The sequence below is a fragment of the Ochotona princeps genome, chromosome 11, assembly GCF_030435755.1.
Source record: "Ochotona princeps isolate mOchPri1 chromosome 11, mOchPri1.hap1, whole genome shotgun sequence".
NCBI lineage: Eukaryota > Metazoa > Chordata > Mammalia > Lagomorpha > Ochotonidae > Ochotona > Ochotona princeps.
In genome coordinates, this window is record NC_080842.1 from 66210547 (window position 1) to 66336487 (window position 125941).

Here is a 125941-nt window from a genome sequence, read left to right on the forward strand (position 1 = left end):
TAGATAGCACAATCTGCATTGAAGTTTCATACCTAGTGAAACGTATTTTTCATTTATCTTGAAACTTAGGACATTTCCTTTTGAAAGTTTTATATAAGAATTTTGTAAAAACTCGTGTGGTGCCTGATGAACATTAGCTATTTGGTGTGTGATTTGGGTGATATGATCATCCCAGTTTTGTATCCAGGGATAGTAGCTAACAGATGAAGAAATTGTCCAGTTACTACCCAGCTAATAAGTGGACAGAACTAGAATTCCTGCTGAGTTAAATGCTCTTAACTACTGTGGTAGCTGTTATGGTTATGAAAAAATTATGAGGGGCATATAAACACAATTGTAATATAAGAAAATAGCAATAGTAGAAGTTGTTCCTTGACTTGGTTCCCTCCTGCTTGAGGATGTTTTTGTTACATCAGTGGCTCTCAGCTGGAGGCCAGTTATCTAATGAAAGACTTTGGCAACATCAGATGCTATAGATTGTCAGCATGTGGCAGGAGAGAGGGATGTTCCTGGCATGCAGTGGTTTGGGGTGAGAAGTACTACCACATACATCAGCACATGCATTTATTGGTTTTTTTTTTGAATAGAAAGGGAGAAGCAGAGACACAAATACCATCCACTGGTTGACTCTCCCAATAGCTGCAACAGCCAAGTTTGGACAAACTGATTGTGGGTTCCAGGAATTTGTGTCCCACAAGAATGACAGGGGCCAAGCTAATCAGGCCATCATTGACTGCATTTTCAGAATCATCTGTAGGGAAGCCAGATTGGAGGCAGAGTAGCTAAGACTCAAGCTGGCACTTTAGTGCGGGATGCTGGCATCAAATAACAAATTTGGCCCCATTTAATTTATTTTAAAAGTTTATTTACTTGAAAAATTGACGGCCGCAACCTCCCGGAAAGAGCCAGGCTGAAGCCAGAACCTAAGAGTTTGATCTAGGTCTCTCATGTGGGTAGCCAGGCTCAAAACATGTGGACCATCTTCTGCCAGCAGGGAGCTGGATCAGAAGTGGGGGAACCCAGACAAACCTGTGCCCTGGTGTTGGAGGTGATGGTTTAAATCATTAGCCACAGTGCAGGTCCCTTTTAGTACCTATGCATGAATTTGTCTTGGTTGCAGCTAGTATAATAAAATAACAGATTGTATGACTTAACAAACATCTGCTGCTCAAGATCTGGAGGCCAGTAGATCCCGTGTCTTGTGAGGACATTGCTTCGACTTGCAGGTGGTTTTCCTCTCGTTTACCCTCAGCAAAGAGGAGGAAAAGGAGAGTGGATAAGCCCTCTTCTGCCTCTATTTTTAAGAGCATTTTTTAATAAGGGCTTTATTCGCATGATTTGCTTAACCCTCCAGGGGCCCCAACTCCAAGTACCACATTGGGGATTAGGATTTCCACCTGGGAATTTCTTCAGAGTTGTCATGTCAATGCATGGTAGCAGCAGCAGCTTTTTGTTTTTTTCCTTTTTAACTATTTTGCTTTGGATAAATGTTTATGTTCCCGTTTTTAGTAAGATACTGCATTGTTACGATGTATATGCTTGCTCCATATTTCTATAGGGTAATGAGATAGTGTTAAAAATATGATTCTGCAAAACCATTCCTTCTTTGCCTAGAAAAGTTGTGAGGTGTTGTTTTACTGAGTCTTTGGAGTGACGCTGCTGGATAGGCGAGGAAGGGGCAGGAAGTGCAGGCCAGTGCAAGCAGGTGGAAGCCTGACCTGAGTGATACATGTGTTGTGCCCTGCTGCACGCAGTCTCAGCAGAAGCCAGGGTCACAGTACAGAGGCGCACTAATAAAAATGCTTATATACAGTTTGGCAGTATTTAATGATTTTATTTCATTATTTGCAGATAATTTCTTCCCTCTGGTATGATCAATGTAATTATGAAAGATTCTTATACCACAATTACAGTTTTTACATGATATAAAAAGTGTAGTGATAAATTTACCTACTGCGTATAAGAGAGGCAACATAGATCCAAACAGACAAAACATTTTTGGGGTAAGGGTGGATATATACAGCTAAAGCAAACTCGACATTGGGAACATCGATGCTGTGTACCCCAGTGCTGTACACGGCGTCAACCAAGGGCTTCATTTCAGAGTAGGCCATGTGAAGGGGAAATCCTGAGAACTGAAGGGGAAAATGACATCAGTGAAGTTTGCAGATTTAAGGTGTGTGTGTGTTTCTGCTATGTAAATATATACAAATCTTAATATAGTATTCAATCTATGTTTTCTGTTCACTTATAATCAATAGAGAAAGTGGAGGGGGGTTTAATTTCTTTTACTTCCTAGCATATCCATGTGTAAAATGTGTAAGTTAATCACAGTCCTCGTTCCCTTCCTTGTACTGACAGCCGTTAGTCACCCAGGTAACTGAGCATTTAGGTGAAGCTGCTTAGAGCACTCCATACACCTGGCCAGAGATCTACAGGGATGGGCATGTGAACACAGTCTCGGTGACAACCTCAGGACATTTGTTAGGGATGATAACTGGCAGATACTCTACTGCTTTGGACGATATGCAGATGTGAATCCTGGGCCTTATCTAGGTTTCGCTGCCCCCCCCCCCCAAGGCTACTCTGGGGCTGATGTCAAACGTGGAGGACAGGGTTGCGTGGGAAGACTTGGCTGGAAAGTGGCATGACCCTGCTGGCATCCAATAAATTACAGTTTTGTTACATTGCCACAAGAACTGAAAACATCCTGGCTGAGAACTTGGTGAGTTTTACTCGGGGGGTAAGCAGTTTTGACCCTTGTATAACCAACAAGATCTTTTGAGTTAGGGAACTGTTCTGGTGCAGTTTTATTATGTAGCTACGGGATGTGAACAGTGATACCAACGGACAATAGGATATGTTGTCTGCTAATGAGGATGCTCATCTTAGCAGTCTAAAGCAATCTGAAACCAAATGTTAAAAACAATCTACTATGTTGGTTTTTGCTTTAATGCACAGTTGAATGTAACATGAATTAACAAGATGTTTATGTTATGATTTGTGCTGTCTTAAAATTATTTTTCATAGGACCCTTTTATTGAAAAATGGCATTTTCATCTTATAGAGGCACTTTGGTTATTTGGTGAGCTAGTTAATTATTGAGGTTTAACCACATTTTAAGTCAATGCCATTTCATATTTTTACTTTAGGAAACAATGTAGGCATTTTGATCCCAAAACCTCATGCTGGCCAGTTCCCATTTGAAACAGGAGTCCTCCAGGGTCAATCTGGGACCCTTGTGTACTCACCCTATAGTCTCCCAGCTGTTTCACCAGCTCTGCTCTGTGGTCATCTTCCATGTCTTCTCCTTGGCTTCTCTCGAGCAGAGGCAGGAAGTGGCGCAGAGTGGAGGTACAGTACCTGTTCCACCGGGTCAGGTGGCGTGGCCTCCAGTCCATGATTTTTTCCTTAAGTATTTTTTCAATCCTGTTTGTAAAACAAATTCCGTTTTATCTTAGTGGCTTGGTTTTTTCTATGTTAAATGTTTGTATGCAGTAGGGATTCAGGTGCTTGAATGACTACATTTTTTTTTGGTGTCATTCATCAGGCATTGGTAGCATCTAATATGCACTAATCCTGAGAGTTAAAGAATCAACACACATGACGCTTGTCCTGAGGGACTGTGCATGGACTATACTGGGAAATAGGCCAGTTTTTTATATTCTATGAACAGAAAGGAAATTATATTCTAAATGCCCTAACATGCCTAAAATATAACAGGAGAGAGAAAAGGGAACCTTGGCTGGTGGCCTTAGTAAATTCAGTACATTTAATATGATATTTGATTAGCATAAAATATTTGACCATTTTTCTCGTAGGTGTAGATTAGACCCAGGCATATGCTGAAAGCCTCAATTATTTGTTGGGCTGTTAGTGCCTTACATTAATTTTTTTCCAGCGATTTTTTTAAAATTAATTTTTAATCATTTTACTTAGTTGATTAGGGTACAAAGGGTCAAGGGCTACAGGGTGAAAGTGGGTAATACCATTGTTTCCACACTAATATCACTTTTCCCTGTATCTGGGGTTAGGGGAGTAACAAAGGGAAAAGCCCCACCCAACCTCCCACCCATCCCAGATCCCCAATGGGATGCACACTCCAAGGGTCCTGCTAAAACTTTTGATAGTTCATCAGTTCTGGATTGCTGCCAATCTCACCGTTCCAATCGCAATGAAACCTATTCAGAGTCCACTGGTTGACAGTCTCTTCATGGTTGGGGTTCTAAGATCAGCAGTTCAGTTGGAGGAATCTCTGAGCAAACTTCACCTGAGATGATCCCAGACCTGGTTCTTGCGTGAGTTTGCTGGTACAGACTACAACACCGTCCGTCACACCAATCAGCTTATGCACATGCTGGTCATTTTAATTGCTGGGTCAGTTCTGTTTCCAGCCCTGTCTTCCTCGTGAACCAATGGGTGTTGCAGTCCAGCTCGATCCTGCCCACTTCATACTTGTTCCTCACGCAAACCAGTTGGAGCTGCAGCCTAGTCAGGGCGACTCCCCATAACTCCTACCAGTTCTGCCCCCTGCCCTGGTTCCCATGCTTGCCAGTATGTACTGCAGGCTTGTCCAGTCTGTCCCACATCCCATTTAGCTCCCGCACATGTCAATGGGCATTGAAGCCTAGTTCAATCCAACCAACCTACTATCCAGCCCATACACCTACTGGCAGATGCCTTTCTGTCTAGCCACCCCTGCCCCTGTCCTGGTTTTTGTGCTGTCCAGTGAGCATGTAACCCAAGAGGTGCCCACTATTTCCCTTCTAGGCCACACCCACTCCCAGATTATGCACTCTCCAGGTGGTTCTGGCATTTGACTTGACAGAATTAGCTTGCAGTGCCAGCCTCTGCCAGCTAATGCTGCGGCTAAGCCCAACCAACCCTCACCCACTCTAATTTTTGCTTGCACCAGTCGGAACAGTCAGCCCACCCTGGCCCTTCTCTTATCTAGCTCACATGAGGCCCACTGGTGTTACAGCCCTGCCTAGTCTGATCTGCCCCCATCCCTACTTAGGCTTTCCAATGGGAGTAGTTGTCCAGCAGGGGAGCCCACATTCCCCTGTCAGCTTTGCCTCCTCCCCCTGATTATCACATGTGCTGTTTGGGTGCTGTAACCACATCTGGTACGGCTCATCTCACCTTGGCATTCCTTAATGTGTACTGGTATGTGTCGCAACTGAACCTGGCTCGACCCACACTCTTCTGGTGCTCCGATTCGCCAGCGGGTGATGTGAACGGGTTCAGCCTGGTCTGCCCCAGAACCCATGCCATGTGTATGACAGTGGGATAATTTCCATTGCCTGTTCTGGGCTGTTTGCTATTGTGTTGCTTGCGCTTACCTGCAGGGACTGTGTCCTGCCAGAGAAGTTATCCAGGCTCCTCCATCAGAAACTCCCAGTGCCAGATTTCATACATACCAGTGGGTCCTTGAGCCAGCCCTACTCAGTTCACCTCCTGTCCTAGCGGAAACAGTGGCTTTTCCTGACTGGCCTTCAAACCAATCTGGTTCTTGCTGTTGGATGTTTCAACCCAGCCTCGGCTCTTCCATATCTCCATACAGCTCACACATGGTTCAGTAAGGGCTGAGCCCTAGCCTAGTCTGTCACACATCTCCCCTGGTCCACTAGAGCACCAGATGGTGTTGGAGTCTGGCCCGGCTTGGTGCTTCCAGTTCCAGTCCACACTTTTGCCAAGTGAGATTACAATTGTATCCTGATCAGAACACAGCCCCAATTCCAGCCCATGTGCTCTTTGGTGGAAAACTCAGCCCAGCTAGGGTGTCCCCTTAGCTCCCCAACCGGGCCTATTCCCAGCCTTAGATCACGTGAAGGCCAGTGGTTGCTCTGACACAGCTTGGCAGAGCCCCTGAGTTCTCCTGGCCCCTTAGATGCTGTGGCTTAGCGTCACTGTCTCGCGCAGATCAGTAGGTGCAAGGACCTACTTGGCATGACCTGTGCTCCAACCTGATTTCTGTTGTTTCTTGTGAGTTAAGGTTTGTTTGGCTCTGCCCATTCTGCCCCCTTCCAGTGGCAGCCCGGCCCACCCCACATCCTGTTTTAGGATGCAGATTCAGGTGCTGCTGCCTTGACCTGCCCTGACTGTTGTGGGTTCCTTTACCCGTGAGTGATGGCAGATGGCATGGTCACACCTGGCTTAGTCCATTGCAAGCCCAGCTTACGAGCTAACCAGGGGGACTTGTATTTCCACATGGTTGGGCCCACACAACCCCAGACAGTCTACCCCCAGATCAAGTTCTCTTACGTGCTGGATAGTGTCTTTACCCTGCCCAATGTGACCACTCCACCACCCAGTCGGGTAATGGTACCCAACACTGTCAAAGAGGCCCCCATTTATAGCTTTGGTGTGGGCTGGTGTGTAGCAATCAGGGATGTTCTATGCTACCAGCCCATCTCTGTATTCCTAATTGGGCTGGTGAATCTGTCTAACCCAAATTATCTTCTGATACTTCCCTCGAAACCACCGGGTCTCAGTCCCCACGCATGCCTGAAACTTTCATGACCCTGTCACTGGGAATCACCCAAAATTCATTACTCACCTACACTAAAATTGGCCTTAGTCATGGGTGACCCCAGGCAGCAACTAGATATCTTAAAAACCCCAGAGTTCACTGCTGGATGGCCAGCAGGCAAAGCCCGGCAACACTTGGTGCACTGGCCGCCAAAGGCCGAGGACTCGTTCACTGCCTTGAGGCAATGTCTTTGGCGTGAGTCCCCAGCATTGGGTCCGACCCGGCAGGGGCACTCCCCACAGTCGCCACACTGCAGGGAGCTGCAGTTGCCCCCAACCCCAAGGCCCGAACTGCGATTTTTATTCCTAATATTTCTCACCCCCCACCCCAAACTGCTTGAAAATACTAACCATCACTGCAACTTCTGTTGTGTATATACAAAGGCTCCTTGCATATAGGGCTTAAACGTGGTATAAGGGAACATATCTAGGTTATCAACCCATTATTTAGCAGAGCCTTTCTGAATGCTTTTTATATGGTTTTACTTAATCTCCCTTAACCTTAAGAGAGTAGGGAATATTGTCCTGATTTCACAGTTGACAGGGAAGTGTTAGGTAGGCTAAGTGATTGCTCAGGCAAGCAAGCAGCAACTGGAATTGCAACCTGCTGATGGTAAAGATTGCTGTCTGTGTGACCACAGCACCTATGGAGAGACCCAGCCAACTCCCCATTGCGCAGCAGCCTCTGCACCCACTTCTTTCTGGGCACCTATGTGCTTTTGGTTTGAGTTTCAAGGTGGTGTACATGCATTGCCAGGCACTTCAGTAGTGAGACATACAAGCTGAGTCTAAGCAGTAACATGCAAAAGCTACTAGAAGGAAAAAAGAAGAGTGTTGTTCATGGGAAGCTCAGGCCTATATGGAAAGCTGTCAGGAGCCATGTACTATGGCCACACAGAAACCATTTTGAATATAGACCTATGGGCCAGTGGAAAACCCCCGGTTGGCTAGATGCTTGGGAAAGACGTTATGAAACTAATCACACGCTTAGTTTCAATTGTTTCTAGCAACTGGATTTATGCTGTACCTGCCAACATCTTGTACCTACACTATTATTGATATAGTGGTTACTATTGTTGATATGGTGGTTGCTCAAGAACAATCGGTCTTGAGACCATGGCTTGCATCCTAGTTTCTCCTTCCCTCCCAGAGTCTTAGTTACTGAAGAATATAGAAATCCTCAATCGAAAATAATAAACTGACAGCTTGATCAGATCTACTGTCTTGCTGTCCATTCTTTGTGTCTCTTGTCCATTCATTCTCTCCTAGGTTGGTTGCGACCCCCATTGACTGTCCTGCTGGACGGGACAGAAAACCAGTCAAGTGGTACTATCCTAATATTCTTTTTTTTTTGGGAAGGGGTTACTTTGCAAATGATGGTTGCTGCGGTCATTATAGATGGTCATTACAGCTTGCTTCGAGCCTGGTCCCAGGCTGCAACTCAAATGGACAGCAGAATTCTGGCGGCTATCCTAATATTCTTAAAGGAGTCACAACTCCTTTCATGCACCTTGATACAAGTAGAATTGGCACACAGGCTTTGAAACTTGGCTGAGCTCAGGACCCCTCTTTAACACTCAACAGGTGTATAGGCCACACTGTGCTTCAGTTTCCATATTTGTGGAATTGGAATACGTTATAAGGACTCCTGTACTCTGTGGGTAGGTGCATAAACCAGCTCATTTAGTTATGATATGATGCTAAATTCTAACCTGAAAAAAGAGTCAGGAAATACATGATACCAAGTCCTCCCTTTGAGCCATAGAATTTTGAAATCTCACACCTGCTTGGTATCTGTAAGCATTCTTGGCTGGGAGGTGGCTTGAAGCTTGGCATTCCATTTCTAGTAAGAGATTATACGGGGGTTTATGGATATTGCATTACCTGTCTTGCAGTTCGGCTGCTGCTGCTTTGTCTGTGCGTTGGTAAATTAGCTCTTCAGGCTATAAAAGATAAACTAGGTCAGAAGTCCTGGAAATCATCTATGCTTAGTTTGAATAGGTACATTTGCTTTTAAAAACTAAAGTAAAATCTCAGACATTCAATAAGATACAGAGAATAACAGATGCCCATGTACTTAGGAATCCCTCTAAGTCTCAAGTTACAGGTTGGGGTGACTTTTTCTGCTTGATTTCCCTTTGTAGTCATAGAAGTACCGTGACATGAGCTAGCACTTGTTCATTCAAATGCTGAGTCCCTTGTTTGTGCAAGGTACTTTTAAAATTATTTTTGAAGATTTATTTATTGGAAAGTCAGACCTAGAGAAAGAAGGAGGCAGACAGAAAAATCCTCCATCTACTGGTTCACACTTCAAGTGACTGCAAGGGCTATAACTGAGCTTATCTGAAGCCAGGAACCTGGAGCTTCTTCCAGGTCTCCCACAGGAGTGCAGGGTCCCAAAGGTTTGGGCTGTCCTTGACCGCTTTCCCAGCCCACAAGCAGAGAGCTGAAAGGGAAGTGGAGCAGCCAGGACATGAACTGGCATCCATGTGGGATCCCAGCGTGTGCAAGGCGAGGACTTAAGCCTTTAGACTACTGTGCTGGCCCCTGTGCAAGGTACTTTTCACAGGAAATGAGGATAGTGATCATGATCATGAGTAAGAATCCCTGTCCTGATGGTATTCAGTTAGGTAAATGAAATGAGACACATTAATACATGGGTTTCTTTTTGTGACACTGTATGTTTTGCTTAATGTTTTTGTGACCATGCAGCTTATTTTCTCCCTTCACATTCTACTAGAGGTGACAGCAACATTCCAAATGCTGATTCATTAACATTGATTGAGTTAATGCTTATAGAATCTTTGATCGCGTAACTTTTGATCTTTCAGTTCTTTACATTGCCATGAAAAATTGTGTGTATGCCATCTTGTCATATGGGAAAGTTTGCCTAGGGCAATGTTTTCAGTAGTTTTTTTTCTTTTTTGATAGGTTTGATATTGCAGTAAAAAAACAAATCTAGTGCATATATGTTTCTACTAGCTATAAAGTGAAGCAAAAGTTTACAGTGCTCCCCACTTACAATCTTCTACTGGCAAAGACTTTCGAAGTTAGTTCTATTAAGTCTCTAGTGGCAGGTACCTGAGATCTGCTCTCATGTTGGATTAGCAATCGTGAAATCAAATTAGTAAATTACAATCAGCATTTTAAAAGTTAGTGATGATTTTTATGTCAAGATTTTTTATATCAAAACTTGAATGTGTAAAATGTATATACTTGTCCTTTCACTATTAGTTAAAGCAAAGGAGGAGCCCAGGTAAGTCTGAGAAATTGATGATTGTGGACTTCACCGGGAGTGGGGCTAAGAGGAAGAACAATCTGGATACACAGTGTAATGACTTCCTTTCCTTTATTTTCTTTGTCTACATTCAATAATTAGTAAAAGAATTGTACCTGAACACTGGAAAGGCCAGGATATGGAAAATTTCTTGAAAAAAAAGGTTTCCATAGCTTGGGCTTGGTGACATCAAAATTTATCCTTAATGGAGAATCATAATGCTGAATATTAAACCAAACCTAAAAAAGACAAGGCCACATTAGCATATATGTTAGCCAAAATACATGCATGTCAGTGCTATGCACGTTCTATTGATGTACAGACTGCACACTTGAACTTGTTGATCTGTAACATTTTTTGTGCGCTTTCTATAGTCTTCTAGTGGCCTTTTTCCCACATTTTTTGTTGGAGTTATTCTTCCTGTTTTATAGGCTTGATAAAGTAAGATTGTTTCTGATGATATGAAACAAATAATTTTATTAGAAACCAGACAAGACCACTCCTTCCCCAGGCTCACCTCTCTCAAAATGCTTGTCCAGCCTCCCAGATGCAGTGCCCACCTCTCTGCTTCTACAGCTCTCTGTAGTCCGAGGTGGCACCTGTCTTGGTGAGGAACTAGACCACCTGGACTTGAATTTTGGTCCTAATGTTTAGTAATTGTATGACCTTGGATGATTTGTATAACTTTGTTCCTCAATTTTTTTCCTCTTTCTAAGGTTAAGACGATTTAATTTTTCTGTACCTCTTAGAATAATGCACAGGTCTGTTAGTAAGTGCACGATACTTATTAGCTGCTTTATCTCCATCATTGTTGTAACTGCCTGCCTGTTTCACCTGCATCCTGACTTATGTTAAATGTTTGCCTTGAATATAATCACCACAGGCCTGGCTTGCCATTCAATCTTTAGCACTAGCTCAGCTCCTGGCATATTATGTAATATTGAATGCTATGGTTAGTATACTTAATGTGCATTCTTTTTTAAAAAATTATTTATTTATTTTTATTGGAAAGTCAGATATACAGAGAGGAGGAGAGACAGAGGAAGATCTTCTGGCCGCTAGTTCACTCCCAAAATAGCTGCAACGATCAAAGCTGAGCTAATCCAAAGCTGTGAGCCAGGAGCTTCTTCCTGGCTTCCCACATGGATGCAGGGGCCCAAAACCTAAAGCTATCCTCTGCTTTTTCAGATCACAAGCAGGGAACTGGACTGGAAGTAGAATAGCTGGGACACAAATTGGTGCCCATATAGGATGTTGGCACATGCAGGCAGAAGGTTAGTGTGCTATACCACTGTGCTTGCCCCAGTCTGTGCTTTCATCTAATGTATGCTCAGGCCCAGTTCTGCTCACTGGGTTGTGCAGTAAATGAAACAGTTCTACTCTCATGAAGTATTTAGTGCGATGATATAGTAGGGGCTGGCATTGTGGCATGGCAGGTAAAGTTGCCACCTGTAAAGGCACGATCCCATATGGATGCCAGTTAGGGTCTAGAATGCTCTACTTCTGTTCCAGCTCCCTGCTAATCCACTTGGGGAAGCAGCAGAAGAAGCCCCAGTGTAGGGCCCTTGCATCCATGTGGGAGACTGTGAAGAAGCTCCTGGCTTCAGTCTGGCTCAACTTCGGCTCTTGTAACTATTGGGGAATGAATGAACTAGCAAATGGAAGAGCTCTCTCTCTGTCTCCCTATCTATAATTGTGCCCTTCAAATAAACGTCACTTCGGGCTCGGCAGCATGGCCTAGTGGCTGAGGTCCTCAAATAAATGTCACTTTGCACTTACTTCCCTGCCTTTGTCTTTGGCCAGTAGATTGTAATAAAGGCATTGGTGTGTCACTTCTGCTTCTAGGCAAAAAGACTTCTTGTGTATTCTTGCTTGCCCTATTGTGCTTTGTCAGGGCCTGAGTTCCAGAATCAACATGGAGCAGAGCTTTCCCAGCCAACTCAGGCTTGCAGGAGGGGAAAAACTGTGGAACTTCCATTAACTGAGCTGTTTGACCTGACCCACAAATCTGGAATAGTATTTGAAGGCGTTGACCTTGAGTGTGGGCTGTTACTACATTGTGGCAATAATTAACTGGGCAAAGTCCATAGAGAAAACCAAGATGTGGGAAAAGAAGAAACTTTAAGGTGGGCAAGGAGTTCTCACTGGGAAAATTTGATCATAAATTCAAGAAATGGAGAAATGTATGAAGCTATTCAGTCAAGGTTATGGAGGGGCTTGGGAGTCCATTGATGTCATTTATGCAAAGGAAATAGTCAAGGCAAAGTGTGCTTCAATATATCAAATAGTATATATTCCATATATAAATATAAATATAAGTATGTGTGTGAGTGTATATATATATAGAATAACCTGGAATATGAAGTGGTTTTAGAGGAGTGGGCAGGTTGCAGACAGTGAGAGGTGGTGTCAGCAAAGGAAGGACAGGCCAGGGGCTCGACAGGTGGACATCAGATCATGGGGCACTTATGGGCTAGTTTGAAGATTTTGGCCATTGTGCTTAAAATGAGCCAGGAAGACACTGTAATACTTTGAGTAGCAAAGTGACACAATTTGTTTTCTATTTTGGCAGATTTTTTTTTTTTGATTCATTTATGGGTCCATTGTGATGACTCAATGGCTAAATCCTTATCTTGAAAGCAATGGGATCCCGTATGGGCACTGGTTTGTGCCCTGACTGTTTCACTTCCCATCCAGTTCTCTGTTTATGGCCTGGGAAAGCAGCAGAATAGGCCCAAGGCCTTGGACCCCTGCACCCACGTGGGAGACCTGGGAGCTCCTGGATCCCAGCTGCAGATCGGCTCCACCCTGGCTGTGGTGGCTATTTGGGGAGTGAACCAGCAAATGGAAGATTTCTATCTCTCCCTTACTCTCTAATTTGTTTTCAAGTAAAATAAATAAATAAACTTTTTAAGATTTATTCATTTTTATTGGAAAGGCAGATCAGATTCATGGAAAGAGAAATATCTTCTATCCACTGTTTTACCCCTCAAGTGGCCGCTAATGGCCAAAGCTGAGCTGATCTGAAGCCAGAAGCCAGGTATTCCTTCGAGGTCTCCCATGTGAGTGCAGGGTCCCAAGGCTTTGGGCCATTCTCTGCTGCTTTCCCAGGCCATCAGTGAGGAACAGGATTAGAAGTAAAGTAGCTGGGACTAGAAGTGTAGGCAGAGAAATAGCCTGAAATGCTACTGTGCTAGTCCCAGCAGAAAAATATTTTTTGAAAAAAGAAGAGGGAAGAGGCAGGAGGTGAAGTTTGCAGTTAGGTAGGAGGTTGGGGTAATCTTGAATGGAAGGGTAGCAGTGGAGACTATCCAGCCATGGTCATACTCTGGGTGTGCTATACAGGTAGGGCTAATAGGATTACCAGCTAGATTGGACGTAGGAGAGAGTGTGTGTAAGAGGAACTAAAAGTTGATTTCAAAGAATCTCGTCTAAGTAACTGATCTGATGGAGTTACCATTTGCTGAACTAGGGATTTTAAGTGTGAGTATGGGAATGAGGTCGGTGGGTCAATGATGGATTACTGCAGTCTGAAGTTCTGAGTTACCAGCTGTGCTGGAGATACACATTTGGGAGCCATCAGCATATGTGTGGTGTTCCTAGAGAGGAAGAACAGATAGAAATTTGATGATCTTTGACACATTTTAACATTTCAGGTTTCAAGAGACTTTAAAAGAAAAGCAAAGGATGAGAGAACTGTCGGCGGTAAGAGGTTGTTTTCAGAAGATGCGATCTTTGAGGACTACAGTGTGGCTGTAGGGTAGAGATGTGCAGAAAAGCAGTGGAAAACAGTGATATAGAGTTGAGGTCAGGTTATTATATAGGGCTTTGAAATCTGTGTGCATGAAGTGCTCCTAAGTACTCAGACTGCTGAGAGTGTCTGAGGTGTGGGGCAGGTGGAAGGTAGAGCCGGGGCCATGCACACCGTCAGGGGCCACTGCTCCTCACAAAAGAGGAGAAAGGCAGCTCTCCCTCATGAAACACAGGCTGCATCAGAATTAGCATGGTACTGTGGTAGTCTTGAGAGCGAATGATAATTTTGATGGAGAATGGAGTTCTTTGGAAGCTTTTCAGTGCCTGGTGACCTTGCCTGATTATTCCTGACTCTAAAGTGATTCTCTAAATGTCAGTGGAGTTTAGTATATCACTGATGATACTGACGACTCTATTTAAAAAGCATGATTGATAGGACAGTGGTGCTCCACAATGCTGATAAATACATTTGTAATTAATACTAATGGTTTGCAGAATATCCAGGAAGACAGATACTTTCATATGTGTTGGATATATTTTTCTAATTTGAGCAGTAACTCTAAAAAACAGATCAGTGCGTGGTCTTCAAGATAGGGTACAACCTTTAGTGATATGGGGAGAAAATGCTAGATTTTCTAATTTTGTCTTTTATGGTGATTTTTGGATAAGACAAGTACAAATAATATATTGATCCATTTACAAATGGATCATTATAAGCTGATTTTAATCATGATGGCCAAGATCTTTGTAAATAAAAACACACATTCTGGAATGTACAAATAATTTGTACTCATAAATGCATAAGGTGCAGAGTCCAATAAGGTGGTGGTGCTGACCAAACCTTATTGCAGAATTGCTAACCATGTGTGAGGTGCCTCCCACTGATGAGAGGATTCACTTTTCAGAACTACTCCATCAAGTAGTGACTTTTATAGAGTAAGGACTTGACATTTGCCTCCATTTTCCCAGTGAAGTAACAGGGAGAGTTGAAGAAATATCCCAAGGTCACAGTACTAGTGCACGAAGCTGTTGGGGTTTAAACTTGCAAATTCTGACCAGACAGTTCATGTATTTAACTACTGCTTAGATAGAACCTTTTACAGTGAACTAATATAGCCTTCCTAACTGGAACATCTAGAATCCTTAGGGAATATCTTTTCAAAACAGAAAGAAATCTCAGGTGATAAATGTGCCTCATTTAGTTCTTAAAATGCCATACATTTGGGCATTATAAGTTCTCATTTGGGAGAGAAAGCTATGGATGGAGTCTAGGCACAAACTTGGGGCCTCTGAATCTAAGCCCTATATTTTTTCTTTAGCTTTCTTCTTTTCTGCAGGTCAGGTGACTAATTCAACCAAAAGTTTTCATTAGGACAGTTCTGCCAATGTACTAGATACTATGTTTCTTTAATTGATGTATATACTTGCATGGGTATATGCATCTGCAGCTATTTATATGTATATAGTACATAAAGGATTAAGTAAATAGGCCAACTTAAAAAAGCAAGTTAACATGTATATGAGGAATATGAGGAAATGGTATTACTTACATTATCAGGACCTATTAAACAGCCCACACTTTTCAAGGGACAGAATGTATCAAATTGTCCATAAAAATGCCCACTGCAGGGATTCCATATTAAGTAATGATTTTGCTCCCATGTTAGCACATAGGCAGTAGGACCCTGAAAAAAATCAAAATCAGTCACACAACTAAGGTAGACAGTAGTTTGCACAGATGATTCACTCTCTTAGTTGGACCTCTAATTTCTCAAATCTTAATTACTGGTAAAAATTACTTTCAAATTATGTGTTCTAGATTTTAAAATTAAAGCCAAATGTTTGTGTTTACAAAATTCCTACATCTGTCACTTGCACAGGGTAGTGATTAAATGGGGGTAGAAATCACCTGACCCAAATAATGTATCTTAGGACTTGCTTACTTCCAGTAACAATGGTTTTCCAGCAATCATTGACTTTTTTTCCCTTTGGTATCAAGAAATTGTCATTTAAGTATGCAGAGGCATGATTATTATTGCTATTGTTACTATTGCCATCTCAGTATATAGAAGTATGAATACTATTTGCATTCCTGACACAGTAGCATATATGATATACATTTGTCATTTTATAAATACATGGACGATTTGTAAGTCTGTATACAAACTTAGGAATGACTCTCGCTAGGGAAGGGAGTGAAATTTGGGCTGTAGCCTCAGGAGGGCCATTTATGCTTTACTCAGAATGATCATGTACTGTTCAATTATTTTTTTAACCAAAAAGTGTTTATTCATTTATTGCTCATGAATGATTCCAGGTGGTGCTCATAGAAGTCTTTGGGGAACGCAGGGCAGAAATTACTCCAGTTTATTTGTAGAGTTGAGTGGATAGCTTAGGATCACACAGCTGGTAAGTGGTGGACATAGAAACTGGAACTCATGCCTTCTGACTCCAGCCCCATGGTTGTTTCCAGGCTATCTGAAGATAGTGATGAATACACTTGAATGCAGATATAATCCTGCCTTATTACCTGGCTGGAGGCAACTTCTGTGACTTACAGTCCTTCCTGAAGCATCCTTTGGATAAACTACTTAAACCTTTGTCATCCAAAACCCTTTCTAAGCAAAATTATCCATCAAAGCCAATATTTAGGGATATTTGCAGTATTTCAGAGGAAAAAAAATCCTAATAGTTACTTTCAGTCTAATAATAATAATAAAATACAGCTGCCAACAATCTCTTGCACAGTGGTTATCTGATCAACTCCATGTTGCAGGTCATCACAGCTGCCTGCAGCAGCGGAGGCGTGATAAGAGAACTCCAACTCTCCAGCACCTCTGCGGACCCTCTCGCTCCTTAGAATGCAGAGTCGATCAATACGTGGCTCAGAATTTTTCAGATTATAAATAGGAGAAGCTCATACTGAAAGCACAGGGGTTGTAAAGTACTCAGGCAAAGAGGGCCCGTGGAGGCCATGAGTGCCACTTTGTAAACCACTCCGTCTCTTGCACTGCTAGTTCTCCCTGCCTGTCATGGTGTCTCTAGGCCACTGACCTAGCAACTCAAAGGACTGCTAGAAAGATTGCTGTGATTTAAAACATACAAGGAGGTAAGGCAACCACCCCCTGTTCCAGCCGGACTGTATGCTCTTACCTCAGGAATAGCACTGCCCATCACCAGCCAGGCCTTCTTACCCAGGGACAGGAAATAGTTACAGAGCAACACCGCATGTTCTTCCTCATCTCCTGCCAGGAGATCAAGAAATTGCTGACAAAAAGGAAAAACAATTAGATTGCCTGGACTGGCGGCTTCATTCCAACTTGGCTGTGCAGGATTTTAGTAAGTCATAATTGAGATTAATACCTGAAAGTATAACTTTGATTCTATGTTGCTGACTCCATCTTTAAGAAATACTTTGAGTGGACTTGGATTGTTTTCTCTGACATTTATGATACGGGTTGCTAAAATCAACAATTACGGTTGGGGTGGGATGGGGGAGACAGATTTTGAAGTGTTACTTTTGCCTGATAGCACACTCTTGAAGGCAGTAACTCACTGCACCTTAGAGGGCGATTCTCTGACTTTCCCATTCTGTAGCTGAGGAATTCAGAGCCCAGACCAGTAAGGCAACACCTACAAAGCATTGAGGCCAGGCCGGCCGCACAGCACACGAGCTGCTCCTTTTTAATGTCTGCTTTTAGATGCCTCAGAGTTGTAGGAATTTTACTTCCAAAATTGTCAGCATTTATGCTGACATAATACATTGGGGAACAGAAAAATCAGAGTGCCCTAAAATTTCGTCAACTTAAGGCTAACTTTCAAAGGAAATTATGTAACAGTATAATGTATACCAGTATGCTAAAAATAGTATAGTATGAAGTGCAGAAGCAGACTTAACAGTGGTAATAACATGTTTGTTCCAAGATGTTTAAGATCCATTTGAAAGTTTACATAGCATGTGTAGATTGTAAATTCCATGAGAACAAAGAACATCTTTATTTTGCTCATACTCAGTATTTAGTAGAATCTGGTACAGAGTAGGCGACCAAGGAACGCTGACCAATAAATGGTATGTAATGCCTTAAGAAGGCCACTGACTAAGGCTTATGAATTTTCAATCATAGGATACAGTTTTGATTTTCTTATGAATAAAACTAAGATATTGTTAAGGGAATATTAGGAGAGTAACGGAATTAAGGCATCTGAAATGTTACTTTTCATTTTTTGTGTAATTTTTAAAATTTCTGAACTCTGGGAAAATTGAACAAACAAGAAAAAAATACTTCAGGACTTAGCTCATCCAGCGAAACAAACGGCCAAGTAGATTTTTTTGTGTAGTGACTAATAAATGTTGCAGTTGAAACTGACACAGCCATTTAGCTACTACTGGATCAGGGCAGCTGAGGTTGAGTGAGCCTGAGAAAGAGACGCTTACATCAGATGTGGTCCACAGGTCACAGACACCCGCAAAGGAAACAGCGTCTGGCAGGAAAGGAATCAAGGACACGTAGCGAGCCACCAGTTCCTACACACACAGACAAAACCAGCTTAGAACTATGGCCAGAGGGACTGAGCTGCGTCCCTTACCTCATTTCTTTGTAAGCTGTATTTATCACAGACATTTATGTATACGAAATGAAATGAATACTCACTAACAGCAGACCCAGGGCTATGCTAAGATGATCTCACTCCGTCCCCCAGCATGTTCCACGGAAAGTTACTGTTACCCTCAACCTCTTACAGGTCAGGAGAGGAGAAACTGGTCCATTTGAGATGGCCTGCTCAGGTTCTGTTCGGCGTGGTTTTGAACTTCCTTAGTTTCTGATATAAGCAGACTGACTTTCCCGGCTTGTTTTGTGTCCATTTCTGAAAGCAGCCATTTCTTCCCGCACACTGCTATTTACTCTCAGCTTTCCACATTTTCTTTTCCTTAGACGTGTAGCACCTAGGACTTTGCTGAAAGCCTTCCTTCCCTTGAAGTTGAGTACATCTTTCAGAAATTCCTTCAGTGAGGACTCTGAGCTTGCTCACCCTCCCAATGTTGGTGTGAAGGCTAGTTTCACAGGATACAAGCCACTCGTCTGACAGCGATTCTCCGCAGCCGCCGCAGCTCGGCCTGTGCCGCTCTTCCTTTGTGTGGCTGTGAAGTGCGCTGGCCTTTGGGTTCTTCTGTAGAGACTTGGTGCTTTCTCGCTAGCTGCTCCTCACATGGCCTTCGTCTTTATGACTGTGTGTGACAAGCCTGGTTTTGATTTCTTTTTGTTTATCTGGCTTCCCGACTCAAGAGGGCGGGTGTCTTTCATCAGTCATCGTGTCTTGGAAGCTGCCTCTTTTCATTTATCTGCAATTTGTATCTCCTTATTTCCCATTTCAAATAATTCTCCTTGCAAGTGTTCTTCCAGTTCACTAATTCTCTCTGTATTTAACTCTGCTTAAGGCTTTCTTAATTACTTCATTTCTAGTTTTATCTGTTACCTCTTTTGATGCTACAAATATTAAAGCGTCAGCCTGCAGCACCAGCATCCCATATGGACGCCAGTTTGAATTCGAGTGGCTCCACTTCCCATCGCACTCCCTACTAGTGGGCTGGCAAGGCAGTGGAGGAGGGCCCATGATCTTGGGCCCCTGCTCCCATGTGGGAGACACATACTACCTCGGGCACATTATCTAGGGACATCAACATCAGGAAACACTTTCAACTGCATTTTCATTTGAAATCTTTTTGGAGTCACATGAGTGGATTCTAGGACCAGCTTTCAAAGTACAGGTTGGGGATTAGGGATTACAAGTTCCGGTGCTTTTTTGCTTTTTGTTTTTCTGGTCTTTCTGTCAAAATCAAGGGTAAGGCAGCCAAGGCCCTTACCCAGGGTACGGAGTCTCCCAGCTTAGCACTAACGCTATTACCCCTCCAGGAGTCAGCTCTGGGCCCTAGTCTTGAATTCAGCCTTCTAGGCCGCTCAAGCCCTGTGCATCAGCTCCTGTCTCCCGTAGCCCACTGAGAGCAATGGCCAGATCTTTCTGGAATCATGCTTTCTTATTGTTTGTTGTCTCTGATTTCCAACATCACCCTTCTACTTCTTTTCCATCCATGATTTAGAAATTATTTTAAATACTTCTTTTTTCCCTATCACTCTTCAGTATTCTGTACTGAAATTTTCTGCACTTCCACCCTGAGGGGCTGAATAGAAAACTCTATTGTAGATTTCTATAAAAATTGGGTAACTTTTAAAAATAAGTGGGATGTAGGACACAGAAGTTGTTTCTGTGTCTGCAAATATCTGAGAAGTTTTAAAAAGTCAATGGAAAATGAATTACATGAAAAACTGCATTTAAATTTTTATTTTTATGCCATAGTAAAGTCAACTTTTTAAAAGATTTGTTTGTTTTTATTGGAAAGGCAGATCAGACTTATGGAGAGAAGGAGAGACAGAGAGAAAGATCTTCCATCTACTGGTTAATTCTCCAAATGGCTGTGATGGCTAGAGCTGGGCTGACCCAAAAGCAAGAGTCAGGTGCTTCTGCTAGGTCTCCACATGGTGCAGGATCCCAAGGCTTTGGGTCATCTTCTACTGCTTTCACCAGACGATAAGCAGGGACCTGGATGGGAAGTGGAGCACCCGGGACATGAACTGGTGTCCATAAGGGGTCCTGGTGCTTTTAAGGCAAGAATTTAGCCATTGAGCCACTGTGCCAGACCCTAAACTAAAGTTTTGATTGTATTTTCCAGACTTTTTGAAGTGCTTTTATTCATTATTGCCCCAAATAAATTTTCCTGCTAATGGCTATTTTCAGTAATTACTCTCTATAGCATCTACCCCCCAAAGACAGTAGTGAGTTGTGAGGTTCATCTGAAGTGGTCTGCTTGACACACGGCTTGGATCCCACAGGTGTGCGAGGGGCGGAAGGCTTTGAAGCCAGGCGATGGTACATGTGTGTTCAGCGGTCCTCTGTGAACATGACTGCCTGCATCTGATTAAATGTTTGCTTAGTTTGAATTCAGTGATATTTACAGCATTAAATATGACACTGAAGAGTTAGTTACCTTTGTAAAGGAGAAAGTACGTGAATTCTCAAACTGAAGGCCACGCTACAATCCTTAATAAAGTTATTGAGAATACATGAGAACATTTTTATGAGACATTTTTTAAATGTGTAATATCTTCCACATGTTAATTTTCCCGTGTTTCCTATAGTGCTAAGGATATGGTAGCACTCATTAATTGTTGGCAGAATAAGCTAAGGGTTATTATCATTCTTGTTAAAGAAAGCAGCTTCGTGGGAACAGAAAAGTGTTCTTACATTCATTGTCAGTGATCTTGATGCAGCCCGTATCTTCATTCCTATACAGTTTGGTACTTAGAGCGGCAATGTGTTCGCAATCTGACAGCGTATCTCACAGCAGCCGACTGGCTCGAGCTACTCACCGCAGTGGCCTGTGGGTTGTTGGGACAGGCACTCAGGAGCTCCTCAGGAGGGTTTAATGGTCTGAGATAGCGCGTGATGAAAATGGTTTTTCCACTTATGTCAGTTACTGTGGTAAGGCACTGGCGGTTTGCAAACTTCAAGGCACATTCAGCCTGAAACTTCTCTGTTGCTTGAAGCAATTTTTCATCTTCCTGAGAATCAAACTTCAAACACAGAGATTCCACAGGGTTCACATGTGATTAAGGAGACAAAGTCGAACCTGTTCAGGTTCCACAGTTAACATAAACTAAACGTGTGCTTTGGGAGGGATGATTAAGTCAAACTTTAATAAAACTCACCATCTCTGAAATTTCTACAGCTTTGATTACACTTATAATTTAAAAATTAGACTGATTCATTAAATAGTTAAGGTTATTAATCAGGATTTAAAAAGGTAGTTAATAGGCAAGCAGGCATATGGAAACTACTGGCTTAACCAAACCTGTGGAAACTAGACTATGACATACAAATTCTGATTGATGAGGCACTAAACAAAAGTTATATGTATCTGATGCTGATTTTAAGGCTAGGGACTCAGAAATTTAACATCTCAAGTGCAAATTTTAAATGATTCCCATTAAATGGATTGCCAGGTTATAGGTATAAATAGGCAGGGTAAAAGTTTCAAATTCATAACCATTAAAATAAATAACAGCCATGGATCTCCAGGAAGAAGGAAGCAGAACTAGAAATGTCAAGTGCATAATGAGTATTTTAAGTGATTCTTTGCTCTACCATGAACAGCTGAGAGATAAAATATTTCAAATGCCTTTGGTCATGTGGCATCCTTTCCCCTAATCAGTTGCTAAAAGTACAGCATGAGAAATAAAGCAGGTATTTATGTGTTTTTACAAGATTTTCTGTAGTTGCTTTACTTTAATAGGTTTCAAGACTAATTCAAACTTTCATTAGGAAATTTAATTTTAAATTCGAATTTAAAAGTAGAATTTAGGGCCCAGCATGGTAGCCTAGCTGCTAAAGTCCTTGCCTTTTAAGCGCCGGGATCTCATATGGGTGCTGGTTCTAGTCCCAGTGGGCCCGCTTCCCATCCAGCTCCCTGCCTGTGGCCTGGGAAAGCAGTCAAGGACGGCCCAAAGCCTTGGGGCCCCGCATCCGCGTGGGAGACCTGGAGGAAGTTCCTGGCTCCTGGCTTCAGATTAGCGCAGCTCTGGCTGTTGTGGCCACTTGTGGAGTGAATCAACAGATGGAAAATCTTCCTCTCTGTCTCTCCTTATCTCTGTACATCTGACTCGCCAATAAAAATATATAAATATTTAAAAAGTAGAATTTAGGAAAAGTCTTGCTTATTTTTGTTTCTTTGAAAGAAGGAAATGTATCAAGCTACTCCCCTGTACTGTTTCATTTTTCTTTAATACCTAAAGGCTCTGATTATGAATAGATTTGTCAATTTTGTCTCTACTATAGGGAGTAGTAGGATTCCTGGGCTCAGATTTTATGTTGACCTTATATTTTATCTCCAGTACTGAGTTGACACATAGGAAATATTTAGCAAATAATGAATGGAAAATAGTCCATTTTTTATGACTTCAAATGGAATCTAGCTTATCCTAATTATTCTTGATTACTTGTCTTAATAGGGCTGGACTGTGGTTTCCATTTCTAATCTGACTGCTAGATGCTAAGAGGCTGGGGTATGGTTATAGGGACTGTTTAGGATAGCAGCATCTCCAAAGTTTCCTGTCTGTTCTCATGGGATGTCCTCCATCATCTGAATTTTAATGTCACCCTAATCATTGCAAGCACTGCCCCTTAGTGTATTGCCAAGATGGCAGCTGCTCAATAGGAGTTTCAATGAATAAGGAACTAAATGAAGACTGTACGCTCATAAGGTTTGTGGTGAGTATGCCAGGGAGTCCTAGAATTGTCAAGCCCTAAAAACTGTAATTTTATGAAGCTGGAAAACTGAGAAACAAGGGTGCTGTGATCACAGGCACGGAGCAGGATGGGGCATTGCTGTCCAGAAAGAACCGCTCACGTCTCCAGTCAGTACTGGCTGTCGGCCATCAGAGTTGAAAGTAGCAATGTGTTCAAACCTTTCTACCACGTGGGCCTGAGTGTAGTGCTGTTATCATGACCGGAACACGCACTTCCTGAGGGCAGGGTCTGGGTGTGAGCAGATGTCTGTTCCTAAGGGGTGTGCCAATAGCCATTTAACGCTGGGTTGGGCCACCTGGATGCCGTTTCTTGGGGTGAGAGAGGAATCCAGGGATTGGGAGGCTATGTGGGAATCCAAAAAGTGCCAAGCAAAAACTAACAAAAGATTAAATTAGGGTAGTTTATTATGAAACAAAATTAAGATGGAGCAATTTGGTTCACTTGAAATTTGGAAGATTCTTAAATGGTTTAATTCTTTGCCCTCTAGATTATAAATATTTATAGAAAAATAGTGGGTTTATAACACCCTGAACATATATAAAAAAAATAGAGCCACGTTGTCTCTGTAACCACTTGGGATCCTATGCACTTGGAAACGGAGGTAGAACCTGGTGTTCACGGGACATTCAGACCAATGACGTCTTCAGTTCAAAGCAAACAACGCCTTTCTTACAAAAGGAAATGAGCCACAATCCAAAGCTGGACATTCTTCATGAACTGCCTGTACCTGCAGTTCATGGCAGGGATCATACACACACCAAGGGCAATGGACAGAAGCAGCTAATGAAAGCCAAGGAACTACTGACTGATGACAAAATACCTGATACCTTCTTAATCATGTCATTCATCTATCAGAGGCAACAAAGACAGACATAAGAGGAAGACATTATTAACAGAAATAATCTATTTAAAACTTGTATTTAACTAAGACTATGTAGGAAATATTAACATAACATGTTCAGGAGTCTACTGAAAGCTTTTTAAAGGTTTTCCATTAGATATTTTTATAAATCACAGAAAATTGGGCCCGGCATAGTAGCCTAGTGGCCAAAGTCCTTGCCTTGCATGCACCGGAATCCCATATGGGCACCAGTTCATGTCCCAGCTGCCCCACTTCCCACCCATCTCTCTGCTTATGCCCTGGGAAAGCAGTCAAGGATGGGCCAAAACCTTGGGACCCTGCACCCGCGTGGGAGACCTGGAAGAAGCTCCTGACTCCTGGGTTCAGATTGGCTCAGATCTGGCCATTGCGGCCACTTGGGGAGTAAATCATCGGATGGAAGATCTTTCTTCTGTCTCACCTCCTCTGTGTATATCTGACTTTCTAATAAGGATGAATAAATCTTAAAAAAAAAAAAGACAAGAAAAAGGAAATAACAGGAAATTGTGAATCAAAGCTGCTACTCCTGCAAGTTGCTGTAAGCGGGAAAAAGTGTCCAGCTTGAAGCACCTGACATTTTAGGATGAAGCCTGCTCTTTTCTGGACAGTAAACAGATCAGTCACGGAGTGATGTTTCCTGGTTCTGCACTTTGAGGACATTCGGGTCCCGTCCACTGGTCAATGTGACTCCCTCATCAAACAGCTGCAAGTACAGGCTTTAAAGGACTGATTGCAATTCCGCAGACAACCACTGTGGGGCACTGAAACGCCACCATCGGCAGGGCTCTGGGCCTGCTTCACTGCTGGGAGATAGGCAGGCCGCAGGACTTGGGACCAAGCCTCAGAGCCCTGGCACCTCTTCTGCATCGTGCAAGCAGAGGTCAGGCCCAGGAAGGCCGCCTAGGGTGCAGGGGTCTCAGCAGATATTTGTCTTATGTGGGCATGGGCCGAATCCACATGCCTGAGAGCTCACCTCCAAATGGGGCACTATATAACCACTTTTTGCTCTGTTGACAATTCACAGAAATAACACAATTGTCTTGTCTGGGAGGATTTTCTGGGTAAACTGGCTTGTGAGCTTTCTCCTCAGTTTATACTCAATGACAAACATCCAGAAAATGTGTATTTCTCTCTCTGAAAATATCTTAGGCTGTGTATATCCCACAGATGAAGTATGTGACATGAAGTTTCGATGGAGCTGCTTTCCCAGCAATCCTGCACGTCTTCTGTAAATGTCTTGCCGGCTGGGGACAGGGAGAGCACGTTCCCCTGTGATCCAAGCTGTAATACTGGAAACAGGAGAATACTCGTATTTTTCATCTCTGCACTATAATAAATAATGGATAAATGAGAACTAGCAGAATAATCTGTGCTGTATGGTTTAGTATTAAACAATTGGCCTTAGTTGTGATCATAGCTTGGCAAATGCTTTTTTCTTTTTCACCTACTTTTCTAGGTTGCTGGACCTCACACTCAGTAGCCATGTCATGGATTTGTGCACACAGACACTTAGGAACCGCCTGTGTGATGCTGGGAACACCGAGCCTCAGCTTCCTCAGCTGCAAACAGTGAAAGCAGTAAAACACAGCTATGGATTGTGAAGGAAGAGCATGCAATGTCTAACAGTGATGAGGGCAGAGGAGGGGTTCAAAACATGTTAGGGTAGTAGCTGTTGGAATCATTGTATTAGCTTAAATATAAATAAGAAGTCACAATAGAGCAGAAGGCATAAATGCCGCCCAGATTACATGAGGAAGTAATTTTTCCAACAATGAAAATTCCAGAAGCAATTGCTACCAAATAGAAGTTCTGGAAATCTACTTTTACTTTTTATTTTTAAGATTTACAGAGAGGAGAGACACAGAGAAAGATCTTCCATCTGCTGGCTCACTGCCCAAGTGGCTACAATAGCCAGAGATCTGAAGCCAGAAGCCAATGACTTTGTCCAGGTCTCTCCTGCGGATGCAGGGTTCCAAGGCTTTTGGACCATTCTCCACTGCTTCCCCCCAGCCATAAGCAGCAAGCTGGATGGGAAATGGTGCAGCTGGGACATGAACCAGCACCCAAAGGGTTGCTGGCAGTTGCAGGCGAGGATTATCCAGTTGAGCCATCGCTCTGGCCTTTTGAAGCCTACTTTTAAGAGTTGTTTAATGGAATACTTGGTTACAAACTTATTTGATAGAATGAATGGCAGTGACCCATTCAGATCATTTAGCTCTCAGATCCTGTGAACCAGTTCAACACAGCACAGCCAGCACTGTGAGTCAGACACTGAGATAGATTTCAGCATCCTTGCCAATAAACGTCAAATAAAAGAGAAGTCTGGTGTTTTTGTTTTTTTTTTTTTAGTATGTCGTGTCTCATTTTCTTCATGTTGTGAAAATTTTTCTAAATGCAGACCAATTTATATTTGTCTTGCTTTGTGTACAAGTTTAAGTTTCTGATTGACCTGATTACTGGCTCAGTGAAAACACAAAAACACAGGTCCATCACCATCATTGTGTCCAAACTGAAAGAGCAATAAATGGACATTAGAGGAAGGAAGTGGAGCCTCTGTTCGTGCAAGGTTTACGAAAGCATAGCCTGGCAGAAACTGCTCATGTCCCATCAACACCAGGTGTGGGGTTCCCAGACCACGAGCAAAGTTACCTTTTCTCGAACCGACTCTCCAGGCACCAGCTGTGGCTCGATGGTAATAAACAGCGTGATGTAGGAGCCTTCACTTAAACTTCGGACAGAATCAAAACCCCGCTCAATCATCATGTTTCGCTCTTTACTGTAGCCCAGGAGAACTGGGGGAATATCAATTTTAAATGTTCCATCAATCTGTGAAGAAAATGCAACTCTGTCAACAACCAGAGATTTTCCAACCAAAGTTCAAGGTCTGATGGATTACTAAAAATAGGTCAGACCTTCAGCCTGTCTCCCTCAGCTCTCCCCAGAAGAGGTTGTGAATTTCCAAATTCTCAAGTCCAAATCCTGGCCTGAACCTCCAAGCACCCCAACCTTTGCATTTGTAAAAGGAGATGAGAACCCTCACACCCTGCAGGGGTGTGAGTAACGGATGACTCAGTAGGTGTCAAAAACCACGGCAAATGCCTGGCACCTGGTGGACACTCAGCCAACATTCCCCTCTTCTGGAATATTCAGCTGCTCTTCCCCACCTTTCAGAATTTTCATCGTGTTTCAAGGTTTAGGTCAAACGTTATCTTCGTCATGAATTACTGTATTGTCGCCTCCCCCAGCAGCTCCTTATAAAGTTGGTTTCTTTCACTTGCTGCATGAATACATTCTGCCTTTCTAGACCACATTCTGGGGAGTATCTCTTAGAACAGTCTGTGTTTAACTGCAAAGAATGAGGACTTGTAGAAATATTAGTAGAATGCACTTGATTAAATGGGCCATCAACTGTCCTGATTGTTTTCTCCAAGTTGCTTTCTGGCACCTATCCATTCTGCTGCTGACATTTTGACCTGTTCTGACTCTGCCTCACTACGACTTCATCACCATGCAAGTGTTCAAAACACTCTCCAGTTTGACTTTTCATACATTAACTACTCACTGCAAGGAACACAGGTGCCTCAGGAGTCAGGCAGATGTGCAGAGGGGCTTTCTACTGCAGTTTTCATCTTTCTCAGGACTTGGGCCAGATACATATTCACTAGGTGTTGAAGGTAGCTCCCACAAAGAAAATTTTAACAGGAAAAATGGATATCCCCATTCTGATGAAATTCTGACTTTCGATGCTTACCCTTGCTTGGAAATATATTGTGCTAAAGGGAATTTTCACGCATCCCAGCCAGTGTCTCTCAATACGAGTGTGGGTTCCACTTCCTCTTTCACGGTCATCCTAAAGGAAGGGCAGGGAGTGATAACTGTTGAACTCTTGACACTAGTGGACAGCAGTAGAATTAGAGTTGGAACAGAAAGGCCAGATGGAGTTCTGATTTAGATTTTAGCTTTTTGACGCTGAGTCATTTAACTTCTCTGAACCTCAGTAAAGTGGAGACTCAACAATCTATAGAATTATTTTAGCATTAAGTAAGAGCACAGATATAAATTACCTAGTAAACTCCTGAAGTAGAGCAGATACTCGGCTGAAAACAAAAAGCTAATCTCTTTCCTCTTCTGTCTCCTCATTTATAATTAGTAAGTTTTGAAGATTTCAAACGCAAACAACTTGGAAAACATGTTTGTAATTAAACCAGTAGCAGGCAGCGGAAATGAAAAACAAGTACATATGTCTTCCCGGAAACGGAGAACATACCTCTAACACGTCATACAGCACTTCGTCAAAAATGTTAATGAACACGTCATCCTTCACGGCCTGCAAACTAGCCGTGCTGTAGTCCCCGTTAGGAGCCCTGCAAAGTCACACAGTCCCCGTTAGGAGCCCTGCAAAGTCACACAGTCCCCGTTAGGAGCCCTGCAAAGTCACACAGTCCCCGTTAGGATCCCTGCAAAGTCATACAGTCCCCGTTAGGAGCCCTGCAAAGTCACACATGACCAGGAACATGAGGACAGAAATGTCAACACTTGAAAAAACCCAAACAGGAGCACAAGTATGAGGACATACTTATTTAATACAATGCTTCTACTGGAAAGGAAGCGAGCACCCCCTGCAGGCTTGGTCCCCCACCATGGCAAACTTTGCCAGAGCCTGGAATGGAATAGGGTATCTCCAAAATAAGCCTAAATTTCAAAAGTTGGATATTTCCCCATTTTTATTATTGGATGAATCAGGTGTTGGAGAGGATGGAAAACCTGGGATGTGGGGTATCGGGACACCTAGACACTATTCTTACACGCGTTTCAAACCTTTAACTTAAGTCCTTTCTTGATGAGCCTCTGTGATGGTCACATTTCCCTGAAGTGTCCTATGTTCTTTGAAGAGAGTGACATGCTTACCTAAACGGAAGCTCAAGTTCTTCATTCCAGCTGGGGTTTGGCCCTTCTGCTGTAGTTGTGTGACAAACTGTCCGCTGAAAGGAGACCTCTACAAAAGGACGCACCAAAACCTGAAAATCAGCAATTGATGACTCTGTATTAGTCAAATCAGTACATTTTTTTTCTTAGCAGAGAAAGAATATACTTCCTAATAATATGCTTACAAAGAAAACAAAGCAGAAAGCAAGATGTATGTGAGGTTTATAGGCAGGACTTTTCAGCTTAAGGGACAGGAGCAGGCATTTGGCTTAGCAATTGACGCCCGTTAAGACGCCTGCATCCTATATTGGAGCACCTGGGTTTGACACCCAGCTCCACTTCCTGACTCCAGCTTCCTGCTAATGCAGACCTTGGGAAACAGCAGTCGGGTCCCGGCCACCACCTGTGAGTCCTGAACTGAGTTCCTGGCTCCTGGCTCCAGTCCCAACCTAGCCCTGGCTTTCGCAGGCATTTGGAGACTAAACCAGTGATTTGAAGCTTCTATCTGCCTCTCAAATACATTAATAACATAAATAAAAAAATACATTAATAAAATAAATAAAAAAATAAAAAAACCAAACAACAATAAAAAAAAAAAACATCAGGGGCAAGATTCCAAGCTGAAATCTAGCCCTGGGGTCTCTCACCTGGCCCAGCGGGTAGTCAGCACTGTGGGAGGGGCTGTGTGTGTTTGGGGAGGCAGCCTGCTTTTCCATGAAAGACCGTGAAGATCTTGAAGGCTGCTGGAATTTGCTAGGAGAGAAAAACGTGTGAAAGAAATAAATGACAGGGCGAGTCTAGGGCAGATGTGTTCACTCCCCACAACAGCTAACATTAGGGGCCTTGAACTTTATCCGCGTCTCCCAGGTGAGTGGCAAAGACCCACCTACTTGAGCCATCACTCACTGCCTCCCAGTGTGTGCAGTAACAGAGAGCTAGAAAGGAGAGAAGAAACCCAGGCACTCCATTACGGGATGGAGGCATCCCAGGCATAACCACTGTGCCAAAGGCCCTCTCGGCCTGCACTCTCTAATGATCATGAGCTGAACAGCCCAGGCCAGGTATCTCTCTCTGCCGAGATTCACTCCAAGAGGAGGCTCAAGGACCCATACCTTGAGCCAGGATCGATGGGTTGACCCTCTGTTTCTTTTTAAGTTGCTATTCTTAAGTGAACAAGTGGAATTAATCCCCAGAGAATTTCTGTTAGGTCCTGCACTTTTTCTTCCAGTAACCTATGTTCACATTTGTACTGAATTTTACAGTTTGTCAAGGGTTTTGCATTCGTCATTGGGCAAAATACATATTGTCTGAATCTACTGAAACTTTTCACAGTTCAGGCTGCAGGCAAATTAGAACATGGGACAGCTACCAAAAAACAAACAAACAAACAAACAAAAACCAACCTTTTCTCTTTGTAAAGCTGTCAATTAGATGATTAAAGGAGCACTTATTTAGATGAATAATGTCAATGAGATGCTGCAACACTTAAAATATTGCACAGAGGAGCCTGGTGCAATAGCTTAGTGGCTAAAGTCCTCGCCTTGCATGTGCCGAGATCCTATATGGGTGCAGGTTCATATTCCGGCTGCCTTACTCTCCATCAGCTCCCTGCTTGTGGCTTGGGAAGGCAGTGGAGGATGGCATTTGGGACCCTGCACCCACGTGGGACACCTGGAAGAAGCTCCTGGCTTTGAATCAGCTCAGGCTATTGTAGCCACTTGGGGAGTGAACCAGTGGATGGAAGATCTTCCTCTCTGTCTCTCCTCTTCTCTGTAAATATGACTTTCCAATAAAAACAAATAAGTCTTTGAAAAAATAATTGCAGAGGTAAAAATATGTAAGACACAATTGTATGTTCTTTTACCAAAACAGCTTCCCATTCCAGAATTGAGCCATAAGGCAAGCATGGTGAAAGGGTTGTCTATGGACTAAGGAAGGCAATGCATTGGAAGTGACTGATAATGATGGCTGCAGGAGGACAACTGATTGGATCTATAGGCCTAGTTTACAAAACAAAGAGGTCCTTCTAGGCAGGGGAGTGGGAACATTTGATGGGATATGAGGATATGTAGGCATAATCTCGAGTCAACTCCCTCGTCTTGATATGTACATTCTTCAAAGCCTCCTCCCTTAGCCTATGTGACCCTCAATGTATAAATAAACTTTGTTTATAAACTGGCTATTGAGCATTAGTCAGTAGTCCACGTGTATGATTATCGGCTCCATGCACCAAGTCCATTGCTGCTGGACAGCGAACAGATGCCATGTTCTGTAAAAGGTCAGATAATCACTACAGAATCCTGTGAGGGAGGGATACAGCTTATGGTAGGAAGTATCATGCTCTTAAAACTTACACAGGAAGTACATGGAATTTGTCCCCTTGTTATAAACAAAAAAATTTAAAAAAAAAGAGGAAAAGTAAGAAAACTAGGGGAAAATATTGGTGTGAGAGGCAGGAACACAGAAAGGGGAAGGCAGTGGGGAAAGATGGCCTGGTGAGCACAGAACTGACTGTGCTCTAGGACCAGGACAAGCCGCTTGCTTCCTCTTCACTTCCTGTTCCCTTGTACACAAGGAAGGCAGTAATAGCAGCAATAGTTAAACAGTCAATGAATGTGCCTAGCATGATCCTCAAAGCAAGCTGAAGGCACTGTAAACGCTACTTCTTCCTATTATACGGATAAGGACGCCAGCAAAGAGAAATTTCAATACATGGTCCTCCTGTCTCTGCTCCCCAAGGGAATAGCAGTCTCCTATGATTGAGAACTCGCTGTGTAGTCTCTTGCTTGAGCAGATAAAAGAGTACTTACATCCATTTGCTCACAGCCCATATGTTTCAGAACCATGGACAGACACACCGCACACCCCTTTTTCTCTGAGTACCGTCCTACCCTCATGGCTTGTCCTTCTGATCTTGCCTTTCTGATCTCCCTAATCCTAGGTGGTTAGATCATGGATCAACACCTGGCCTAAGTTAGCACCTTCAGATTCTCTTCTGAGACAATGCCTGCTTGTTGGTACCTGGCTCCAAAGACTACTTCCACTACTTATGGAAAATGATGTAAACTCAGAAGAACTCAAGGGAACAAGAGCACGGGGCCTCCAGAGAACCTTCTTAATCCCTGGTCCATCACGTGGCTCAACACTGTCTCTTGTCCTTGCGTTTCATGAGATGTTCCTGATACTTCCCCATAACCCTGTCCCTTCAGCCGGGATTGACCAAATCGCAACCTGTTGTAAACAAGAAGGCCTTGCTTTGGGCAAGAACTCACAGGTCCTGCTGGATAATAACTAAGCATGAGAGTAACACGCTATAAAGAATGATGCGCTTGGCTGGGACCCAGCACATTCCACCCAGGGGTGCTCCCAAGGCTCTCACCTTGGAGCTGGCTTCCTCACCGGGATGTCATAAGCCCGGATGATGTTCACAAGCAGCTTGATGTCTCCATCCGAGAGGTTCTGTGCTGTCACCTTTTTCCGTCCTTTTCTTCGTGGCCTCAGTGGTCGCTTCTGTTCTGCCAGCTTGAAAAGGCTTAGGCCCAAAATGCTGCTAGTCACAGAACAGAATCAGCACTCAAAGGAAAACTATGACATGACTTCTCAAACTCCGCCTTAAGCTCTCCCATTGGTCCTCTTTGTCCTTTTAAGGAGAGTGAGAAATAGTCTAAAAACTCTCACACTACAGGAAAATCTTACTGCGTGGATTCCTTAAAATTTGTGCTAACTGCTACTTATAGAAGCAAGAAAGACCACACCCTGGCCTTCCCTGCATTTCCTCCCTTAAACACCACCCCTCACACTTGCCCTGTAGTCACCTTTGCCAGTGCCAGTCCCCACACAAAGAATGCATGCCTCCTTTTCTGCCTGCCAGGTCCACAGCAGGTTTAGATGTCTCTCAAGGACCAGGGTCTTCCCCCTCTTGCGAATACCAGCCATACAGTGTGAGGAGGACTCCCTCTCCTGAGCCCTTGAGCACCTTGCAGCACGCTCCATTCACATAACTGTGGTGTAAACTGCCCTCAAGGACAGATCCTAAGACCGCCTGCTCTCTGAAGTGACACAGAGCTGAGAGTGAATCCTAGCTCCTTTCTTTGCCATTGAGCAAATCATTTCGCTTCTGCAGGTCTCCATTTCGTCATCTGAAAATGGGGATCGTAATTCTGACTCCCTGTGCTTGTTGAGAAGATGAAGTGAGGCGGTGTGTGCAGAGCATGCTGGTAGGTACCTAGCATCTTCAAACAGTGTGAATTTAAAGCCTATAGAGGCCAGGTGTTGTCAGTGCTGTGAAGACATCTGGCAGCTGCTTCCCAGGTAACCAACCTCACTCCTGACCAGGGAAACATCAGCCATGGGCAAAGGAGCTTTGCCTACCCTCAGGAGTGAGTTTTCCTTCTTAGAGCGATTGCAGGACGAGTGATTAATGATGCTTGCACACAAGTGTCATCCCAGGTGGGAATGACCATGGGAAGGGAACGCACTGGCTTAATCAATAACCAAGCCAGCTAGCTGGTACAAAGTGCTCTTTAGGTTTCAGTGATATATTAATTTTCAGTGTGATTGATAACCACACAGATCTGCACTGTTTCAACCTGTCTCAATGCATGAACTCTATAAGCAAAGCATAAAACCTATAATCAAACTCAGGACTGTAGGTCAGTGAGTTCAGCAACTAACTGGTTGATTCTGGGTTGAGATCTCAGTTTGACTTGTTAAATAAACTTCAGTTCTGGGGCTGGCACTGCGGCACATCAGGCTACGCCTCTGCCTGTGGCATCCCACATGGGTGCCAGTTTGAGTTCTGGCTGCCCTACTTCTAATCCAGATGCCTGCCGATGGCCGGAGAAAGCAGTGAATGATGGCTTAAGTGCTTGGACTGCTGGATCACTCCAGTCACGGGCCATTCTGGAGAGCGAACCAGCAGATGGTGGACATCTCTATCTCTCTTTCTCTCTCTCCTTTTTATGTCTGTAACTCTGCCTTTAAAGTAAAAATTGTTAAATCTTAAAAAAGCACAACTTTAATTCTTATTTCTCTCAATCAGACTGCTTTTTCTAATAGTGGTAACGTGCAATGATGGCAATGACTATAATGACGGTGGTGATGCTGAAGGAAGGGGAGATAGAGTTGGGAAGCAGGAGGCGGGTCCGGAGCAGAAGCTCTTTCGATCTTTCTCTGAGGTAGAATGCAACAGACTCTTCTGGGAAGGAGCAAGCAACAGTGCCAATGACGTGTGGGAGAAAGGTGTGTGGAGCCAGCACATGCTAGTCGGGAGGCCAACGAGGAACACGGATGTGGCTCTGACTTGGCTCACGGCCATAGAGCAGCACCAGCCGTGCCGAGCCAGCCCCAGGTTCTCTGCCCAGTATCGGAGCTGGCTGCGTGGCCTCTTGGCTGGGGCCACCTTTGCTGAGGGTTAAGAGCCCTGCAGCTCCTGTCTAGGCACTGCTTATGGTACCCAGAGAAATCCCAGGTTGTTGGCAGGGGCTGTCATTCCCCTTTGTTCTCCAGGGGCTTACACACAAGATCTGCCATGTGTAAGCACCCTGGAGTTATCAAAAAGAGGGTCGGACACCTGCTGTGGGACTTTGTAGCCTTTGTGTACTAGTCACTCCGCTTTTCAGATAAGGAACTGGAGGCTCTGAGGGAAGCTATTATTTGCTGAAGACTTCTTACTAGTGGGATAAGGAGCTGGGGTCCAACCTCAAGCCACTGACTAGCAAGGACTGCTCTCAGCCACTCTGTTGAGTCAACTACCCAATCCAAATTGGGGGCCTCAGAGATATGGCTTGGCCAGAGGTCCCAACGTGACAAAACCCTTGATCACCACTCCCTTCCTCCCTCCCCCAGCATGAGTGATGCCTTGCTAGCAGGCAGCATGGTGACACCATGTTGCCTGGGACCATCACATAGAGACGCCAAGAACAAACAGAAATTAAAAGAAGAAGGAACATACCCTGAGCCTTCAGAACTTAATGCGGAAAGTAAAGCAGAAAAAAACATAAGAAAAGAAAAACAACGTGAAAAGTCATCATCTATTCTATGTGTCATTTTCATGACATTTTCATTTGCAGTCCAGCATTCAGTGACTGGCCCCTGGGCCTTGGGCTAGAGAGGCGTGGCAGGAGTTTCTGTGGCTGTGGCCTCTCTCCTGCGCATGGATGGAAGTGGGGCCAAGGCAAGGCACTGCCACAAATGGCACAACCCTTTTCTTTCCTTTTAAACTGGCTGTGGAGAAAAAGAACATGCATCGGAAATAACCCTCCTAGGGCACAAGAGACTGTCTCACAGAACAAGCCTTGACTGGACCACACAAGACCACCACATGGGGAATGGTCCTTCCCCTTCTACGCATCCAGCCTTAGCTGAGACCATCTGAGGATCATTCTCAATAACAAAGCTAACGCACAACTCCCATGTCAGTATCCATTGTCCCTGCCGTTCTTTGTCTTCAGCAAGCACACACTGCAGCTCTGCCTCCCAGCCTGGCACCTCACGGGGCCAGGACTCGGCCACCACCGCCACTGCCCCAGCGTGGATGGGAGGGTACGGAGAAGCCTTGGGATGGGGAGATTAGGACAGCAGAAGGGAAGTGGGACCGGAAAACGGCAGAGGCCGGTGAGGCTGACTCCGGAGGAGGGCATGGACAGGCAGCCAGCTCCCCTGGGGTGTGCTGGGAGCCGCGGGAAGGAGACTGCTCCCAACAGCAGGGCCTCAGCTGATGTCAGCAGGGCTAGCCTGGTCTCCAGTGTGACTCTGGGCCCAAATCATACAGTAAAAGAATGTACATGACACCTTTCCTATGACAGGATAGAAATGCAAACATTTTTGTAACAAATCATTATAATGGCATTGTTTGATTACTTTTACCTGATATTGGGAACCTCCTCTTCTACAATCAAATCAGCAGGAAGGAAATGGTGTTTTGCGATTAGGAAACGATTTATCACGGATTCTCTAACCTGAAGAAAGAAGTCAGCTTTATGTAAAACGTTCTTCTTCTTAACTTCACTGGTCACTTGTACCACCAGCGCTGCCTCAGTCTCCTTCCCACTCCCCGTCCAGATGCCTCCTCTGCACAACGGAGGACTTGCCATATTCTCTTTCGCTTCCCACACACCTAAGGGTGGAGTCCTTTCTGCTTTTATCACTGCTGTTCTTAGGATCTGGAAAATTTCCTGGCACTTGAGGCACTAAAATTTTGCTGAATGAATGAATGGCCAATTGTAACAAAAAGGGCCAACTTCTCAGTAAACAGAAACCAGAGCTTACTCCTCCATTCTTCCCCAATTCAAGTGATTCGCTGCTTCCTAATTTAAACAGAGGGCCTCTCAGGTGTCAGAATTCTTTTTTGAAATACATGACTCAGGGGGTACACTAGCTGGTGAGACAAATGAAGTGTAGGCACTGTTACATTTTTATAACTTTACAGAAAACAGGCAGACAGGAAGAGAGTGAATGAGAGAAGAGGGAACGAAGGAAAAGAAAGAAGAAAAACAGGCAAAAAAAAAAGACAAATGAAGGATGTCTTGAGTTTGACTTTTAGTTTTCTAGTGCATAAGGACAGTTCCCGTGCAGTTGATAATTTCTTCCCCAGATTATAAAGGTGATGAGTGTTATGTAAGGCAATATTCAAAAGTCAGGAAAAAAACACAACTTAGAGATTGAGTGTGTGTTAAGTATCCCCCTATTACCACAACTCCTGATAATGAACTGAGATGCAGCCTAGTTGTCTGCTATGTTCAGAATCCTAAGAGCGCCATGAATCAAGAGGAGTAAGTGGCTTGCGTGAGTCGCCCGGACAGGTGCCAGAGCGCAGGACTTGCCGATTGAGGATAACAGCTCGTTTCTCCCACTGTGAGACTTGTTTGACGTGTTTTCTTACCTGCTGAAGGTACTTGGCGACCATGGCCCTATGAGTGTCTATGTGGTCCTTAGTTTCTATTATGCTCCTGTCTCGTAACCGTTTCTCATAGTCCTAAAATGAAAAAGAATTAGCCATTTTATGATTTGAAAGTATTCCTTGAGACCTTTTCTGGGGTCAGAGGATGATTTTTTCAAATGTTATTGAAGTGGTAAATTCGAGTCCTAAGTATCTCCTCTACCTTCTTCCTACCGTCTGCTTCAGAACTGATCACCGATCCAGTAACCAGAGCTCTGAGTTTGTGGGTCGGGCTGTCAGGCCAGCCAAGAGCATGAGCAGAGGAGAGTGACAAGTTGAACACTTCATCCAGGAAGCAAGAGGCCATGGAAGTTGGCAGGGAAAGCCATTATAATTCAAAATGCTAAACTCAACGAGCAGTTTAGTCCAAACTTGCACCTAGGTGCTCCCTCTTTAGCTAAAGGAATTACAAAAATGGTGTAAAGTCTGGATGAAGTATTTATGGTTGTCACATGACAGCTAGCTGCAGCCGAATGCAGTCATCTCCCTGGAGGAGGGGAACAGGTGATTTTGGCTTTGTCTGCTCAGACATCTCCCTTTTGTCAGGAAAACTGTGGGGATGCCCCTGGGAGCCCCCAACCCTCTCCAAGCTCTCCCTGACCCACTCCTGGCCAGCTGCATGTCCAGCAGTGGCACCCTATCCAGGCTCAGGGACTTTGAACTGTCTCCCTAGATTTCTGAGCTTGAGACAAGAGGACCCATTTTCCTCTGTTGAGTGAACCACTAGATGTAAGAGTGGATGACATTGGTGATTGTGTGTCTAAGCAGAGAAAACCTGCCTGCAGAAAGCAGAATGACATCACCACCCCAAAGAAACTGGACAGGGAGGAAAGGCACACAGGCCCCAAGGGCCACACCTGTCTCTACATTCACGTGGCCTTAGATATTCAACCCTGAATTTGGAGTACATTACCCAGCTTCCCACGGTTAAAAATTGGGTTTGTATCCCTTGGGATCACAAGCCCAAAGCAACACAAGAAGGTCCATGCAGTAAAAAATGGTCTCCAAGACTGTTTCTGCTGCGGAAGTGATACTGGCATCAGTTTCCATGAATTTCCACTTCCCTCGCAGAACACCAGTTCCCCATCCAGGTTCACACTGGGCTGGCTCCCTTTCTCCAGCCCGTAACCTGCAGTTCCTTGGAGGCTCCTCCTTACCCACATAGCTGGGATTGACCCTCTTCTGCATGGTTGCTCCTTTCTGGGATGCACGCCCTGCTGTTCCCCAGGCTGTTCAGATCCCACACTTTAGTGTCCTGTGGCGCTTTGCCACCACACAGCTTATGTGGTGCTTAGCCGATGCAGCTGCTCAGTTCCCGGACCCCAGAGCATGCCACGATCTGGTGGTGCTCAATTCCCTTTGACAAATTGATGAGATGCTTACATAGAACCTCCTCACATCATGCTGCTGTATGTTTACATCATTTCCAAGCTACTTATAATACTTCATTTCTAGATACTTCTAATACTTCCAATTAGAGTAAGCTGATAGCAGTATTATGTAAATATGAATGGCACCGTGTTGCTTATGGGATAAAGACAAAAATGTGTACACACGCAGGACACATACAATTTCAAAAAATATTTTCACCCACAACTGGATATGAAAGTCACAGGTGGAAGAGGGCCCACTGTACTTACTAAAGTGGAGCTGGATTCTTAGCCTGGGCAGAAATAATTAACCCTTCAGATATTTTTCAATCCTACAACTATAATTGTAAGCAGTTTAACCAACTGGTTCCACCTGTTTACAGATTAGTTTATATGTCATTATACTGAGGCAAAGAATTATTTTAATTCTTATTTAATTTAGTTGAAAGGCAGGGTTACAGTGAAAGATAGTATCTTCCATCTGCTGCTTCATTCTAGAAGTGCCTGCAGTGACTGGGTCTGGACCAGGACAAAGCAGGAGCCTAACAGCCAATCCGGCCCTTCTCCAAGGGCAGAGCTGCAGCTGCTCGCGTTCTCACCTGTTGCCTGCCAGGGTGCGCATCAGCAGGAAGCTGGATCCGAATCAGAGCCAGGCGTCAAAACCAGGCCCTCCACATGTGTACTCAATTGACCAAGGCCTGCCCCCAAGAGATGATTCACATGTCCAATTCAAGAAAACAGATAGAAAACCTACTGTGGAGATCACCATTGTGGGGTGTCCATTAAGCTGCTGCCTGCGAGGCCGCCTATGTCTCGGCTTGCTCCACTTCCCACCCAGTTCCCTGTTAATGGCCTGGGAAAGCAGTGGAAGATGGTCCAGATGACCCTGGCTCCTGGCTTTGCCTGGCCCAGCCTTGGCTATAGCGGCCTGAACCAGTGGATGTTATAGTTACTTAGTAGCTATAAAAACTAGCACAAATAGTTTTCCACAAAGTTTTTAAAAATGGTAAAGGAAACTAATCATGCTGTTGAGAACATGCCACCACCACTAGCACTACCACCACCACCACATGTAATACATGTAACAGTGTGGGTCTGGCGCAAAAGTCTAGTGGCTAAAATCCTTGCCTTGCATGTGGTGGGATCCCATATGGGCGCCGATTCTAATCCTGGCAGCCCCGCTTCCCATCCAGCTCCCTACTTGTAAGGCAGTCGAGGATGGCCCAAGGTCTTGTGACCCTGCATCCAAATGGGAGACCTGGAAGAGGCTCTGGGCTCCTGGCTTCGGACCAGCTCAGCTCTGGTTTTGCGGCCACTTTGGAAGTGAATTGTCAGATATTAATACCTTCCTATCTGTCTTTCCTTCTCTCTGTATACCTGACTTTCCAATCAAAATAAAATAAATCTTAAATAAATAAATGCATGTAACAGTGTTCCACATGGCAGAGCAGATAGTTCGTTATTTTAAAACCCTCCAAGGTGGTTTCTTACCTGGAATACCTTTTCCATAATTTCTCGGTCATATATTGGAACTTGCTTGTAATTTCGGAATTCTGGCACCTCTTGGTTTCTAAGCTGAAGAAGTCTGAACCGCTTGGATCTATTTAATTCTTCATCGGACACAAAGTTAAACTCTTGTTGAAGCTGTTCCAGCCGAAAGAAATTAGGAACGTAAGATTCACCACTGGTGGCAACCTGTGAAAAGCAGAATATCCAAACTTCACATGGCAGATTCATTCAAACTTTTGGGAGTCTGGACCTCTGTTGGGATCTCACGCGTGGATGGCAGGAGCCACCACCCACTGCTTCCCAAGCACGTTAGCAGGAAGCCACAGTGGAAGCCGAGGAACGAGGGCTAGATTCCAAACCACGGCTCAACTGGTAGAGCCACAGTGCCCATACCTACTGAGGAGATGCTTCGGTAATAAATACATACCTTTGTGATGTATTTATGCACATAGTAGGTCAAGGCCCCAGAGTCAATCTGCCAATGTCTGAACAGCCCCTCACAGCCACGTCTGTCGAGTAAGAGTTAACCAGCCAGAGATCTGGGAAAGCCAGCTTCCAGGGCCACTGCCCTCTGGCACAGGCAGCACAGTGAGAGAGGAGCCAGTCCAGGCTCCTTCCTGCTGCTTCTCCAGCTGTGACCCGCTCCCGGATTTACTGCACCTCTCAAGAGGTTTTTACATTAGGGAAAATTCTTATCTTCATCAAGAAACCAGCCACGAGGGCAATCCCTGTGTTTTTTTCTTACTTGGAAAGAAGAACAATTTTAAAAGATGAATGGTGATGTACATTGTCACTGAAGATTGACAGTGATACAAAGTTGATTTCAACACTTTATGCAGAACAGACTACGTTGGAGGTAACATGGTCTGTTGTTTCTAAGATTCCCTTGATTCACATTGAGAAGTACACGTTAAAAGGAGGGTTTATAACAAAATCCATAGAGAATCAAAGTTTGTTTGAGAAGAAGCAAACTGATTTTTCTCATCTGGGTCATAATTATTCTAGTGATGGACACGGGCCCATAGCCACGTCTGTGACCATGAGAGGGTGATGCTGAGGCCACCCTCTAGAGGGCGCTGTGTGTTTGTGCAAAGCACAGCATTGGCAGTGAAACCAATTGTATTTCCTATGAGGAAAGATAACAAATAATGCTCCATTTTATTTATAAATTCACTGGAGGAAGATTTTGGACTGTGAATTCAAGCAATCTATCTAGCTGACAATTAGCAGTTCCTTTGGAAGGGTTGTCAGTACTTTAACGGCTGATGGAAAGACAAGTGTTTGCAGTTTAGCTCGCCTGCCTATCTTTGTGACCCTGCATAAGTGACTCTGGCCTCTGAGAGCAGTTTCTTCTCTAGAGAACGCAGAAAGTCTTCAGGACTCCTCAGAGGTTGCATGTGGGTCACAACAATAGCTAAAACTTCCTGCACGTGGGTTGCGTGTCCTGCTTACGGCTGACTATGGAGCGGCACAGTCAGGCAGCAGAGCTACTCCTGCACTCAGCACTTGACACTGCTAAGCACCCTGCAAAGGCTGACGCGGGGTATAGGAATGCATGCAAAGGCTTGCTGTTTCCTTGACTACCTCGCCACACTGTAGGGACACATTACCGAGATGAGCTGCATCAGAGGGGCGTTGTTAGGGTCATTTGGGTCAAGCTTGGACTCTGTTGCCCACTCGGCCAACTTCTTCATGTCCGTCAGTCCTGACGTGCCGATTGATGAGATGGCATCCACTCTCTTCAAAGCGCTGGAAGAGAAGCCAGAGGAATCTGCCAGAAGCACAAGCTTCCCGGGGCCTGTTCTCACAAGGGATGTTCTTAACCTGCTGATCGCTATTAACCACGCCGTAGGAACAAGAAAAATGAATAGCAACAAGAGATAACAGATGCACCCACTCAGTGCCTAACAGTGCCTTACGCCACTTGAAGTCCCTGGACCACAGCCAGTGGAGGCTGCTGGGGCAGGCCTGAAACCCCACACCCCAGGCCGCCCGCTGGAGCTGAGGAGAAACTGAGGTGGGAAAAAGCATCCCTTACACAGTGAACTCCAGCTCTGGCTTTGCACATGGGAAATTCAAAGGAGGCCAAGGTGCTGAGCATGGTCTGGTCAAGCAGGGGCTTCAGCAGTCCAGCATTTGTCATGACGATAATGTGCTTTATCTGCTCTCCTGAGGGCCTAAAGGCTGTAACAACCAGGACTCGTGTCTAGCATCAAACTCAGATAACATAAAATCCGCGTGAAATGCTCACACTCCAAGTCACAAGCACCTCCATGAGAAGAGGCTGCAGGGCCACCTCCTTACGGCTGTATTGTTTCAAATTTGAAGGGAAAAAGAGAGAGGGAGAGAGAAGGTGGGAAGCAAGGAGGGAAAGAACAAGAGAGAGAGCCAGAGAGATCCTTCATTCATTGCTTTATTCCCCAAATGCCTGTAACAACTGGTCAGGCCAAAGCCACGAGGCATGCTCCCCAGCTGGGTCTGTACACGAAAAGCAAGGTCCAAGCTCTAGAGTTCTATTCTGCTGCCGCTCAGGCACATTAGCTGGAAGCTGGATCAGAAGTGGGTTGCTCGAACTCAAACCAGCCCTTTGATATGGGACACTAGCACTGTAAGCAGGGACTGAAGCTGCTGTGAGAAATAGCTGCCCTATTTGTGGTTTTATCAAACAAATGTGAGTGGTTGATACACGGATAGAGTGCATCGAGGAACTTCAGCAAGCTCCATCTGTTTTCCCCATATTGAAAATGATAGTCTATGACTTATGTTTTCTTGATGATTAGGAAAAAATACTTTTATTTAAGATCTTCCTCCCTCCTCCCTGCCCAGAAGATCTTTAATGCTAACACTGACATTGCTTCTGAATTTACTCTAAACCATGTTTTTACCTTCGAAAGCCGATGTTCTGTTGTGACAATGGAGGAATTAGAGGAATCCCACTTTCTCCAGTGGCCCATGCCACACTGTGCGACACCTTGCCTGAGGTCATTAGCGTCAGCTGATTGCTGCCATCCGCTTCAAAGGAGAATGGCACTCCTAGGGAAACACCAGATTCAGCAGGGTGTGGTTTAGAAAGAGGCAGTGAGTCCAGTCATACCAACAAGGCTGGCATAAAGACACTGAAGCAGGTTGGGTGATGGGGGTAAAACAAATAACTCAAGCCAGTGTTTAAACAAAACAAATGACTGAATAAATGATTGAGCTTCTGAGGAAAGGACAAAAAGCTGTCAGAAATGACTAGATGGATGGAAAAATTTCTAGAGTTAAAAAACATAATGATTGGAAAAGGAAAACAACAAATCTGCTCGTCAAAGAATGATTTCATCACTTGGAAGACAGATTTAAGGAAATTACATAGAAAATGTCAGAGAAAGAAATAAATCAAATATGAGGGTTATTCAAAAAGCTGTCAAGAAAAAAAATAAAAACAGAACACAACAAAGAAAACTGTCAGGAATGCATATCATGAAAAAAACTGCATGGATTTCAAATATCTTTTAAGAATTCAGGTGAACATTATCTTTTAGTCCAGGTATTACACACATTTTTAAAAGATTTATTTTACTTGTTTGAAAGGTTAAGAGACAAAAGGAGAGACAGATAGAAAAAGAACTTTCATATTTTGGTTCACTCCCCAAATGCCCTCAGTTGCTGGGGCTGGACCAGGACAAAGTCAGGAGCCTGGAACTCTCCCAGATCCCTCAGGCGGCAGGCAGCCAAATCTCTGTGCTGTCTTCCGCTACTTTCCCAGGTGTGTCAGCAGGCAGATGGATGGGAAGTGGAGCATGCAATGGCAACATTCCATATTGCATACTCCTGTATAACAATGCTGGACCCTATACAAGTATTTTTTTTTTAACAAACACATGTTTAAAGAAAGTTAAGAAACATGAAAAAAAAACCATGGAGATGAGATGAAATCTATCATGTCTTATTAAAATTATAGAAACAGATAATAATGATGGCTAATTTCCCTATTATAATTAGGTTACCCTTAGAAATATCATTCATGTATGCATATATAATGTATATTTTTAAATTCATAACATCTTGTCCTCATCTCAAATTACTTATTTTGGGGCCCAGCACTGTAGCTTAGCAGCTAAAGTCCTTGCCTTGCACGTGCCAGGATCCCAAATGGGCGCTGGTTCTAATCACAGCAGCTCCAGTTCCCATTCAGCTCCCTGCTTGTGGCCTGGGAAAGCAGTAGAGGATAGTCCAAAGCCTTGGGTTCCTGCACCCATGTGGGACACCCAGAAGAAGCTCCTGGCTCCTGGCTTCGGATCGGCTCAGCTCCAGCCAATGCAGCCGCTTGGGGAGTGAATCAGTGGACAGAATGTCTTGCTCTCTGTTTCTCCTCCTCTTTGTATATCCGATTTTTCAATAAAAAGAAATAAATCTTAAAAATTACTTAATTCAGAAAGATACCTGGAAATGAAATTGAGGCATCAAAAGACATTATGAGTGTCCTTTATTTACACTGGCAAACTACTTTTTATTTGTGTGGCCAAGAACAATATATAAAAACTATTTGGTAAAAAGATCATATATCATTATTTTGAGATTCTGGGGGCAATCTTAGAGTCATCTGCTGACCGTGTAACAAACAGGTAGCTTTCCGTACCACTTCCAACTCCCTCATGGTCCAGGGTTATGTGCTGGTCACTGCTAAACTCCACTTCTTCAAGAGGAGCCCGTCCAGAAACCACAGTCGTCTCCGGAATGGGCAGAAACACTTCAGCTAGCAGGGTGGCACTGCTGTGTCCAACGGTTTCATAGACCTAAAAACCGGAGGGGAGAAACAGCCAATGAAACCTTCAACAGAACATGCCACCTCTCAGTACTTCGTCTCATGGCTAGTGTGTGTGGTCGCTGTTCCAGACCAGACAGCCGCTGCAGAGTCAAAAACTGAGTTGCACTCCTGTGGTCACCATGGAGATCAGGTTAGATCCTGTCTGTGGTCAAGCTGTTGACACCACACCCTGTTTTCTTACGTGGCCCAAACTCCTGGGGTAAAGCTCACCAAAAAGTAGCAGGTTAAAACAGTTATTTTTGTTCTAGACCAACAGGCGGGCTACTCAAGAGAGTTGGCTCTCTCCTTTTCCTCTGTCAGAAAGAATGGTGGTCCCGGTGGGATGGGTACAGTGACATGCACCAAGCTCCAAGTCTGCAGCGGAGGCCCCTCCCCCAAAACAGTCCTGCCTGTTGCACCTGGGTCTACTAGCTAATAAGTCTCTCAAATTCTTCCCTGAAACAACAGTGTTTGATTTGGTAGCTGCTCACACCCACCCAGTTGGCTCCCTCTCTGGACTTTTTCTAAGATGGATCTAACTAGATTCCTGCAGTTGATACTAAATCCCTTGGTGTGTTTAGTATGCTGTCATCACCGTGAGGTCAAAGACCCATTGCCAGGGTAACCAAGGAGTCAGTAGAATAGGTAAACCACACCAGGTGGGCCTTCTTTTCCATTTCATCAAGTTCTTCTTGTTTTCTTGACTCACCCCATTGCTGTATTGACAAAATATTCCATAGTTCTACTGCCTTCTTTCCTATGGAATATTCTTTCTTTCCATGAGACCTTTGTGGCACGTTTCTCTAAATGCTAACCTTACTACTACCATTTCTGCTACTTAATCTTTGCATCTTTGATACAATAGATGCCCTCTAAGAAAAATTTCTCACTTACTATCCGAATGTATAGGAATGGTGCCATGAGCCCCTCTACTCACCCTCCCTTACAGGTCATAGGGCTGAAGGGAGTTTCCAAGAGTACCCATGAGTCTTTTCTGGGCACCTATCCTGGTCTCACCACCCAGGGATGCACTATTTCCCATTTGCAGAGTGGCTGGCTGGCCTGGAGGGAAGCTACAGAGACTGCACTCATGACCTCAGTCTTACTGTCACACTAGATGTTCTCAGGCTGGGTCCAGCACGAGGCCTGTGACTGTTCAGGCCTCCCGCGGAATGGGATTGCCAAGTCTGCTCACTCACGGTTCACAGGAAGCTGGTAAGTGGCACGTTTAAGTCACAATTTCTACATTCATCTTTACCATTTTCTAAAGACGAGGTGATTTTTGATTTATCTTTTATGGAAAATTTCAAACATACATGACACTATACACCATGGTTATATTATTATGACAAACAAAGGGGGAGACAGAGAGAAAAGATCTTCTCTCCTCTGATTCACTCCCCAGATGTCCCCAGTTGCTAGGACTGGGACAAATGTTCTGTTAGACATCCAGCTGTCGATAAGCACCTGTTTGTTCCGAGTAGAGAGCTCTCTCATAAGGATGATTATGTTTTCCAAGTATGAAATCCCACTAAATTGATGGCATAATAATGTTACTTAAAAATAAAATCGTCACTTCAGGATGTTTTGCTTTTTTTTTAATGAATACACTGCTAAAGATTTATAGGGGTTTCACGGTATATTTCTTACTTTTAATTAAATTAGCATGCCAGTAAAAATTTAAAGGGCAAGCTGTTCTTCATTTATATTTCTGGTGACAAAGGCATGGAAGGACAGACGAACTACTTTCAAGCTTAATCTGTTCAAAATTTTAGGAGCTAACAAATACTGGGAAGTTGCAAGCTAACAAAATTAAGAGAATAAAAATTACATCTGTAATCCCCCCAAAATCATTTATGATGGTAAAATCTTCCAGAAAACTGCCTAAGTACTGTATTGCTATTTAGTTAAATGTCCTCTGGCCTGGTATTCCTTAACTACTACTCCTTGGAATAACATAACTCAAAACATTTTTAACATCCCAGATAGCTCCCCCAGCTATAGGCAACTGCCTAAGTTGTCTTGTATCCAGGCGAGTGCCACAAAGTTCCAGTCCACAGTGGCATGAGCTTGGGCCAGGAAAGGGTGCAGACCAGGTTGAGCTGTACTGCAATATTTGCCAGTTCACATGAAGGCTAGGATGGGCCAGGAAGGGCCAGGCTGTTGCACTTGCCAGGACTGGGGTGGGCCAGGCTGAGCCAGGCTGCTGCAGCTGCTGGCAAATGCCATGACTGGGGTTGGGCTATTTCAGACTGGGCCGCGGCAACTGTTGGCATGCTTAAGACTTGAGGCTGGGAGCAGGCCTCATAGGGGAACTTTGGGTACTCCCTTGCTGGGCTGATGCTCCCACGGGTGAGTGTGAGAGCTGGGACTTGAGGTGGGCTGGTCTGGGCAGTACTTCAGCATCCACTAGTGTGCATGAGAGTCTAAATGGGTATGGGACAGCCAGTCTATGCTGTAGCATCAGCTGGCAACTTTCCCAACTGGGTGCAAATCATGCCAGGCTGGATTGCAGTACCACCTGGGAGGTGCAAGATCTGGGACTGGAAGTAGGCCTGGTAGGAGAACTATCCTGCTAAGATGCAGCTCCTGCTAGTAAGCATAAGAGGCAGGGCCAGGGGTGGGCCAGGCTAGTCAAGGCAGCAGCACCTGTTGGCATTTATAAGGGCCATGTCTGGGGGCAGCTCAGGCTGAGATAACCTGTAGCAGCAATAGTTTTGCACAAGAGAAAGATGGGATGCAGATGGACCAGGCTAGGTCACAACACATGCTGGCACATACAAAAACCAGGGCTGAGGGCAGGCCTGACAGAGATTATTAGGGGTCACTGTGACTAGGCCGTGGCACCTACTGCTGTGTGTAAGGATTGCATCTGTGAGAGTCTGGGCCGGGCTGCCCTAGCCTGAAGTACCTATTAATACACATGACAGATGGAAGCTGCAGGTAGAGCTGATAAGGCAGTTGCACCCACCAGCAAGTATACTGGCTGTTGCAGGTGATGGATCGAACCTGACCCTGTACTAGCTGGTGCACATAAGAGTCAAGTCAAGTCTGAGGTCACCCCAGAGAGGTTTCTTGGAGGACTTCCAAACTAGACTGGTGGACTCAAATTCTGGCTACAGAGAAAATCACAATATATGTAGTCGGACCTTGGAGTGCATGTATCGGGGTAGGACCTCCTCAGTTGCTGACGCCTGTGCAGTGGACAGCTTGCTCAGATGCACATGGGGGACATGGCAGTCAGCTCATCTAGGCCAGCAGAGGATGTTAACTACCTTGCCAGAGGATGGAAAGCAGAACAGCTTGTTCAACTCTCCTGGCCAAGCTCCGAGCGAGTGTCTGGATTCCACGGATGCACTGGAGCAGGCTTGCTCAGCCAATAGACCTTGGAGAGATTTCTTCAGTCCTGGTGCAATGAAGTCACTGGCATCTCAAAAATATGAAAACCACTCAAGTAACGATCTGGAACACTCTTTCCCACATTGGGGTCTCCAAGGTGTCATCAAACGACTGCCCCCATACTCAGGTGCTGATGTAGTGTGACAGCAACAAGTGTTCCTTTTCCCCTCAGCACCCACTGCAGATCAGAACAAAAAAGCAAGAACTGAGAGAAAAAAAAATCCCAGACATCTAAACCACGTGTAAAACATATTTAAAATTAAGAACCCAGATATTTTTTAAATGCTTACATCTTCAAGAATCAAGTGTTTGTTCCCTCAGCTGTGCAGGACAAAGGGATCGCACTCTCTGTCTCCAGTGGCTTAGTCCAATTTCCCTGTCAGACTACATGTCTGCCAAAATGTTTTCCTAATCAAGGGGTGCAGCAGTTGCTCCTGGCCTTTGGGTATCATTCATCATGGGTCTGCCCTGTGCTGGTCACCAAGCTTGGATGCTCCTTAAAGCATACAGCGACCACATCCAGGGTCCTTCTGGTGGATGTCAGAAGGCAGGTCCTTGTCCCAGCACTGTACCCGCATTCCTGCCAGATGTGTAGAGAGGAACTGATGGAGACTATTGGTCCCAAGTCCATAAGGGCAGAAGCAATTACGGACTCCAAGGGATGGAGGCTGCACAAAGGAACCATGTTCTCAGATGATTTTCCACTTGTAATAAGAAAAAAAATGGATTCAAAGTTCTCCCAATGTTCTCTCACCACTGTTTTATAATAGCCCCAGTTCTATTTAATGCTGAAATAGAACGCTGTTTTTAGAAATGGAAAAATGGGTACTTTGAGTTTCAAATAGGCATTTATAAATGGTTTTCTATAGAATTAAGATGAATTCTCTCTAAGCCAATGTCCTCAAGCTCAGTACTTTCTGGGCTGAACCAATTCTTGGTTGAGTGGGTTGGCTGTATACTGCAGGTTATTCAGAACACAGGGCCTCAACTCACCAGTGATGACCATCAAAAACATCTCTAGACATCATCAAATGTCCTCTGGGGGAAAAATTAACATTGAGAATCACTGTTCTAAGCAAAATGAGTTGAATTTGGAGAAATAAGGAAGAAATAATTCAGGAAATATAATTTGGTTTATGTTCAGCTGTTCTAGAGTTTCCCAGCTATGAATTTAGAATAGCAATTAGATCAACCGCTGCAAAACTGAAGTCATTTGTAAAATTATTACACCTCCTACATGTGGAATATTGCAAATACTAACTCACCTTCCCACACAATCTCCTGGCTTCATTCTTCATAGCGACCCAGTATGGGAAATCAAGATGGAGGTGGGGACAGGGGAAGCTGGAATGTACAGCAGGATTATTTTCCTCTGAATAAAATCCAGCCAAGGAATTTTCAGGTCTAAGGAAAGCCTAGTTTTCCACCAAATCCCCAAATGCAATCCCATTTCTAATACCATCCTTAGTTTACAAAAGAACATGTTCTCATACAAGAATCTAGTCTGGGAATACCTCAAAGTTTCTTTGGAGATCTCCCCAATCAAACTTCTGGACTCAGAACTCTAACCAAGAAAAGACAGAAGACAGAACAGGTCAATCATTCATCTCAGCTATATGTTGGCAGCGAAATATGGGGCAAACGGAGACTTTATGATGGACCATATCAATCAGTGTACGACCTCATCGAGCGAAACTGGCAGCGATTCATAACTGGAGAACTATTAAAACCACTTGAGCAAATATCTCAGAGCATGCCCCACATCTGGGACTTGGGGTGGGCGGGAAACCGGGTGGGGCTTCTCCCTCAATATCCCCCTTTGCCTCAGATACACGATGGAAACAATATGGACATAATAGTATTACCCACTTCCCTATACCCCCTGAACCTTTTTTTTTAACCGCAATTAACTATGTAAAGATTGTCAACAACTATACAATACAATAAAAAAAAGAACATGTTCTCACCCATATTAACAGCAAAATGATTTCTAATGATTTTTAGGTTCCAGGATGTTTAGACATTATTTACACCTGAGATGGTGTCTAAAAAAATTTATGAGTGACCAGACAAAACCAAGTTCTAAAATTTCAAGAAAAAAATTTTTTTAGAACTACTTTAAAAAAATTGAAAGGCATAGGCAGACAGGGATCTTCCATCCTATGGTTCATTCCTCAGATGTATACAACAGCCAGAGATGAGAAAGGCCAAAACCAGGAGCCTGACACTCAGTCTGGGGCTCCCACATGCATTGCAGGGACTCTGGCACTTGAGCCGTCATCTCTGCCTGCCAGTTTCCTCATTAGCAGGAAGCTGGTTTGAAGCAGAGCAGCTAAGGCTACAGCCAGGCGTTCTGATATGGCTTGCAGGCTCCCCAGCTACATGTTAATCACTGTACCAAATGCTCACTCCAGATAATGCTGCTAGTTGTTCAGATATCAATAACATTCATCAATACACTAAAGGACTTGACTTAAAACAAAAATACACTGAATTAGTCTGGTCCCCAAGTTCCAGAGAGGGTGCCATTACAACAAGCAATCATCAATCAGTCAATCACACCATCAATTAAGGTTATATGAAGAAGGAGACAGGGGCTGGAGCAACAGTACCACAAACCAAGGAACTGTAAGCACCACCGGCAGCCAGAAGAGGCAAGGAAGGGTTTGCCTATGAAGTGTTTGGTGGGATCAGGCCCACTGTTACCTTGATTGAGAGTGTGGACACCCAGATCTGTGAATGAGAAAATTTCTGTTGTTTCCAGCTTTTGATCCACTTACATTTATGGTTCTTAGGCAGGGCAGCCCTAGGAACCTGAAATGCACATCATTAAGTATCATTGCTAATGGTGGGATTTAGGCTAGTGGGGAAATTTATTAACTAGTATCTGTGTCTCCACTTTCATCATAACTACCAAGGAGTGGGGCATAACTAATCATTTGTTACATTATGTGAGAGTCATGGGAGGGGGGATAGAGAAGCATTTTTTAATGAATGAGCCCCTGCCCCCATGCCGTCTTAGAAGGCCCTTCAGGACTGCGGCCAGTCATTAACAACATCTTCCAGGAGTTGAGTGGGCTAAAAGTCTCCCTGCCCACCCAGACCTTCAGGACAGATATGCCAAGGAAGAGGCTGACTTCTTCCCCTCAAGAGGTCACCACATCACCTGCACGGCTAGCGGGTGACATAAAGCCATCTCACACGGGCAATGACCAGAACATTCATGTGACGTGATTACAATTAAAATGCGTACCTGAAGTGCTAAACTCTCTGGCCAGTTGAATATCTGCAAATTGAAAATCTGTCCAAAGTGAACTCGAAAGTCAGCCGCTAGCTGCCGACTGACCGTCCTGGACACCTCCTTGTTGTTGAAGAGCACCTTCAAGTACACAGAGCGCCGCCTCACGTCTTCCCTGCGCAGGACCTCCACCCTGCGAGAAGAAAGCCATTCACGCGAGATCAGCATGAGAAACGGAGGATCACGGGGGACATCTACAAACGGACACCGACCAGAACGAAACACACTGAGTATAATCAGACACATCAATCTCCCAAATAGCCAGAGGTCCTGGAGAACTTCTTTAATAAAATGATGCAACATGGAGTGATGGAAAAAGCCATTGACAGGCCCTGGAGAGGGTGCAAGGAGTTCAGGAACTAGAGTCTGAACATCATGGTGCTGTGGTCTCCTCGCTTTTCTCAAACACGCCTTGCATTTGCACCCACGACAAGATCTTAAGTAAACATACTCTTTGCTTAATGGAATCAATCTAAGCCTCAGAGATTTGTCTGGGTAGGAAGTTTTATCCTAGAAGTTAACAGTATGAGGATTTTTTTTAAGTTCATGGAATGGATATGACCAAAAAATTATGCACAGATTTCAAAACAAATTTTTTTTTTTTGGTACCAAATCAAACTTCTTTCAATTCCAATTTTTCCCTGAACTTCCTGAAGCATCCTGGTAGCTTGGTGTGGTGGTTACATCAAATTCGCTTCCCTAAGATCCAAGCTTTTTCTCAACATTTTTGGATGGCAAATGACTGCTAGATGAACCTGGAGTGTGAAGAAATGTTGCTTGTTCTTGAGCGTCATTCAAAGCAAAAGTATGCTGCGGCAACCCGGACTTGAAGCCTGCCACTCTTACTCCCAGGAAGTTATGAGTCAAAATTCCAAGAATGGTTTTTAATCTTATGGCATATGTTTGCAGAGATACCCACCAAAAACGCCCCTTATTGGTTAAATCAATAGTAATTCTAGCTGGCTAAGAAAAAAACTAGAGCAGCAAATTCAATTTAAATTCAGCTCAAGTTTTCTGGCTAGTAGTCTATTAAAAATAATAGGATGCTGGACTTTCTGCCATTGTCTGTACCAGCAATGTCAGGATACACTTAAATAAAAGACTGATGGACTTAGGCTGCTTATGAAACTGCATATTATTATTATTACTATGATAATAATATGGGGAAATAAGTTGGGGGGAAGGAAGATGGGAAGAAAGTAGGGGAAATCGGGCTTGGCGGCGTGGCCTGGTGGCTAAGGTCCTCGCCTTGGTCCCATGTGGCCGCTGGTTCTGATCCCGGCAGCTCCACTTCCTCTCTGTCTCTCCTCCTCTCAGTGTATCTGACTTTGTAATAAAAATAAAATAAATCTTAAAAAAAAAAAAAGAAAGTAGGGGAAGTCCCAGAGCCTATGGAATTGTACCATAAAAGTAAAAAATGAAATAGAGGAGAAAAAAGAAGTTAAAAAAAGAAACAGAAGGCACAAAATAGAAAAAAATCATAGTGAAGCATATGTAATATAATGTAGGGTAAGGTTGTTAATAGTACAGCTCAGTGCCACCACACATTCAGAACATTGTACAGTTGTCACAGCCACCTGTTTTTCCAGAATGTTTTCATCACCCTAAGCAGAAATTCTCTACTCACCGATATGAGTGGTATTTTAAATTTTTTATATATCTACCATTTTGACCTATTTCAGATGTGAAACTGTTCAAATGACTTCAGTGGGTTTTTTTTTCTATAAAGGATATTTAACACTCAATTACTGGAATTATCCATAATACCTGCTGACTTGATTTATATTCAGAACTGTGGTTCCAGCAGCTTTGAAAAACAAACAGACCTAAAGCACTTCCTCTTCTTGCATGGTTCCCTTAGCAGACGGCTTCAGAAGAGGCGAGGTGATGGTCTTCGGTTGGGCAGTAATCTGGGTGACAGTGGCAAAGCCTAGTAGAAACTCAGAAACTTACTAAGTAAAAACTAACTTAAACTGAAGTTTACAGTCTTGGCCAAAAGGGGACTCACCACCAAAAAATGACCAAGCACAAATATTCAACTTAAAACCATGTTCTACTGTCATGAATTTTAAATGTTTTTGACAAAATGATAAGCTACAATATCTGTGGCTAATTTAGTGTTTGGGAGTCCTGTACTGATGGACAGCATCTGAGGGTGGTGAAGTTGACAGAAACACATGTAAATACACAAGAAGGTACAACTTGGAAGCCAGTAAATCATTAGGATACGGGCAGTGGTGAAACCAGGAGGCTGCAGGAAGCCTTCTAATTAACTCCTAATAAACTCGGTGGCTGATCGAATAAATTTGAGTCCTCAATTTTCATGCTGAAATAGGAAAGGCTCTAGCATCTGATAATGAAAAGTCTGAATTCATTGGAAAATGAAGGCTGGGCTCTGGAGGTAGGGATCGTTTTAAGGGCCCACTAAATAGATTCTCAAGTGACACATTCGTGTTGCCTGGAGACCCCTGAGGACAGTTTCCTGTGCCCCACCCCAGGGCTTCAGATTCAATCACTAGCAGGTGTATTTTCAACAAGTTCTCCGGAGATGCTGGTGGTGTCGACCATAGTGGGAAAGAAACCCGTAGGAGACTTAAAAGACATTTTTATGACATTAAAATTTTTAAAAAGTGGATGAAAATTTAAATATGCATATGAATTTATTATATGAGGGTACTGCAGATAATGAAATTAAAAGATGAATTTATTTTGGAGCAAAAAGCCCGAAATCTAGATATAAAAAATTTATTTTGTATGATTTTTTTTTTGCAGATGCTGTCTAAGCACAGATGCACATAAATGGACATCTCTTAGATATCGTGTAAGGTGATCACAGATGTATTTTTGTCGAATCCCAAGCGGATGCCTCAGCAGACTGACTCAACGCAGAGACTCCTCTGAGAGGCTCCGAGGCCTTTCTCAGGCACCTGAAGGTGAGGGCAAGGAGAGGCCTTTGTGCGTGGGCTAGGGAAGAGGGACACATTGCCAGTGGAGAAAAAAAGACACATGGAAATTACAGACAAAGGACCCAAACCCAAAGCCACATCCCTGCGAAGAGCTGAATGGACATGTGACTGGGATGCTCACACAGGCAGTCTTTCACAGTGTGCTCCTGAGTGGCCAGTGGGATGCAGCAGTAGGTGAACCAGTGTGCAGTGTGTCGGCTGTTGGCCTCCTGGTGCCCAGTGCACAGGGTGTGTCAGCTGCTGGCCTCCTGGTGCCCAGTGCACAGTGTGTGCTGGCAGTTGGCCTCCTGGTGCCCAGTGTGCAGTGTGTGCTGGCAGTCGGCCTCCTGGTGCCCAGTGCACAGGGTGTGTCAGCTGTTGGCCTCCTGGTGCCCAGTGTGCAGTGTGTGCTGGCAGCCGGCCTCCTGGTGCCCAGTGTGCAGTGTGTGCTGGCAGCCGGCCTCCTGGTGCCCAGTGTGCAGTGTGTGCTGGCTGTCAGCCTCCTGGTGCGCAGTGTGCAGTGTGTGCTGGCAGTCGGCCTCCTGGTGCCCAGTGTCAGCTGTTGGCCTCCTGGTGCCCAGTGTGCAGCGTGTGTCGGCTGCTGGCCTCCTGGTGCCCAGTGTGCAGTGTGTGCTGGCAGTCAGCCTCCTGGTGCCCAGTGTGCAGTGAGTGCTGGCAGTCGGCCTCCTGGTGCCTAGTGTGCAGTGTGTGCTGGCAGTCGGCCTCCTGGTGCCCAGTGTGCAGTGTGTGCTGGCAGCCGGCCTCCTGGTGCCCAGTGTGCAGTGTGTGCTGGCTGTCAGCCTCCTGGTGCCCAGTGTGCAGTGTGTGCTGGCAGTCGGCCTCCTGGTGCCCAGTGTCAGCTGTTGGCCTCCTGGTGCCCAGTGTGCAGCGTGTGTCGGCTGCTGGCCTCCTGGTGCCCAGTGTGCAGTGTGTGCTGGCAGTCGGCCTCCTGGTGCCCAGTGTGCAGTGTGTGCTGGCAGTCGGCCTCCTGGTGCCCAGTGTGCAGTGTGTGCTGGCAGTCGGCCTCCTGGTGCCCAGTGTGCAGTGTGTGCTGGCTGTCGGCCTCCTGGTGCCCAGTGTGCAGTGTGTGCTGGCTGTCGGCCTCCTGGTGCCCAGTGTGCAGTGTGTGCTGACAGTCAGTCTCCTGGTGCCCAGTGTCAGCTGTTGGCCTCCTGGTGCCCAGTGTGCAGTGTGTGCTGGCAGTCAGCCTCCTGGTGCTCAGTGTGCAGTGTGTGCTGGCAGTCAGCCTCCTGGTGCCCAGTGTGCAGTGTGTGCTGGCAGTCAGCCTCCTGGTGCTCAGTGTGCAGTGTGTGCTGGCAGTCAGCCTCCTGGTGCCCAGTGTGCAGTGTGTGCTGGCAGTCAGTCTCCTGGTGCCCAGTGTGCAGTGAGTGCTGGCAGTCAGTCTCCTGGTGCCCAGTGTGCAGTGTGTGCTGGCAGTCAGTCTCCTGGTGCCCAGTGTGCAGTGTGTGCTGGCAGTCGGCCTCCTGGTGCCCAGTGTGCAGTGAGTGCTGGCAGTCAGCCTCCTGGTGCAGTGTGTATCAGCTGGCAGTCAGCCTCCTGGTGCGCAGTGTCAGCTGTTGGCCTCCTGGTGCCCAGTGTGCAGTGTGTGCTGGCAGTCAGCCTCCTGGTGCCCAGTGTGCAGTGTGTGCTGGCAGTCAGCCTCCTGGTGCCCAGTGTGCAGTGTGTGCTGGCAGTCGGCCTCCTGGTGCCCAGTGTGCAGTGTGTGCTGGCAGTCAGCCTCCTGGTGCGCAGTGTCAGCTGTTGGCCTCCTGGTGCCCAGTGTGCAGTGTGTGCTGGCAGTCGGCCTCCTGGTGCCCAGTGTGCAGTGTGTGCTGGCAGTCGGCCTCCTGGTGCCCAGTGTGCAGTGTGTGCTGGCAGCCAGCCTCCTGGTGCGCAGTGTGCAGTGAGTGCTGGCAGTTGGCCTCCTGGTGCCCAGTGTGCAGTGTGTGTCAGCTGTTGGCCTCCTGGTGCACAGAGCACCTGCTCACCTGGGACATTGGTCGTTGGGGGTCACGCTCCCCACCAGGCTCAGTTCCGGGATGAGTGTGGGCTCCCCAGGCCTCCTCCTGCTCCGGGCCATTCTCTCCCTCACCTGCTGCTCCAACGCTGCCCTATCCGTGGGCTCTGGTGGCGTGGGCTTCACAGGTTCTTCCTCGGGCAGGGGCTCCTCGATCTCTTCATCGGGGTGTTCTTCTGCCACGTGCTTCTTCTTCTTCCTGGCCCTCTGCTGGGTGAAAGGGAACCTGACATCAGACAGGATTCTCCCTGAGCAGCGAGACTGCTCAGAACCAGAGAGACCTGGGTGCGAACCTCAGCTGTGCTCAGCAGGTTACGGGTCCCTCTGGGACTCAGTTTTCTTCAAAAGGGCACAAGATAGAAAGTTCTTCCTCCCGACACTTTTGAAATGAGATCATACATAGTGCCTAGAAAGGGCTTAGCAATATGATTCATGCGATCATTAATACTGATTCTTAAGGTCAAGACAGCATTTTGAGAGCCAAAGACCACTTCAGAGCACGCTGGAATTCATTTCTGCGGGACCGTATGCACAAAGTCACAGAAATTTCTAAGGGAAGCCCAGAGGCACTGGTACCTTGCATGCAAAGCGCTAACTAACAAAGGTGAAACAGACCAGTGCTTGGCAACTGCTCTGTTAAGACGTGTTTGCTCGCTCAGGCATCTGGGTATGCTACCTTAGAATTATACATGGACAAAGCCAGATCTGGCATCTGCCAGCTGGGCAACTTTTTCCACAAATGTGTTAACCAGTCACACTCCTGCTCCCCAGTAAGGGACCAGAATCAAAGACAAAGTAGAGCTGGCCGGAGAGGCCAGCCCACCAGCCGGCCCTGCCCACAGGCCAAGCGCCAGGGCATGCACCTGCGCTCTCTTCCAGGCTTTCCAACGCTGGTGCGCAGCTCTGTACTCTTCCATCTTCTGTTCGTACTCCTCCGTGTGCTCTTCTAGCAGTTCACTGATTTCCGCTTGAACTTCAGCTTCAAATGCTTCCTCCTCTGCTTTTGGGTCAACTTTTTCCCTTTAAAATAATTTTGAGGACTTTGGTTATTTTCTGTCAGCAAACACTTAACTGGGCTCACTCTCTGCCAGTTCCAGACACGGAAACCTGAACTTCGCCCGGGAAAGGGAAGGCGTTGGACAAAGAATGCATGCCTCATAGAGCTGGGCTCCAGACCTGTGGCCACATCAGCGCTAGTTGACAATAATTGTTGATAAGAAAATATGAAGTCAATAATTCAATATGTGAAATACTTCACAAATGTGAAAATGTGAAACTTTTCCAGCTTCACAAAATGAAGTATTATAAAGCTAACAAACTACATCTATGTCCTGTTCAGCAAATAAACTTAGAGACATGGTGTTGAAGAAACAATGATTACTTGGTGAAGAACAAATACAAAATACTCTTGCTACCATAAAAGATAAATGTGGTCAATACCAAACTATTTCTTTTTAGGGATTACAAATAGGTGGTAAAGCTTTAACAGCAGAGAAATAATAATCACAAAATTGATATAGTCACTACTTCTGGGATGGAACAGGATGCTGCTAGGTAGTGGAACATAGGTCTGCTTGGTACCAGCACCTGGCCATCTCTTAGCCTGGGTAGTAGACCCATGGTTACTCACTTGTCACTGTTGCTTATTTATTTGAAAGGCAGAACTACAGAGAGAAAGAGAGAGGTTTTTCCATTCACTGGTTCACTTCCCAAATGGCCATAAGGACTAGACTAGAGCCAGGAGCCTGCAACGCCAGCTGTGTCTTCCATGTGGGTGGCAGGAGCCAAACATGTGGGCCATCCCCTGCTTTCCCAGGTGCATTAGCACGGGAGTGGACTGGAGGTGGTGCTGCTGGGACTTGAACAAGCACTCACATGGTATGCCAGCATTACAGGCAGCAGCTTCACCCGCTGTTCCACAATGCTGGCCCCTGTCACTGCTTTTTAAACAGTGTCTATGCATCTTCTTTTTAAAAAAATATATCTATATATTCATTATATATTTTAACATATTTAAAAATAGATTTAATATGTATAAATACATTTATTAAAAGAGCAGATGACAGGGAAAGAGAAAAAGGAAGAGCAAAAGACAGAGAGAAAGTGTATGTGTGTGTGTGTGTGTGTGTGTGTGTGTGTGTGAGAGAGAGAGAGAGAGCAAGAGGAAACAGAGAGAGAATCTTCCATCCCCGGCTCATTCCCGGTTTCAAAATAACTGTGGCTAGACCTGGGGGCAGGATTCAGGAGCTAGGACATCACCTGGGTCTCCCAAGACAGGAGCTTGGGCCTTGATTTCTTGCCTCCCAGGTGCATTGGCAGGAAGCTGGGAGAGAAGAGCCAGTGCTCCAAGCAGGCACTCTGCTATCGGAGGCAGGCCTCCCCAGCAGCCGCTTAACGCACTGTGCCACAAGGCCCACCCACCGCAGCATCTGTGATTCCTATATTTTTCTCAATATATGATATAACCCAATAAAGCAATCTTTAAGGCAGAAAAAAAAAAGCCTACTTTCTCAAAACAAGCTTCAAGGGTGTATTTGTAAATCTCTGGAACTCGCGAAGGGATTTTATCTCTTTCCAAACTTTTATGATGGTCTTGAGCAATGTTCGATCTTTTTCTTGTTCAGCATCTCGAAGTTTTCTTGTTTGCCTACAAGATACAGCAAATGAGTATAGATTAAAAAGTGCGCAAGTTTACAAATTGGATAGGAAACTAATACTGTCATGGTGACTGCACATTCAGTTTGACAGTCTTAATGCTACTTCTAGACAAGAATTAGAAAACCAAATACCAGTGTCAAAGACAATCGGATGTCCATTTGTTTTGAGAGGTTTATTTCAGCTTGATCTTTCTACATGCATCTGACTTCAATTAGGCTAAATTATCTTTTAAAATCCTCATAAAAACTTGTTATAAAATAAGGGGCCCACTAATGAAAGCTCTCATGGATGAAATTTGTGGCACGCACGGCATTTATCCTGCCGTCCACTTGATGACAGAACACTGGCCATCTCTGTGCATTAACACATCACAAGTTGCACGCTGTGGAGATGAAATCATGTTACAGCATGCCTTGGGGACTGTTCATGCTAACTAGATTACCAATATTTTTGGCTTGACTCAAGAGACACAGTTTGAACACACTTTCATCTTTGTTGCCATTAGTTACCATACTATGGAATGATTTAACTCCCGACTTTAAGCCCTCTTGATGAGTGAGAACCAAATCCAGATCCCTCAATACTCTCATGTTACTAATTAATTAACTTTGGACAAGTACCATGTAGCCTTCCAGGGGATTCTGCAGTGTCTGAGAGAGGAAGCATCTCTGTCCACAAGGGGCTTATGGTTTCGCTCAGGAGACAGACTCATCCACATGTAGCAACAACGTTCACAGTGAGATTCGCCTGAGAGTGCCACTGACGCCAGGGAGGCAGCCTTGCCCGCTTGGGCGCTGCCTGACCTCCAGAAGTGGCCTGGCTCTGAGGATATGCTTGGGTCGGGTTAGCCTGTAGAGGAAGGCTGAGGAAGTCATGCAGCCCAGGATGCTAAGGGCTCAACCTGTGGCTGTGGAAATGAAGGATGGCAGAGGACAGGCAGTTGGCCTGGGAATCTAAGACTCAGGACTCCGTCTTTGGAAAGCAAGAAAGCATGAAAAGGAGAAGAAACAGGCTCCAGGTGCAGCAGCCAAGTGTTCTGCTGGAGGACGTTGCAATCAGATGGTCCGGGCTGGGGGCCCTGGCTCTGTCATTAACTATCAAGTGTTGGGCAAGCCACATCACATGTCAAAGCTGCACCTGTATGGCATGCATGCTAACAGGGCTGATTTCACAGGGCTGCTGCGGGCGCTACACATGTGAGTAGATACAACATACTGAAGCAGCTTGCTGGATGGGACGAACAGCTTGCACGAGGCATTCGAACATGGCATGCTGGTGTCCCAAGTGGCAGCTTATCCGGCTGTGCCACTGCGCCTGTCCTCTGCCTCCTTATTAGAAGCTGAAATATTCCCTTTTTTTTGGTTATAGGACATTTTCAAGCTTTCAATTTTGACTTCCTTTTACGGTAGCTGACAAAATAGCTTCTCAAAAATGTGGAGAAGAACTCTTAGCCAGAAAAGAAAAAGAAGAAAAAAAAAAAAAGACTGGCATACAACCTAAAGAAGTGGAGAGTCATGGAAGAATATTTCATTAAAATAATTATGACTGGAGCTTTGGAGCGGACATGAAAGGCAGTTTTGACTGGGGCACTGGGAGTAGATTGGGGAGGCGACATCCAGCTCCGAAACGAGACTGTGCGAGTCTTTGGCGTTGGATGTATTCAAAAGTACCACAGGCATGGAGTCATCTGGAGGGAAAATGCAGACTTTTTAAAGTTAAAGAGAGGGCTCAGCGTGATAGCCTAGTGGCTAAGGTCCTCGCCTTGAATGCACCGGGATCCCATATGGGCACTGGTTCTAATCCCGGGAGCCCTGCTTCCCATCCAGCTCCCTGCTTGTGGCCTGGGAAAGCAGTCAAGGATGGCCCAAAGCCTTGGGACTCTGCAACCTTGTGGGAGACCCAGAAGAAGTTCCTGGTTCCCGGCTTCAGATCAGCACAGCACCAGCCGTTGCAGTCACTTGGGGAGTGAATCATTGGACGGAAGATCTTCCTCTCTGTCTCTCCTCCTCTCTGTATATCTGACTTTGCAATAAAAATTAATCTTTGAAAAAAAAAAAAAACGAAAGCAAGCCCTGAGGAGGAAGATGAGGTGAGGGGTATGAGGACATCCAGGAGAGGGTGCAGTGGGCGGCCAGGGAAGGGGGCATCTCCACGAGACCATGCCTGGCAGAGTCAAGGTCAGGACAGATATGAGTGAAGCATACAGTAGGCGAGGGGTCCCCAAGCTGCAGCGAGGTCTGTTTTGCTTCTGGGCTAAGGTGAGAGCAGGAGTGTAGTAGAGTGGGTTAGAGAAGTGTTTAAACAAACAGCTGCACAAACAACCTGCTTCCTTCCTTACACATCCCGGTTCCAGTTCAGGGCACTGGTGATGGAGAGCAGGAAGGTGGAGGCGCACGGACGAGGCGGGTTGCACCCTCAGGGCTTAGCAGATCCGTGGGGTGAGGGAGTCAAAGGTGCTCCCTAGGGTGGCTGAGGAGCAGTCTCCTGGGGGATTAAGGACCTGGGTCGACTTGCAAAGGCTCCAAAGCCCCCTCCTTTAACTGGGTCATGAATGCGGAATCGCAGAAGTTTTAATTTCCAGGCACAGGAATGTGGATATAATGGGTCTGCCATCCGGCGGGGGGATTAAACCTGCACTGTTTGCAGGATACCTTTCTGTTACTTTCTTCTTATCCCAGATATGCTAAAACAAGTATTATTTCTCCCAAGGAGACTGCAATAGGCTTCTAAAACATTTCTTCATAGAGTCATGACAACATAAGGCTCACCAACGTCCACATTGCTAAAAAACTTCACACCTCAAAGCTAGATTATAAGCAGAAAAGTGCAGGAATTAATCACTCCTTGTTCTAAGAGGCCGTTCTGGAAGAATACCCAAATAAGCATAAAGAGATGCGCATGTAAGAATTACAGCACAATTTCAGTAATAAAATGCTGTAATACAAATAGTTTTCAGTTGGGACTTATACATAATAGAATGACTCAATATAATGCAAATTTAAAATGACAGACACAGGCATACTGTAATAGAAAAAGGTCTAAGATGTGTCATTGTACAATGGTATACACGATGTGATTCCTTTAAAAAGCAAATATCTATACAGACATGTGTGTGTGTATGTGTGCGTGTGTGTGCGTGTGTGTGTGTGTGTGCGTGCGTGTGTGTGCGTGTGTGTGTGTGCGTGTGTGTGTGCGTGTGCGTGCGTGTGCGCGTGTGTGTGCGTGTGTGTGTGTGTGTGCGTGTGTGTGTGTGTGTGTGTGTGTACTCCCCTGAGGGGTGGGATGGCAGCTGATGTTTACATTCTGCGGCCTACATTTGTTGACTGTATAATCTTGACCAGGATTTTAATTTTTGAATTTCAAAATTACAAACACAAGCAGAACAGTGCAGATAACAAACAGCATGACCGTAGCTGACCCTCTGCCACATTTACTCAAGATTTCTTTTGTGAAGCATGAGAGGCACATGTGAAGACCTCGGGTATCATGCCAACCCTTGCCCTGTTTCCCAGGAGGAAGAAACAGAAGTGGGTCTTTTCTATCTGTCTGCACCATAACTCTGTATCCCAAACAAATCAGCACTGTTTTTTTTGGGTTCCATGAAGCACATGGACCAGTGCCTGTTGCCTTACATGCACGGTTCCCAACCAGCGTTGTGTCCTGGGTCTGTCCCACTGACACATGCAGCTGTGAATCTGCGGTTCAACTGTGGTGCAGAGATCCACTGTCATCGCATCAAGTTGCGCTCCTTCAGACTCAGTTCTTTCTACTGCGAGTGATGCTGTGCACATCTGGGCGCACATGTCCATGTGCACCTGCAGCAGCACATGGGGCCCAGGCCGATGGGCACCTCCAGCACCATCCCAGGCTGCAGCTGCTCCACAGAGTGGCATCTGTTGCAATTTTGACGTGTGCTACTCAGAAGGGCAATTACTGCTTTGCCACCTCCTCACTCAACCACTGGGCCAGTGTGGGAGCTGCAGCTTATTTGGAAGAATTTTACCTGTCTTTAGGGCAGTGAGAAAAACTACCTGGAAAAAAGAGGGTGGGAAAGGGCAGTGGTTACCATTAGGAACTACTCACCGAATTTCAGATTTATACTCCTTGATGGCCTTCTGGGTTGTTTCAAGAGATTGATGGGGTTTTTCTGGGTTCACACCAGTCTGAACAGCGTTTCTTAGAGCATGGAGCTTGAAAAGACAGGGAGACAAGTTTGGAGTGAGAAACTCCATTCTCTACCAGCAGTGAGATGACCAGAGCACCGCTTCTGCCGGACAAAAGGCTGTTGAGCATCCAGCGGTCTGCACACCACCTTCACGCAAATGAACTGTTTGAACAGAGACCTTCTGGCATCTGTTCTCAAGGAATTTAAGGATAATAAGCAGAAATAGGCTACAGGCTTCACTGTTTTGTGGCCTTATCCTGTGGGCTCCTTAGAAGAACTAACCCCACCCACAAGGAACATGGGAGAGCTCACGTGTACCTTATCGGTAAGAAATTTTGCCTTGTTTCTCTGCTGTCTTGCAAGGTACTGGTCATACAGCTGGGCCAGCTTGGCTGCCAAAACGTGTTCTCGGCTGAAACAGGGATGATGAGTGAAGATGAGCCCGGAGATGTCGATGTCCACTTGGAAATTTCCAGGAGGGTCTCCAGATACAACCATGTGCTGACCACTGTGGACATACTTCACGGCCTGCCAAGGAGAGTGCAGTGTGCGTGCAACACACATAAAGAATTTTCTAGATCATGATGTTTAATTCACAGTGGAAAAGCAGATATATATAAAAAATCAAAGGAAACATTAAAAAAAGAAACATACTTGTCTGTAACAACAATATTTTATAGAAATGTATAACCTAAACAAAGGGTACCCTCATGTTTCACCTCAACACTCACAATGAGCCTATGAGGAGGGTAAGAGAAGTGTGCCCTTCTTCAAGGAGGGGAACAGGTCTCGGGATATCCCAAGCACACACTGGTTGGCAGGACAGTCCGACAGCACTCATGTTCTCATCCACTGCTCATCATCCTTCTTTATACAAGGACCAGTATGCCCCCTTCTGCTTCCTTGTGTCAGTGTAAAATGTGTCCCATTTAAATGAGGGTGGTTTCTGATGTTAGCTGTGCTAGGAAAGCCAGAGCAGGCTAAATATCTGTGAGAGCCAAATATCAGTCTACTTAACACTGGCCAGCGCTTACTGATCTCTGTTTCTCACACATATGTGCATGGCCCCACAACATCTGCACAGCAATCCTAGAAGGTGGATACTGCCTGATGCCTATCACACAGGTAAAAAAATGGAGGCACAGATATATAGGGAGCTAGGTTCACCAGCAAAGGCTTAAAATGAGGGCTCAAGTCAGGCAGCTTGGTGCCAGAGCTTAGGAAAATCCACCTAAGAGGATTTGCAAAAGCAGCACATCTCTAGTGATGTCACCGACAGATAACAGGTGGGAGATGTCTTGCAGCACCTGTGAGATGACCTAAGGGAAAAGCACAGAAGAAGAAGGATATGGAGGAAGAGCAAGAGCAGGGAGTGGGGATAGAGGAGCAGCTTCTGGAGGTGCAAATGAGAGCCATGCCTGGCCAGCAAGCACTCCTCATTTAAGAAAGGCGGAGGTGAGCAGGTTAGACCCACTCTACATAAGACACCTGCTGCTTGTTCTGTATGTATCAGAGAGTGAATCAGTTTAAGAGAAAAGGTAGGAAGTTACAAGTTCAGCTTCCCAAGCAATGCAATGCAAAAAGTCCTTTCATTTTCACATATTAGGGATGGAGCGAGAAGAATGGCTACCTTCTTATACAGTGTTTCCAGTTCTGCTGTTGTGTCCTGTCCCGGTGGTAACACTGGTGGCCTTGAAGGAAATGGCTTGATGGGGTTTGGCAATGCTAGGATTCTGCCATCATCCCCAAACCATCCTCTTTCCTGTGGACCAAGCAGAAAGAAGGAGATAACTAGTCTTAATTGAACAGAAGATGGCTTTACAGAGGAAATGACATTTGTAGGAAAATGCTGCATCCACATTAGATGTAAAAAAGTCTCTGTTTCCTTTAGAAATGAAGTTTTCCTTACCATGCCCCACAATCACTTTAACATACAATTCCTGATGCCCACTGCACCTCCGCCCCAGGAAATTTTAAGAAAAAGCTAAAGTGAATGCTTAAGAACACATCTATTGTGTAAGGTTTAAGAAAAAAGCCACAAAAGAGAAACTTCAAGTTGTGAATATTCTATGTATGGAGAACTAAGACGTTCTGTGAAAGACAGGTATCGCATTGTTGTCACTCAGTTACGGACGCTGAAAACATCGATTTCATAGGAGACCATGGAATGGCGGGGACGGGGCGGATGGGAGGGATTAGAGAAGGGGCAGGAACAGAGTTCAATTGGTCTTGTGTTCTAGAGTGCGGTAGGGAAACCACAGCTCTCACCAGCTCCTGCACCAGCAGTCTGTTCTCCATGATGTTCTCCGTGGTGCGGGCCACCTGCGGTCTGGCCCCGATGTAGAGCCCTTCGTCCTCCAGGAATCTGGGCTGCACATTCTCGGGGAGTTTCTTATAGGTCGGCACTAGAAGGTTCAGAAGCAAGTAAGTGCCAACATGACTATCCTAACTACAGACTGGCAAGTTAAAATAATTGCCTAAGGTTATTCTTCACTTTTCTTGGAGGCTGCATCATTTTTTTTCTTAGATTAATTTCAATAAAAGGCAGTGAGGCCATGTTCGCCAGCGAAAAAAGGCCGCCGTGGATCTGTGAGCCTTCCACACTCTCAGACTCCAGATCAGGCCACTTCTACAGCACCTACTATTCCTTTTCCTAGTCTGTCAGTGTTTGTTGCATGACTATTTTTCCGTGTTCTAGATCTTTGGTCTGAACATTTTCCCTGATTATTACTTCAGATCACAAACTGGAGCCAGTGTTGAAAATGGGGCATCCTTAGCAGCCTCACGTCATTGGCAGGGGAGCACAGGCGTTCACCCTGGGCAAGAAAATGAAATGAAAGGTACCCGCTGTCCGACTGGGCATGAAGAGAGCCTCTTTCTCCCTCTGCAGCCTGTGCTGGGCGCTCTCACACTCTGCAGCTCTGACGGCCACCAAATCAGCAGCCGGGTGCTCCAGGCCCAGCAGGAAGTCGTGGGCCTCCTCTCCATCCCACGGCTCTTCCTCATCCTGTTCAAGGTCACAGGAAGAAAGCAATCATGTGAGAGTCTCCGTTTATCATGGGAAATAATTAATCCTATTACCTCTTCAAAGCTGATTTATCCTACAATGAAGTCCAATGCTCTGTTTTTAATAAATATAGAGAAAGCACACAACTGTACACACTTTTCTACTTAGTAAGAGAGCTCAGGTTGTTTATATTTTTTTTCCTGTGCCGCATTCCTGGGAGACGCTGAAATCAGGGAGGGCTGAACCAGAAGAGATGTGGTGAGCAAAGTGACTGAAATCCCAGTAAGTCTGCTATCCCTTGATGAAGGGTTTTCCCCCCACTAATTGAAAGAACTTGGGTTTTATATGTCATGTAGGTCTAAGTTCCCCCAGGTTCCACGTGGCGGCAGGAGCACTGCGTGGCCAGGAACACAGGCTGCACCGCTCAGGCTCCTGGCTGTGAATTCTTGCTCCGTCTCATCCAGCCTGGTGACCTGGCTGGAAATTAGTTAACCTACTGATCCTCAGTATTCCCAACTGTCTGATGTGGATATTAACTGAGCTTATCTCTTAGAACTTTCCAGCAGGTTCACACTCTAACTCCACAGTTTGGAATCACAGGCGTCAGCTCAAGTATGCTACTTGTGAGTACTTTTAAACATCCTCCCTCCTCCTCCTCTGTCTGCTTCTTTTTGTCTCTCTCTTTCTGCTTTCCTTTCTTTTCCCCCTTAAGGATTTACAGCTACTGTCCTCTGATGATGCACATCTTTGAAAATCCTGCAAACTTGCCTGGGATTGCAGACCATGGCAATGGCCCCGCTGCCTGACTGCCACTTCCTCCGTGAACACACAGGCCAATGGAGGAGATTGAACACAGAGGATGCCCCCCAAACATCGGAGCAGTGAAGAGGAAAGACTGCCGAGGTTTGCAGTCATGTGCCTTCTTCCTTGTGAGCCGCCAGACGGACGGTGAAAAGCTGTTCATAACACAGAAAAGGGAAGGCAAGACTTCTGGGGAGCCCAAGACTTGGTCCGAAACACTAGATCCACCTTGATTGTGGAATCATTTAGAAAGTGGGCACACCACAGCCTGGACTGGGGAAAGGGAAGTGGCCTCAGTGTGCATGACTTAAAACAGTTTCAGAAATTTCATTTTTCTGGAGAAGTGACAATTTTATGGCAGAAGAAGATTATAAACTAAGTATAGAAATATGCCAACAGGATGTGATGTCTCAACAGGTTAATCCTCCCCTTGCAAGCTCTGGAATCCCATACAAGCACTGGTTCATGTCCTGACTGCTCCACTTCCAATCCAGCTCCCTGTTTATGGCCTGGGAAAGCAGTAGAGGACGACCCAAATCATTGGGCTCCTGCACCCATGTGGGAGACCCCAAGGAAGCTCCTGGCTCCTGGGCTTTGAACGGGCTCAACTCCAGGCATTGCAGCCACTTGGGGAGAGAATCAGTGGATGGAAGATCTTTCTCTCTGTATTTCCTTGTCTCCATAAATCTGCCTTTCAAATATCAATAAATAAAAAAATTCTTTACAAAAAAGAAATATGCTAACTGTACAAATTCTGGAAGGTTCTGGTATGTCTTCCTGTTTTCTTTCAAGTGACAGAATATGCACAAAATTTGTCACGGTAATCATGCTTAAGTGCATAGTTCAATGATATTAAAAAGACATTAATTACTGTGCTGCATCTGGCACTATCCAACTCAGTGTTCTTCTGCAAGTGACATCCTATCTCATTCATCAGACACTCTCCCTGTCTCCCTGATTTTGACTACTCTTGCTTCCCTTACAGAAGTGAAATCACAGACTAACTATCCTGTGATTGGCTTATTTCATTCAGCATAATGCCCTCCAAGTACACCTCCATGCACTGCAGTCTGTCACAACCCCTGTCTTTGTGGGACTGAACAGAGACATCACAGTTTGTTGATTCATTCATCTGCCAAACTCTCAGGTTGTTTCTGCCGCTGGGCACAGTGGGTAGCACTATGAACCCTGGCGCACAGCTCTCTTCTCAGTTCCTTTAGTTAGGTACCCAGGCGAGTGCTGCTGGGCCACAGGGCAGGCGTGAACCACCCAACTCTCTCTCACAGCAGCTCGGGGCATTTTATATGTCCACCAGCAATGTACAGAAATACAATTTCTCTACATCTTCCTCAACACTTGCTGTTGTTTTTAACATTAGGACATGAAGTAGCATTGTGGCTTTTATTTTCATTTCCCTAGTAATTTATGACATAAGTATCTTATCCTGTGCTTATTGGACATTTTTATTTATATTTTCTCTAGGGAAATGTCTCTGTAAAACCATTGCTTATTTTATTTTTTTAAAACCATTTTATTTTTATTGGAAAGTCAGATTTACAGAGAGGAGAGACAGAGAGGATGATCTTCTGTCTGATGATTCACTCCCCAAGCGGCTGCAATGGCCAGAGCTGCGCTGACCCGAAGCCAGGAGCCAGGAGCTTCTTCCACGTCTCCCACATGGGAGCAGGGTCCCAAGGCTTTGGGCCATCCTTGATTGCTTTTCCAGGGCACAAGCAGAGAGCTGGATGGAAAGCAAGGCTGCTGGGATTAGAACCAGCGCCCATATGGGATCAAGATGAGTGCAAGACGAGGGTTTTAGCTGCTAGGCCATGGCTCTAGGCCCCATTGCAGATTTTTTTAATGTATCGTGTATTTTCCTTTACTATCACAGATGCTACCTATAATTATAGAATCTGAGAGAGAGGCTTCGTTGGCTCTGTTGAAGTAACTTCTTGCCTTGAAAGGTGAATGCTAATCATTGCATGGAATCTAGCAAGAAAAATCTTAGAAGTCATGTTATTCTACTTTTTTTCCCCACAGGGGTGTGAGGGGAAAATTTAATCCAGGCCTTTGCACTCGAGACAACACAAAGTGATGTGAAGGTAATGCTGCCCGGCCGGGAAGGCCCTGGCAGCGGGAGCGTCCTCCGCTCCCTCCTCCCTCTCCAGCAGCGCAGCACCATCATTTCCCCCAGTCCTCGCCCCCTCGCCCCCTCGCCCTCGCCCCCGCCCCGGGCTCACGTTAACCACCGCTTCGTCGCCTTGTTGCTCAGGTGGCCCTCCCTCTCCTGCCGCTCCCTCTCGATTACTCCCATCTCTGCTTTTCAGTTGTGGGTTTTCCTCTGGTTCTTCTGGTTCCGGGTCGAAGTTGAAGGTGAAGAAGTGGTATGCTTCCTCCGCAGAAGGGAAACCAGGTGGGACCTGAGGAGGAGGCACAAGGGCAGTGTCAGTTGATGGGAACAACACGAGCTCTGCACAAGCATCGACAGCCCGTGGCGCTGCCGGCCACGCCGCCTCAGCATCCCGTCGGCTGCAGCTAGGTGACCACAAGGAACTTCAATGAGTGCCACACAGTTGGAGGCCTCCTTTAATAACCAACTTCTAATCAGTTGTTTTGAAAGAACAATTATGTCCACCTGAGTAAGCACATACACGCATTCCTTATAGCAGTGACAGTTTTAGCAAAGATGACTGCGATGCCACCAAGTGGATTCACTGTTTTGTAGGTCAATGTTGAGGGTTTTTTTTTTTAACTTTAAGAAATATAAGATTTACCCATTTTTTAAAGATTTATTTGTTTTTATTACAAAGTTAGATATACAGAGAGGAGGAGAGACAGAGAGGAAGATCTTCTGTCCGATGATTCACTCCCCAAGTGACCACAATGGCCGGTGCTGCGTCGATCCGAAGCCGGGGACCTCTTCTGGGTCTCCCACGCGGGTGCAGGGTCCCAAAGCTTTGGGCCGTCCTCGACTGCTTTCCCAGGCCACAAGCAGGGAGCTGGATGGGAAGCAGGGCCGCCAGGATTAGAACCAGCGCCCATATGGGATCCCGATGCGTTCAAGGCGAGGACTTCAGCTGCTAGGCCACACTGCCGGGCCCTACTCATTGTTTTTAAAATGACTTTGTTTTCATTGTTCTTGAGTTAGTACCCTCTTTTCTTCTGTGATGAGTTGGTGCAGTCACCTGGCTGACCCATTGGCCAAGTCACTGAGACTTCTTGCCCTGCTGTGCACCCCTCTCCCGCATCTCCAAATCAGGTCAGAGACATATTCTAATCTCTCAGAGATTCCAAGATTCTGAAAGTAAGAATCAATTTTCACGTTTTGCATATTTCATGGCAATAGGAGTCAGTATATATGGTTATCTCTTTATTTTATTTTATGTTATTGTATTGTTGTTGACAATCTTTACATAGTTAATTACGGTTACAAAAAAAAAGGTTCAGGGGGTATAGGGAAGTGGGTAATACTATTATGTCCATATTGTTTCCATCATGTATCTGAGGTAAACGGGGATATTGAGGGAGAAGCCCCACCCGGTTTCCCGCCCACCCCGAGTCCCGGATGTGGGGCATGCTCTGAGATATTTGCTCAAGTGGTTTTAATAGTTCTCCAGTTATGAATTGCTGCCAGTTTCGCTCGATGAGGTCGTCCACTGATTGATATGGTCCATCATAAAGTCTCCGTTTGCCCCATATTTCGCTGCCAACATATAGCTGAGATGAATGATTGACCTGTTCTGTCTTCTGTCTTTTCTTGGTTAGAGTTCTGAGTCCAGCAGTTCGACTGGGGAGATCTCCAAAGAAACTTTGTATTTCCAGACAAGATTCTTGTATGTTCTAGCAAGTACAGGGCCTGGCCCAGTCCATCACCCCGATCAGCTGGTGGTTTCAATTGCTGGGTTGGTTCTGTTTTCAGTCCCAAGTTGCACTGGAACCAATGGGTGTTGCAGTCCAGTCTGGTTCTGCCCAGCACATACTCGGCCAGCACATACTCGGCCCTTACATCAAGCAGCCTAGTCGGGGTGACCCACAATAACCCCCATCAGGCCCACCCCCTACCCTGGTTGCCAGTATGTGTAGCAGTAGACCAGTCTGTCCCTCATCTCATTTGGCTCTTGTACTTGTCAATGGGTATTAAAGCTTAGTTCCATCTAACCAACTCAACCATCCAGCCCTTACGGATGTTGTTGAGTACCTCTCTATCTAGCCATCCCAGCCCCCGTCCTAGTTTTCATGCCCTCCCGCGGGACTAGTGACCCAGGAAGGGGGAACCCACTTTTTCCCTCCCAGGTCTCTCTCAGTCCCGGTTTATGCACTCTTTAGGTGGTTCTGTGATTTGACTTGACAGAATTAGTCCCCAGTGCCAGCTTCTGCCAGCTGATGCTGCGGCCAAGCCCAAACATCCCTCACCCGCTCTAATTTATGCTTGCACCCACAGGAATAATCAGCCCAGCCTGGCTTTTCTCTGATCTAGTCCACATGCAGTGCACAGGTGTTGTAGCCCTGCTTAGTCTGGTCTGTCTCTATCCCAGCCCACGCTCTCCAGTGGGAGTAGCTGTCCGGCGAGGAGACCAGCCCTTTAATCCCCCTGCCAGCTCTGTCCCTCCCTTCCTGGATCTCACGTGTGCTGGTTGGGTGCTGCAGTCAAATCCAGTACAGGCAACCTCACCCTGGCATTCCATAATGTGTACTGGTTGTGTCGCAGCCAAACCCGGCTCAACCCACACTCTGTTCTGGTGTTTGGATTTGCCAGTGGATGACATGAACTGATTCAGCCTGGTCTGCCCCTGACCCATGCCGAATGTGTGCCAGTGAGAAACTTTCCATGGCCTATTCTGGGCTGTTTCCTATCATGCTTCTTGCGCTTACCTGCAGGGACTGTGTCCTGCCAGAGGAGTTGCCCAGGCTCCTCCATCAGAACCCCTCCCAATGCCAGATTTTGCGCATGCCAGGGGGTCCTTGAGCCAACCCTACTCAGTTCACCTCCTGTCCTAGCAGGAACAGTGGCTTTTCCTGGCTGGCTTTCACCCCATTCTGGTTCTTGTTGTTGGATGTTTCAGCCCAGCCATAGCTCGTCCATACCCACATACAGCTCACACATGGCTGAGTAGGGGGTTGAGACCCAGCCTAGTCAGTCCCACATCTACCCTGGTCCTCCATGACACCAGATGGTGTTGGGGTCTGAACTGGCCTGGTGCATCCAATCCCAGCCCACATTAGTGCCTCAGATGACTGCAACTATTTCCTAGATAGAACACAGCCCCCATTCCAGCACATGGGCCCCTTGGTGGGAACCTCAACCCTGTTAGGGTGTCCAACTAGGGGAACTTATATGTCCACAGGGTTGAGCCCACACAATCCCATAGAGTCTACCCCCAGACCAAGTTCTCTCACGTGCTGGATACAGTCTTGACCCTGCAAAATGTGACCACTCCACCACTCCACCAAACTGTTGGGTAATGGTACCCATCACTGCCAAAGAGGCCCCCATCCATAGTATTGGTGTGGGCTGGTGTGTGACGATCAGTGATGTTCTAGGCAAACAGGCCATTTCTGTATTCTAAATTGGGTTGGTGTATCTGACTAACTGTAATTGTCTCCTGGGTACTTCCCTCCAAACCACCAGGTCTCAGTCCCCACGCATGCCTAAACCTTCCATGACCCTGTCACTGGGAATCACCCAAGATTCACTACTCACCTACACTAAAATTGGACTTAGTCATGGGTGCTCCCGGGCAGCAAACATATTTTAAAAAACCCCAGAGCAGGCAGCAGGGCGGCCAGCAGGCAAAACTTGGCACCACATGGTACACTTGCCGCCCTGGGTGAGGCTGAGGACTCGTTCACTGCCTTGCAGCAGTGTCTTTGGCGTGAGCCCCCAGCATTGGGTCCGACCCGGCAGGGGCACCCCCCACAGCCGCCACACTGTGAGGAGCGGCACTTGCCCCCAAACCCAAGGCCCGAACCCCTCCCAAACTCACCTAGCCGCAAGATATTAGCAGCTGGGCAGAGCTAGGAATTTTAACCCAGTTCCCAAGTTCCCTCATGGCGCACTTACCCTGAGGAAAGAGCTCTCTTGGGTCCTGGGGGAGGCCGAGGACTCGTTCACTGCCTTGCGGCAGTGTCTTTGGCGTGAGCCCCCAGCACTGGGTCCGATCCGACAGGGGCACCCCCCACAGCCGCCACACTGTGAGGAGCGGCACTTGCCCCCAAACCCAAGGCCCGAACCCCTCCCAAACTCACCTAGCCGCAAGATATTAGCAGCTGGGCAGAGCTAGGAATTTTAACCCAGTTCCCAAGTTCCCTCATGGCGCACTTACCCTGAGGAAAGAGCTCTCTTGGGTCCTGGGGGAGGCCGAGGACTCGTTCACTGCCTTGCGGCAGTGTCTTTGGCGTGAGCCCCCAGCACTGGGTCCGATCCGACAGGGGCACCCCCCACAGCCGCCACACTGTGAGGAGCGGCACTTGCCCCCAAACCCCATATGGTTATCTCTTACTGGAAATTTTTGAAAAACACATACAGACAACCATGATTTTAAAAGTTTCTCACCTGAGGTTTAGACTTGATTTTTCGCACAGAATCACGGAACTTGACTCTTGAATAATGATGGGAATTATCTTCTTGCTGACTCCTTCGTTCTTCTTTACCCAGCTGTACGAGTAGGAACATGACAGGCAAACAGTTTAGATCAAGAAACTAACTATCTTCTCAAACAAGGGGAGAGACTCTCCGCCCCGACCCCTGCTTCATCTTCTGGCTGAGGATGCAGCTCTTCTTTCCTAAAAAGTGAAATACTAACACATTTCAAGTATACTTGAAGGTTAAGGTTGCCGACTCTATCTCTGGGCCTTCTGTCTACACTTGCTTGATGTGATCTGTCTCTTGTAGATGTTCCCTTTCTCCTATGAGAATTAATTCTGTTCCATCTGTCCTTCTCATCTATCCCTTGGAGACGTTAGCTAGCTATTTCCCTTTTTCCACTAGGCATGAAGCCAACCTTGCTTCTGAGCAAGTTAAAGCCTTCCCAGTAGTAGATACTCAAAATGAGCCTGGACACTCCATCGGCTGCCACTGTGTGGATCCAGGGCTGTTTGACAGCATGGTGTAATTTCCGGTTATCAGCGGTCACCTGGTATGCCTTCAGTGAGGCCCGTGAACACAGGCATCCTAAGGGCTGCCACCTGTTCTGCCAGGCAATGCCTTTCTCAACCTCGCTTCAGATAATTCCCTGCTGGAATCCTATGGTCTTGGGTTTATCAGGCAGTGCTGAACAAAGCTTAGTACCTGAAACCAGGGTCTCTGGAAACTCAACTTGATTTGAGCATCAAATAAGGCCGTGCACATGAAATAACAGGACGCACAGGCTCATCGATGGTTTAGGTTTTTTCTTTTTTTTTTTTTTTAAAGATTTTATTTTATTTTCATTACAAAGTCAAATATACTAAGAGGAGGAGAGATAGAGAGGAAGTGGAGCTGCCGGGATTAGAACCAGCAGCCATATGGGATCAAGGCGAGGACCTCAGCCACTAGGCCACGCTGCCGAGCCCCAGGTTTAGGTTTTTTCTTAAATGTCTGTCTTTTGTCTCCTTAGTTTGCACGCATACACATAAGATGGCCTTACATGTTTTCAGTCTTTCAAAAGCTGGAGACAAAAGTGTTTTTGTGTTTGTGGTTGATTTTGACAAGTGTTACCAAAGAATAGGAGTTAGGGATTGAAGAGAATTGAATCGGATATCCTATTCAATTTGAGAGGATTCTATTGAATTTAATCCACTAAGTGAGAGAATTTAATCCACTAGGAATCCTTTGAGAGACATGAGGACTGCCTCTCCGAGCTGTCCACCTGACATGGAAGATGGGGAAACACATGTGTATGGGGGGGTAGGTGAGGGGAGAGTGGCATGAACCAAAGGCTTGCCCCTCAGTGATCGAAGGTTGCCCTGGCAAGCGATAGCCCTGGTACTTCAAGTTTTGCATATGTATCAGAATAGTATCTCCACTGTTCCTGGCAACAACCATGTAAAGATGGCACCTAGAATTCTGCCTATGAGCACTAAGATGCCCAGCAATGGCAGAAAAAAATGAGGATGTTGGGTGGACATCACCTATCTCAATATTAAGAGAATAGATAGGGCTCAGTATGATAGCCTAGTGGCTAAAGTCCTTGCCTTGCATATGCCAGGATCCCATATGGGCGCTGGTTTGTAGCCCAGCTGGTCCACTTCCCTTTCAGTTCCCTGCCTGTGGCCTGGGGAAGCAGTAGAGGACAGTCCAAGGCTTTGGGACCCTGAATCCATGTGGGAGACCCAGAAGCAGCTCCTGGCTTTGGACTGATTCAGCTCCGGCTATTGTAGCCACCTGGGGAGTGAATCAGCGAGTAGAAGATCTTTTTCTCTCTTCTGTAAACCTGACTTTCCAATAAACATAAATAAATAAAAAAAAAAAAATAGAGAATAGGGGTCCAGCGCAGTAGTCTAGCAGCTAAAGTTCTCACCTTGCATGCACCGGGATCCCATATGGGTGCCGACTCTAATCCTGGCAGCCCCGCTTCCCATCCAGCTCCCTGCTTGTGACCTGGGAAGGCAGTCAAGGATGGCCCAAGGCCCTGGGACCCTGCATCCACATGGGAGACCCGGAAGAGTTTCCTGGCTCCTGGCTTTGGATCAGCTCAGCTCTGGCCGTTGCGGCCACTTGGGGAGTGAATCATTGAATGGAGGATCTTCCTCTCTGTCTCTCCTCCTCTCTGTATATCTGACTTTCCAATAAAAAAATAAAATAAATCTTTATATAAAAAAAGCCAATTGATATTTTAAAAAAGAGAATAGATAACATTCTCCTTTACATAAAATTCCACACTTTCCTTGTTTTCTCACTTGCACTGTCATGGCTACCTACCAACTCAACGGTATGAAAGTTGAAGTTGTGTTAATTAATGCATTCAATGATGCAATGTAAAATAGGAAGTTATTATTTCTCCTAGTAAACATAGCACTCTCTAGATAGTCCCTCTGGGTTTGGGGTTCACACAATGTGTGTGATGTTTTATTGTGAGTATGACAGAAGATCTGCCACAGGTCTGCAGGAGTGATTTCAGAGGGCCTGGGATGTCACACACGTGTAAGCCAAGGTCTTGATGACAAGGGGGAGATGAACACCTGTTGTCCAAGGGATGTCTTTACTTGTAGGCCTTGCAGGCTTAGGTGAGACAGCATGGCTCATGGGCAATGGTAACCACATGATTCATTGAAGTGACTATCAATAAAAAGACAAAGAAATAAAGACCAGAATCTCTTACCATTTAACCAACTGGACCCCGATTTGAGTCCTGCACACTTGCAAAATCAGCCTAAATTTTTGTTTCAAGCTGATGTTTTTCTTTCCATACTTTCCTCTGCCTTCCTCTGCGGTCCTTCAGATACTTCCCTGCCTTACCTTTCTCTGACTCCCTCTCCTCAGACAGGAGAGACAGAGACAGACAGGAAGATCTTCCATCCCATGGTTCACTCCCCAAATGGCCGCAACGGCCAGAGCTGAGCCAATCCGAAGCCAGGAGCCAGGAACTTCTTCCGGGTCTCCCACACGGATGCAGGGTCCCAAAGTTTTGAGCCGTCCCCGACTGCCTTCCCAGGACACAAGCAGGGACTGGATGGGAAGAGGGGCTGCTGGGACAGGAACCGGTGCCCATATGGGATCCAAGAGCGTGCAAGGCGAGGACTTTATCCACTAGGCTGCTGCGCTCGGCCCAGAAATACTTTCTTAATGTGTGTCTCCAGGTCTAGCCCCTTCCTGTGTGTGTGTGTAACTGGACAAGCACACACTTAGATTCCCCACCAGCACCTCCATCCTAGTGCCTCCAATCACCTCCACACTGGTCAACAATAGCTTTTCATCAAGGGCCCTTGACAATCAAGGCCTCCAGCACCGCACCGGGTTTCATGCTGCCCTTTCGTCTCTTGTCTTTAATTTCCTGCTTCCCTGCCGTGTAGCAACCTGGACTCAGCGAGACAGTCTGGGATGAAATCCTCACCTCTCCACATAGCTGGGATTGGCTGTGCAGCCACACAGAGCCCGTTTCCTAGTCTGTCAAATGGGAATGACCACAAAGGTACCTGCTCTGTAGGTGTGTTGTGATAATAAAATGTGGTAAGACTTGGCTCAGAGTAACACCTTATAAACAGCTATTGGTATATTGAGCAAACATTTAACACTTCCTTTGTGCACAGAGAAACAATTCGAGAAACTTTTTCCTGCATCGGTGAAGACACCTGCATCGGTGTCTTCAATCACAAAACAGAGATGGCCCCACACTCACCTCTGTGCCAAATTCAGTCTCGGATTCTCTCTCCCTGGGACTGTGCAAGCGCCGGGGCCGCGGGGTAGAGATCTCCTGCAGCAGTGTGCTCTCTGCCTTGGACTAGAGAGTTGAACAGAACATTACCGATTCCTAGTATCAAAGGCTCATGAAAACTTCTGCCACCATCTCAGGAGAAGATAATCGGTACACAGCAACAACATAACAAGTGCAACTCTTTTAAAGCAGAGGAAATGATTTCAAAAATAAAAACGCATTCTCAAGCACAATTTTTAGCTGTGCCAATGCAGAGAGCTACATTAACATCTACAACATGAAAGGCAGATGAATCAGGATTTGAAGGTGTGAGTGTGGAGCCCGCACAGCAGGCTAGGCAAGTCTGGAAAGCTACAACAGGCAAGGGACAGAAAACCCACAAGCTTCTCTCACCCTTGCGGCTTGCAATTTCTCCCTCATTCGTTCCCTCATGGAAAATTCAGCAAAGCCTGTTCTGGAAGCTGAAGGAATTGGAGGTAAGCCTTAAAAAAATACACACACACAAACAACAGAATTACTTTAAAATATGTTCTTCCAACAGGAAGATTAAATAAAAATAAATGAGGTAACTTTTAGAAGTTTGCCAATTTAGAACTCCCATCAACAATCATGAGATAATGCCAACAGCTGTCATGTGATGTCAGAGTGCGTGACTTGGCTTCTTCGAGATGGCGCAAAAGCCTTGGTCCTTCCAAGGACTGTCACCCTGACTTAGCAAAGAATAAAATGGACAACACTTTACCACTTGAGGCACACAAACATACCAGTTCAATTACCACTGGGAGAACCTCCCAATATGTTGAGAAATAGACTTTTGAACGGAATGGACTGTGAATCAGTTTGAAGTGTCAGGGTTTAACAGTGCTCATAATAAAGCACACTTAGAGGAGTAACGATTTTCACATCTGCCTCCCTCTCTGTTACTCTGCCTTTCAAATAAATAAACAAAATAAATCACAAAGAAAGGGATGAAGGGTTGGTACTGTGGTGTACCAGGTTATACTGTCATCTGCAATGTCAGCATGCCTTTTAGATGTAGAGTTGTGTCCTGGCTGCTCTGTTCTCAATGCAGCTCCCTGCTGGTGATTCTGGGCAAACAGCACAAGGTGTGTTTGCTAGAACATGTGGGAAATCCGGATTGAGTCCTGTTTCCTGATATTAGTCTGTGTCACTTCTGGTCATTGTGATCATCTGGGCAATGAAACAATAGTACTCAGCCATAAAAAAAGAATGAAATCCTGTCTTTAGCAACAAAATGGATGTAATCACAGACCATTGTGCTTAGTGAAAGCAGACCTTCGGGACTCACCTAACAATCTGAGATCTGATGATTAGTTACAGCCCTTAGATACAATCCTGCAAAGCAGTGGACATTCTATTTGTTGAATTTGTTGTTTAGTGGAACACTAGGCCTGTGACGATAAAGTAAATTCAAAGTATGATATTGTAAAAATTAAAAGAAAAAAAAGAAAGTAGGAGGTGGCAGGGAGGAAGAGAAGTGTTGTTTGGGGTTTACAATTATATATATAAATACATACATATATGTGTATCTACATACTTTATAGAAATCAATTAATTCATTTACAATTTTTCCAAATCTGGTTCTGTGTACTAGAAGGTAACATCAACCCCTTAACAGGCACCTAAGCATCATGCGGACTTTTATCTGGCACTTTGTGGAACTAGATGAAGAATGGAAACCCTCCTTAAGGAACCAGCAAGGTGTTACAAGCAAAATCAATTTTCCATGCATTGGATTAGGTGACAGGACGCTGCTGTTTAAAGAGAAGATTATTAAGATTATTAACATGATGTACATGGAAAGCCAGTGGCATTAATTCAGTCCTTTTACTCCAGTCACTGACAAGCTCAAGTCCTCTATTTTTGTCTTAGAAGAATATGGCAGTGTGTTTTTCAACAGCCGGAAATGCTAAGACGACCTCATAGAAGATCTGATCGCTCAATTTAATGTCCATTCCTCCCCCCACTACTTCTCATTCTTATGATTGCAGATGGAGCCTGCTGTCCCCGTCTGGGAACGAGCCCCGAGCAGCCAGGCTTGGGCACAGTGCAATCTCACAGTCCCATAAAGAGGGTCAGAAATGACTCTCACACACTTGAGAAAAATCCAACCTGAATAAAATTTCTGCATCATCAAAGGTGAAACGGGGGTGATGAAAATAATTTTAAATGATTGAAGACTCAACTTGGCAGCATTCAAGAACTAATGAATAATAGCAGAATTTTAGGACATTCCATAAAAATACGCACATAAATTCAGTGTACAACATAATACATAAAAATCCTTGATAGAATCTTGTTTTTCCATCAGAGGTGGGAGATTACCATTCAGCAATATACTTATCTGTTGGGAAACCTATTACCCCCAAGATCACATCAATCCAGATGTGCAAATGGCTTCCAGATCTCTGCACCCTCTTTTTCCTTCAGCCCAACCTCCCCAACCCTTACAGGATTAGGGACATGGCGGACACTGTTGGCTTTTGCTTAACCACTTTCAGCTTCTCTGACCCCACAGACAACCTTTGCAAGAGCTCCTCTGTTCCTTCTCTCTCACGTCCCCACATCGCTGTGACTCCGAACCCGGAGGCCTCCCCTAATTTTTTTCATTAAGAACTTTGCTGAGACTCATGGCAAGCTTCACACTTTTAGAATGTATAATTCAGCATTTTTTATTTACCCATTCACCAGTTGATAGATATTCGGGTGGTTTCTCCTCTTGGGCTAATATGAGTTATGTTGCTATGAGCCTTTGTGTACAAGTATTTGTGTGACATATGTTTTCAATTCGTTGGGAAGTAGACCTAGTTGTTGAATTCTTAGGTCCCATGTTAGCTCTATGTTTAACTTTTTGAGGAACTACCAGATGTTTTGCCAAGGAGCTACATCATTTGTACATTCTTACCAATAACACACACAAGTTCCAATTTCTCCACATCTTTGCCAATACTTGTGATTGTTGCTTTTTATTATTAGCCATCTCAGTGGCTGGCAGGGGATGAAGTGGTATCCAATTGTGGTTTTCATTCCTATTCCCCTAAAGACTAATCAGATTGAGTAACTTTTCATATCTGTCTTGGCCAGTTCGTATCTTTTTTTGGAGAAGGCCTATTCCAGCCTTTTGCCCATTTTAACTCTGGTTATCGGTCGTTTCATGTTCTGATACTGCACCCTTAGCAGATACATGATTTGTAAATATTCCTCCCAGATGTGGGTTGCACAGCACTTCAGTATCATTAATAATGGGGGGGCTTGAGGGCTTCTCGGATCTTTCCTGAGCAAGCAGGGACTATCATGGAGCTTTTCAAAGCTGTGTATGGACAGCTTACCGTCAGCCCCAAGCACTCATTTCAGCAGTGACTGCAACTGTTTTCTCTAAGTGTCCTGTGCATGGATATTTATTCTCGTAGACGCACCAGCCCTCAGGACAGAGAGCCTGATCGAGCTGTAACACATGGACAGAGTGCTAACTCCTGGCGGAGAGGACTTTGGGAAACCCTAAATACTGTTTTCCCATCCCAGTAGTTACCAGGCTGTGGGTGCACAGCTGCTACAGGAGAGAGACTGCTGGCCCCAGGACCACAGGAGGGTACTGAGATTAGGGCAAAGGACCAGGTTCTGTGTTTGCTGTTTCCACTGAAATTCAGCTACTTCACTTGAAAAAACAATCCTGAGAGAGTTTCAAACTTTTAATTAATCACTTTATTATTATTATAAAGATTTATTTATTTTTATTGCAAAGTCAGATATACAGAGAGGAGGAGAGACAGAGAGGAAGATCCTCCGTCCGATGATTCACTTCCCAAGTGACCACAGTGGCCGGTGCTGTGCCAATCCGAAGCCAGGAGCCAGGAGCTTCTTCCAGGTTTCCCACACGGATGAAGAGTCCCAAGGCTTTGGGCTGTCCTTGACTGCCTTCCCAGGTCACAAGCAGGGAGCTGGATGGAAAGTAGGGCTGCCGGGATATAAATTGGCGCCTATATGGGATCCCGGTGCATGCAAGGTGAGGACTTTAGCTGCTAGGCTACGGCACCGGGCCCTAATTCATCACTTTAAGCGCAATAGCCTTATCAGCTAAACTCCTCACCTTGCATGTGCTGGGATTCCATACGGGCATAGGTTCCTGTCCCGGCATCCCTGCTTCCCATCCAGCTCCCTGCTTGTGTCCTGGGAAAGCAGTCAAGGATGGCACAAAGCCTTGCGACCCTGAATGCACCTGCATGAGAGACCCGGAAGAAGCTCCTGGCTCCTGCTTTGGATTGGCTCAGCTCTGGCCATTGCGCTCACTTGGGGAGTGAATCAGAGGACAGAAGATCTTCCTCTCTGTCTCTCCTCTCTGTATATCTGACTAAATAAATGTGTTTTTTTTTAAAGGAAATTCTGCTACTATTTTCATGCTTTTACAGATTTTAAAATGGTGTTTCTAAGGACCTTCTTCCTGCTTTTCTTTCTCCAGAGCAATCCCTGTTCTCTTCACTGGGCCGCTTGTTCTGGAACTTTCACCACCTCCACAGGTCTTCTTGTATACCTTGGAGGGCAGGGGATTTTCCAAATACTCAGAAATCAGACATGGGGCACTGGATTTTGAATTGGTGTTATGCAAATTTATACAGGCTACCGAGTAGGCTAGCACAACAGTTTTCTGTTAAACCATCTCTTTTCATCTTCCTATTTAGCAGGCACTCATACATGTTTTACTTATTTTAATTTTCAGCATCAAAAAAATACTTACCAGAGATCACATTATCTCTGCTTTCATCAATCCTGACTTATAGACAACTACAATACAACTCAGAGATTCAGCTTATGAATAGGGTGAACAATAAAAATATTTTAAACATAAAACATGTAAAATCCAAAGTGGAAGTGGAAGGAAGTTCTGCCATCACCTAACAGGGAAGGGTATGACATCTCCCACTGCTGCTGCGGAGCTTATTTCTACAGTAGGTGGTGGTGCGCACATCCCTATGGCATGTACACGCTGTGGACAACGTTGAAAAGGATACAACAGTCTTATTTTAAAACATCAATATTTACAATACGTTAGAAATTATTTTTTTTTCAAATACGACTAAAAGGGACACAAGGGGAGTCTAGTGTTTCCTCACTATTTGTTGGGGTTGGGGATAAAAGGGTTGGGAGAACACTGGCCGGAAATGCCTTTGGTTCTTTTCCCTGAAGACTACACTCCACCCCACCCCCAGGAGCCAGAAAACCAACTGACCCGACACCCCCTCCCCCCACATCCCTGGCTGTTACTCCTGGGATGGAGTGTCGGCACGGAGAGGGGAAGAGGATGGCACTGAAGCCAGGTGAGGGGCAATCAGGTGCTTGTCAAGCCACAAGCAACACTCTGCCAACATGAGACTGGCGTCTGTTGCCAGGCAGGAAAAGCTCAGCACAAGGAAAGAGCCAAAGCTCAACCAACACGCAGGAGTCTCTTCTCTATTTCTTTCTAATTGTCTTATTTGTATGAAATGAGCTAGTGCCACTTGTGAACCTTCTGTATACAGAAAGCAAGTTAGAGGAGGTAGACAGCAAGTCTGCTGCCTGTGGAAGGGCAGGGAACCTTCATACTGACGACATGGAACCTGCAGGGACCTCTCTGAGTTCTCCCAGAGTTTTCCTTCAAAGTCTCAATACCATTTTTGTTTTAAATTAGTTCAAAACTTGAGCGCCCTAATTCTGGCACATATTTCATGACCTGGGGTCCTCAGATCTTGGGGTTCTGTCTCTTCCTTTTCATGGCACTTTAGACTGTGAGGTTTCGGGACCACTCTCCAAGAAAAGGTGTGGTATTCCCGCGCCACTGGCACAGCAACAGTGCTGCCAGGCGCCTTAAAGAGGCCTCAGGGACTGAGAGTGGCAACAACCATTGTGGGTCTGTTTTGATGGGAAAATTGTGCCTAGCGTGGAGTGTGCCAGTGTGTTTTCTGCAGAGTGTATGCAAACACTCAAAGGCATTCGGGAGGAACAAGAACTATGGGAAAACGCCAAGTTCAGTGGGAGTGGTCTTAGCACGATTTTGTGAATTCCCAAGAGTTTAAATGGTAGCAAAAACTTCTCAGTTTGGAATATGTTGGCAAGAAGCCAGCCTCCGACAGGACAGCATTATTCTTTTTTTTTTTAAGATTTATTTTTATTGGAAAGGCAGATATACAAAGAGAAGGAGAAATAAAGAAAAAGATCTTCCATCCACTGATTCATTCCCCAGGTGGCTACAACAGCTGGAGCTGAGCCAATCTGGAGCCAGGAGCCAGGAATCTCCTCTGAGTGCAGGCTCCCAAGGCTTCGGGCCAGTCTCCACTGCTTTCCCAGGCTATGAGCAGGGAGCTGAATGGGAACTAGAGCAGCCACGACACAAACCGATGCCCATATGGGTTCCTGGCAGTTGCAAGGCGAAGATTAAGCTGCTAGGCTATTGTGCTGGGCCCCACAATACCAGTATTCTAATGTTTCCCAGTTTTGGAAACACTGCAAACAAATGAGGTAGGATCTAGGATAAACAGAGCTGGGAAGGTCAATTACAGTTTCCAACAGAGTGATTGAAAAAAGGCCTCAAGTTGACATTGGCATTGATAAGAAAGCAAATCATTCAGTTGTATCTGAGGGCTAGCATTTTCAAGGACTGTCTGGTACAAAGACTCTCCGCTGGGGCCAAGTCTGATGGGAGACCAAGGTACAAAGGAGAAGCTTCAGTGCAGGGAAAAACACTGGAGTACCAGATCCCAAGGCTAAGGATTCAACAGCTGGGCAGGCCACGCTAAGGTTCAGCTTTGACTGATTGGAGTCAGAGAGTTGGCACCCAGCACTAACCGTGCAGTTATTTTTCTTGACACCATTCTGATTGTTGGGCTGGAAGTGAGAGGTGAGAAGGAAGTAAGAAGCTTGATCAGGAGGCTACTGCCTTATTCCACAAGGGAGAGGATGGGAATTTGAATCAGGATGGTGGCTATGGTAGAGGCTGTAGGAAATGGTTATAATACAATAGTACTACAGTCCTTCGACAGCAGCCAGAAGTCCTCCATTCTGCTATTTAAGCGTATCATGATGCTGGAGATATGGACAATAGTAGAAAGTCCAGCATTCTATTGTCAAGGTATATTTTACAGCTTCATTGAGACTCCATCCTTTATTTGTGAGCAGAGATGCATACTGCACTGTATCTCCCCTTCTCGGTATGCTAGTGGGCAAGTGGGGTGGGAAGGGTGGAAGAGGAAATCCCTGAGCCTATGGAACCATATCATGAAAAATAACAATTTTAAAAGAGAAAGAAAAAGGGCCCGGCACAATAGCCTAGTGGTTAAAGTTTTCATCTTGCATGCTCCAGGTCCCATATGGACACTGGTTCTAACCCAAGCTGCTTCACTTCCCTTCCAGCTCCCTGCTTGTGGCCTGGGAAAGCAGTAGAGGACAGCCCAAAGCCTTGGGACTCTACCCCCACATGGAAGACCCGGAAGAAGCTTCTGGCTTCGGATCAGATCAGCTCCAACTGTTGCAACCATTTATGGAGTGAACCAGTGGATGGAAGATCTTTCTCTGTGTCTCTCCTCTCTGTAAATGTGCCTTTCCAGCCAGAGAAATAAATCTTTTAAAAAAAAAGAAAGGGAAAGAAAGAATTACAGCTGAAATTCACTCTGAAGACAGAGCAGACAGGACTTGGAGATGGAAGGGACGCGAGCAGAACCAAAGACAGGAGTCAACAATGGTCCAAGGTGACTCAGCCAGTGACGCTGCAGCTTCCACTTGGTGACAGGGAAGGCTGCAGGAAAGCCAGATTTGGGTTAGAGGAAAGATCAGAAGCTTGGCTTCAGAACAATCAAGTTCGATTTGTCTGAAAACAGACCACAGACACAACTAAATTAACAGTTTAAACCATAAAACTTCCAGGAGAAAATCTGCATGGTCTTGAGCGGGAAGAGAACTTATAGAAACAACCCTCAAAGTACAATTCATAATAAGTTAAGTTTGAATTCACCCAATTAAAGTCTATTGCATTTCAGAGACTCTCCTGAAAGTGAGAAGAAAATATTTGTAGATTACTTGATATAGTACATGTATCCAGAATGTACAAAGAACTTACAACCCATTTGTAAGACAAAAGGCCCAATTCATGAATGAGAAAATGTTTAATATATATTTTACTAAGAAGGATATACAAAAGGCTGAGAATATGAAAACACTCAAAATCACCTGATATTAGGGACATGCAAGTCAAAAGCACTTTGTGGCTGCCATGAAGGCTATAATTTCAGACAAATAATAGGAAGTGTTGGAACGAACACAGAAAAACTGGAACTCTCATGCACCCTCGGTGGGAAAACTGACACGGTCACTTTGGAGAACCAACTGGCAGCTTCTTGAAAAGATGGATGCAAACTCATGGTGTGACTCAGAGATTTTATCTCTAGGAATTTTCCAGACATGAAAGGCAAAACCTATAAAAAAGACATGTTGGAACTGTTCAACTACAACACCATTTATAACAATACTAAATCTAACAATCCAAAGTTGCGTCACAAGGTGAATGCATAAACAGTATGTCCATATGGTGGTGCATAATTCAATCAAGAAAAACAAATGCTGCTACATGGAACAGTATTTATGAATCTTGAAAAAAATATGTGAACTGAAAGAAGACAGATGGACATAACTATAAACTGTATGACTTTCATTTACATAAGACATCCAGGAGGACTGATCTACAGGGATGGAAAATAGACCTGTGCTTGTCTGTGCTGGAGTCAAAGTCGAGATAAACGAGGCCAATGGAACTTTCTGGACTGATGAAAATATTCTAAAAATGGTTTAAGATGATACTACATAAGCCTCTATATTTACTAAAAATTATCTAACTGTGTACTTACAGTGGGTTAATTTGTGTTATGTTAATTACATAAGGCTACTAAAATATAAGAGGTTTGTGAGATACAAAAACACATATCTAGGAGGCAGTTTCCTATTTAGTTTGGAAGAGATCAAGGCTGGATGTGAAAATTAGGCCTGGTCAGTGTAGAGACAATCAGGTTTGAGATGACAGCAGGAAGACGCGTTGATGAAAGCAAGGGGAAGAGGCGCAAGCCTGGTGCTCCACCCGAGTGGCTGGCATGTGGGAAGCAGGTAGCAAAGCAGTGAGGGAGGAGCGCTGGGTCAGCAGGGCCTTGGGAGAGGAGTGGAAGCAGGGAAAGAGCATCAGTGGCTGCCGAAGGCGAAGTGTTCACAGTCCAACCAGCTGCTGTTGCATTTAGGGAACAAGGGATTCCTCAGTGACTTGGACTAATTACTTGCCATGGGCAGGTGAGGGTGTGAGTTACGTTGGTCTAAGTTCAAGAGAGGATTGGAGGCCAAAAAAACGGCAATACATGAGCTAGAGTACTTTTGCCATCAGAGGAGAGGGAATTGGGCCTGTGGCTGTGAGGAGAACGGGGCCTTGCCTTTCCTTATTACTACTACTAGGGACGATGTTTATTTAGCACACATCTTGCTACTTACGTGTTTGTTTCTCAGTGTCTCTTGTGGCAGTGAGCTGCGGCGGGGGGGAGCGTGCTGGTATTTCCTATGTTCGCAGCTGAGGAGCCTCTGGCCGGAGCAGTTCTCACCCTCCAGCTGTTGGGCTCTAAGGTAATTCCCACCCGCTCCTGCAGGCAGCTCGGCTGGCTGCGTCTCGCCCTTGGCCACAGACCCTGAGAGACACTGCGCTGCCTTCAGGACTTTCTTGGGTCAGTTTCTACAGATCTCAATGACTTTCCAAAAGTCAGCCGGAAACGAATTATTCTCTGCGTTCCCATCTTTCTTTTCAACTGATACTGAGAAATTGGCCCTGAAATGATGCTTTAATCAGAGAAACTAGCATAAATGAATGGAAAACAGATGTTAGTAATGAAGGAATTCATGTTCATAAGAAACTACTTAACATTTGATTGTTACTCCCTTAAGACACAGCGCAAGATGGAATCATGGGGGAATGTGTGTACTTTTCAACTAGATGTTTATTTGGTTTGGAGCTGATGTGTGTTCACAGAAAAACGCTTACTTTATTTGCAATGTCATGAGTATATATACATATGCATGATTAGAAAGTTAGAAGCCAAATATTTTACCGCACCAATTCGTATTGCTGTTCATCAGGAGGTGGCGGCTGTGGGGATATGACTGGTGTGACGCCACATGGCCAGGGTCTGAATGCAGTCTGACCTTGACAACACTTGGAGACTGAATGGGGGAGTCGGTGTGGCAAGAGGGCAGAGATTCCAGGGGAGGGGCTGGGCTGAAGCTCTGCAGGGCATTGCAGACCCATGAGAGGGTGGGGAGATGGAAGGTGAGGGTGACGGACGGACTGGAACCAGATGGACAGACTCAGTTTGAAGGATGGGGTGAACATGGATTCAGAGAGACAGGCAAGTACGCCTGAGCTACAGCAGGGCGTGCAGGGAAACGCAGAGGTCAAGAGAGGCAGGGTGGCCCAGTAGCCAGCCCTGCACAGTGCCATCTGCAAATCAGAGCCGTGCTAAGCACAGCTGCAGGTCACTCTGACCTCAAGGACTTCTCATCTGGTGGACGAGGGGCCCTGGGTGAGGAAACAAGGTGATTTTAGCCCGTGGGAGCATAGAACAGCCACTCAGTCCACACTGGGCCATACAAGAGGCTTCCTAAAGGGAGTGATGTATCTATTCAGGGTTTTGAGAGATAAGTAGTGTGAATATGATCAGCAAATACACATGAAACAGATTGCCGACACTGTAAAGACTCTAAACTGGCTTTGTGCCCCATATCAAGGTCCGTGTGGGTCTCTGGGAATCACTGATGACAGTGCTGACTGGCTTCTAGCATGACATTCACCTGCAAATCACCAGCTCCAGGGACCATCAGCAGCTCTGGGTTTCAGGTATACAACGAGGCTAGGCTACAGCAATGAACAACCAGGGCTCTGAAGGTCAGCAGGTTAGTTTGGATTTTGGCTCCATCACTTTGAGCTGTTGGCTCTCTCAGATCATCAGCCTCGTAGTCTATAAAGCAATGCCTGACAATACGACTGTTCTGAGAATTAAATAATTGAATGCACACGAAGACCTCAGCATGGTGCCCGCCAGCTTTCTGCCCAGCCCAGAGAGCTATTAAGTCCTCAGAGTTCATGGTCGTCAGATTTATCACCCATGTATGTATGTATGTATGTATGTATGCACATATCTGCTTATTTCTCTGAGTAAAAACCTCAAGTGCTTAGTGAAGAAAAATAAAGTGGAGTCACAGCAGCTTAACAAGTTCTACAGCCTGCTCAGCTCCAATCCATGAGCATATAATTTCCTGCGAGGCCTTGGATGATCATGGGATCTCAGATTTCACCTGGGAAAATGTAGTTAAGCAATGTTTGTAAATGTGTTAAGCGGGCATGCCTTAGGACCCATTTACACAGAGTATGAGGGGATTGCAAAAAGTTGATAGAAAATGAAATAAAAAGATATATTTTTGTTGGTGCAAACTTTCTTTTTTAAATCCAAGCGCAGCGTCTTCATCATGTACACATCCCGTGAGCTTTCTGGCAGATATTTTGTATTAGTGTTAGCTCCAGCCCAAGTTAATAAGCCTCTCCTGGAAGACCCACTTGGAGCATGCAATTATCTTCTTCACATTCAAAAAAGGAATGGGGCTACACAGACGATCCGACACGTAAAAGTCAATCAAGCCTTGTACAAGAAAACATGAGCAGAATGAAAAACAAAAGCAACATGGTCACCCCAACTGAAACAGTAACACAAAACTGAGCACCCTTTTCTGATAAAAAAAATTATAATAAATGAGAAGTAGTAGGCAACTTCCTCAACAAAATCAGGGCAATATGAAAATCTCACCGCTAACACACAATGGTGGAAAATGGACAATTTCTTATCTGCCTCTGCAGTTTTGTTCAGCATTACTAGTAGATTCTCACCAAGAGCAGTTAGACAAAATAATAATAATAATAATAATAATAATAATAATAATAAATGGCATGAAAACCGGAGAAGAAAAGGTATCTCTTTATAGCTGATAAGTTTTTCTGTAGAAAATTTCCAAGGTTCTATCAGAAAATAAATATTACAAGCAATGACTTTAATAAAGTTGTAGGATACAGAAGAACACAAAAAATAGTTGAGTTTGTATATATTAACAAGGAGACATCCAAAAATAAAAAAAACATTCCATCTATAACATTACAAAGAATAAAACAGTATGAATTAATCTAGCCAAGAAGGCAAAAAGACTTGTACATCAAAAACTATAAACCATTCTTTAAAGAAATTGAAGAAGACACAAATAAACCGAAAGACATCCTGTGTTCATAGACTGAGTGACTTCTTGTTACTAAAATGCTCCAAGAAATCATGCAAAACAATCAAGTAGGTCCCATACCTCACATCATATGCAAAAGCTAACCCAAGATGGATTACAGACCTAAACAAATGACTTACAACTGCAAAAGTATGTAAAGAAGACATAAGGGAAAAGCTTTATCGTATTGAACTTGACAGTGATTTCTCAGAAATCACCAAAGAGCAAAACTGGACAAATGGGGCTGCATCAAATTTAAATACTTTTCTGCCGCAAAGTACAATACAATCAACAGAGTGAAAAGACAGTCTGCAGAATGAGAGGAAACATTTGCAAATCATGTTTGATAAGAGATTATTATTCTGGACACCCAAGCAATCCCCACAATTCGACAAGAGTTAAGAATGAGGAAAGGAATTAGTAGACATTCCTCCAAAGATAATATACCAGCAGCCAGCAAACCCATAAAAAAAGATGCTGACATTCCTATTCTCTAGAGAAATGCAAATAAAAGCTTTTGTGAGATCATTTCATACCCATCAGAGTGGCTAGTATAAGAAAATGGAAAGTAACAGGTATTGGTAACGAGGAAGTAGAACCAGAATCTTTTACACCATTGGTAGCAAAATGGTGCAACTGCTGTGGAATAGAATGGTGACTTAAACAGAAATGTTGTATGATCCAGAAATTCCAGTTCTGAATATATACCCAAAAGTTTTGAGTACAAAGGCACTTTAAAAAGTTCATTGAAAATAGAAAATTAAAAGATCTTTTGGTGCATGAGCTGGTTTCTCACAGCATGCATCTCTATGAACTTCTCAAAGACCTCTCCCATGCACACTCACGCTCACAGTAACATTCTTCACAGACGCTAAGAGAGGGAACTCAATGTGCATGGATGAGTGGATAATAGAAAGTAAAGTAGTGTATGGGCATAGAGGCTATTTAGCCTAAAAGAGGAGAAAAATCCCATCACAAGCTAAGCTACACTACGTATGAACGTGAGGACATCATGCTAAGAGGAATTAGCTGATCACAAAAGACAAATACTTCTACAAGGTACCTACAAAGTCACCACATCCATAGACAAAGAAAGCAGAATGGTGGATGCCACGGGCTACAGGCAGAAGGGAGGATGGGGAACTGACGTCAGCTTCAGTTTTATAAGATGAGAAAGTCTGGGATGTCAGTTGCACAATAATGTGAACCTAGCTAATTCTATTGAGCTGTGCAATTAAAAGTGATTAAGATAGTAAAATTTAAAATAAAAGAAAAATTTATTCTATTTGTTCTCTAATTACAATTAAGAATTTTAAAAATGACAAAGAAAAAGATAAAAAGGATAGATAAAATAAATATGAACAAATTTTGCTAACTGTTGAGTCTGCTGAATTGGGGAGATGACTGGGCTCAAGTATACTTCCGTGTACTTCTGGGTTTTTGTAATTAAAGCAATAGGTCCTCAAGGGGCTCCCTTAGGATCTCCTTTATGGGAGGCAGGGGCCCAAGCTCTTGTGTCATTATCCACTGCATCCCAGGTGCATCAGCAGGGCGCTGATTTGGGAGTAAAACAGCCGTGACTCAAATCAGGGCTCCCTTGAGGAAAGCCAGCATTGCAAGTGGCAGCTTAAGCTACTGCACCACGACGCCAGGCCCACATACCCTTTTTATAAAAGAAGCCCTTCTTTGCACTCACCCTAAAGTCCCGTCCAGTTTACCCCTGTTTCTCTGCAGCACCTTGTACCAGTTTTATGATGCATGCTTTTTAACTTCATCTGTCTTTTGTTTTTCTCTATCACTGAGACACACACTCTGTTGGACGTACACAGTGTTCTTAAGGCCTCCATTTTAAGAGAATGAAACTGAAGTTGAGGGCGGTTCGGGAATTTGCCCACATGAGTAAGACAGGCAGAATGTGGTATCCACATTCTTCTGATGCCAAAGACCTTGATCATTGTATGTTTGTTTGTTTGTTTATTTTTGGACCTGCAGGGGAACATATCAGAACCAGAGTGAGAGAGATGTCCTGTCTGCTGCGTCCTCCCTGCGTGCCCACACTAGCTGGGACTGGACTAAGTTAAAGCTAGGAGGCAGGAACTCCATTTGGCCCTCCCACTCAGGTGACTGGGGCCCAAGTACTTGGGACATCACCCGCCTCTTCCCAAGGTGGATGTTAGTGGGCAGCTGGAATTGGTCCTGGGGTCATGACCTGAACCCAGGTACTTTGGTGTGGGCTGCAGGTATCCCACGTTCATCTTAACTGCTACGCCCAATGCCTGCCAAAGGTCCACAGATGTAACTGCTGTAACTCAGTGGCCTTTCAGTCACAAGCAAAACAGAGAAACAGCTGGAAAGCTCCCTTCCAGTAGGCACCAGGGCCAGGGACGTGTGAATGGTCATGGGGCATTTGTAAGGAATCAACCAGCATAGGACCGACTGGAGGGGAGTGACGAGAATGCCAAGGTCCTAAGGGAATCAGTGCTCAGAACTCACAAAAAGTATGAATTTTACATGATGCTATTATAGGTTTCTGAGTAGAAACTTAAGACAGAGTTTTAAACATAGACTAATGAGATGGTTTCAAAATGCATCCATAAATTCTGACATGCCTCCCCTTAAAAGGTGAAGCCTAACTCCCTCCCTTTGAGTGTAGTCTGCATTTATGGGCACAACACTGAGCAACAGCACTGAGTCACGCTTTATGAGGCGAGGTCATAAAGGACCCTCCCACTTCCCCTTTGTTCTCCCCCAACAGCGTGTTGTCCACACACAGGTTTGTGGGTTTCCAGTCGTACGTGCGAAATCATCTCCATGCGGCACTACAGAGCTCAGACTGTCCCTCCCCCACTCCCCACTGCCTGTTGCACAGTGCTTCTCTCAGCATCGTCCTTCCCTGTGTCTTGTCTACCTCTCCCTCCAGAGTGAGCTGATTGGATGAATGACACTTGTTCTGTTGTCTTCATGGATGAACACACAGCAGGTTGGTGGCCACCTGCAAGCCAGGAATAGCCTGTTCCTACACTTCCAGCCTCCAGAAGGTGAGAATGTAAATGTTTGTTGTTTAAGCCAGACCATCTCTGTGGGGCAGCCTGAGTTAGCTAATAAAAGTGGTAATCCGAATAATTTTGAGCATTTATATGGAATAAACCTTGGTTCTATTTTTACCAAGTCAGAACAGCTCTCACTGTGTCATTTCTCTTCCACTGTAAGCACGTGTTTTCTTAGGGACGCACTGCAGGCTGTTGAGGGCTTTTGGGGAAGTAGACCAAATTTTAGATCTCAGTCTCTCTCTCTGTGTCTTTCTTGTAGATACAAGCAAGTAAATATTTTTTTTTAAGAAAGCAAGCACCCTCTAATATCAATAGTTACTTGATTGCCTAGCCTTGCCACAGAGAAATAGTGTAACAATCGTGTAACAATAGGAAAAATGTATGGGGCCTGGTGTCACTGTGGCAGCCCAAGTGGGCACTGGTTTGGCTCCCTGTGTTCCATTTCTAATCTGGTTCCCTACTATGTACCTCTGTGGGCCCTCGCACCCATGAGGGAGACCCAAATGGAGTTTCAGTCTGTCGGCTTCAGCCTGGTCAAGCCTCAGCCATTGATACTACTCGTTGAGTGAACCAGTAGATGGAAGATATGTCTATGCTCTTACTCTACCATTCAAATACATAAATAAAGAATGTGTGAAACACTTCAATTGTATTTTTCATGCAAAGAGAAAAGAGATAATCCTGCATTCTACAATGAACAAATAACCAGTAATGTTAATGTGAATGGTGGGAGGGAGGAGGTGCTAGAAACGCAGGCCAGGGTTCTTGGCAGTGGGGAGGAGCATGTGGCAGCATGGATTTTACTTCCACCATCCGATTCAAGCACCATTTAACTGACACACAGCCAGTCCTCTATACTGACAGGTTCTGCACTCACAGCTCAACCAAAGCAAAAATAGATAAATAAAACAAATACTGTGTGGACACTGAATACATACACTTCCTGTGTTCTGACATCCTAGTGAGCATGACAATCTTCTGTATAGTGTTTGCCTTGAACAACGTGCTGTAGATACTACAGAGATGAGTTTACAGGTGCGTGTGCATCAGGTGGGTTATGCACAAACACTACCCCACTTTGCATGAGGAGCTTGAGTCACCAAATGCCGGTATTCAGAGAGTCCTGGGACTACTCCCCACGAAAACAGAGACAGCCATGTGACATCTTCCTGAACTCTGTCACCTTCTGTGAATTTCTGCCTCCTTGACTATCTGTGTCATTCCTCCTTTAGCTGCCACATCCTAACATCTGGGACAATAGAAACATGTGCCTGGGCCCAATGGGATGGCTCAATCGGCTAAATGCTCCCCTTGCTAGCACCTGGATCCTATATGGGCACCGGTTCATGTTCAGGTTGCTTCTCTTCTCATCCCTCTCCCTGCTAATGGCCTGGGAAATCAATAGAAGATGACCCAAGTGCTTGGGACCCTGCACCCATTTGGGAGACTGAGAAGCAGCTCTTGTCTCCTAGGCTTCGGATCAGCTCAGCTCCTGCCATTGCAGCCATTTGGGGAGTGAACCAGCAGATGGAAGATTTTTGACTTTCTTCTCTGTAAATCAGCCTTTCCAATGGAAATAAATAGATCTTTAAACAACAAAAACATGTCCCTGAACTAAACATCCTCTAATGCAGAGAATTATCCAGAGAGTTGGGGTGAAGGATTCAAGTTTAACAAAATGGCACTTGAGAAAAAAGCCCTGAATCAGTCTGTGTGGAGCTGACAGTAGGCAGCAAACAACAACCAGCTGAAGGTAACCAAGACACACTTACTGCGTGGGCCCTGCCGGGCAGGTGCACTCAGGAGGTGAGTCTTGGGCTCTTCCGGCCTGGACTCCTGCAGGGGTCCGGGCTGGAGTTCCTCGGACACCATGTCTTCTGGGCCAGCAGTCAGGGGCTGTGGGCAGAAGGCCAGAAATTCAGAAACTTCTAGGGCTTCTCGTCTGTGGAGTGAGGCAGAGCACCAGAGAGGGGTGACCCTTCTGGCTAAGCCTGGTCTCTCTCACCTGAGTCACTGTTGGTGCCCCTGAGCAGGCAGGACCAATGCTTGGTGTCTCCAGGTGGTTTTCCCAGGAATTCCTGAGATACCTCTAAATGGTTTACCATTGCTGCGTTTAATGTGCAGAGGCCTGAAGAAGGCCAGAGGAAAAGGGCAGCAGGAATAACACACCCAAATAATTCACTCCCAAGTGCAGAAAGTGTGGGAACAACCGCCAGCCTGTGCCCGGGCAATGGGAGGGAACCACAGCGTCCTCCCTGTCCTTGGCATCAGCCCCTGGCTTCTGCCGTAGCTCTCAGGTCGGTGGACTAGCCAGGCTGGGTGCTGCTGGTGTGGGAGACAGAGGCTTGTGGCCACCCCTGGGCTGACTGTGAGACTCAGGGCCTCTTGAGTCTCTGGCCAAAGCTCATCTGTGAAAGAAGGCAAATCCAGGGAGCCCATTGTGGGGAGGCTGTGGTGGTGGGGCCCTCAGGTGAAGCCCAAGCCCTCTGACTTAAAATAGATGATGATGAGGGTGCACCTGAGGGTTCCCGGGAAGAAGAAATGCCTGTAATACGGCTGTTTTGTGCAGTTAGGCTCAAGGGACATGGGAGCAGGTGTGTGGCCTGTGATCAGGGCTCTGGTGGGGGATTGGGGATGAGCTAGAAGCCTGGCACCTAAGCGCCCAGTGCCTATAGCTGTTAGAGTCTGCTCCCTCCCCACTCCTTCGCCCAGGCTCCAGGGTGGGCAGCTGCAGGAACCTCGGTCATCCAGGCTCATTGTGCCAGAGTTTCTAGAGCCCAGAGCTGGAATTCTTCTTAGCCACTGCCTGCCGCCCATGGAGCCACAGACCCGACCAAGCCAGGTATCAGGGTGCAAGCCTCCTGGCTGCCTCTCCTGCAGGTCCCCGCGGGTTCACCAGGCTGAGCAGCTCCTGCCCACCGCCCGGGCCGGCAGGAGATGCCAGGCTGCAGCAAGGGACCTTGCTTCTTAGACTGAACTCTCCCGATGTCCTCCCCTCCTCCCAGGTCCGTCTCTCAGGACAATCCCGTCACGTGACTGCGGGCTCAAAATGGCGCTCCCCCATCTCTCCCCACCTCCCTTGCCTGGCAAGTGACTTCACAGCAAACCTTCCATCCACAGCAGCCCTTTCCCTCTCTCTTCAGAGGACAACTCCTTACCAGGGAAACTGCGGCACCGGGAAGAGGCTGAGCAGCCGGGCAGGGCCCCCCGCCCAGGAGTGGGACTCCGGTGGAGAGGTGGGGGAGAACAGCCAACCCGGAGTTGCCAGAAGGGAATTTGGGCTTGGCGGGTGCGGGAGACAGGGGGAGTTGCCAGCATCTGTGATCCTGCACTGCCCTCTACTGTCTGTCTCAGCTTAGGGCCTTTGCTCAGGACACCGGCAGCGGCTCTGCCTGTATTTGCAAACTTGTCTGAGAAAGTGAGAGAAAATTTTTAGGGGGAAATGCTCCAAGTCTGGATCATAGCCTTACGGTGAGGACATGGAGACTCCCACCCAGGAGTCCTGTACCAGGAAGCGTCCATCTGCATTCCACCTCACGATGACCCAGAGCATGCTGAACGCCAAGGGGTGAGGCTTCCCGGGGCGTGGGGGAGGGGGGGTCCCTGGGGTGCAGGCAGGTTGGCAATGCGGATAAACACAGTTTCTTATCTCTTCCCACCTTCTTCTGTTTCTTCTTCTGTTGCCTTTGGCCTTTCTTCTTCCTCCTTCCCACGTCTGCATCCCCTTCATTTTCAGTGAACTCCTTGATTAACATGCAAACAAAAGAGGGTGTGATTTTAAACACTACAATGCAAACCATCCTCCAGAACTTGCATGGAGACAGAAGGGACAGTTAACGTTATTTAAGCAGTCATCATCCTCCGCGCCTCCTAAAGTAAACATGTGCTTCCAACACCAGACCAAATTGTGAGATGCTGTTGCTGCAGGTCCTGTGCATGCACAGAGCATTTATTGAGCACCTACTGAGTTCTAAAACCAAGGGGTACAGATGTGACAATTATATGCTCGCTCCCTTTGGAAGTAATGGCACAAGAAGGACGACTAGCTTGCTTTTCTGCCTCCCAGCCTTATCAGCATGGAGGACATGAAAAGCTAACAAAAACCGAGTGAACTCATGAGAGAAGCTTCCACTTACAGGAAACTGTAGCAGTGCACCTTAAATGGTGAAACTTCTTTAACTGTGCCAACTTCACTGTTGTTCCCCACGTTGTCATCCTGAATCTGAGAGGTCTCAAGTGTTCACACTAGACAGTATTCAAGCCCGGAGCTGTACAGAGATGCAGGCATGTCTGGGTGATGGAGAAGTGGTGAGGCCGACTCAAAGCCTCTCCCTGCTATGCTGCAATTGGGAGATGTTTTGATTCTATGCTGAAGCAAGATTGTAAAGCAAAGCACGGGTTTTAATTATGTAAGATTTCAGAGAAGGAAATCTGCAGATTGCTGGGCAGTTGTGTTCTTCCCTTGGCCACTGGTTTAAGCACGAGGTGAAGGTCAGTGCCAGAGGGAGGAGCTCTTTGGGGTTTCCTTCAGTCTCCGTCACCTGCTCTGAGCACAGCCTCCCTCAGTCCTCTCGCTGCTTCAGGCACAGCGAGGTGGGGTGTGGGCTCAGTATAGGAACTCACCAATGTGGAGCACATGGTAGTGGCACCCCTGAAGCATGCAAGCATGGTTCTTTATTCACGTCTGAGGGGGTGGAGGTGGTTTTGATTTGAAATGGATGCAGGATAATATTTTGTTCTTTGGCCAATGGGAAAAGGCCAGGAGAACTTGAGGTAAGACAGAATGCACATTCCATGAGGGTTCATGGTTTGCTCATTGCTGCTCACCCAGGAACTAGAAGCACAGGCATGTTATATGAGTGAGTGAGCAAATATGAATTCATGTATTTTTTCAGTACTCCCCGTCTTGCCTCAGTTGATCCTCCCGGTTTGGGAATGCAGTCCTTTAGGCTTTCTGAAACACACATTCTCTCCGTTTTTGTCTTTGGGACCTCCAGCTAGTGAACGTTGAGTCAAGGGAGAAATTGGAGTGTGGCGGGACCGTCTCTCCTCGCCGTGATCTGCTATCTCCAGTTTGGAGGTGACTTCCTCTTCTGCCTGCGGAGTGCTTCCTGAGGCATCCATAGTGTATGTGAGACTAACGTTGGCCTGGAGAGGGTCTCTGTACTCTGAGTCCTTACACCAAGGCTTACAGTGTAACTTGAATACATCTTAGCTTGTGAACTAATGAAAAGCCTGATTTGGGAATACAGGTTTGAAATACGTGGCTGAGTCTTAGCCAATCAGAGCAACCACGCTTCAGTCATGTACAGTGACCAACCGCCCAGTCCTGGTTCAATCCACAACACTGGACTATGCTTCCAGTCTGTGTGTTTCTGTCCCTAAATGCTGCCTGCTCATGTTGGCCAGGAGGACCTCTGGACCTCTTTGGCTGAAGTTCTTTCAGCATGTGCGGCAAAGTGACTGATGCTGGGCCACAAAGTCATGTAATGTGCACCTGCACCCACAAACACATCCTGAAGGAACACAGAGGCAGCCCCTTACCTCTGAGACGATTTTCACCTTTTCTTCAGTGGAGTTCATGCTGGCAGAGATGGAACCCTGCCAGACAAAGAGTAAAGAAGTCAGGTATTTGGGAATCAATGGAATTTAACTCTTCTTTCTGTTGCCAAGGAGGAAGCAGGTCTCAATGGCAAGTGACACTTGTGTAGCCTTTCTGTGCCGCACGGACACTCACAGACCCCAGGCCTGGTGGAAACAAACATGGAGGAAGAAGCAGGGTACCAGACAGCTCTTTCCCCTGGAGCCTGGCTTTCCAGTGCCCTTGGAGCCCGCTGATCCCAGTGGGCTGAGGGAGTGCTCCACAGCGACTCGACTCTTCTACTGAGCAAAGAGATGAGACCAGAGAGGATCTACATCCCCACCACCCATACAGCACCTTGCTGAATCAGGTCACTCCACTGCCTCCGCTTGCAACCTTGGATCCCCTGTGTTGTCATCTGGTCAACCTCCCTGCCTGGCCCTGGGCCCCAGACCCCATTAAGTCCCTCTCTCCCAGAGGACCTGGCTCCTCACGATGCCCTCCTCTCACTTGGATGATCACATCTACCTGACCAGCAGTTGCGTCAGCATAGAAAGTGCCACAATTAATCCCTTTCTTTTTTTTTTTATTTTTAATTCATAGCCTTCTTTATTATTATTATTATTATTATTATTATTATTATCATTTTATGATACAGTTCCATAGGCTCTGGGATTTCCCACACCCCTCCAATTCCCTCCCCCACCAAAGTTCCCCTATATTATTACTATACTATAGTTCTTTATAAACTGTCATATGTCCATCATTAAGGGCATGGACAATGGCAGAGTCCAGCTTCCTACTGTCAAGTTTCACCGAGAGTCCATTTTTGGTCTGGAAGTAGATGCATGCCGCATTGTATCCTCACATCTGGATATGACAAACTTCCATTACACAGTTACTGTACATCCCCTTCAATGAAAAATTACAATACAAAATCAGCAACAGGAAGAAAAATACAAGTTTACAATGCCATAAGTTAAGTAACATGCTACTAGATATGACAGTCTTCATTACAATTACTATACATCCCTTTCTTTATGCAAAACTTTCTAACTGTTGCTCAGTTTTTCAACTATCACGGGAAAATCCCTATAAATGCTCTTTCTGTTTCTAGTCTTTCTTTGGGCGGCGGGGTGGAAGGTGAGGGGGAGTGTGTGTAGTACATCTTGAAACTGCCCTTTCCAGACAATCCCTGCACCACTGCGTCTGCTCTGGTCACATGACTGGCTGCAGCAGAAGCTCAGAGTGGTGCAGGACACCCGTAGCCTCCTTGAGAAACCGTCTGTTCCCTTGCTGCTGGGACGAGCCAGAGGAGTTCTCTCTTGGGTTTCCTACCTCTGATGCCCTCTGCAAACTCCTCTTTGGTGTCTCCTCAGCTTCCCACAAGCCAACAATTGGGGGTAGTGTTCAAGGGCTCGCTCCTATGCTAGGGCATCCTGTCTGTTGACCTTAAACACATGCTCTATCTCATGCTTCCAAAGTGACATCTCCAGTCCAGACTCAAGTACATAACCTCCTACTGGGCACGTCCCTCTCCCTGCCGCATCCAAAATGGAGTTCTTGGCGTTCACCTCTGAACCTGCTTGTGCTGTGACCTCTACTGGCAGAAAGTGAACTTCATTCTGCTCATGTCGCAAACCTCAGGATCATTCTTACTTCCTCTCTTGCCCTGAATGGCGATTCACAAGCAATCTGTCTGAAATTTTACCATCTTTGCCTTCAACCTGTATCCAGTGCCCAATCACGTCCACGCACCTTCATACAGCTTTAGTTTCCCTGCCCCTGCCCTCTTTTCCAGACCCTGGGGGGATGGCAAATAATAGACATTGAATGTGTGTTTGTCAAATGCATGAATAAGTCCATAGCTACATTCTGGAACCTTTTAAGATGCCATTGTCCTCTCCGAGCTGTCATGATTATTGGGAGACTACGGAGAGAAACACCATGTCCAGAGCTGACCAATCATAACCATTCCTCATGTCCACGGAATCCCGATCTTCTCCAGGATTTGGTCACTTAAGCAGCAAATTTGAGATGTTCAAAGTTTAGTTGACCCTCCTGGGATACTAGAATAGCAAAGGCAAGTGAAACATTTTTGGAATTCTACTGTCCATCACACCAAAAAAATAAAAACCAAAAACCAGAAAAACCAAACCCAAACAAACCAGGAAATCATCAGTTAAGGGGTCAGGGGGGCAGGGCTGCGGTTTAGTGGATTAAGACACGATGTTGTCTACAACACAGGTATCCTATATGGGTGCAAGTTCAATTCCCCACCTTTCCACTTCCAATCCAGCTCTCTGATACTGCACCTGGGAAAGCAGTGGAAGATGGCCAAGTCCTTGAATCCCAGATGAAACACCGGTTCTTGACAATTTGGGGAGTGAGCCGGTGGATGAAAGATCTCTCACTCTGTCTCTCCTCCTTCTGCCATTCAAACAAATAAATGTATTTTTTAAAAAGCTGAAGTGGTAACCTAGAGCTAACAGGGGGCCCACACTGACAACGCAGTGCTGAAGGACATGGGGGTTCTCTCACAAATGATTCTGGTCCTTATAAAAAAGGGGGGGGTCATGAAATACTTTAGTCACTAAAACATGGAAATACAAAAATCACAAAGAAACAGTGGAAGTAGAAAATGAAAAATGTAGCAGAGTTATTTTTTCCCTTTCATTGTTTCCTGATCATTAACTTTGAATGAGATTCTAAGGAAATCAAATGACACTAAAATTTATTTGTGTTGTGAGCAATGTTGCTAAGAGAAGATAAATCAGTTTTGCCCAGTGTTCATATAAGCTTGTCTTCCTTGCATGCTCTGTGTACTTATTAGCATATCCTACTGGAAATACCAAAAAAAAAAAAAAAGAGCTATGATTAATTGCACGGCTTTTTGTGGGATCTCCTGATAAACAGTCCTTGTAGTTCTCGCAGTAGCCCTCCTGGCTTGGCAGTGCCTACCTCATAATTGATTAATATATATGAGGAAGCTGAGGTCCTGACAAACTCTGTAATTTTCCTATGGTTATTGTTACTAAATGTCACATTCAGGGGTCTAGCACAGTAGCCTAATGGTTAAATCCTTGCCTTGCATGCACTGGGACCCCATGTGGGTGCCAGCTCATGTCCCAGCTGCTCTACTTCCCATCCAGCTCCCTGCTTGTGACCTGGGAAAGCAGTGTAGGATGGCCCAAAGCCTTGGGACCCTGCATCTGTGTGAGAGACCTGCAGGAGGCTCCTGGCCTCATATCAGCTTAGCTCCAGCTGTTGTGGCCACTTGAAGAGTGAACCAGCAGATGAAAGAGCTTGCTCTCTGTATCTCCTCTTTGTGTATCTGCTTTTCCAATATAAATAAATAAGTAAATAAATAAACAAACAATTAAATCTTTTTAAAAAGTCACATTCAGAATGTAACCCTGAGACTCTGAATCTGAATTCCGTCTGCCACACCACCTCCCTGTGCCTTCGCTCGGTCTTGCCTTTACACTGGTAGCAGAAAATAACCACGCCAGCCCACTCCTTGGCCCAGAGATGCTGATTAAAGTATGTCAAACATCACGCTAGTGAGAAGGGGCTCAGGGTCTACCAATCTATTTTAAACCTGACCTAGTTTTCAAGTGAAGTTCTAACGCCTTCATCTGAACAACACGACTAGCTCTAATTGTCATCAGAGAGGCAGTCACACCCGGAGGCGGCAGTGATGGATGCTACAGGGGCGGGGAGCAAGAACGAAAGCAGGGGAAGGCAGGAACACGGTATGTAAAGCACCAGGACCCTGACCGCTATGCCTGCTTCTCCAGAACAGATTACAGTGGGCTCCTGGAAAGCATGAGGACTGTAGAAGGATGTGCTGTCTGAGACATGCTCCCTTTGTGGTGGGCCCTTCACCCCTGGCCGTCAGAGGCAATGTCTCTCCCAGCCCATCCACTTAGGCGGCTCCTGATACCTCCGGAGTATTTGCTCCCCGGTGCCCTGAGAACAGGTGTCTTATCCTGCCCCAGCTGGAGCTTGGGAACCTGGAAAGTGCCACGTGCACCTCTTTCTGAATTCACTTTCCAACCTGTTGAGGCATTCCTGCCAGTACTTTTCTTTGTACAATATGATGACAGCTTTATTGGATCATCTAATCCACTTGATATGTATGTCGCCCTCAAAGAGCACATGTAAATACCATATTTATGTTGCTCTCTGCAGTACATGCCTAATGCACTGATATGTTGTATTTAGGGTTGGCAGGCCCCCCACCTCCGCAGGAATCCCCTTTGTAAGTCTCTGATGGTTTGTGGTATTATCATCTGTTTACAGGGCTGTTTTTGCAACAGGCTAGACTTCTAACTTGGTCTCATTGATTTTTGTACAGTCTAAACTGAATGTCGTCTAGTGCATTGTTGATGCTCAGTGAAGTGCGAGCCAATGACCCTGTAAACGAGCTTTAGGACATTTCTACCTCCATCTTAACACTGAAAGACAGATTTCATGTTGGTATTGAATTTCTTCACAGAAAAGGTTTGCAAAATGCAACAGCAGACATCTATTTCCTGCTAGGCCTCCTTAGCTTTTCACTGTCTCTTTTTGAAGTGGAGGGACCAGTTTCAATCGGAGACAGTGGATTTTCTTGAGGTCCGTTGGAAAGCAAGAAGCAATCGGCAGCTCTGGGGTTAACTGCCGTCATCTAATGCCAAGGGAAGTGAAGTTTGCACCAACAAGTGCTTCTCCGGGAGACCCACTCGGAACTGAAGCTCGCAGAAATGCAACAAACAGCACAGGATTTACGGAGTGTTGGTTTGGGGGGCTGTCGTCAGCCCGACCTATACTTCCTGCAAAGCAGACGCCAGACGGCAGCGCGCAAGGCAATGCAATCCCTCTCCCCCAGCAATGAAAACCCAGGAAGTGAAAACCTAACCCAGGATGAGATCTCCCCAAGCCCAGTTCCTTAGAGCGCCGGGAGAGGCTGGACACCAAGCCTGCGGCTGCGAACAGGAACGCATCACCCTCACCGCTGCTTTGCTCCCGTCCAGCACCGGTTTACCTTCAGTTTACAAAAGGCACTTGGCAGAGTCCGCTTTCGGGAAGGGCAGGAAGGTGCAGGGAGCCATCGGAGCTGTTGAATCCTCTAAGAAGTCAGAAGGAAAGGCAGTGAGCTAGGGAGGGCCTGCTGGCCACTTCCCAGGGCAATAACACCAGCTTAGCAACCGGTTCCTAGGGAAGGTCACTTGAGGCTTTTTTTTTTCTTTTAAAGTGACAGCTTATTTCCAGTGGAGGAAGACAAGCAGCGGCACACAGCCACAGAAGGATGGAGGGGTTGGGGGCTGGGCAAAACGAAGGCAAGCTTGTACCTTCCCCCTGTCATGGGGGTTCCTCCTGCATTCCTGGTAAAGGAGAAGGAGTGACCCAGACAGGGCAATTTAGAAACGGAGGTCATCACCGCCTTATTCTTTGCTGTTTACGGGCTAACCACAACGGATTGAGTGCACAAATTTCATCTCTGCTTTTTCTCCTACTGCAGTTACTGAAGAGAAATTGCATGTTACAGCTCGAAAAAGCAAAGGAAATGGGAGATGAGGCAAAGCGGAAGGCAGAGTAATAGACTGAGCAGGCCAAGGAATGGTCTCGTGTGTGTTCGCTAGATACATGGCCCTGCTTTCTGTGTTCTGAATGCTCTGTTATTGGGGACCTTCACCCCGGAGAGATGCACTCTTCAGGGCTGAGTCAGACCTCCTTCACCACAGCCTCACCCTGTCCTAAATCACCTGGGGCCACTGAGCAGACTCCTCATCCCCAGGACACTTCCTGCAGTCCCAACCAGTCCGATCATCAGTGGGATCCAACTCTGTTAATCCTAGCTCATGGGGCACACTTGCCACGCTTCACCACTCCTTCCTGGGAAAAACCCCAGAAAGGCTGCGGCCTATCCTCTGCCTTTTCCCCTCGGAGGCTTTCCTTAGGCAACCTTGTAGATCATGCTGTGGGTTAGGTGTGTTGGAAATCGAATCCCACATGCAACCTGATGAAACATGATTAGCTGGAGGGGGCATCTCTGTCCTCTTGACCCATGTGGATGTCCCAGAAGTGGGTTCCTTACTGCAAGTAGATTTCTTCTGAAACGATGGGTTCAGACCCTCTGTCTTCCTCCATGGGATGACACATGCAGGCCCTTGCCCATGTGGGCTGCTCCGTCTTGGTTTTCCCAGCCTCCAGCACTGGGAGGAACAAACCTCCTTATAAATGCACCAGTCCCAGGTGTTCCGTGTCAGCAGACTGAGACACTGCTCCTGTTCCCACGGATCTTGGTGTGACTTAGTCTTTTTCATGACAATCGTTGCCATGTCTGCCTGATTTGCCACATCCGATTCAATTGACCCAGGATATGTTTTTTAAAAATTATTTCAATGTTTAAAGATTTATTTGTTTGGAAAACAGAGGGAGGGAAGAAGGGAGACAGAGAGGGAGAGGGAGATGTGTCAGCTGATTGACTCCCCAGATGTCCACAATGGCCAGGGCTGAGCTAGGCTAAGACCAGAGGCCGGGAGCTTCTTCCAGGTCTCCCACATGGATGTCAGGGGCCCAGCCACTTGGAGCATTCTCTGCAGTGTTCCCAGGCACATGAACAGAGGGTGAATTGGAAGTAGAGCAGCCAGGACATGAGCTAGCACTCGCATGTGAAGCAAAGCTGGTGCTGCAGGCAGTGGCCTAATTTGTTGTTGCACCACAATGCTGCACCCAGAGTCTGTTTCAGCATGGTATGCATGTGTGTGTGAGTGTGTGTGTGTCAGAGTGTTTCCTGATTGCTGTTGTGTGTCTGCATGCCTGTGTCTGCATCTTTCTTTGTGTGGTATGTATCTGTGTGATGTGTCTCTGCCATGTGTGTGTACATGATGTGGGAGGTGCAGGCAGGCATGAGAACGGGGAAAAGTGCAGAGCCATTCTGCAGAGCTTCAGGGTTCCCAATTTGCAACTGGAGCATCACTGACTAAACGGGGTCCCTACTACCAAAGAGGTGTTGAGCTCTGACTAAGCCTTTGTACCTGTGAATGCTGGTGGGAACTAGTGTCTCTACAGAGGTAGTGGAGTGAACAGGAGGTCAGCAGAAAGGGGGCGTTTCCAAGATTACTGTGTCCTCCTGCAAGGGGCGATCTGGACACAGAGATAGGAGTGTGGAGGAAGATGAAGCCAAGCTTCAGCAACAGCACTGTCTGATTCTTGTGTGGAGCACCTGAGGCTGCCAGGGGCTGGAGAGGTCTAGCTTCCTTGCCGCCTTCAGAGGGAGCAAGCTAAGCCAGTCTCCAGATCATATGACAAAAGCTGTTGTTTTAAGCGATTGAGAGATTGGTGCTTTGTTACCTTAGTTTCAGGAAACTAATAGTGCCAGGTGTCACAGAGGGTGGAAGACGTGGGGCTCATGACGTGACGTAGTGGATTAAGTCATGGCCTTCAATATGCATGCTGATTCAAGTCCTGACTGCTCCACCTCCCACCCAGCTCCCTGCTAATGTGCTTGGGAAAGCAGCAGCAGATGGTCCAAGTGCCTGGGCACTAGTACCCATGTGGGAAGCCTGGGTGAAGTAGCTGGGTTTGAAGGCCAGTAGTGATCCCTGATTGCAGCTTCCTGTTAATCCAGAGCTTAGGAAGTAGCAGTGGGAGAGCTGGGTGGAGCCCGCGGGACCCAGCTAGACTGTTGTGGGTATCCTGTTCCAAGGCAAGAGCTAAATGTCTTATTAAAAGCAAAACCAAATAGGAATGTTCAGTGTAAGACTGCAACAGACGGTGCTGAGCCAATCTGAAGCCAGGAGTCAGGAACTTCCTCTAGGTCTTCCACGTGGGTACAGGGTCCCAAAGCTTTGGGCTGTCCTTAACTGCTTTCCCAGGCCACAAGCAGGGAGCTGGCTGGGAAGCAGGGCTGCTGGGATTAGAACTGGTGCTCATATGGGATCCTGGCACATTCAAGGAGAGGACTTTAGCCACTAGGCCACTACACTGGGCCCACATTTTATTGCTTTTTAACATTAAATTCTTCTTGAAATTCTGGAATACATTCAATTTGATCAAGATATTTTAAAGATTATTTTTTTGCACTTAGTTCCGATAATTTATTTATTTTTTGCTTTTGTGCTCATAATTGAGATCAACTTTTTGCTTTAAGTATATTCTAACTTCAGAAACGCAGATTTCTCTCATTTCTGCAATTGTACAGGTAGAATGAACATTGTGAATTTGGCAACTTTGTAATACCTTCTGGATCTGATGACATAAAAAAAATATTTATGTGAATCAGAGAGAGAGAGAGGTGGAGAGAGATAGAGTCACATCCATTGGCTCATTTTTCTTTTTTTTTTTAAATTCTTTTACTTTGGTAATCTTTACAAAGTTAATTAGGGCACAAAGGGTCAAAGGCTACAGGAAAATGGGTAAGACCATTGTTTCCACACAATGTTTTTTTCTGTATCTGGAGTAAGGGAAGAGATAAAGGGTGAAACCCCACCCAGCCTCCCACCCATCCCAGGTCCCCGACGTGGGCACGCTCCAGGGTCCTGCTCAAGCAGTTTTGATAGTTCAACAGTTCTGAATTGCTGCCAATCTTGCCGCTCCAAGAGTGATGAAATCTCTTCAGAATCCACATGGCTGGGGTTTTGAGATCGGCAGTTCAGTTGCAGGGATTCTCAGAGGAACTTCGTCTGAGGTGATCCCAGACCTGATTCTTGTGCGTGCTTGCCAGTATAGGGTCCAACACAGTCCATCACCCCAATCAGCTCATGCATATGCTGGTGGCTGCAATTGCTGAGACAGTTCTGTTTCCAGCCCTGTCTTCCACATGAACCGATGGGTGTTGCAACCAGCTCAATCCTGCCCACTTCATACTCGGCCCTCATGCAAACCAGTGGGAACTGCAGCCTAGTTGGGGCGACTCCCCATAACCCCCACCAGGCCTGCCCCCTGCCCTGGTCCCCATGCTTGCCAATATGTATCGCAGACTTGTTCAGTCTGTCCCATATCCCATTTAGCTCTCATACATGTCAATGGGCATTGAAGCCTAGTTCAACCCAACCAACCTATTATCCAGCCCACACACATACTGGCGGGTGCCTTTCTGTCTAGCCACCCCATTCCTCTCCTGGTTTTCATTCTCTCCAGTAGGAGTGGCAACCTAAGAGGGAGGTGCCAGCTATTTCGCTCTTAGGTCACTCCCACTCCTGGATTATGTACTCTCCAGGTGTTTTTGCGGTTTAACTTGGCAGAATTAGCTCCCAGTGCCAGCATTTGCCAGCTGATGCTGTGGCAAAGCTCAACCAACCCTCACCCATTCTGATTTATGCCTGCACCACTAGGAACAATCAGCCCCGCCTGGCTTTTCCCTGATCTAGCTCACATGAGGCCAACAGGTGTTGTAGCCCTGCCTGGTCTGGTCTGCCCCATCCCAACTCATGCTCTCCAGTGGGAGTGGTTGTCCAGCAGGGGAGCCCTCCACATTCCCCCTGCTGGCTTTGCCCTTTCCCTCCCTAGTTCTCACGTGTGCTGGTTGGGTGATATGACCCAGTCTAGTATGTCCCACCTCATCTTGGCATTTGCCAGTGGTGTTGTAGCCTGGCCTGGCCCAGCTTACCCTCAATTCCAGCTGATGCTGGTGAGGGCTATAGTCTAGCCCAGCCCACCAGGCATCCAATCCCAGCTGTAATGTGCACTGGTATGTGTTGTGACCATACTTGGCCTGGCCCCCACTCTATTCTTGTGCTTGGGTTCTCCAGCGGGTGATGTGAACTGGTTCAGCCTGGTCCACCCCCCATCTATGCCAAATGTATGCCAGTGGGTACCTTCCCCTGGCCTGGTCTGGGCTGCTCCCTATTGTGGTTGTTGCACTCACCTGCAAGGACTGTGTCCTGCCAGAGGAGTTGCCCAGGCTCCTCCATCAGAACCTCTTCCTATGCCAGATCTCGCACATACCGGTAGGTCCATGAGCCAGCCTACTTAACCTACTTCCTGTCCTAGCAGGAACAGTGGCATTTCCTGACTGTCTTCAACCAATTTAGGTTCTTCCCGTTGGATGTTCCATACCCAGACATGGCTCACACATGGCTGAGTGGGGCAGAGACCAAACCTAGTCCATCCTACATCTACCCAGGTTCTCCAGAGCACCAGATGGTGCTGGAGTCTAGTCTGGCCTGGTGCATTCAGTCCCAGTCCACACTTGTGCCAAGGGGGACTGCAGCCATGTCCAGACCAGAACACAGCCCCCACTCCAGCCCCCGCACTCACCAATGGGAACACCAACCCAATTAGTGTGTCTTCTTAGCTCCCCATTTGGGCCTGTTCCCAACCATAGATTACATATGTGTCAGTGGTTGCTCTGATCCAGCTTGGCATAGCCCCTCACCTGTCTTGGCATTTGCCTTCATTACTGTGTCCCTGGCTCATGCAGACCAGTCGGGGTAAGAGCCTAGCTCGGCATGACCTGTGCTCCATCCTGATTTCTGTTCTTCCTTGTGAGTTAAGGTTTGCTGGGCCCTGCCCAGTCTGCCCCCTTCCAGTTGCAGCGTGGCCTACCCCACATCCTGTTTTAGGATGCATGTTCAAGTGCTGTTGCCTTGACCTGCCCACAGACTATTGTCGGTTCCTTTACCCGTAAGTGATGGCGGTTCTATGGTCACACCTAGTTCAGCCCATCACCACCCTAATTTGCGAGCTAATCAGCGGGACTTGTATTTCCACAGGGTTGGGCCTTCATTTCCTCCAGGGAATCTACCCCCGGATCTGGTTCTTTCATGCGTTGGTTGGTGTCCTGACCCTGCCAAGTGTGACCTGTCCCCTGTTCCACCACTCAGTCAGGTACTGGTATGTAGCCCTGCCGGACAGGCCCCCAGCCATGGACTGGTATGTGCAGTCAGTGATGCTCTAAGCTAATAGCCCATCTCAGAATTTCCATGTGTACTGCTGAATCAGTCTGGCCCAAACAGAATTTATGGAATCTCCCCTACAAACCCTCAGGTTTCAGTCCCCAAGCTTGAAAGTAAGTTCTGTGACCCCCATCACACAGGATTCACCTACACTAACACTAGCCTTATCCCTAAAAACCCCAGAGCTTGCCGCTGGGCGGCCAGCAGGCAGAGACTGGTGCCAAATAGGCACAGTAGCCACCCAAAGCCTAGGACTCTCAAGGTGTGACAACAGTGCCCATGGGTAGAGTCCCGGGCATTGGGTCCGGCCTAGCCTGGGTACTCTCTGCAAGTGGGTTGCCACCACTGTGGAAGGCTGCTGACACCGGAGCTGTCAGTGTTGAACTCCTACCCCTAGTTTCCTGCTGTCACAAGGTGGTGGTTGCAGGGTGAGGCTAGATGCCTTATTCCTGTCCCAGGATTTCCTCATGGTGTACTCACCATAGGGGGAGAATCTCTCTCCGGCCTCCCAGCAGCCAGGACTCGGTCACCACGTGGCAACGGCAGTGGTGCCCATGGGTCAAGTCCTAGGCATTGAGTCCGACCTGGCCCGGGTACTCTCCACAAGTTGGTCACCACCACTGCGGAGGGCTGCTGTCACCCAAGCCACCAAGGTCGAACTCCTCATTTTTCAAACATGCACAATGGCTCCGTTACTCAAACTGGGAATGGGTTTCCACAAGGCTGGTGGAAACACAATTACTTGAGCCATAACCACTGACATCTTGGTCTGCATTGGCAGGAAATTATGGTAGATATTCGTTGGAGCTGGGAGTCAAAGTTAGGCATATTGAAGCAACATGCAAGAATCTTCAGTGCTTACCCAGCTTAACTTCTGGGTAATTGCTATGGTAAGATATACACAACATAAAATTTCCCATCTTGCCATTGTAAGTGTGTATTTGCAGTTATGTAACTGTCACTATCATCTGCTTCCAAAATGCTTTCATCACTGAAGACAGAAACTCAGCACTTGGTAAAGAAAAATGCCTCATTTCTGCCTCTCCATCTTATCCCATGGCAAGCTGCAATCTACTTTCTGTCTCTGTGAATTTGCTCATTCTAGATATTTCATGTAAGAGAATTTATGTAAATTTTGAGCAGGAAAGAGAGAGCAGTACAGAGGGTAAGAGAGAGAGAGAAAGAGAGAGAGAGAGAGAGAGAGAGAAACAGAGATGAGGGACAGAGGGAGGGAGAGAGGGAGATGGAGGGAGATTGCAGGAAGAAGGGAGGGATAGATACGGGGGGCGAGGAGGAGGGAGGGTGAGGAAGGGAGAGAGAGAAGGCAAGAGTGCGCTTCCTTTTTCTGTTTTGTTTCCCAAATGTTCATGGAAACCAAATCTGGGAGCTTAACCCAGATTGCTCACATGGGTGTCAGGGACCCAGTATCGAGGGCATCACTACTGCTCCCATCTGAACTGGGCAGGGAATCAGGTCATGCCACAGACTCAGATGCGATCAACTGAAGTGGGAATCTGACTGCTGGGAGGACTGCTCCTCCCTTCTTCCTTTCTAAGCCAGAATAAAATTCCACTATATGCATATGCCACCACTTGTTTATCCATTCAGCCGTCACTGCATACTTTGGTCGTCTCTTGCTTCTGGCTGCTGTAAATAATAGCAAAGTATAACTGCATACAAGTAATTGTTTAAGTACCTGTTTTTATCCTTTAGTTGCTTGTTTCTTTGATTTGAAAGGTAAAGACAGAGAGAGAGATGGATTTCCCACATGCTGGTTCATACTTGGATGCCTGGCACAGCTGGGGCTGGGGTAGGCTGCAGCTGGGAGTCCCCTTGAGTACAGATCTCCCTCATGTGTATCAGGGACATGAGTACCTGAGTCATCATCCTCTGCCTCCTGGAGTATGTAGTAGTTTGAGGTTCTAAATGGGCATGGGACCAGACTTGAACCGTAGCACCTTCATGTGGCTGTGGGCTTCCCAAGTGTCATCCTAACCACTATGCCATGCTCCCATCCCATGGTTCTGCTTTAAAAAAATTTTTTTTTAATTTCTTTTGGCTATATACTTGGGAGTAGATTTGTTAGATAATATGAGAAATCATTATTTAATTTTCTCAGAAACTATTTCCCACAATGATGACAGCATTTTACAATCCTGAGACTTGTACACAAGGACCCTAAGTTTTCACGTTCTCAGCAGCACCTGTTATTTAATTTTTTACGATGGCCATCCTGTAGATATGAGGCAATATTTCACTGTGTTTTTGATTTGCATTGCCCTGATGAGTACTCGTGATTAATATCTTGCTCTATTATGTCTACTGGTCATTTGTGTGTCTTTGCAGAATGCAATTTGTGTGTGTGTGTGTATGGGGGGGGGAGTGTTGGTTGTAACAATCTTTCTGACAACTGATTTACTTTCTGTAAGGTTTAGACACCTATTCAGGTTTTTAAAAAAAATTTATTTATTTTCATGTAAAAAAGAGAGAGAGAGAGGAAGAGAGAGAGAGCATGTACGGATGTCAGAGAGAACTCTTTCATCTGTTGGTTACTCCAGAAATGCCCATAACGGTCAGTGCCACACCAGGTTCAAGCCAGCAGCCCAGAGCTCAGTCCAGGCCTCCCATGTGCTGGCAGGACTCACACTGAACCATCACCTGCTCTGTTCCAGCAGGTGGAAGCTGAGGACCTGGGACATGCTGCAGTTCCTCTGATGAGGACATAGGGAGCATAGCCACCACACTGAATGCCTGCTGCTATTCAGGATGCACCTTTCTCCTTATGCCCGTTTTAATACATTTAATATATACAATATATCAACTATACATATAGTTCTTTTTGAGTCATCAAGTTGATTGGTATATGGTTTTTCAAATATTCCTTATTTTAAAACTTGCAGATCTGCAGCTATTTTTCTTTTATTATTGCTGAGGATAAATATCCATGCTTCTCTTGGTTAGTGTCTTTATAGGGTGATTTTGTTTATATTTTCATATATTTTTAAAAAGACTCATTTTCATTTATTTGAAAGATAGGGTGACAGAGAGAGAAGGAGAGACAGAGAAAGAGACTCAGAGAGAGCTTCTATCTGCTGGTTCACTCCCCAGTTGGCTGCTACATTTGGGGCTGGGCCAGGTCAAAGTTGCGGGGAGTTTCTTATGGGCCTCCCACAAGAGTGCAGGGACCCACGCACGTGGCTCATCTGCTACTGTCCAGGTACCTGAGTAGGGAGCTGACTTGAAAGTGGAACAGCTGGGACAGGAACCACTGCCACCATGGACTGCCTGTATGGCTATGCCAGCGCTCTAGAGGGATTTTCAAGCAAAACCTCCAAATTCGTGATGTCTCTTGCCCCAGGAAGTGGGTTTAGTTTTCATTCTCTTGTGTTGCTATGTTATTTGCATTATTTGCTAAAACTGTGCCAATACCCTTGTGTTGATAAGGGATGCCCAGGCCCAAGTACAAGTTCTATTGTCAGTTCCAGTGTGAGTTACCCTGGACAAGGCTCCAGACACACAGGCAATGATTCCAGGCCAAGGGTATTGAGCCCCCTCCCAGGATTCGAGTCTTCTTAGCAGAGGTTTCAGACCTGGTGGAAAAGAGATCAGCCGAACAGGTGCGCTCTGCTCATACTCTTGACTCTTGACATTCTAACACCATCAGCGTATGCTGCTTTATCTGAGGTCATTTGTTGTATACAATAACAGCCACAGCAGTCACAACTTTATATCAATGAACAGATGAGTGAATGGAGGAATATGCAGCCGTGTTTTGTCCATGTCTCAGTCAGCTCAGGCTGCCTATGCCATGGCATGGACAGGGGAGCTTTAGCATCAGACTCATTTTCCTGCTCCTGAAGGGTGGAAGTGTGAGAGCAGAGTGCAGCATGCCCAGGTTCTGGAGACAGCTCTCTTCTTGGCCTGCAATGGCCAACTTTTAGGTGTGACCTCAGACACCAGAAAGTGAGTGCACTCCAGTGCCTTTCTCTTCATCTCGGGTCCTGAACCCACCATGAGAGCCCACCCTCTTGGCCCAATCTGGGCTTAGTTATCTCTCAAAGGCTCAGCCACCAAAGTGCCCATCTTACACAGTGCATAACTTCATATACGAATTTTTAAAAGAGATGACACAGTCTTTGGGGACACAGCATGTGCACACCTTAGAAACAAAAATGAAAATGGGCAAATGCAATCATTGTCTCCAAGATAATGTACAGCCAAATGCATTTGTGGTCTCTTTGGGAGACTAGGGCACTGGAGCCAAGAAAAAACAATTAAGGAGCCCAAGATGAGGCTCTCATGACCCTGAGGGAAGCTGCCATGGTACCTTATGTAGGTCATAAATGACTAATCTATGCTTTCTACACCTGAACCTGTGGAATCGAATTTCAACCTTTGATGAGTGTGCCATTCTCACTCAGTCCTTTGAATTTCATACTTATGAGTTGTAGCGGATTCATGGTCCATGAAAGAAAAATGTATCACAAGGGAAAACATCACTAAAGTAAGTGGGAAAAGGAAACATCATCTCTGAATCATAAATTTTATCAAAGCACGCTCTTCAACTTTGGATTTATATTTTCCAATTTGCTGATTTATGCACATTTCTCCCTGGAATATAACTTGAATCTCAGCAAATGGGAACCCCTCATTTCTGTAATAAATGGAGAGAAACACTTTCTGGCTCAGACAGATTGGCTATGTAGTCTGCTTTTACTTGGTGGATATTAAAGCATTTCATTTTCTCCCTCCAGTGCTATGATTTTCAACTTGTTTTGAATCAGAACGCTTTCTTGTCCTTTGCTTCTTTTCACAACATTCTCACTTCCAAAGAGAACTGTCAGAGCCATTGAGAATGAAATGCTGTAAAGATTCATTTTACTTAGAGACTCGTGTCATAATTTGAGATAACTGGAGATACCCTTTCACATCCATGAAAACTGCTGCTTCAGTGTGAGCAGCGAGTTCTCTTGGCTTTCTTGTTGAACAGGTTATGTTTCTACAAATTTTATGTCTTCGACCCTCCAGCTGTTTTCCTTAAGTGTATCCCACTGGCAGCACCCACTTCACCAGTTTAACATGCAAATATTACCACCACCCTCATTTTTCTCATTAGTTGTTTGAAAACAGGCTTGCCCTTTCTAGCATGACAGCCAGTGTCTCCTTCTCAAAGCTTCATTTCCTCCTGAACTGGTTCATAGGTCTTCAGAGGGGTTTACTTGTTGCAAAGGGCAATCCTTCATCTAAATGCCACAAGTAAGAGAACTGCTAGAAACATTTTCTAAGCCATCAAAACACTTTCCTCCTTCACTAATGCAGGTATTCATGCCACAGGCCTCGCACCGGGAGAGTCTAGGATTAGATTCTCTCTGTTTTTACCAGCACATCTATGACTGGTCAGACACCCCTACCCTGAGGTATTTGGTAGCTTTTGGGGACATTTTTAGTTTTCACAGCTGGGAAACAGTGAACGTTACTGATGTCAGGTGCTTAGAAGTAAGGATGCTGCTAAATGGCAGGCATTGCATAGGAATCTTCTCACCGCAGCTCCAACACAGAAAATGGCCCCAAATGCCAATAGTACTGAGGTCGAGAAGCCCCGATTTCTCCAGCAGTTTCCACCCATCCAATCAACTATTTCTGCAGCATCTTCTGGGACTCAGACATCAGTCACAGGCTATACCTTGGCCATCAACTGCGTCCACCATATCTCCAGCCTCCATGTCAGATAGTTAAAACCAATTCACTCTATCTTAGTCCTTTTCTCAAGACAGACTCCCCTCCAAGATACCAAATATCCTTTTTGGCTTATTGATTTCTGTTTAAGCTACCCAAGTTTCACACTGAGATTTTACTATTGTTGAAGGTCATTAGCAGAGGCCTGCATCAAAGTCCATTCCCACCTCCATACCCTTTCCTCTTTCTCCTGTTCCCCTTTGTCCATCTGTTCAAGGTGTGTCAAAGACCAAGGGGGGCATTTGACTATCAGCCATGCCCAAGACAATTTCACCATATTACCATTATCCAGAGGAGTGTGTCCCCTTGGCTTGTATTTCATGATCCAGATGAATTGATCAAAAGATCCTTTGTTGGAACACAGTCTTATCCATGGAGACTTGCTGGGCTCAGTAGGCAGAGAAACAGCTGACAATCAACCTTGATTAAAAAATACGTTCTGCCTCACTAACTCTTTGATCCAACTGTCATTTTTCTCCCGTCAGCTGATGCCTTGCATTGCACCAGCACTCCCAGTGTATGGAGTATTAAAAATATTTTTGGAACAGGGAATTCACTAGATTTGACTTAGGAATGACCTTTACTGATTGAAGGACAAAAAATTCTGTGTCTTTGCTTCTGCAGCCATAGCTCCTTGTAGCAGCAACACTGTTTTGTTCAGCTGATATGAAATCAAAGATCCAAAGCAGTCTGAATCCTTACATTGGCACAAAGGATATGGATTCAAACACTAACCAGGGATGAGAACAGGTTTCTGGCCACTCTGTATGGACTAGCAGATCAACAACTGTCATGATTTTCCCTCCAATCATCCGATGATGGTTGGATATGCATGACAGATTCTAGTGAACTGGATAGCATATTGCGACCATTTATTAATTGGTGATTGCCTCTGTTTTCAGTGTCAGAGATGGAAGTTGGAGGAGAGAGTAAAAGGGCTCAACACTATACACCATTCTGCTCTCTTGGGCTTGAACTCTTGAGGGAAAGATGGAGACTGCCACATGTTGTCCAGCCAGGAACAAGCAGGGAAGCAGAGGGACCTGCGCACATCGTGAGACTGGACCGTTCTGAGAATGGCCTCCCAAGGGCCGTCATCTCTTAATGCCAGATTGTGGAATCACTCTGTGTTATAAATTTTCACTCAAGAGTTCAGTAAAATGGTAAGTTGTTCTAATAACAACTCATCTTTGTTGCCAGAAAATTACAGAGAATTTTATTTTCATGTGTGAGATGGAAGGCCGTAGAGAAAAATATACAGGAGCCGGAACGATTCTATCAGTGGAGATTGCTAAACTTTTCAAAAGACAAGTGACTTCTATGAACAGTAATTTGAGGTAGTGTTGGATGTGAGGGGTACCTCTTCCCATATGGAGATTCTTTTTCAAATCTCATAGGTTTTAGTTTTATTTGAAAGTGGTAGGGTAGAGCGAAGCAGAGGAAGAGGAGTAGGGGAAGAGAGAAGGAGAGAGAAACAGTGATTTATTCCTGCCTGTGTTGGTTCATTCTCCACATGCTTACAGCGTTCAGGGCTGGGCCAAGCTGAAGCCAGGAACCTGGAACTCAGTCTGCCTACCACATCAATAGCAGAGACCCAACTGTTTGAGCCGTCTGTTACAGCCCAGGGAGCTGGATTGGAATAAGAGGAGCCAGGACTCAAACCAGATGTTCCTATAAGCAGTTACTTGGCCCACTGTGCCAGGCACCCAATCTCTTATGAAGAGTCTGTTCACAGCCACTGTGGCTTATTTTGTAAGGGGAGCTGAGGTTTAGTCATACATTCTTCAAGATCCTGATACCTGTTTGACAACTTCAGGGTTCTCTCCTGACTGCGTCTGCACTAACTCTGGAGAGGAATCCATCATCATTAATGTGGCTTCCTTGTATCTTCATTTCCCCAGCACATATCACATCATAGCAGTTGACACATCATTCTGTCTTTCCCACTGAGTGCTCATTACTCAGGCAGTTCCTGGCACAGAATAGACACCCAATAAATATGTTGAATGATTGAGGGAATGACCTCACATAGGATGGGAAGTCTTCATGGGGTTGTTATTTGAGGGCACTGTGTGGTGATGGAGAGTCTGAAAACCACGGCCTGCTGGCCTGAATCATCTGTATTGATCCAGAGAGTGGGAAAGATGCTTCTGTTACATGTGGTAAGACCTCCATTAGAAGGCAGCCCTAGGGCAGATATTGGGGTCTGAGTGATTGTGCCGAGTGTCAGACTAAACTTCTGACCTTGGATATTAGTTCTGTCATTTGCTGCTGTTATAATAAGGCAAGGAGCCTTTGGTTTTAGCTGATGCCTCATTTCAAGTTAAAATTTATCTTTCCACCCATTGGATATTGATTAAGAATCTTCCATGTGACAGGCATGCTGCCAAATGTTAGAGATCAAAAGGCGATTATAACAAGATCCTCACTGTCTCGCTGTTTATCGTTGAATGGGAGGTGAAATTTCGATCCACGGCCATCCAGTATGGTTGTTCCACAAATCACAGAAGGCTTGCCTACAATGAGTGCTGTCATTTGTACTCTGTTTCTTGGTAGCAGTCAATACAGGACAGTAAGTTCTCAGTGTATGTTGGGCAGCGGGCGGGAGGTGAACTGTCCTACAGGTAGCAGAATGGTTATCTCTGTTGGCCACTAGAGGTCAGCACCTTAAAAAGTATACAGTGCATATGTCCACCTGAGCTTGCTTTCTGGGCCTGAAGCTTGTTGCCAGCGCAGCTGGGGGATACTCAGCCCTGGAAAACCGCCTCTCCGGGGAGCTGCCCCGCGGGCTCTCTTGTGCTTACACACTGCAGTGTCCTCACCTCTAGGGTGGAGCCTCTTCGGGATTACCGCCTGTCGCCTTTTGTGGCATTTTGCTGAGTTACACGGACTTGGTGCTTTCCTTTCCTTGCTTCTACCACTTCCTCCCCACTGGACTGGTGTTTCCCGGACGTCCGAGAGAAGCTTAATGTGCACTCAGATCCTTGCCTTGAGCTCTGCTTTTGGGGAAAATCAGGAGAAAGGGAGTGGGGAGACAGAAGCACACCCAGAGAGAGAGAGAGAGCACCCATCTAAGGTTCATTGTGAAATGCTGATTACCAGCTAGAGCTGGGCCAAAGTGAAGCCAGGCCTCAGGAATTCCATCCAGGTTTCCCACATGGGTGGCAGCTATCTGGGCAACTGAGCCATTACCTACTGTCCTCCAGGGTGTTCATTAGCAGGGAGGTGGATTGAAAGCAGAGGTGAGACTTCTGTCCTGGGCTGTGGGTGTCACAAGCTGCAGCGTAACTGGAGGCGCCACAACACCCCCTCTACAGCGCATTTTTGGAACAGAGTAAAAAGAACAACAACAACAAAATAAAACCCTGGCAATGCCTCCTGCCTCAGGAGTCTCCTTGTGTAGCTGGTACCAATTGCTCTTAGTTGGGCAAAGGATAGCCCTGATTGGGCAGCAGCTAATTCTGACCACCCCAAGGCAAACAGGGCCCATCCAGCCATGATAGCCCTATTTTGGGGGATTTGAATTGATAGATAAAAAGAAAGATCAGGCAGGGTTTGAACAATAGAAATGAAGCAAAAAAGGACCTTCTGATCCGGAACTGGGCTAAGAGAGGACAGGAGCTGGAAAAGAGACAACACAATCCACAGATAGAAGAAAACATACAGAGAGGGTAAGCTAGCCAGGAGACAGTGCGAGACGCTCAGAGAAAGAACGAAGCAAACCACTGGGCTGCATGGAGTCCAGAGAGTCACAAGGGGCTTGAGGCGGGGTTTGCCGAGTCCTCCACTGAGTTGTTTGGGAATGTTGGAGCTACTGGTTCCCACTAGACCCAGTGGAATCAGGTCTCTAGGCCCGTCATGGTGCTCTACAACTGGGAAAAAAAATGTTTGTCAAGCTTATCAAGTTGTCAAGTTTTGTTTTTAAAGGAGGATATAAAACTGGATATGACCTTACCTTATAGAGCTGAATTAGAATACAAGGAATTCCAAATGTTCGTAGTTGTTGGTGCTGGGTAGGGAGGAACTCCAGGATCATTGAATTCAGGGAAGGTAAGTTGATTTGATCTCCAGGGTAGTCCCTTCTTGTGGGATGGGCTTTGTGGAGGTTTTGTTGAGAGTTCTGGGCCTAAGGTACACTGGAAGGGAACTCTGGGATCAACTGTAATGTTTACCGTGAATTCAGAGAGATGAAGTCAGCCACACCCAGGCTCCATCCCCGTCTAGCACGGAAACAGGGACTTACAGGGTGACTTTAGATGCCTTGTGCACATAGGCTGCTGATGACTGGTTTCTGGGTCTGGCTTTTATCTGGCTGCTTTTCTGTCTTTCAGTCATGTTTTGGGAAGCTGAGACTCCCCTTCCCATAAGAAAAGCTACTTCTTCCTGCTGTATGTGAGGCAGCATGTGCTTACTCCTGCAGCTCTCTGGGATTCACATTACGTCTTTGCAGTAAGAGAGGAGTTGAGTTGCGCGACAACCCAGAAGAATACAGGACACTCAGCTAAATATTTGAAATCTGACTTAATAGTAAATACTTGTTGTGTCCTCTGGAATTCAAAATAAACTCCCCCGAGTTTTACCTGGCCATCCTAAGTGGGGGCCAAGTGGGTACCTATTGGTCTCTGTCTCATGAAGTATAGAGATGTGTATCCTGGGATCCAGACCATCTCACAGTTCAGTCATCTAGTTATAATCTGCCAATAGTTTGGCCAAGAGGAGTACCTTCGGCAACTGTGTTTGGCTTTAGTTCCTAATGTAGAAAATCCTGGGTGCTTTTGGTAGACCATCTGCACTCTTTTGGTGGACTCTCGCTCGTCATCTGAGTGACTCTAGTGACGACAGTGATGAGCAGTGGTGTGAGCAGTGGTTCTGCCTTTGTAAACTGAAGCTGTGGGAGGGATGGGTCCCAGGCATCGCCTGAACTTGTCTGTTCCAGCTGGCAGGATCTCATGAGCAATCCTGCAAACGTGCCCTTTTGTAACAGAAAAGTATGTATACCGACTTGGTGACTTTTCTGCTTCTAGTACTTTCTGTTTCTTGGAACTAGGATTAGATCGGGCAAGTCTGTGCTCCAGGAAATTCTGCCCCTTCCATGATGGCACTGGAGCTTAGCCATGCATAAGTTGTCTTTGTGTCGCTGCTCATAAACACCTTTGCCATCTGACAAACGCATTGGTTCTAAGTGACTTCATGCTGTAGCTAACCCACTGGATTTATTGTTGTGAACTAATAAAAAGAGTCAATAAAATGATGTCAACTCAATATTCATTTCCTTCTCTGTTCAAATTCAGAGGGCATAATTACAAAAGTATATGCATTAGGATGATTTTGACTTATTCTTGCTTTAACATTCAGGTCTGCTACCAGATGATGTCATTTCACGCTTCAACTTACATTTTTAGGGAGTTTATTTTTAATCATGCTCCTTATAGTTTTTCTCTACAATTCTTTGGAAGTAAAATAGTGTGCAATTATACCAGCTCTGCAAGAGGTCATGTAAAAGTGTTCTGTGTAAAAAAAAAGTAAAATGTGTTATTGTGAAAATTAAAAATAAATATTTTAAGTATAGGAACTTTAAAATCTCTGTTAATAATTTTATCCAGGGCTTTCTGGATGCCCATATGCAAACACTCTTTAAAAATGGGGTAATTACTGAAAATGTGGTCTGGTATAATCTGTTCTCAGTTAATATTTTATGATCATCCCTCATGCTAACACATTTGCAGCCTCATGATGTTTAATGACTATATTGTATACCACAGCTCATATAATCTACCTTCTACCCTTAGACACTTGGGCTATCTCTCAATTTTTCATGTTGTTGTTCTTAAAGGTTGATTTTATTTTGAAAAGGTAAAGTTAGAGAAAAAGAGAAATATCTTCCACCTATGGATTCACTCTTCAGATGACCACATTGACTAGGAGCCAGCACTGCCATCTAGGTCTCCCCCAGGAGTGGTGGCAGTCCAAGTGCTTGGGCTTCATCTGCTGCTTCTCCAGGCAGATTATCGGGGAGCTGGATCAGAAGCAGGACAAGAACTCAAACTGGAGCTTTTATGTGGGATAATGGCATCTCATGTTTCAAGTGATGGCTTACCTAGCACACCACAGCACTGGTCCCTTCATTTTCCATATTCTAAACTTTACTGCAAGATTTTTTTCTAGAATTAAACCTTTCCATACAGTATCAATTATTTTCTCAGAATATGTTTTTATTTATTGGTTTATCAAACTGGAGACTTCGATTTTTGCATCTTAGATAAAACAGTGGAATATTTTGGCTATAGTATAAATTGGGACTAGAGCATAATTTCTTCTTGCTTCTTTTTGGACCTTGCAGGATGGGAATTCTCACAAGTGAACAGATACCTTTCTGGAAATGGTGACCAATCATGTAGGTGTGTCTTAAGAAAGAAAGCTCAGTTAGAAAACAGTGAAGTAGAATACTGTGCAATTTGGATCAGCATCTGCTGCTTTCCCAGGCGCATGAGCAGGGAGTTGGCTCAGAGACAGAAGCCAAGGGAGTGATTAAACTTTGTCTCCACAACAGGATAGTAAAGAAGTGATTCTCAACTGGGGGTCAGTTTTGCTTCACAGAAGACAGTGTTGTGGAGACACTGTTGATTGTCGTGCTCAAGGAGAGTTGCTGTTGGTGTCTGGCGGGGAGAGGCCAGGAATGCTGCGAGGTGTCCCAGGGCACACAGGATATGGCCTCATAGCAAAGACTATGTGAGCCTATGTAGCAACTGTTCTGAGGCTGAGAATCCCTGAGAGAGAGAGAGAGAGAGAGAGAGAGAGAGAGAGAGAGAGAGAGAGAGAGAGAGAGAGAGAGTGTCCTGTGCAATTTTCTTGTAAGAGGAGCTAGACGACTTTGGAGATGCAGGGACATCAATCACTGGCAATGCTGGCAGCTGTGTGTTTTGATCCAGACAGGTCATCAGATGCACTGACTACATTGTAAGAAATTTTAGAGACTCTTCAGTGGGCAACACATCTAAAAGGAAAGGTCTGTGGTGGTTAATCTTTACTTGATCTCATCCTCTCTGTCCCCCTGTCCTGTTATTCTTTGCTGTGATTTTACTTTTTACCCTGATGCATTCATACTCCCTCACCCCAAAAGTTGTTGGGTTTTACCAGTGGGAATTACTAGTAGGAGACTAGCAGGTAGGAGTTGAACATGGTCAGAGGATTTTTCGGCCTTGGCTTTGTCCTTGCTTTTGTGTGGTCTGGTGGTGGCTGGGCTTTTCTCAAGGCATAGTTCCTATAGCACAGGTTCTCCTTGAAGATCTCCACCAAGTGGGCCAGCACCAGTCCCTCCTCCTGAGCTTCAGGTTAAGGGATAACACTGGGTTCCTCTGATGCTAGTCCTTAGGTCTTTCCACATTTTTGTTGGTTCTTTTAACTCTACCTATACCTGTGGATACAGCCCTTCCACTTAACTCTTCATAGCAAAATCCATGTTACTTCTGAGTGGAATATTCCCAAGAGAGAATAAGACCTAGAGACTTCGGTGTATGACCTTAATGGACTTTGACCTTCTCCATTCTTACACTTAAGAAACATCTTGGCACCTGGCCCTTTGACATGTCTGACCATGCTCCTGCTTTTAGTGGGGAGGGAAGTGGGAATAGCACTGTGTTCTTGCTAGAAGACAACGCTCCACTAACTCAGCATGGTGCTGTTTAACCAATGTCAACCGAGATCATCAGAGTCCAGATGGGAAATGGAAATTGAGGTCAAACTGAAGATTTACACCCAGGAACAACCAGTCAGTCGCCCCAGTAGACTGTTCTGCAAGCCTGAGTTATACTTTTCTCACATGCGTATATGCATTGAAATGTGTTTAAGCAATCAGATTTATGTGTGGTTATCAATCAAACTGAAAGTTGAAGAACACCTGGTAATAGCTAACAGATTTGATTATTGATTAAGGAGATATGAGGAGAGGGGAAACATGGGCTCATTAATCACTCTTCCTGCAATGCCGTGAAGATATAAAACCTCCTTAAGAAAGTAAGTGTTCCCTTAGAAGCACTGAGGTTTGTTAAAATGTCAAGTTACCTGGGAACCAGTTGCAAGGCATCTTCTCAGTGCAAACAGCATTCCAGCTGATGTGGAGTTCTGCTGCCACATTTTCACTCTTAAAGCCACACAGGCCATGGTAGCTGCTGATGTCCTTAGGCATGGCCTTGTAAACTCAGGAAACATGAAGCCCTACAGGCAACAGCACTGTTCTCTGGCCTCTGATGGCTTTGCCGTCTCATTGTTGGTGCTGTTATTAGGTTGACTGAGAGATAAACTGAATTTATGGACTTATTTTTTGAGTCCATAAGGAGACTGATCTCAAAAGATGCCTCTCCCCTCCGTTTATAACTATTAAACATAGATCCATACTTTACTGCTTGTTCTAAGGCATAGATGTAACAATTGTGGAAGGACTGAGGGGATCAAAGCTCTTGAATTGAGAATAATAAATTCTTACTTAGAAAGTGTTGATTTGGGGCCAGCATTCTCACAGCCTAGGAGATGAGATCATCACAGATGCCAGGCTCAGACAGTGCAGGATGTTTAGTCAATTTTGACCAATTATTGTCAAATATCAGATTATCTCAGAGAATAGCAATTCTAGAAACACATTGATTTAATATTAGCTAGACAAAATAAATGTGGCTTGGTTTTCTACAGAAAGAACCCAAAGAAGTCACCTTCTTTTTTTTTTTTTTAAGGATTTTTATTTTTAAATTTTTATTGGAAAGATAGATATACAGAGAGAAAGATCTTTCATCCACTGGTTCACTCCTCAAGTGGCTGCAACAGTCAGAGCTGAGATAATCGGAGGCCAGGAGCCAAGAGCTTCTTCTGGGTCTCCCACATGGGCACAGGGTCCCAAGGCTTTGGGCCGTCCTTTACTGCTTTCCCAGGTCACAAGCAGGTCACAAGCAGGGATCTGGATGGGAAGCGGAGCAGCTAGGACATGAACTAGTGCCCATATGGGATCCCAGTGCATTCAAGGCAGTGCATGCCACCGGGATAGCATGCTCTGCCCTACTTTTAAATTTTTTTTTTATTGCCAAGTAACCAATGTTTTTTTTGTTGGTTCTTGCATCTTTCCTTTCCTTTGGAAAATGATCTCTCACCTACCCTGACTCCATGAGATTTAGGTGGAGTGGTATGATTTCTGCTGTAGTGGCAGCCACAGTGTTGTGAGCCTGGCTGGTGGGAACAGCACATTTCTAGGTCATGTCATTGTTTGAGGCATAGGTCCAAACCTCAAGCCAACTCAATTACAGCCACAGGCTCTCACTGTCAGGCCTGAGGTTTGACATATGGAGAATGAGATTTTGGTGGGTAAGGTGTCATGCTGGATCTGAAGAGTGCATACCTGTTGTTGCTGGGGACCATCTTTGCCACAAAGACACAAAGTTGCCTGAAACTGAGGTCAGCACTGTGAAGAACTGTTCTGTGAGATGGCAGAAGGGGTACAGAAAATCCTGCTGCCAATGATGGAGTGCAGTATCTGGCTCTAGAATTTTCTACTATTCTTTGAGCTGGTTTGCAATGAATTCTGGAAACTGCCCTGGAAAGAACATTAATCAATAAATAGGAAGAGTATATGACTTTATTTTTATGGTATTCAGATGAGAAAATTGGTTCAAAATAACTTGCCACTGTTAATATTTGATAGCTTTGCTGTACATGTTTTAGTCAGGTACCATGTAAAGTCCTGTATATAAAGATTAACAGGACAAAATCTCCATCCGATAGACAAATGTGAGAACACAGGAGCAGTGCCAGGATGACTGTAATGGGAAAGGAGTGTGAGACAGTGCGGTGCTAAGGGAGTGGGCTGCGTGGTTTTCCTGGCTCTGTTATGCCATTCACTGTAGACCTCACACAATCTTCTTCCTTTTCCTTGTCCCTTTCCTCTTTTCTCCCTCTTCTTCCTCCTACTTGTTTGAAATTCATTTGTTTTTAAATTGATAGTTACAAGTGTATGTGTTTCGTGTTTGCGACATGATGTATTGAAGCAAATAGACACACACAAACATCAGAGAAAAACTACTGTGGATGACATACATGTATGTTGCCCCCACATATTTGTTTTGGTGTAATACTTACGTCTTCTATCTTAGAAATTTCAGGAACATAATATCTGTCAGCAGGTATAGTCGCTGTGTTGTATATTTCTTGAAGATACCTCCTGACTGAAATTTTATCTCCCCTTTGGCCAATATCTCTTCCCAACACCCACCTTTGTCTCATTTCCAGCACCACTCACTGTAGCCTCTTTACACACCATTTAACTCTCTGCTTTTAAGACCAATTGTTTTAGATTCTACTTTTAAGGAGATCATGCAGTATTTGTTTTCTTTTTCTTGGATCATTTTGCTTATTATGATGTCTTCCAAGTTCATCAATTTCATGGCAAATAGCAAGATTTCTCCACATTTTATGGCTGAACACTATTTCACTTTATGTACATACATTTTTCTTATCCATTTTATCAAACAGACAGACATCTAGGTTGACGCCACATGTTGATTACTGAGTAATGCTGCAGAGGTTTCTTTAACATACTGACTTCATTTCTTTGTATTTGTACACCTAGCAGTGGGATTGCTGGATCATATGGTGGTTCAATTCTCAATTCTTTAAAAAACCTTCATATTACTTTCCGTAATGGAATTCATTAATCTATGCATCTATCAACAGTTTGTGTAATGGTTCCCTTCTTTACACATCTTTGTCAACACTTAATCTTTGTTTTTCTAAAACCAGACGTTTTTAAAGACAAATTTCACATGTTTCTTAACCCTTTTGTCTCTTCAGTTTTTCTACTTTGAAAATGGGAAGGAGAATTATTATGAAGAATATCTCTTTGGTCTGCTAAAACAAAATATCAAACCTTGGTTAGATAATGGACAACAGGCTTTATGGGCCTGGGGAAGCCAAGACCAAGGTGCTGGAAGGGGCTGCTTCTGTAAGAATACTAATCTCTTTCATGAAAGTTGAGTCCTCTGACCTAGTCTCTTCTCAGAGGTTTCTAACATGCATTACATTTGGTGAGTGTGTAGCAACATATGAATTTAGGAGAAATACAAACAGGTAGACAATAGCAAGAACTCAGTGGGCTGATATATGAAAAGCATTCTAATAGAGGCAAGCAAGTCTTCACTTTTGCTGCCATGACTACACACTGGTTCCTAGATGGTAATGCAGGCACATAAAGTCGCTTGTTATTCTCCTGGGGCAAAGGGAAATGGAGACTTAGAGGAAACCAAATGACTTTGAAACTGAACCTTGAGAAGTGAGTTAGCCAGGCAAAGGCAGCAATGACGCTGTACGTGAAGGTTCCAAGGCATTACAAGCATAAGACATCCT

The 125941-nt window shown here is 45.5% G+C and overlaps 1 protein-coding gene across 3 annotated transcripts; it reads right to left on the reverse strand.

Moving 5' to 3' along the window:
- Positions 1–1946: 1946 nt before the first annotated feature.
- Positions 1947–103117, reverse strand: CC2D2A (coiled-coil and C2 domain containing 2A). Of its 3 annotated transcripts, none has more exons than XM_058670291.1 (37): positions 102967–103117; positions 97901–97957; positions 96016–96099; positions 94129–94252; positions 77370–77458; positions 76941–77042; positions 73178–73279; positions 68865–69044; positions 65661–65823; positions 65085–65221; positions 64447–64578; positions 63135–63344; positions 62735–62841; positions 58500–58640; positions 56857–57013; positions 55965–56200; positions 50987–51164; positions 44167–44323; positions 42431–42578; positions 41156–41294; positions 39528–39731; positions 36610–36702; positions 35595–35686; positions 32107–32274; positions 29375–29480; positions 28710–28819; positions 28069–28165; positions 27553–27651; positions 26451–26627; positions 20986–21189; positions 17997–18086; positions 16715–16828; positions 15112–15246; positions 9925–10047; positions 8416–8474; positions 3252–3429; positions 1947–2135 (listed from the first exon to the last, which is right to left on the reverse strand). In XM_058670291.1, exons 2-37 carry the CDS (start codon positions 97937–97939, stop codon positions 1947–1949), a joined length of 4863 nt encoding a protein of 1620 aa, XP_058526274.1. In that variant the 5' UTR covers positions 97940–97957; positions 102967–103117. The 3 variants fall into 3 exon arrangements, with proteins under 3 accessions (XP_058526274.1, XP_058526273.1, XP_058526275.1); XM_058670290.1 differs by having other exon boundaries at positions 32107–32277; XM_058670292.1 differs by lacking the exons at positions 96016–96099; positions 97901–97957; positions 102967–103117 and adding an exon at positions 95515–95625 and having other exon boundaries at positions 32107–32277.
- Positions 103118–125941: the final 22824 nt, after the last annotated feature.

Bases quoted from the DNA above. Each gene is read 5' to 3' on its own strand.
- CC2D2A (XM_058670290.1), bottom strand. From the start codon at position 97,939: ATGAACTCCACTGAAGAAAAGGTGAAAATCGTCTCAGAG. The intron at 64,579-65,084 runs GTGAGAGCTGTG...CTTGGTCCACAG, and splicing joins GACTGCTGGTGCAGGAGCTG to GAAAGAGGATGGTTTGGGGA. The intron at 57,014-58,499 runs GTAGGCTTTTTT...ATTATTTTAAAG, and splicing joins TTGAAGCTTGTTTTGAGAAA to GGAAAAAGTTGACCCAAAAG.